General features: G+C 47.2%; 6 protein-coding genes, 9 non-coding genes and 1 pseudogene across 27 annotated transcripts in view; 11 read left to right on the top strand and 5 right to left on the bottom strand.

Moving 5' to 3' along the window:
• Window positions 1-5,891, top strand: part of LOC128568595 (H-2 class I histocompatibility antigen, Q10 alpha chain-like) — an 11,860-nt gene extending 5,969 nt beyond the window's left edge. Inside the window, exons 4-10 of the mRNA XM_053566234.1 lie at window positions 722-979; window positions 1,691-1,966; window positions 3,662-3,937; window positions 4,049-4,153; window positions 4,470-4,502; window positions 4,791-4,870; window positions 5,134-5,891. Of these exons, the coding sequence (XP_053422209.1) occupies window positions 722-979; window positions 1,691-1,966; window positions 3,662-3,937; window positions 4,049-4,153; window positions 4,470-4,502; window positions 4,791-4,870 (1,028 nt within the window). The 3' untranslated portion in view covers window positions 5,134-5,891. The remainder of the gene's footprint in view (window positions 1-721; window positions 980-1,690; window positions 1,967-3,661; window positions 3,938-4,048; window positions 4,154-4,469; window positions 4,503-4,790; window positions 4,871-5,133) is intronic.
• A 652-nt stretch (window positions 5,892-6,543) lies between these two features.
• Window positions 6,544-14,212, top strand: TRIM52 (tripartite motif containing 52). The gene is given in 6 exon segments (XM_053566688.1): window positions 6,544-8,660; window positions 10,679-10,888; window positions 11,755-12,446; window positions 12,449-12,514; window positions 12,517-12,815; window positions 12,817-14,212. Coding segments are annotated over 4 exon segments (897 nt in total). The 5' UTR covers window positions 6,544-8,660; window positions 10,679-10,888; window positions 11,755-12,232; the 3' UTR covers window positions 13,135-14,212.
• A 24,377-nt stretch (window positions 14,213-38,589) lies between these two features.
• Window positions 38,590-43,846, top strand: RACK1 (receptor for activated C kinase 1). The gene is made up of 8 exons (XM_053566680.1): window positions 38,590-39,008; window positions 39,953-40,124; window positions 40,538-40,685; window positions 40,886-40,981; window positions 41,835-41,945; window positions 42,434-42,574; window positions 43,052-43,162; window positions 43,745-43,846. Exons 1-8 carry the CDS (start codon window positions 38,900-38,902, stop codon window positions 43,808-43,810), a joined length of 954 nt encoding a protein of 317 aa, XP_053422655.1. The 5' UTR covers window positions 38,590-38,899; the 3' UTR covers window positions 43,811-43,846.
• LOC128569412 (small nucleolar RNA SNORD95) lies at window positions 39,255-39,322 on the top strand. The gene has a single exon (XR_008375364.1). It is a non-coding gene; the product is annotated as a small nucleolar RNA SNORD95 (small nucleolar RNA).
• LOC128569400 (small nucleolar RNA SNORD96 family) lies at window positions 40,298-40,376 on the top strand. The gene has a single exon (XR_008375355.1). It is a non-coding gene; the product is annotated as a small nucleolar RNA SNORD96 family (small nucleolar RNA).
• A 1,602-nt stretch (window positions 43,847-45,448) lies between the features above and the next one.
• TRIM41 (tripartite motif containing 41) lies at window positions 45,449-58,917 on the bottom strand. 6 transcript variants are annotated; one of them, XM_053566679.1, is made up of 8 exons: window positions 57,294-58,915; window positions 51,176-51,271; window positions 48,383-48,613; window positions 47,869-47,891; window positions 47,542-47,669; window positions 46,925-47,106; window positions 46,281-46,342; window positions 45,449-45,889 (listed from the first exon to the last, which is right to left on the bottom strand). In XM_053566679.1, the coding sequence occupies exons 1-8, from the start codon at window positions 58,098-58,100 to the stop codon at window positions 45,874-45,876; spliced, it is 1,545 nt and encodes a 514-aa protein (XP_053422654.1). In that variant the 5' UTR covers window positions 58,101-58,915; the 3' UTR covers window positions 45,449-45,873. The 6 variants fall into 6 exon arrangements, 4 of the variants coding, with proteins under 4 accessions (XP_053422654.1, XP_053422652.1, XP_053422653.1 ...); XM_053566677.1 differs by having other exon boundaries at window positions 45,449-46,342; window positions 57,294-58,917; XM_053566678.1 differs by having other exon boundaries at window positions 45,449-46,342; window positions 46,931-47,106; window positions 57,294-58,916.
• Window positions 58,918-61,238: 2,321 nt separating this feature from the next.
• On the top strand, window positions 61,239-61,311 carry TRNAV-CAC (transfer RNA valine (anticodon CAC)). The gene has a single exon. It is a non-coding gene; the product is annotated as a tRNA-Val (tRNA).
• Window positions 61,312-61,684: 373 nt separating this feature from the next.
• Window positions 61,685-61,757, top strand: TRNAK-CUU (transfer RNA lysine (anticodon CUU)). The gene has a single exon. It is a non-coding gene; the product is annotated as a tRNA-Lys (tRNA).
• Window positions 61,758-71,114: 9,357 nt separating this feature from the next.
• Window positions 71,115-71,187, bottom strand: TRNAK-CUU (transfer RNA lysine (anticodon CUU)). The gene has a single exon. It is a non-coding gene; the product is annotated as a tRNA-Lys (tRNA).
• A 456-nt stretch (window positions 71,188-71,643) lies between these two features.
• TRNAA-UGC (transfer RNA alanine (anticodon UGC)) lies at window positions 71,644-71,715 on the bottom strand. The gene has a single exon. It is a non-coding gene; the product is annotated as a tRNA-Ala (tRNA).
• A 756-nt stretch (window positions 71,716-72,471) lies between these two features.
• On the top strand, window positions 72,472-82,838 carry TRIM7 (tripartite motif containing 7). Of its 7 annotated transcripts, none has more exons than XM_053566671.1 (7): window positions 72,472-74,255; window positions 75,113-75,208; window positions 76,933-77,160; window positions 77,839-77,861; window positions 78,064-78,179; window positions 78,560-78,595; window positions 80,710-82,838. In XM_053566671.1, the coding sequence occupies exons 1-7, from the start codon at window positions 73,737-73,739 to the stop codon at window positions 81,219-81,221; spliced, it is 1,530 nt and encodes a 509-aa protein (XP_053422646.1). In that variant the 5' UTR covers window positions 72,472-73,736; the 3' UTR covers window positions 81,222-82,838. The 7 variants fall into 7 exon arrangements, with proteins under 7 accessions (XP_053422646.1, XP_053422644.1, XP_053422645.1 ...); XM_053566669.1 differs by having other exon boundaries at window positions 75,113-75,217; window positions 76,930-77,160; XM_053566670.1 differs by having other exon boundaries at window positions 72,473-74,255; window positions 76,930-77,160; window positions 80,710-82,837.
• A 2,275-nt stretch (window positions 82,839-85,113) lies between these two features.
• TRNAT-UGU (transfer RNA threonine (anticodon UGU)) lies at window positions 85,114-85,186 on the top strand. The gene has a single exon. It is a non-coding gene; the product is annotated as a tRNA-Thr (tRNA).
• A 1,755-nt stretch (window positions 85,187-86,941) lies between these two features.
• Window positions 86,942-90,304, bottom strand: LOC128568594 (polyadenylate-binding protein-interacting protein 1-like; annotated as a pseudogene). Its single transcript, XR_008375180.1, has 2 exons — window positions 90,134-90,304; window positions 86,942-88,312 (listed from the first exon to the last, which is right to left on the bottom strand). The product of XR_008375180.1 is annotated as a polyadenylate-binding protein-interacting protein 1-like (transcript).
• Window positions 90,305-90,795: 491 nt separating this feature from the next.
• On the top strand, window positions 90,796-90,867 carry TRNAP-UGG (transfer RNA proline (anticodon UGG)). The gene has a single exon. It is a non-coding gene; the product is annotated as a tRNA-Pro (tRNA).
• A 319-nt stretch (window positions 90,868-91,186) lies between these two features.
• On the top strand, window positions 91,187-91,259 carry TRNAV-AAC (transfer RNA valine (anticodon AAC)). The gene has a single exon. It is a non-coding gene; the product is annotated as a tRNA-Val (tRNA).
• A 40,360-nt stretch (window positions 91,260-131,619) lies between these two features.
• On the bottom strand, window positions 131,620-132,620 carry LOC128568593 (olfactory receptor 2V2-like). Its single transcript, XM_053566233.1, has 2 exons — window positions 132,247-132,620; window positions 131,620-132,025 (listed from the first exon to the last, which is right to left on the bottom strand). Exons 1-2 carry the CDS (start codon window positions 132,618-132,620, stop codon window positions 131,620-131,622), a joined length of 780 nt encoding a protein of 259 aa, XP_053422208.1.
• Between the last annotated feature and the right edge of the window lie 7,286 nt (window positions 132,621-139,906).

Below are 139,906 nucleotides of genomic sequence, written 5' to 3'. Positions count from 1 at the left end.
GCGAGGAGGTCCTGAGAGCTAGGCTGAGGAACTTTCTAGAAGTGAAGTCCGAGCTCCCATGTGCATGATCTTTGGCCTGAATGTTTGACTAATTGTTTGATTAAACTATTTAATTATGATAAAGTATATATAACATAAAATTTACCACTGTAACCATTTTGTGGTGTGTATTTCAGCGGCACTAAGTGATCCACATTGCTGTATAGCCATCACCTCTATCCACCTCCAGAACTTTTTTTTTTTTTTTTTTTTTAGAGACAGAGTTTCACTTTATCACCGTTGGTGGAGTGCTATGGCATCACAGCTCACAGCAACCTCCAACTCCTGGGTTTAGGAGATTCTCTTGCCTCAGCCTCCCAAGCAGCTGGGACTACAGGCGCCCGCCACAACGCCCGGCTATTTTTTTGTTGCAATTTGGCCGGGGCTGGGTTTGAACCCACCACCCTCGGTATATGGGGCCGGCACCCTACTCACTGAGCCACAGGCGCCGCCCACCTCCAGAACTTTTTCATCTTCCCAAACTGAAGCTCCCTTCACATTAACTCCCCACTCCCTCCCCCCTCCCTTGTCCTTTTTCTTTAACTGAAATTCCTAGTTCTTGACCTTGAGGACAGTAGATGCTCAGTGGGTAGGCTCCCACCCCAGCTGACCCAGTCACACAGGGCTCTTCCTGTGCAGGCCCTACCAGGCCTGTCTTGTGAGACCCTGTCTGTCTCCGCAGGAACCCACACTCTCCACTACCACTACCTGGCCCTGTCAGAGCCAGGCCCCGGCCTCCCACGGTTTCTGGCTGTGGGCTATGTGGATGACCAGCCCTTCATCCGGTATGACAGTAGCACTGGCAGGGCCAAGCCTCAGGCCCCATGGATGACACCAAAGGATGCCCAGTATTGGGAGACGGAGACCCTGAAGCAGAGGACCTGGGAGAAGGTGCAGCAGGTGGAAGTGTGGAGCCTGATGGACCATCATAACCAGAGCGGTACGTGGGCGGCTCTCAGGTCTCCACCCTCCTCATACCCTGCCGGACCCTCCAGGCCACTGTGCCTGTCTGCCAGGGTCGCAGCTGCTCTGCCCAGCCTGGCACAGGTGTGGGGCACGCTTTAGGTGCACAGTCTCACCCAGGCCTTCTGACACGGTCAAGTGGGGGTTGACGGGGCCTTCAAAAATGATCGTAGCTCCCTTGGTCAACCAAGGGCCAGTATGACAAATATCTGTGGGAGCCCGTGATGCCTCCTCGTTGGCCCCCCAGGGAGCCGGTATCAGTGAGAGAAAGGGGGTGCTTCTTCTTCCTCTGCTTCCTCAGCCCAGCAGCCTGAGAGCCTGTGCTGACATTACTGGCAGCAAAGTGCGGGGCACAGAGGTCTGGGGAGGAACGCATAGGACGGCTGGAGGGGCAGGGCCGGAGGGCAGCATGGCCAGGCTCAGCAGCCTCCGCATTCTCACATTGCTGGAGTCAGAGCATGTTAGGCTCACCACCGAGGGCATCTTTCACCCATAAACAACTGACATTTGTCCTTCTTAGTGGCATATAAAATAACAGCGTGTCTCATAATCAGGAACTCAGGTGCCCTCTGAGCATGCAGAGAACCTGGCAAATCTCTCAGCCTGGCTGCTCATGAGAATTACCTGGGGAGCATTTGGAGGCTGTGGGTGGTGGGCCCGCCGCTGACTGCCCCACCTGCCTGTGCAGGTGCACACAGTGCCCAGCGCATGTTTGGCTGCAAGATCCATGAGGACGGCAGTTCCTCCAGTTTCTGGCAGTTTGGCTTTGATGGCCAGGACCACCTGTCGCTGGACCTGGAGACACTGAGTTGGGTGTCGGCCGAGCCGATGGCCGTGTGGACGAAGCACTGGTGGGAGATGGAGCGCTGCTATGCGGAATATGACAAGGCTTACCTGGAGGGACCCTGCCTCACCTCCCTGCGCCGGTACCTGGAGCTGGGAGGCCAGAGCCTCACCCGCAGAGGTAAGGCCCAACCTGCCACGACATGCCCACTCCCAGAGCCATCCCTGCGGACATGAGCTGCCCACCCAAAAGATGCCAGTTAGATTAGCACCACTGTGCTTCCTCTAGAGCTGGACGGAGGTCTGGACCTTAGGGTGTGCTCCAGGGCAGGTGGACAAGGAGTCTCCCTGCCCCACTGTGTGCTCTTGAGTAAAGACCCTGCAGGCTCTGGGTCTCATTTTCTTCATCTGCAGAGCAAATGGGTCAAACTGGGTGGCTCAGGAAGTCCCTTTGGGGTATAATCCCCTACAGATCTGATTCTTGGGAAACAGACCCCAAGATGATAACATTCCCTACCAGGCCAGGCCCCCCAGAGCTCAAGGCTTTGGGGAAGCTGAAGCCTCTTAGCCCCTCCCCCTGTGTACCCCTGGTTCTAAACATGCCCTCCGGACTCCAGGTGTACCCTACACTTCTCCAGACCCCAAACAGCAGGGCTGGAAACATGGAGGCAGCTCAGGTCTAAGGCACAATGCTGTGGTGTCGCTAGGGAAGACAGGTGCTTAGGGGTGCTGAGTGTAGAGACCTGGCTGGCTCTGTTGTCAGGGAGGCTGCAGGGTGGGAGGTGGGGTGTGTTAATGGGCTGAGCTGTGGGAAAGACATTCCTTGCAGGGAGGACAGGACAAACAGTAGCAGGAGGAAGAACTGTGATTGTACACGGAGAAGTCTGGCCTCATTCCAGGGAGGCACAGCTGGAGAAAAAGGCCTGGCATGTGTGAGGAGCCAGCCTGACCCCAGGGCCCAGGAGATGAGGGCTGGGTGTGTGTGTGTGCGTGTCGGGCCTGTGGCCTGCATCTCCCCACCAGCCTGACCCCAGGGCCCAGGAGACAACGGCTGGGGGTGTGTCTGTGCGTGTCGGGCCTGTGGCCTGCATCTCCCCGGAGGCTACCTCAGGCCTCACCTGGGTGTAGTGGTTCAGAGTGCAGGCACTGGATCCGGGAGCACCAGATCCAGATGACAGCTGCAGGACTTGTTTGCTGTGTGACCTTAGGCAAGTTTCTTGCTCTCTCTGTGCCTCAGTTCCCTCATCAGTGTAACTTCCTAAAGGAACATATAGGTGTGTTACATAAGGGAGTGTTGAACTCTCAGCACCGGGAGTCGTTCTGTACCCTTCACCTGGGTGACCTCATTGAATTCTCAGCCGTGCCAGGAACATTTGGTCTCCATTAAGCTTTGAGAGACAGAGTAGTTGTGGGGCCTCTACAGGTCACACAGCTGCAAAGGGGTCAAGTTTGGCTTCACACTCAGCCTGCCTGACTTCAGCCCCTAGGTGAGGAAAGTCTCGTCCTTCTCGCCTTTGACAAGCACTTACTAGGCACCTACTGTGTGCAGGAGGTCACAGGAGAGACGTGTAGTCTCTGGGAAAACTCTAGGCTCTTTGGGGAGAAGGGTGTGGATGTATGCATATAGGACTCAACAGCCCCGCCCTGGGCCCTCCTCAGAGGCTGGGGTGGGAGGTCACACCCCGTGGGAGTTCTTAGGAAAATGCCCCTTTGGGAGAGTTGGTGATGGATCCTCTGTGCCTCTGACATCTGTGTTTCTCCTAGAGAACCCCATTCCCGTCCCTTCCCTGTTTTCCACCCCTGGAAGATGCTGGAGGGCACAGCGTGGGGACAGGGGACCGGCAGAGCAGCTGTCTTCCCTCTGCCTCTCTCGCAGATCCTCCCTCGGTGCATGTGACAAGGAGCACAGCTGGGGATGGAGAAGTCGTTCTGAGATGCTGGGCCGTAGGCTTCTATCCACCGGACATCTCGTTAAGCTGGTGGCTGGGGGGGGAGGAGCTGACCCTAGAAACTGAGCATGTGGAGACGCGCCCCAGTGGGGACGGCACCTACCAGACATGGGTAGCCGTGTGGGTGCCCGCCGGGGAGGAGGCCCAGTACACCTGCCACATCCAGCACCCCAGCCTCAACCACACGCTCACTGTGGCCTGGGGTGAGGAGCTGGGCTAGCGAGGAGGGGCAGGAAGGGAGTGGGGTGGTCCCTGGGCACCCAGAGGCAGCTCCATGGTCTGGGGGGATGTCTCCTTTTCTCTGCCTTCTTTAGAATGGCCGTCTTATGGCAAATTCATTCCCCTGGTCATCTTCGCAGTCCTGGCCACTGTCGTGCTGGCAGCTATGGCTATGATCTTGACCAAGAAGTGCCTTCAAGGTAGGTGGGGAAGAAATGAAGAAGTGGGGCCCTCCTGGAACTCCAGCCCTGTGAAGAAGAATGCTCTGTCCCCATCCCACAGTCAGAGTTCCCCGCTGCTGGGGAATCAGCTACTGCTGAGGCCCTGGCCCTGGTCCCCCTGTGGAAAGCCCTCCACCCTGGTAGCCCACCCCACAGTCAGGGGACTTTCAGTCCTGCCTTGGAAAGGGCCCAGAAGGCGAGCAGGGAGGGAATGTGGGAATGCAGAGCCCCCTCGCTTCCTTTCTTCCACCTCTGCCCACCACCCACTTAGTCTCTTGTGTTCTTTCTCCCACAGCCAGGAACAAGATGTCTTATGAGCAAGCCTCAGGTAACTGTGGGATGGGCAAGTTGAGGAAAGGAAGTCCTGGGTGCCAAGCACAGCTGAGATGCCATAGCACCGAAGACAGGGGTGGGTGGGTGTGGACAGGCACTTTTCCAGGCTCCAGTCCTGGCTGACCACAACACCAGCCCCCTCTTGCTGTCCTGGACCATCCCTAGCCGGGGCCAGTAAACCCTGGATGTGGGGTGGAGGTGGAGGGTACACTGTGGGGAGCTATGACCCTGTGTTTGGGGGAGGTGGGCCCTGGGGTGTCACTGCCCTTTTTCCTCCCTGCAGGTGGAGAGGAGCCCCACAGAGTCCAGAGCCCAGTGAGCAAGGGCTGCTCAGTCTTTCTGTTTACCAAAGTTCAACATTAGGTAACCTAGGGGCCTTTGGGGATGTGTGTGGGGGACCCCCAAGGCCATGCTGGTTGGCTGACAGGTGTTACCTGACCAGGAGTGCCCACCCTGTTTGTGTTGCTGAGATGGCTTTGCCATCTTCCTGAAATCCTCCTGAAGATCTAATCGCTCCCGACTTGGGGGTGGGAGGAGGGCAGTAATAATAATCCTCAGACTTGTATCACACCTGACAGTTTACAGAATGATATATGAAAAGTGTGTGTCTCACTTGAACCTCACAGGTGCCTTAGGAGTTTGGTCACGCTCTTCTCTTTCCCACTTCCCCGCATGGAGACTGAGTCAAGGAAGAACCAGAACAAGATCAAGAAGGAGCTGTGCACGTGAGGGGCAGCACCTGCCTGGCCTGCCAGCTTGGAGAACACCGCAGCTACCCAGACTTTTTGTCAGTGTGGTCCCATCTCATGAGGAACATAGGGTGGGGTGTGTGTTCTCATCTGCGGAAGCAGCTCAGGGAAGCATGTAGAACAATCTTACACATCCTCCTTCCTCCCCTTTTGAGTGTTTTGGATTTTTACAATGAACACATGTCACTTTTGCAGTAAGGGAAAGACCTCTTTTTGCTGTGCCCTGTGGAAATGCTTCTTAAGTGTGTGACCCGTGGAAGGCCCAGCCTTACCTCCCTGCATTTTCATCGGAGCAGAAGGCCCATATCTCCTTTGTGAATAAGAATCTCATAAGATCACATGTCTTTGTTTATTCAATGAACCATTACCTTCTCAAGCTACCTGGTATGCAGGGGGTTGGGACTCCCAGTTGAGGACAGGGTCCCCTGCAAATGAACCCCATCTTCATGGGGTTGTTGGATTTTGGTGGATGATGGACTTGAAGCCAGGCCATCTGCATCCCCTCCGACCCTACATGTTCCTCAGCAGACCCAAACCAGGTTGGATGTTTTGCAGCCCCAGGAGGCCTCAGCCCAAGGATGTGAAAGACTTTTGAGTCCAGAATAAAATTTCAGCCTGTGCTCAGGGTCTCAGCAGTGAGCTGGTAACTGCCTGGCTTTACTGAAGAATGTGTCTTTAAGTGTCCCTCTGTCTCAAGGACACTATCGTGTATGTTTTGCTGACCATGCACCAAACAGGGTTTTAAGCCCTTTTCGTGCATTAGGCCAAAAAGCACACCTGTTCAGAAGGATTAATAATCTTGGGCTACAGTGAGGAAACTGAGGCCTAGAGAGCTCAAGTCACTGGCCCAGGGCCCCATAGCCATTCCTGGCAGAGCCAGGACCCTAGGCCAGTCAAGCTTCCGGGGATCCATGTAGAATGACCGTCCATGTCCTCCTTCCTATCCTTTTGGGTGCTTTGAATTTTTACAATGAGCACATGTCACTTGTGCATCTCTGCACCAAAAGCCTCGATGACAACCCTGCCATTCTGCAAATGGCAGTAAGGACAGGTCTGCAGTCCCTTACCTGCAATTCTGAAATCTTGAAATCCAAAAACCTTCAAAGTTAGGAGTTTTTCCTGAGTTTGGCCTCAAAATCTGCTCAGAAGTAAGGTTGTTCATACTCAGTAGTTACTCCCTGTATGGTGTGCCTTTTTGCAATTTCCACAGAAATATTGATATATTTGATTACATCCCTTTAGGCCCCTTTGGGAGTGTGATATAACATCAAAAATCCACACCTGAAAAAAAAAAAAAAACAAACAAAAAAAATCCACACCTGAGTGGCACCCATATAGCTCAGTGGGTAGGGCACCGGTCACATACACTGAGGCTCGTGGGTTCGAACCCGGCTGGGCCAGCTAAAACAACAATGACAACTGCAACAAAAAGGTAGCCAGGCATTGTGGCAGGCACCTGTAATCCCAGCTACTTGGGAGGCTGGGGCAAAAGAATTGCTTAAGCCCAAGAGTTTGAGTTTGCTGTGAGCTGTAATGTCATGGCACCTTACCCAGGGTGACAGCTTCAGATTGTCTCAAAAAAAAAAAAAAAAAATCACAATTTGGTGTCTTTCTACAGTCCAAAGAATTCTAAATTCTGAACCACATCTGACCCCAAGGGTTTCAAGCAAGGGTAATCGGACCTGCATCAACAAGGTTTTGTAGTAATAAACATGCCTTCTTTTCGCTGGTAAAAGCACAATTGTCTGGTGCACAGTGAGACTGAGGTCGAACGTGAGGAAGCCCTGCCTAGTGGGAGGCTTAAGTGCCTGGGTGGACCCTAGGGGTTCCCTCCTCCCTAGATGCCTCTTTCCTGGGGTGACTAGCTGAGGAGCTGTTGAGGGAGAATCAGGTTGGAGGAGGCTTCTGGCCAGCCAGTCTGACTTCACACTGGGATAACTGCATCACCTTTCTGTGCTCCTCCCTCAGGATTTATGGCTTCTCTGTGGCCCCCTGAGACCTGCAGCTGACGCCTGCACTGGGTCCTTCCTGGGTAGGCACAGGCCTTGACCGAACTCTTGCATGGCTTTTGCAGGACAGGGGTTTATGGAAGTTCAGGGAGCCTTGGAGGTGCCGTGTTCCCTGGAGACTGGCTTCTGTGGGTCACAGCTCTGGACAGAACAGGCTGAAGGATCCTGTGCAATTCTGCACTTGTCTGTGTCTAGGCCCCTGAATACGCCTGGGGCATTGGGACTGTAGGACCAACTCACTGGGTGAAGAAAAGAGATGAAGAGGCAGTGGCTGGTGGGATCGAACTGTAGCTCCTGCAGACACCAGTAAGAGCTATAATGGGACAGAAACTTGTCTTTTTCTCCTTTTAAGTCAGTGGAGAAGCCCACAAACCAAAGTGAGTCACAGAGTGGATACATCACTGCAGGCTCCTGCCACTCCAAGGGTAGGGTCACTTCTCTTTTCTGAGTGGCTTCACTGGCTGCTTGGTCTAGAAACTGCCTGAGGGCATTTCCTGTCCCAGATGCCTCTCAGCAAAGCCCTGCTTCTGACCCTCACTGCCCTTTCCTGTAGCTTTTCCTACCCTGGGAGGTCATTGCAGGCCCCTCAGCCTTTACATGGGAGCTCTACTCACTGAGCTACGGGCACCAAGCCTGTTATCCTTTGTCTTATACGGCCTTATACTTGTTAATGATTTCGTATCTTTTTGATACAATATGTAATTCCAAAAGGGACAGGGTATGACTGTGTCTGACCTCCCTTCTCCTCATGGCTGGCAGCTCAGTTTTAAGTGTTTATTTGGGGGGGGACCCTTGGACATGAGGGCGTCCATTCAGTTGGCTAGGGGGCTTAAGATTTTATCTTACTTAATTATCAGAGAAATGCAAATCAAAACCACCCTAAGATATCACCTAACCCCATTGAGAAGGGCCCACATCACAAAGTCTCAAAGCTGCAGATGCTGGTGTGGATGTGGAGAGAAGGGAACACTTTTACACTGCTGATGGGACTGCAAACTAATATAACCTTTTTGGAAGGAAGTATGGAGAATCCTCAAAGAACTCAATCTAGACCTTCCACTTAATCCTGCAGTCCCATTACTGGGCATCTACCCAGAAGAAAAAAAATCCTTTTACCATAGGGACACTTTCACTGGACTGTTTATTACAGCTCAATTTGCAATTGCCAAACTGTGGAAACAACCTAAATGCCCACCAACCCAGGAATGGATTAACAAGCTGTGGTATATATATACCATGGAATACTATTCAGCCACTAAAAATGATGTTGATTTTACATCTTTTCTATTCACCTGGATGGAGTTGAAACACATTCTTCTTAGTAAAGCATCACAAGAATGGAGAAGCCAAGAATCCAGTGTACTCAATTTTGATGTGAGGACAATTGATGACCTAGTACATGGTGGGGGATAGGGAAATGGAGGAGTGGAGAGAAAAAAGGAGGGAGAGGGAGGGGGAGTCATGGTGTATGACACACCTCTTGGAGGCAGGACACAGTTATAAGAGGGACTTTACCTAACAAATGGAATCAGTGTAACCTGGTTCTCTGTACCCTCAATGAATCCCCAACAATTAAAAAAACAAAAACAAAAACAAACACACACAATTATAAGAGAGAGTTTACCTAACAAATGGAATCAGTGTAACCTGGTTCTCTGTACCCTCAATGAATCCCCAATAATTAAAAAAAAAAAACCCAAGGGGCGGCACCTGTGGCTCAGTCGGTGGGGCGCCGGCCCCATATACCGAGGGTGGCGGGTTCAAACTTGGCCCCGGCCGAACTGCAACAAAAAAATAGCCGGGCGTTGTGGTGGGCGCCTGTAGTCCCAGCTACTTGGGAGGCTGAGGCAAGAGAATCGCTTAAGCCCAGGAGTTGGAGGTTGCTGTGAGCTGTGTGAGGCCACGGCACTCTACCGAGGGCCATAAAGTGAGACTGTCTCTACAAAAAACAAAACAAACAAAAAAAAAACCCCAAAACCAACCAAACAAAAAGATACTCCAAGGCTTTAGGCAAAACTTCATTTCTTTAACCAATTGCAAATCAAAGAATCCTTAAACACCTATAACCTGTAATCCCCTGCTTTGAAATATCCTGCCTTTTGGGGCCACACCAATGTGTGCCTTCCAACTATTGCTTTATGACATTACATACAATTCCTGCCTCCCCGAAATGCATAAAACCAAACAATAACCACTTGCAGTTTGAGAGCATTTGCTCAAGGCCTCTTGGATATGTCTATCTGGACCAAAGTCACACATATTCTGTACAGAATAAACCTCTTTAAATTATCTTTACAGTTTGGGTTCTTTTCTGTTGGCAATTGTCATTTTGAAGGTAGGAAGACTCAGCACAGAGATGTTAAGAAACTAATTCAAGGTCATACAAAAGAATAAGTGACAAAGTTAGGATCCAACACAGACTGGCTCTCATCTCAGAACTGTGTCTTTCAGGAGGTCACATCTGGGCAGAGAGCTGAAATTACATCCAAGTGAAGCAGTGAGAGAAGTGCCTTTTAGGTAGAGAACATGCCCAAAGACAGAAGCAACAGCCTGGTCTGAGTGTGTGCAAACTACAGAGGGCGGTGACCAGAATGGACGCCACGAGTGACAAAAGTGAGGCTAAAGAAAGACTAGGGACGAGGTCCTGGATGGTGGTCATGGGGTGAGCAGCTCTGATCACCCTGCAGAAACTTGCCATTCACATTGGAAGACTGAGACAAGCCAACGGCTCCAGCTCAGGGCCTTCAGCATCTGCCACAGGTCCGAGCTGAGGCCAGAGTCTCCCCAGACAGCCCCCAGCCAAAGACTAAGCAAGATGGTCATTCTGAGGTTTGGCTATTTCTGACCAACAGAGGGGCATTCCTGGCTCCAGAATTCTGCACTGGGTTGGCTGAGACAAACTTGTATCATGGCTTGAAGCCCTTTAACCACCTCCTCAAAAAAAAAAAAAAAAAAAACCTCTCAAATTCCTAACTCCATCTTAGCCTTTATTCTTACAGAACTTAGCTGACAGAGATACCGATGTCTGTCACAAGGAGACTATAGACATATGATTTTCTTTTCTTTTCTTTTTTTTTTTTTTGAGACAGAGTCTCACTTTGTTGCCCTTGGTAGAGTGCCATGTTGTCACAGCTCACAGCTCACACCAACCTCAAAATCTTAGGCTTAAGTGATTCTTTTGCCTCAGTCTCCCAGGTAGCTGGGACTACGGACACGTGCCACAACACCTGGCTATTTTGTGTTGTAGTTGTTTTAGCAGGCCTGGGCTGGGTTCCAACCCAGTGTATGTGGCGGGTGCCCTAACCACTAAGCTATGGGTGCAGTGCCAAGACCTATGATTTTCAAATGTTTCTAAAACTTTGAATCTTTTTGGTCAACAAAATCTAACAGAGAGGCCTATTTGTACAATGCAGATGAAGATATGACTGTTCTGACTGAAGTCGAGTGGAAGAACTAGAATTCAACTCTCTATGACAACCTTTGCCAACAGACTCCAGGGTTCTTCTAGGCAAATCCAAGAAATGGAGAGACCACCAAAGGAATTTTGTTAAATGCTATGAAGGCGTCAGACTTTCATTTCAGGTATCAGCGCTGCCAGGTGCAGGATGGACTGAAATGAGAGGGTGAGGAAACACTTTTTTCCTTTTCTCAAGTCTGAAGTTGATGGGGTCAAATCCAGAATGGCAGGAGTAGAGTGTGGACTGAGAAGCAGCAGAATCCCCAAGGCAGAAGGATCTATCCCTTGAGTCCAGAAGTACCAGTCTAGCTTAGGAGAGACCATAACAAGATCCTGGTCCTTACACATAGAGAGACGAAAGAAGGGTGGAAGGAAGGTTAGGTGAGTAGGGCATGGGTCATGGATGCAGAAGTAGGTGTCGGGAGTGCTGAATTTGAGGTGTCTGAGGGGGTCTCAGGACAGCAGAGATGAACAAAGAAGTTACCGTTGCTAGAGTGGTCAGGGTCGAGAGGGTGAAGCTCTGCAGGTGGCAAGAAAAGGGGTGAGTTGGTTTAAGGAGGTGTTGGAAGCACCTAAGTCCCCACGCGAAATCCTTCCACAACACCAGCACTCTGCGCTGCCGCGAGCTCCGCCTGCCGCACCGTAGGCCCCGCCCCCTGCCTACAGGCCACGCCCCCGGGCCGGCCGCAGCGAGCCGGGCACTCCTCAGTCGACCCTGCGGCTAGACAGACCCCAAGTGAGCAAGGGCGTCGGCTCTGGGCTGCCGCGCTCACAGCTCTTTGCGTCGGCTTTCGGGAACCATCTCTGCTGAGAGGCCGTGCCCCTCCGCGTCTCGCTGGCGAGACAGCGGTTAAGCGTTCACAAGCTTAAGTTGTCTCTTCGCCTCCCCCTCTGCGACTAGTCGGTCTTTCTTTCTTTTTTTTTTTTTTTTTATTGTTGGGGATTCATTGAGGGTACAATAAGCCAGGTTACACTGATTTCAATTGTTAGGTAAAGTCCCTCTTGCAATCGACTATTCGGTCTTTCTATCAGGTGCGATTGGACCGGCGGCCGGGACTCCCAGCTGACCCTTCTCCTGGGGACACCATAGAGAGGTGGTCCTCCGACGGCCTACCCCATCCCACGAGAGGGGGACAGAGCGCCTACGTCACTCTCGGTCGTCTCCTGCCGGGAGACGAGCGGCATTCTCTCAGGGGAACACTACCGTCTGGGGCAAGCCCTGAGGGTAGCGAGAAGCCGGACTGGGTCGGGACCTGCTTGCTGAACCTCGACGGGAACTAGCGCCGTAGCCTAGTTCTGTCCCTACAGACCTCAGAAGACAGCTGTGAGACTGGATCTGGGGCGATGGCGTCCAGAGAGAGGGGATGAAGGCTTCTTTGCGGGCCTGAGGAGGAAGCGCAAGGTCATGGACAGCCTTAGGTCACCAGCGTAGTTTGGAGGCAAGCCTGCAGGCGATTCCCGTTTCTCAGCTTTGAGCTGACGGATCTACGCAGCCCAGCAGCACGTTAAGATGGCTGTGCCACTATGCATGCAGACACTTCAGGAGGAAGCGGTGTGCGCCATCTACCTGGATTACTTCAAGGATCCGGTGTCCATCGCCTGCGGGCACATCTTCTGCCGAGGGTGTGTGACTCAACTGTGGGGTAAGGAAAATGAGGAAGACTTGGACGAAGACGATGAATGGGAGGAGGATGGATGGGACAGTTCCATTCGAGAGATATTGTATGGGGGAATGCCGACGAGGAGCTGTTCCAGGATCCAGAGGATGATGAACTCTGGGTTGGTGACAGCGGTGTAATTGGAACAATGTGGATTATGTGTGGGACCAGGAAGAAGAGGACGAGGAAGATCGGGACTATTACCTAGGAGGCTTGAGACTTGACCTGAGAACTGATGTCTACCCAGAAGATGAGGAATTGGAAGCTTACAATGAGGAAGAGGATGAAGAGGGGTACCCTGACATCCACTCACCCCCTCCAGGGCAGTTCATTTGCCCCCAGTGCCGAAAGAGCTTTACATGACGCAGCGTTTGTCCCAACCTGCAGCTGACCAACGTGGTCCAGATAATTTGCCAGATGTGCCCCACTCCTTATGAGGGGTGGAGGGAAGACTGACCAGGGCATCTGTCCAAAACACCAGGAAGCCCTGAAACTCTTTTGCGAGGTGGACAAAGACGCCATCTGTGTGGTGTGCCGAGAATCCAGGAGCCATAAACAGCACAGCACGGGTCCTTTGGAGGAAGTGGTGCAGGAATACAAGGTGAGAGGAATAAGGAAGAAATACGGGAGATGGGCGGCGCCTGTGGCTCAAAGGAGTAGGGCACTGGCCCCATATGCTGGAGGTGGCAGGTTCAAAGCCAGCCCTGGCCAAAAAAAAAAAAGAAAGAAAGAAAAAGAAATATGGGAGAGTTGAAGGAAGTGGAGGGGTAACAAGGAATCTCTTTCCCACCCTCTCAGGTACTTGCTAGTTGAACTTTATTTGCAGGGGGAGAGAGGTGAAGAGAGGGAGGGCAGATTGACTTCCTCAGGAGAAGCGGAGCAGACCTATGACAGTTACTGGAAGCAGACCATTATTAATATTGTCAATCTACCGAAGTACAAGAGGGATAGATACTTAATTTCCCTCTAATGTGAGTCTTGAGTTGGCCAAATCTGTGGGACGATTACAGATGAGAATGGAAAGCCACACTACTTGTAGATAATAGATGTCTGGAAATCTCAGAGCATAAGCAGTATCAAACAGATGACTGGTATTGGTAGACAGAATGCCAGGTATGAATTCTGGACTAATAGTAGCAAGGGGCCATGCCCTGCCTCTCTCTCCAAATCTGAGGTTGCTTTCCCACCTTCAGTAGGGTCCATTTTCCCTCTAGGGAAATGCAGAGGATAAATACTTTTGATGAGACAGACTGAATCGCAGTCCTGATCACTTTCCTTTCCTGATATTTTACCACAGTAGAAGGGATGAAAGATTTAGATCAGATGACTTGAATCTGTCACTTACTGTCTAATTTGGGACCTCTTTGTGTTATGCCCAGGAGTTCCCCAGAGACCACGCAGACAGACAAGCTGAATTTGCAAGGGAGTCTCTTTATTCAAGAGCCAGCTGGCGACTGCCTCAGTGTCCCAACAAGGGGTTTCAGAGAGCAGCCCCGAGTACTTAAGGGGTCAGGTTTTTAAGGCTTTGTCTGCATCCTGGTTGGCATGCAGGCAGTTCTGGTGCATCCGGGTACGGTAGCATTGTACAGAAGCAGAATTTTGCGGTTAGCCATACATTTTTGTTTTAATATTTCCCCCTATACATCTTAATTTCTTTTTTTTAAGGCAAACTTTTATTTTTTTATTCTTTCTTTCTTTCTTTTTTGTTGCAGTTTTTGGCTGGGGCTGAGTTTGAACCCGCCACCTCCTGTATATGGGGCCAGCACCCTACTCCTTTGAGCCACAGGCACCGCCCCTATACATCTTAATTTCAGTACTTTCCCCTCCTGGTATTGTTTTTTTTTTTTTTTTTGTAGAGACCGAGTCTCACTGTACCGCCCTCGGGTAGAGTGCCATGGCGTCACACGGCTCACAGCAACCTCTAACTCCTGGGCTTACTAGATTCTCTTGCCTCAGCCTCCCGAGCAGCTGGGACTACAGAAGCCCGCCACAACGCCCAGCTATTTTTTTTTTTGTTGTTGCAGTTTGGCCGGGGCTGGGTTTGAACCCGCCACCCTCAGCATATGGGGCCAGCGCCCTACTCACTGAGCCACAGGCGCCGCCCCCCTCCTGGTATTGTTTAAAGGTCAGTCCAGGTACAGTTGGTACCTCCTGGTCCGTTTCCCAGGGAGTTAGCCAAGCAAGAAATTGGGAGTGAACTGGAAGCAAGAAATCAATTAGTACTTTCCCATCTATCTTGGGAGTGAACTAGACTTATTTCATTTTTTTTTTTTTTGAAAGCTTTCAGTCTGGAAATTTGCCAGGAGTTACCTGGTATTTTTCCATTGTAGCCTAGGCCTGATACCTTTCTGCCTTATCCTAGGCCCACTAGGCCTAACATTTGAACTTCACTTTTCCCCTAGGATTGTTAGGATTAGAAGAGATCATGTATGTTAATGATCATATTGTATTTTATAAACTATAAAGTACTAAATAGATGTTTGTCTTTTTATTTGGCTTCTAATTTGTTTTCTCTTCTTTGAGTGCTTATATGGTTAATGCCTTGTTTTCTAAATATGAGAATCTAGTCATATTCTCATGAGTACAGTCTTCCTTACCAAAAGTCTTGGTGGATTTGATCCTCTAACAGTGCCCAAGGAAGGACAGGTTGTCTTCAGGCCCATAAAAGTCTTAACTCAGATATTCAATAGCAGCTGCTCACATCTTAGTGGTGCTTTAGAGTTTATAAAATGCATTTTGTCATGTTCTCCTATAGCAGTGATTTTCCAACTGTTGTTTTTGGTCATGCCAGCATTACTTTGAAATGAAATAAGAAAAAAATATCAGAGGCTTGGCACCTGTAGCTCAGCGGCTAGGACACTAGCCACATACACTGTAGCTGGTGGGTTAGAATCCAGCCCAGGCCTGCCAAACAACAATGACAATGACAACTAAAAAATAAAAAAAAATAGGCCCTGTGGCAGACACCTGTAGTTCTTGCTACTTGGGAGGCTGAGGCAAGAGAATCGCTTGAGCCCAAGAGTCTGATGTTGCTGTGAGCTGTGATGCCACAGCGCTCTACCAAGGGTGACAAAGTGAGACTCTGTCTCTACAAAAAAAAAAAAAAAAAGGGAAGAAAAATATCAGAGCAAACGGAGCACAGATATATTGTTTTTTTATTTGTTCGTTTGTTTGTTTGTTTTGCAGTTTCTGGCCAGGGCTGGGTTTGAACCCGCCACCTCTGGCATATGGGGATGGCACCCTACTCCATTGAGCCACAGGCACCACCCAGAAATATTGTTTTATGAAAAAAATTTTTTTTTGTTTTTATGAAACTTTAAAGTTATATATATACTGAAACTGAGGAAATTTCCATTCCTCTGCTATAATTTTCTGGAAAGCATTCTGAAACTGAAATTTTAAGTGAAAGCCAATTTAGAGAGAAAAGAGATGGTCTCTTCAACTGAGGAGGCCAGATAACATTCATTTGAAACCCAAGAAGTGACTTATAAAGCAATGTATAAACAAACAGCAAAACCAAGTCAAATTGGAATAACTCCTTTCTGAAATATAAAAATATAAAATATACATTTACTTTCGAACCCCCCACCCCATAATCTGGATGGATTTGGATATATTTACTTTCTTTCTTTCTTTTTTTGAGACAGAGCCTCAAGCTGTCACCCTGGGTAGAGTGCTGCGGCATCACAGCTCACAGCAACCTCCAACTCCTGGGCTTAAGTGATTCTCTTGCCTCAGCCTCCCAAATAGCCCCCGCCACAACACCCGGCTATTTTTTGGTTGCAGTTGTCATTGTTGTTTGGCAGGCCTGGGCTGGATTCGAACCCGTCAGTTCTGGTGTATGTGGCTGGCACCTTAGCCACTTGAGCTACAGGCGTCGAGCCACCCTTTTTTTTTGAGACAGAGTTTCACTATGTCACCCTCTGTAGAGTGCTGTGGCGTCACAGCTTACAGCATCCTCAAACTCTTAGGCTTAAGTGATTCTCTTGCCTCAGCCTCCCAAATAGCTGGGACTACAGGCGACTACAAATACGCCTGGCTATTTGTTGTTGTTGTTGCAGTTGTTTAGTTGGCCTGGGCCGGGTTTGAACCAGCCACCCTTGGTGTATGTGGCTGGCGCACAACCACTGTGCTACAGGTGCTGAGCCTGGATACATTTACTTTCAAACTTATACCAGAACTTAGGTAATGGTGTTGCCAAATATGGAAATTATATTAAAGAGGTAAAAAATTGTCTTTTATGTAACTTATGTGTAAGCTTAATAGTAATGACATATTCTCTTATTCTTTTTTTTTTTTTTTTTTTTTTTGGTTGCAGCCGTCATTGTTGTTTGGCGGGCCTGGGCTAGATTCGAACCTTCCAGCTCAGGTGTATGTGGCTGGCGCCTTAGCCGCTTGAGCCACAGGCACCGAGCCCCATATTCTCTTATTCTTTATGCAGTTCCATAGTTTGCTACTTTCCTCCATTGGCAAGCATGCACATTATAGTAAAGCTCATAATTCTTAACATTACAAGGAACTATTTTTATATAATGACATATTTAGTATCTTTTTAGTATATATTATTCATCACATGGTTCTGGCTTCAGTGAATTCTCTCTTGCTAACTACGAACTCAGAACACTTTTTAAAAAAATCTATCGTGGAGATAATCAAGCTTTTTAATTCTAAGAGCATTGAGTGGGGAGGTTATATATAACCAACAAACTTAAGGAATAAGGCAGTGATTTTCAAGGAAAGGAGAGAAGGCCTTCTTTCCCCTTCCTCCAACAAATTATATCAGTATTACCGGGTGGGGAGAATTATAGTTTATGAAACATTTAGTCTTATAATATTGAAAAGAAAAAAATACTTAACTTTTCATAAAATAGAAAATAAAGTTGGAAAGAACTCCTTGACTGGTGGGAATACAAAGAAGATAGAAGAGGAAAGCACTGAGAGAGAGCAAGACCTATAATCTATGAGGTGTATGAAAGGTTTGACAAGTTGGGTAGCCACGGGAGATGTTCACTGTGGATATGGTTCCATTTACAATTATTTCCATCACATGTCCAGGACAATTATATTGTTGTAAGGTCAGTGTTATTTTAAAATTTAATTTTGTATAAGAAGAGGCTTTTTAGTCCTGAAAAACTTATTTACATCTTCCATTTTGTCCATCCCATGAGTTAAGAGTTCATCTTGACTCTGCAAGCTAGAATCAGAGGATTATGAAAATGAGATCATTTAGATTTAACAGAGAGCACCATTAAATGGTGTCAGGTTTTAGGCTGCAGACGGGTGTATAAAAAGAAAACGGAGAAAGATTTCATTGATAAAAATGAAAAAATTTCAGGGTGGGGCCTGTGGCTCAGTGAGTAGGGCACTGGCCCCAAATACCAAGGGTGATGGGTTCAAACCAGGCCATGGCCAAACTGCAACAAAAAAATAGCCAGGCGTTGTGGCAGGCGCCTGTGGTCCCAGCTACCTGGGAGGCTGAGGTAAGAGAATCGCCTAAGCCAAGAGCTGGAGGTTGGTGTGAGCTGTGACGAGACGGCACTCTACGAGGGTGACAAAGTGAGACTCTGTCTTAAAAACAAAAAAAGAAGAAAGAAAAAATTTCATTTAAAAAAATGTGCTCAGGCATAACTAGATGCCTGGATTGCCCTGTCACTCAACTGCTGCCGGTAAAATTATTCATCACTCTGCAATAGAGACCAAATGTTGCCATCATCAGTACTCCTTGTTTTTCTTCTTTGAGTAGCTAAAAGTGGCAGCCACAAGCTTTTTGAGGCTTTAATCATATTCACATTATGATGCGGAAGATAGGATCTTCAGTTGTGTTATCTGAAAGTGTTAAGCAGTAACACTATGCCAAACACCATTAAATTCATGCTATTAAAAACAGTGGAGTGTTCTGCAAAGCATAATTCTCTGCAGTTTTAAGAATGGACAGTATTGGCACCTGACCTGGCAGGTTCGAATCTAGCCCAGGCCACCAAACAACAAGGATGGCTGCAACCAAAAAAAGCCGGGTGTTGCGGCAAGCGCCTGTGGTCCCAGCTACTTGGGAGGTGGACGCAGGAGAATAGCTTGAGCCCAGGAGTTGGAGGTTGCTGTGAGCTGTGATGCTATAGCACTCTACCCTGGGTGACAGCTTGAGGCTCTGTCTCAAAAAAAAAAAAAAAAAAAAGAATGCACAGTATTGGGATATTAACAGGAATCTTCAAAGGCTATGAAAACTTTATATTAAGTACCCCTTTTAATTGCAAAGGAGAAAAAAATGGAGAAATTTGCGAAACCTTACATTCCAAGTACTCATAAATTTGAGAGGAAATTATGGAATTCCAAAATCTCTTCATCCACTTCTGCAGTCTTAACTCTGAATGAATGACTGAGTATATCAAACTTTAGGTTTTTAAAAAGTCCACTCACCCTTCATTGCTACTAGTAGAACTGAATCTACTGATGAAGAAAACTGTACTTTATGTTCAAAAGAAGGCTTTCAAAACTGGATGTGCTCTTTTCATAAGCCTCGCACTTAAACACTAAAGACAGTATTTTTGAAGTTGTATCAAATGAACTGTGCTACAGCAATTCCATATTTTAGATCAGCAGTTCTCAACCTGTAGGTCGTGATCCACAGGAACTGTATTAAAGGGCCGCGTCCAGTGTTTTGGCAAGAAACTTACGAAAATTTGCTTTCCAAATGTTCTGCAACCGTCACTATCAAGCATCAACTTCCATCAATTCCCCATTATCTACTAGAAATCTTCAGCCTTGTCAGCACAGACCATTAAAAGAAACAGTACATTCCACCCTAGTTTGTCTTGCTTTTTGAAGATCTGAATACCATTCAGTGTTTCCTATTATATACTAAAAGTTTCTTGATTATCAAACAGAACTGTATTCGGTTGAATTTATGGGCAGAACAACCCCAGTGTTGGAACAATAAAAAAGAATCTATACTTGGGTGGTGCCTGTGGCTCAAAGGAGTGAAGCGCTGGCCCCATATACTGGAGGTGGCCAGTTCAAACCCAGCCCTGGCCAAAAACTGCAAAAAAAATAAAAAATTAAAAAAGAAAAAAAAAAGAATCTATACTTGAAAGTTTTAATTTTTTTGATATTTTAAGCAGAGTTTAAAATAGAAGCTTAAAATACAGTGACCCTGAAATGTCAAGGGGCACATACCAACATCACTGCTCATTATGAAATACTTTACATCTTGCCAAAAATTTAACCATAAAAATACAGCATGTGTATATATGAGCAAACCCATGCTAAAAATGTCTAATGTTCTTGGCCAATATTTTGAGGACCAGATTCACCAATGTTATTTTAATGAAAAAAGTGAAATCTTCAGAATTACTTCAGACGATATGTTCCTGACCTGGTTCTTAAAACCCACCTATGGTAGCTTTGGGGAGGAATGTGTTTCCTTCATGCCAATGTTCTAGTCCTTACTAGAAGAGCTTTAAAAAGGAGTTTGTGAAACTCAAAGTCTGATTGTTTTGACTAGAAACTTCCAAATAAATACTCTAGAGACACAGATGTAAAGATCTGAAGGCTTTATTCCATTTTCTCCTTACATCATAAAAAGCTTTTTCTCTTTTGGGGTATTTCTAGCTATGGGGAGAAAACAGTGGAAGAGGAACGAGTGTTACTGAAAGCAGCTTGTGTTTTGTGGCATCTTCTACATCACCCAGGAAAGAAGAGTTCATGTTTAGCAGTGACATGGTTATCACATCATCTGAATAAATTTTTTTCTTCTAAAATTACCATTGCTTTAATTTTAGTCATGATGCTTAATTTTGAAATTTAAAATAGTGAAGGCCAGGCAAGATGACTTATACCTGTAATCCTAGCACTATGGAAGGCCAACGCATGTGGATCCCTTGAGCTCTGGAGTTCAAGACTAGCCTAAGCAAGAGCAAGACCCCATCTCTAAAAATAGCCAGGTGTTGTGGCTGGCACTTGTAGTCCCAACTACTTGGGAGGCTGAGGCAAGAGGTTCATTTGAGCCCAAGAGTTTGAGGTTGCTATAAACTATGATGACACAGCACTCTAGAAAGGGTGTCAAAGTGAGACTGTCTCAAAAAAATAATAAAATAACAGTGAAGGAGAGAAAATGTGAAAGATTTAGGCATATGAAAAGTAGGGGTGTGGGTTATAAAAATTTTGAGATCCCAGTTACTTGGGAGGCTGAGGCAAGAGAATCGCTTAAGCCCAAGAGTTTGAGGTTGCTTTGAGCTGTGACACCATGGCACTCTACCGAGGGCGACATAATGAGACTGTCTCAAAAAAAAAAAGTTTAGAAAAACTGGTATATCCATATACATCATATGGTCATCTGTTTACTGAATGTCTTCCCTACCAGGTTCAGCTGTTGACTGCTACATCACAAGTCAGACTGTTTAAACTTGTTCCTCTACTCCTGTACCTCATCTTTACACAGATTTATTACACATCTGAAATCCTCAACTGCAATTGCACTATGACCTTACCTCTTAGTTGTCTAGTATACTTAAACACACTTCAATTGTACCTGCTTTTCAGCTTTAGGAAGCCTACTCTTCCACTGACTCCATATTTTTCCTTCCCAATTTATCAGATCCTTGCTAGCTCTCTCCTACTGAGCCTGGACCCCACAACTAGTCTTGGTGGGAAGACCTGGACCAGGATTTCTGGACCAGGATTTCTCAACCTCAGAACTGCTGATTTTTTTTTTTTTTTTTTTTTAGACAGCGTCAAGCTGTGGCCCTGGGTAGAGTGCCGTAGCATCACAGCTCACAGCAACCTCCAACTCCTGCACTCAAGCGATTCTCCTGCCTCAGCCTCCCAAGTAGCTGGGACTACAGGCGCCTTGGTGGGCCGGGCTGGATTCAAACCCACCAGCTCAGGTGTATGTGGCTGGTGCCTTAGCTGCTTGAGCCACAGGCGCCGAGCCAGAACTGCTGATATTTTGAGTGCTATAATTCTTTACCATGGGAACTGTCCTATGCATTAAAGGACTGGACTCTAGACACAAGTAGCACCTGTCCACCACTTGAGACAATCACAGACGTCTGTATTCCCAAATGTTCCATGAGGGGACATTGAAAAATCATCCCCAGTTGTATCCCTGATCTCAACTCAGGGAAAGTGGTCATATCCTCATCACCAGCCTCACTGAGGCCCTCTAGCGAGTTCTTACACTCTTTTCTCCCCACAGTCTCAATGAGGCTGGTAATATACACATGATACTTTTCCTGAGTGTTCCGAAAGTGTTCAGAGGAAGAAAAGGCCTGCCGAGCTGGAACCTCTAATGGTAGCCTGAGCATGGGATAGTGGATATGACACTCACTTCTCCCAACTCTTGAGATCAACAAAGCTTTTTTAAACATCAGAGCTATTTATGTCACTTCTATTTGGGAGAACAAAGACCATGACAAAGCATTATACAAAATCAAGATCTAGAAATGAATAATAAAAGACAATCACTTGAGCTACTCCTCAGTTTCAGTGGGGCCATAGGGAAGTTGTGTTTTGTTTTGTATTGTACAGAATATATAAGACCACTCCAGGGGTGGCCCTAGACTGATACATACATCATCAACCCCTAAAGAACTTTCTTAGAAGCTAAGGTTCCTGCCATTGACCATCAACCCTTGGCCTTTACGCTGTGCCTCCTAAAACCCCTATAGGACTTACAGATTCTATGCTCCTTCCTACTCCAAAGCTCTAACCCCCTCTGGAAGTTCTCCTGCAACAGTGAAGTTAATATAGATATTTATTGGCTGGTAACATGGGGTTACAAGAAGGAAAGACAGGGAAACTAGCCTTCTGTGTCAAATCTAATAGAACTTTGGGCAAAAACGCAAGTGTTTTGTGTCTGTGCTGTCTGATACAGTAGGTACCATGAGCCACATATGGCTATTGAGCTATTGAAATGTGGTTAATACAACCCAGGAACTGAGTTTTTAGTTGTTTTTAATTAATTTTAAGCAGCTATATCAAACCATATTGAAAAGTACAATTCTGTGTAAGGAAGGAATTCTGGTTTTTCTTAGGAATAGTACGTCAAATGGAACATAAAAGCAGAGAAACACAATTTTTCTAGTCAGGAAAGGTAGACTGGAAGTTGATATTTTTAGTAATAAAAGGAGATAATATTTTATTTTTAAAATCCAACCAAAACAGGGTGGCGCCTGTGGCTCAAGGAGTAGGGCGCCGGTCCCATATGCCGGAGGTGGCGGATTCAAACCCAGCCCTGGCCAAAAAATAAAAAAAAAAAATAAAAATAAAATCCAACCAAAACAGTCTTGAGTCAGCTATCACTTCTGATCCATGTGTGTCACCTGTGGGAGATGTGACAAGGGAAAACTAGTTTAAAATAAAAAATCAACTGTATTACCTCCTCCCATCAAAAAAGAGCTGGGGGGCGGCACCTGTGGCTCAGTGAGTAGGGCGCCGGCCCCATATGCTGAGGGTGGCGGGTTCAAACCCAGCCCCGGCCAAACTGCAACAAAAAAATAGCCGGGCGTTGTGGCGAGCGCCTGTAGTCCCAGCTGCTCAGGAGGCTGAGGCAGGAGAATCGCGTAAGCCCAAGAGTTAGAGGTTGCTGTGAGCTGTGTGACGCCACAGCACTCTACCAGAGGGCGGTACAGTGAGACTCTGTCTCTACAAAAAAAAAAAAAAAAAAAAGAGCTGGGGCTGGAGCCTCCAAATAGGAGGGATATAAATATAAAATAAGGTTTTACTTGGTACCTGTTTGAAAATGAGATGTGGGGCAAAAACCTAGTCTTAAAGCAGGTAAGAAGTTTCTTTTCTCCTTTCACAGCAGATCCTGATAAAGGGTGGTGAGATCTGGGAATCAGAAGGAAAAGCAGTTTGTGCTGGCAGAGTTAATGTGATAAGAGGATCTAGGAGTAACAGGACTAAAGAGGAAGTCATGCCTGCTGTGAGAGGAGAAACTGGTGATACATTTAATTAGTGTCAGCCCACAAGCCAGAGAGGGGTGGTATGAGAATCCTGGCTATGGGGAAATGAGCTCACCTCTGCTTGTGTGAAGTGTCAGAACATCAGTCAAGGCTCCTGTTACCAGGAGAACTGCAAAGAAGGAAGGAAATGGCATTCTCTGAGTTATTACTTGCTACTCTACCTCCCCACAAAGAAGGGGGAAAATGGATACCTCAGGGATTTGAATTAGAAATAGCCTGTGATCCTAGCACTCTGGGAGGCTGGGGCAGGAGGATCCCTTGAGCTCAGGAGTTCAGGAACAGCCTGAGCAAGAGGGAGAGCCTGTCTCTACTACACATAGATTAGGCTTTCTTCCTTTATGTTAATAGACTGGAATTCAAACTTTGAGACCTTGGTTGAAAATTCCAGCTGGCAGCAAGCAGGGCCCCACAAAGACAAAAGGGGATCCAGGTGGCCTGGAAGGGGATCCTTGGAGTTCATATCCCCTTTTTCTCTGCTATTTCCTAGGCATGTAGATTCCGCCTTCCCGTGGCTGCAAAGGATAAGATTGCTCACAGGCCCTGGCTATTTAAACAATGTGAATAGGGAGGACTGCTCCTCTCTACCCCTCATATTCTCCCTCAGCTAGCCAGCCTGAAGGTTCTGTTCTTGGATATTCTCCCACCCTAGTTCATATGAAATTCTCTCCCCTAAAAGAAAGCTGAGAAAGTAAACTGAGTCATCTTTTGTTTCTACCACCTAATGCTTTAAATCCTTTAACAAGAAGGCTTGCCTTCTCCCGGTATTTGTTACAGCCCTGCCTGGACCATCTCCATTTCCAAGGCCTCTGACTTTGCACACCTGCCAAAGCACCCAGGTCCATGCCACAGTCCATCTCCCAAGGAAAACACCATAGAATGCCTCAGGATCTGCTTTCTGCAGTAGCTGTTAGACCTCAGATTTCTGCATAAGATGGACACTGAATCTTTATCAGGAGATAGACATTAAAAAATATATATGTGATCCCTTTGTAAGATCTGTTGTAGAAATCAATTTAATACCACAGTGCCACAGCCCACCTTCTACCACGAGGAGTGGAACAACACCTATAATTGTACTCCCATGTTTCCCTGTCTCCAGCCTTTTTGTGCTTAATTCTTGAAGCAGTGGGTGTGGAGAAAAAACAAAGGAATCTGAAACTGGTTCAAACTCGGAGCAAGCTCTGTGCTTAATTCTGGAGACCTCAAACATTAAGTAGCTTTTACAGAGCTCTGTTCTAGACACTGGAGGAAGAGATGTTCACCCCTTTAATAATAAGGCCTTTAGTAAGCACTAAGTCCCTCCCTCCCTGGGGGCCTTTTAGTAGGCTTCTTGCAGCTCTCCTAGAGACCATCCTGTCCACAGCCTCAGCCTTTCTCACCTTTTGCCTTCATCACTTCAGTAGCTCCTTAAGGCTACTTGTTTCCAGTTTCACTTCTCCAACCTAGCCCTCCCCACAACACCTGTGTTTAAGGCCAGGCACGGTGGCTCCTGCCTGTAATCCTAGCACTCTGGGAGGCAGACGCTAGTGGATTGACTGAGTTCGTGAGTTCGAGACCAGCCTGAGCCACAGCAAGACCTTGTCTCAAAAACTAGCTGGGCGTCATGGCCGGTGCCTGTACCACCAGCTACTTAGGAGGCTAAGGCAAGCGAATTGCTTAAGTCCAAGAGTTTCAGGTTGCTGTGAGCTGTGATGCCATGGCATTCTACCAAGGGCAACAAGGCAAGACTCTATCTCAAAAAAAAAAAAAAAATATATATATATATATATATATAGTAAATAAAAACTTGTGGTTAAAAAAAAAAGTCTAGGCAGGAGAGCCACGAGATCTGGATCCTAAGCCTAAGGACAAAATCCAGATTCCTTAGTAGCAAATGCCTTCCAGATCAGGGCTCCCTCTTCCTATGGGGTTTCCCTTTCTCCAACCATCCCTCTCAAGGTCGTCATCTCTTAACCTCTGCACCTTTGCTGATTCCTCTGCCTAGAAAGCCTTCCCTTTAACCACATGCCCTTTACTATTCTACCTGTGAGGCTGGCCACCAAAACTACCATCTTCCACAGGCCAGACATTCTACTGGGTGCTGAGTGTACAGGACTGATCAAAAACAGACTAGTCCTTGTGCTCAGAGCGGACAGCCCTCAGTAAGGGCTTTCCACATTTGCTCAATGTTTTTCCACATTGAGCAAAAACAGGTCCACTCTACAACCATCTATGACACCATGAAACAAAGCAGTGAGTCCTAGACCTGAGGGTCAGAGAGCCTTCCCTGAGGAACGGAAGCAATCTAGGCTGAGATTCTATGGAAGCTTAGATGTAACTAAAGGAGCAAGAAGTAGAGGCTAGGGTGGCCTTCCACACAGAACGATGTGTGTTGTGTGGGACAGAACTGATAATCTGGAGGACGGGTAAGTGCGACTGTAGTCATAAACAAAAGGCCTGCCAGAGCCAGTCACACGGATTCTGCTCATTATGTTAAAGGCGCGGCAGGAAAGCCACCTGCCAGAGCTTTAGATGGCAGGCAGCACAGCCCTTACTTTGTATTCAAGTGACAACCTGCGCCCCCATCCTTATCTGGCCATGGTCCCGGAGAGAAGGCCGTGGATCTCTGGCAGGGAAGCCTGCGGGGCTCTTTCCAACTGTAACTCATTCCAGAAAAGAAATGGTGAGACCCACTTTCTTAGAAAAGCCTCTTCAGTTTCTCTTTGGGATCCTTACCTTATGTAGAAGTAGTGCCATCTGTAGGACACAGATGTGGGAGAAAAGGGGCCAGGTGATGAGACCCCCACTGAACTTCAGCCAGGAAGCGTCCTGCCAACAGGGGCCTCAGAGCCTCGGAGTCCAAAAAGCAGGGAGGGGTCTGCGCCCGGGAGCCTCCTTCCTCGGTCCAGGAGTGTCTTTCACCTGCCATTGTGGCCTGCCGGCTTTCCCTCGGGGCGGGGGTGGAGGACGTGGGCGAAAAACAGACGGGAAAGCCCTACCCTGCAGGGTCTGGTCGTCGGCAAAGTCCCACCTGTATTCCATTTCCTTTTCCTCGGGCTGGCCTGGCCATGGAGGTGCAGATGGGCTCCAGGACAAAACCTCAATCCCCTACAGCCTGACAGGAGGGCCGCCAGATTCTGATTCTTCAGAATCTAAGGGTCAGGCACCGGGAGAGTCCGGCCGGAGCTCGCGGCGCTTTCCCGGTCTTGGTCTCGCAAGGCGGGGCGGGGCGGGTGGGGGCAGAGAGGGGAGGGGCGGGGCGGGGCGGGTGGGGGGAGGGAGGGAGGGGCGGGGCGGGTGGGGGGAGGGAGGGGCGGGGCGGGGCGGTGCGGGGAGGGAGGGAGGGGCGGTGCGGGGAGGGAGGGAGGGGCGGGGCGGGGAGGGGCGCCAGCGCCCGGCCGGGGACCTTTGGCTTCCGGAAAGGGCACGGAGGTGCCGGGAGCCAAAACACTTCACAAAAATGCCTCTTACTAGCTTGCTTGATTTGCCGTTTAAGGAACAAACTATTCTCAGGAATTCAACCGTAACAGCAACTGTACTTTCCGCTTACTAACTCCAACACCCACCCCCCCTTAGGGACTTTCGGTTAGTAGTTTTCCAGAAACTAGCCCTCCCCCTGCCCTGCTACAAACAGCCCTTAGTTACTTCCTCCTTTGTGTGCTTATAAGTCCAGCTGAAAAATAAACTCCACTGAGCTTGATCAGACTCTTGACTTGCTCTCATTCTTTCGTGTCTCTTGTCCCCTCATTCGACTGACCCCCTTTGTTCCCCAGGTCCCCACTGGATTCCCCGGGGGCGGGGCAATTGGAGCACAATGTGGGGCGAGGGCACGGGGGTCTCATCCAACGTTGCTGCCAGTAAGGGTACCCCTATCATTGGATTGCCGCCCAAAGGTTGTGAGTGAAAATCCTCACTGTGATCCCCGCGCCACAAGAAGGACGTGAGTGAAGATCCACACCGTGATCGCTGCAGAACTGCCCACCTGCGAGTCTGATCCCTCAAGGTAAGAGAAAGCAAGCATCCCTCAAGACATGAGGAACTCGGGTAAAGAAAAAGGATCTCTATAAATTCTTTGTTTTTATTGGTAATATCTGTCCTTGGTTCCCCCAAGAAGGCACTATTGATGTCCTGAGATGGACTAGAGTCGGTGACTGCCTAAAAGATTATTATAGAACATTCGGCCCTGAAAAAATCCCCGTTCAGGCATTCTTCTACTGGAATTTGATCTATGATATTTTAAAAACTTACAACCAATGGCCTGATATCCAAGAGGTTGTTAAAGAAGGAGAAAAGGCACTTAAGGAACACTCCAGACCACCCTCAGCCTGCCCTTCTGTTTCTGTTCCTATGCCTGAGCCTGACACTCCCCCCGATCCTGAGCCTTCCAAACCTCCTGTTAATTCCCTATACCCCTCCCTCGAGGAGCCCCCTCCCGACTCCCTCTTCCCCAAAGAAACGACCACCCGGGAAGAGGAGGCCACTAAGTACCACAATTCTGACAGGCCTCCCTTCCCCTCCGTCCCAAATCATCCCCCTCCCTATGCTTCTGCCCCTCCATTTTGTGCTCCGATCCTAGGCATAGACACTCCAATTGAAAATGTTAAACGCAAACTATGCCAAGAGGTTTCCTTCCTTAAAGACTTACTCCAAACAAGGAAGGAACATTTAAAACTCATTCAAGAGTTACGTGCTTTAGAATTAGAACTAAAAAACCCCCACCCTCTCACCCCTACGTTCCATAAACATAGCTCAAAAGAAAAACCTTTAAAGGTGCTGTATGCCTTTCCTGTAACTAAGATAAAAAGGGAACCCCCCTCCGAATCAGGACCAAAATCTCCCTCCGACGAGGACGATCACCCCTCAACAGATGACGCCTCAGATAATGACCACGAGGCCTCCAACTCAGATGCTGAGAAAACAGAAACTGTTGATCAGCAGTATCATCACTTAAATTTCAAGCATGTTAAAGAATTAAAAACTGCTGTGTCCCTCTATGGCCCCACAGCCCCTTTCACTATATCTATAGTTGAATCTCTGAGCGAGCGGTGGCTCACCCCAAATGACTGGTTCTTTATAACCCGGGACACCCTGCCTGTTGGCGACTATGTCCTCTGGAGAACCGAATATGCTGATAACTGCAAAGAAATAGCAGCCCGTAATCTTGAAAACAAAACTTCCAAGAAATGGACTAGGGATAAACTCATGGGACGTAGTCCCTATGATACTAACATTATACAAGCTAAATTTTCCCCCGGCCTCCTGGCCCAAATACAGAACGCTGCCCTCAAAGCATGGAGAAAGCTCCCTCCCAAGGGATCGGCAACTACCTCCTTGGCTAACATTCAACAGGGCCCTGACGAGCCTTATAGTAATTTCATCAGCCGCCTTACCGATGCAGCTGAGAGGCTCGTCGGCCAACATGAAAATGAAAGCGAGTTCATCAAGCATCTCGCATTTGAAAATGCAAACCCTGCATGTCAAGCCACCATACGGCCTCACCGCAGCGGCAAAACCATTTCTGATTATATTAAACTTTGTGCAGGTATCAGCACCGCTCACTCCATGGGACTCGCTATTGGGGCCGCCCTTAAAGAGTTCACTTGGGGAGACAACCCAAAAACTTGTTTTAATTGTAAGCAACCAGGACACTTTTCTAGAGACTGCACAGCCCCTAAGGCCGAACGACCCATACCCCCCTCCCTTTGTCCACGATGCAAGCGAGGCAAACACTGGACATCCAAATGCCATTCGAAAATAGACACCCAGGGCAATCAATCCCTTACCTCAGAAGCAGGGAAACTTCTTATGGGGCCAGCCCCTGGCCCCCAAATGGGAACAAACCCCTGGAGCTATCAGGTTTGTCCCCCAAAACCCGCCCCCTCAAGTCCAAGCCTCCTCTCCCTCTCCTGAGCAACTGCCGGCAGTGCAGGACTGGACCTCTATTCCTCCACCAGCTCAATACTAACACCTGAAATGGGCAACCAAATCCTCCCTACTGGGATTTACGGCCCCTTGCCCCCCAACACGTTTGGACTTCTTCTTGGCCGTGCCAGTACAACCCTGCAAGGCCTTAATATTCCCCCCGGCATCATTGATAACGATTACACCGGAGAAATTAAAATACTTGCTTCCACCTCCCTTGGCCCTATAACCATTCACCCCAGCCAAAGAATAGCTCAGCTAATACTACTTCCCCTCTTACCCTCCAACCACCCTTATTCTATAAAAACCCGGGGTACTCATAACCTTGGCTCCTCTGATGCCTATTGGGTCAGACAAATCACACAAGAAAAACCCCTTCTTAAGTTACAGTTAAACAGCAAAAATTTTGAAGGATTACTTGACACTGGGGCAGATGCCACAGTAATCGCCAGTAAATACTGGCCCCCTTCCTGGCCCCTCACTACTTCCCTAACCCATCTCCAAGGTATCGGCCAAACCTCCAACCCCCAACAGAGTGCTGAAATCCTCAAATGGACAGACGAGGAAGGCAACACTGGTACTGTCTGACCTTATGTTGTGCCTGGCCTCTCAGTCAATCTCTGGGGCAGAGACATCCTTGCCCAACTAAGACTAATTATGTGCAGTCTGAACAAAACCATCACCCACCAAATGTTCAAACAAGGGTTTGGCGCGGGTCAGGGATTAGGGAAATATTCCCAAGGAATAAAAGAGCCCATTCAAGTAACCACAAATCTTAACCGTGCTGGACTAGGCATAGAAAATTTATCCTAACGGCTATTGACCTTCCTGTACCCCACGCTGATAAAATTACTTGGAAATCCAATGAACCGGTGTGGGTCAATCAATGGCCGTTAACTACAGAAAAATTAACTGCAGCAGCAACGTTAGTACAGGAACAGTTTGCTGCCGGCCATATTGAACCTACTACTTCCCCTTGGAATACCCCTATTTTTGTCGTAAAAAAGAAATCCGGCAAATGGAGACTACTGCAAGATTTAAGAGAAATAAAAAAACAATGCTTTCCATGGAGGCTTTACAACCAGGATTGCCTACTCCCGTGGCTATCCCCGCTGGATTTTATAAGATTATAATTGACCTCAAAGATTGCTTCTTTACCATTCCCTTACATCCCAAAGACAAAGCACGTTTTGCATTTAGCTTACCAGTAACTAATTTCAAAGGACCCATGCCTCGCTTCCATTGGTAAGTTCTACCTCAAGGCATGGCCAATAGCCCAACACTGTGCCAAAAGTTTATAGCCCAAATTATTGACCCTTTTCGAACATTATGGCCTGCTATCTATATAATTCATTACATGGATGACATCCTTTTAGCAGGAGCAGATGCTTCCCAAGTACTCCTATGTAGTCAACAACTCTCACAGAAATTAATAGACCGAGGCCTCCAAATTGCCCCAGATAAAATTCAATTAAAAGACCCCTATTTTTATTTAAGATTTGAACTCCACCATCAGAAAATCACCACACAAAAACTCCAATTAAAAACCAGCCATTTAAGGGCGGCGCCTGTGGCTCAGTGAGTAGGGCGCCGGCCCCATATGCCGAGGGTGGCGATTCGGACCCAGCCCTGGCCAAACTGCAACAGAAAAATAGCCGGGTGTTGTGGCGGGCACCTGTAGTCCCAGCTGCTCGGGAGGCTGAGGCAAGAGAATCGCTTAAGCCCAAGAGTTAGAGGTTGCTGTGAGCCGTGTGATGCCACGGCACTCTACCCGAGGGCGGTACCGTGAGACTCTGTCTCTAAAAACAAAAACAAACAAAAAAAAACCCCAGCCATTTAAAAACCTTAAATGATTTTCAAAAACTTTTAGGCGATATTAATTGGATTAGACCCTATCTCAAACTTACCACCAGAGACCTCAAGCCCCTCTTCGACATCCTTGAAGGTGATCCTAACCCCTCCTCCCCCTGCTCCTTAACCCCTGCAGCGATAACGGCCCTAAAAACTGTCGAGGTGGCCATCTAGAACCAAGGGGTCACTTTTATCTCTTATGACAAACCCTTCTCATTTATTATCTGTGCCACACCTCATACCCCTACTGGAGTATTTTGGCAACATGGTCCTCTCTTATGGACCCACCTTCCTGCTTCCCCTTCCAAGATTCTCGTCCCTTATGCTACCTTAGTTGCCAGCCTTGTCCGTTTAGGATGCGAACAAAGTCATCAGTTTTCGGCAAGGATCCTGACAGGTTAATATTACCCTATACAAAAGACCAGCTAACCTGGCTCTTACAAACCACAGATGAGTGGCCAATTACCTGTTTATCTTTTTCCGGTACGATTGACAATCATTACCCTGCCGACAAATTACTCCAATTCAGCAAAATTCACCCTTTCATTTTTCCAAAAATAACTTCCCCTCAACCACTTTCTGAGGCATGCCTCGTATTTACCGACTGCTCCTCTAACGGTCTTGCTGCTAACACCATAGACGGACAAACCACCACTATCCAGTCTCCTGTTAAATCAGCACAACTTGTAGAACTTTATGCAGTGATTCAAGTCTTCTTAACCTTAATTAATCATCCTTTTAATCTATATACTGATAGCGCTTACATTGCTCATTCGGTTCCTCTCCTTGAGACAATTCCCTATATTAAACCCTCCACCAACGCTACCCCCCTTTTTATCCACCTCCAAAAGTTAATCAACTCCAGAAATTACCCCTTTTATCTTGAACACCTTCGCGCCCATTCTGATCTGCCCGGTCCCCTCGCCACAGGAAACGCTTGTGCTGATGCGGCCACATGCCTCACCTTCCCTATTTCTGTAGACCCTATTGCAGAAGCCCAGCAATGCCATGCCCTACATCATTTAAACGCCCAAACCCTACGGCTAGCCTTTAAAATTACTCGGGAACAAGCACGACATATCGTTAAACAATGCCCAGCCTGTGTCACCCTACTGCCCTCCCCTCATATAGGTATTAATCCCAGAGGTCTAATTCCTAATGATATATGGCAAATGGATATTACACACATCCCTGAATTTGGCAATCTCAAATACTTGCATGTAACTATAGACACCTTCAGTGGATTTATATTTGCTACCCTCCATACTGGAGAAGCCTCCAAAAACGTTATCGCCCATGTCCTTAATTGTCTCTCAGTCATGGGCAAACCTAAAATCATCAAAACTAACAACGGCCCCGATACACCAGAAAAAACTTGCAGGAGTTTTGCCACCAAATGCAGATTAATCATATTACTGGCATACCTTATAACCCTCAGGGACAGGGCATCATTGAACGTGCTCATCAAACCCTTAAAAATACCTTCCACAAGGGAGATAGGGAGGGAAGGTAGGACGGAAGGAAAGAGAAGAGGAAATTTTGAAAACACCTGTCCAAATAAAGCACAGTTTGAAAATGTTTTTTGTCTTAGAGGGACTTTACCTAACAAATGCAATCAGCGTAACCTGGCTTATTGTACCCTCAATGAATCTCCAACAATAAAGTAAAAAAAAAAAAAAACCTTCCACAAATTAAAAAAGGGGGAATTATACCCCACAAAAGGATCCCCAAGAAACATTCTTCATCATGCCCTATTTGTCCTTAATTTTTTTAAATATGGATGCCCAGGGCAAGTCTGCCGCTGACCGCCTTTGGCACCCAAAAACAAATAACAATTATGCCACAAAGATCCACTATGGAAAGATCCACTCACCTCAAAATGGAACGGCCCAGACCCAGTTCTTATCTGGGGCCGAGGATCTGTATGCCTATTTGATACCAAAGAAAATGCGGCCAGATGGCTGCCTGAAAGATTAGTAAAACAAATTGATAACAAGTCTAAAATCCAGGGGGAAGAACCTCCCTGAGATTATCCTTCTCCTTTCCCTTCCAGAACCACGAATTTCCATCCATGATGCTGCCTTATCTCCTGATCTTCTGCCTCCCAACACTGGGCTAACCTGTTCCAGCAGTCACCAAACCCTTCACTTGGCACTTCTATTTAACCGAAAACTCGACTGATGAAAAAGGCTTCGGCCACCTCCTAGCCACTGCCGACTGCCTGCCTTCTGGATGCAGTTCTACCATTTTTCTTAATTTTACTGACTTTAGAATCCAAGCATGGCATTCCCGCCCACATCTATGTTTTTTGTATGATCAAACTGATCGTAATTGTAAAGATTACTGGTACATGCAAAATGTAGGCTGTCCCTATTACTACTGCAATATTCACCCAACCTGATTCAAGTTATTCCCTTAGTTCACTTCCTTACAATAGCCCCCATAAACCTTTTTACTTCCAAGACCACTACACCTTTATCATTCAAGATCCATGGGACAATAGATGGACATCCCCTGTCAAAGGCGCCATGTACCCTACCTCATACAGCTCCTGGCCTTCCAGCAAGCTGTTCATATGGTGCTCCCTCGTACAAATCCAAACCACCCTTCATACTCATATTCAAAACCAGGAAAACGCCTTGCTTAGACAACTTGCACCCCCTTCCCCAAATAACCCCTTTTCCTGACTTACTCTCCTCTGCGAGGGTCTTCTCATTGCCAATATGAGCGGACTAGGGAACCTCACCTCTTGCTTCCTCTGCGCCAGTCTCGGCCGCCCACCCCTTACTGCCGTCCCTTTGCCATTTCCCCCGAACACTACTGCTTCAGAAGAAACATCCTTTAAACCCCTACTTAATATTTCTCTGTTTTTAAACCCCCAGGAAAACTCTTTCATCTTTTGTTATTCCAACGCTTTTACTAAACTCTGCACCACTTCTCCACCTACCCGGAACATCACCGCCCCCCCTGGCTCCTTCATTTGGTGCAACGGCACGCTCTCCAAAAATCTTACCCTCCCACTTCCACCAACAGCTTCGTGCCTCCCAGTGACTCTTATCCCTCAACTAAACATCCGTACACCTACTGAATTTATATTCCCCCTAGACAAAAAATTAACTCTCGTGTTTCTTCCAGAAACAAACGTGCTGTTTTCCTTCCCCTAGTTGCGGGTATCTCTCTTGCAACATCTACCGTATCTGCAGGACTTGCAGGAGGGGCCCTTGGACACTCCTACATCACTGCTGCCAAGTTAACAGAACAATTCCAACTAGCAGTCGAGGCCTCCGCAGAATCCCTCACCTCCCTACAAAGACAAATAACCTCCCTCGCCCAAGTAACCCTACAAAATAGACGGGCCTTAGACCTCCTCACTGGGCCTTAGACCTCCTCACCGCCAAAAAAGTAGGAACATGTCTATTTCTACAAGAAGAATGTTGTTACTTTGTTAATGAATCAGGCATAGTAAAAACACAGATTAACAAACTTCATAAGCTTAGCTTAGATTTACAAAAACAAAAATTTTCTTCTGAGGCAAACGAGTGGTGGAAATCCTCCATGTACTCCTTACTCATGCCCCTTGCAGGTCCCCTTATTAGCTTGCTATTGATAGTCACCCTTGGACCCATTATTCTTAACAAAATCATGAATTTTATCAAATCACAGATTGACTCCCTGGCATCAAAACCCATTCAAGTCCATTATCATAGACTCAATCTTGCAGACCAGGGTCTCGCCGAACCTAATAACGAAGATATTCCTCCGGGAACCGCGTAAGCACTCAGAACCGCATAAGCACTCAGAGCTATGCACGTTGACTCACCAACATATGTGAGTACAACCTGGGTACCTTTTTACGGGGTGCAATAAAGACACTGCAGAGGGAAGGCATAAACAGCCTCTCTGAGTCCCTTGGAAGCAAACCTGATTTGCATAGAGGTTAGCATCGTAAAAATTTCTCCTCTCCTCCCGAAAAGATGCTCAAACTTATCATGCAGTCATTATGCCCGCGGGAGGAATCAGGTCAATACTTCCCCCCAAAAGGTTAATCCCCTCTCCTCGATGCCGACAACTGACAGACCCCAACAAATTTAAAAACTAAAAGGGAGGAGATGCCGGGAGCCAAAACACCTCACAAAAATGCCCCTTGCTAGCTTGCTTGATTTTACGAGCAAACTATTCTCAGGAATTCAACCATAACAACAACGGTACTTTTGGCTTGCATAACTCCTCAGAAATGCAGCCCCCGCCTTAGGGACCTTCTCCTAGTAATTTTCCAGAAATTAGCCCCCTCCCCGCCCTGCTAGGAACAGCCCTTAGTTACTTCCTTGTTTGAATGCTTATAAATCCAGCTGAAAAATAAACTCGTCGGAGCTTGATCAGACTCTTGACTTGCTCTCATTCTTTCATGTCTCTTGTCCCCTCATTCGACTGACCCCCTTTGTTCCCCAGGTCCCCACTGGATTCCCCGTGGGCCAGGGCACCTCTGCTGCAGAAAGGGCCCGTCCGTGATGGTGTGGGAGGGAGCTGCAAGTGGGCTTGCCCTAACCCTGGGCTCCCAGCCCTAGCTCGGAGATGCTGATTTCCCTGGTCTCCCCCGGCAACGTTCAAGGGACAGATAGCTGAACGAGGGTTCCTTGAAAGGGGAAAATATAACTGGGTGACTGAGTGCTCATGTCTGCAGGGGTGGAGGAACTGCGTGCTCTTTAACAGAGACTGGAAATCCTCAGCGCCTCTCGGCCGCCAGCCAGGGGAGCCCTCGGATACCTCCTCTCACTCCACACCTAGAGGCAAGTGGAGTTTGTGCCGAGCCACCCAGCTAGGCGCCGGCCTGACCCGAGACGGGGTGGGTGGAAGCAGGGGTCTTCCATGATCACCAGAGAAACAAAATAGTAGTACTTGGGTCGAGATAGAGTTCTTTTTTGGATAACAGAAAAAGATAATCAGTTGGGTGTGGTAAGGAGGAGGCGAGGTGCAAGCCTGGATGCTAGGAGGTCCTACGAAGCACAGTGAGCCTGTGGGGAAAAGCAGGGAGTTGCGCTGTGTCTCGAGAGAGAGCCTAGCCTTGCCCCGCAGGTTTGCCTGACTTCTGCCTTTCTGCCGGCAAGATCCTTCTCCAAGCCTTCAAGGCGGTATCAACTGCGGCCACAGCCTATCACACTGCTTGGTCCTTAGCTCCTCCCATGCTCCAGCTCAGGACCTTTGCACCAGCTCTTCCCTCCGACTGAAATTTTCTTCTCCCATACAACTTTGCTCCAACCAGAGCATTAGTCTCCCACGTACCTACAGGTCTGCCTTTCCAATCTTTCCCCAGCCATAGGATGTAAACTGCAAACAAAACAAACCAGAGGCCCCCTCTGCCTTGTTCACCCTTGTATCCCCAAGACCTAAAACAGGGCCTGATATCCAGTATGTGCTAAGTTCCACAGTATTGTGCCAGACGTTGTTCTGAGCACTTTACACATTTACTCCTTTACTTTCCACACCACCATGTGATGTAAGAATAATTATTTCCAATCTCATTTTACAAATGAGAAACATGTGAACTAAAATAAAATCTTAAGGCTCTGCCCCCAGCGGTCTGGCCAAGGGGATCCCCCAAATGTGAGTTGCTAGTCATGAGAAAGGAGATCAGACATGCCTCATCATATTTCCCTCCCTTCTAAGAGATGTTCTCTGTGCTGTGCAAAGACCTACGTCCAGATCTTTATATACATAACAAACCACTTACGTGTGGGCATGAGGCCAGGCGTAAGACCAGTAGTGTGTCTCTGATTAACAGACCTTAGCTTAACTCAAGCATTCCTTTTTGCTGACTCCTGGTCCTTTCAGCCAAAGGTCAACTTAAGATTCTTTAAACCCACAGGTTCTTCTATAACCTGTAACCTCCCCCACTCCTTGCATTTGAGATGTCCCACCTTTTGGAGCCAAACCAATGTATGTCTTCTATGTATTAATTTTTGATGTTACCTATAATTCCTGCCTCCCTGAAATGTATAAAATCAAACTGTAACCACACCACAGAGAGTCTACTTGCTCAAGGCTTCTTGGGCATGGTTCCAGGTCATGATTCTAAAATTTGGCTCAGGATAAACCTCTTTAAATTATTTTACAGTATGGCTTCTTGTCCATTGACATGCTACAAACAGAAAAGTAAATACTTAACGCATAATGTTCCCTTTATTTTGCATAGATGTTAGCAGCTGCTATCAACCTGATTTTTGTGCCTCCCTTAAAAACTATTTGAGCTAGGGCAGGCGCTGTGGCTCAGGCCTGTAATCCCAGCATTTGGGAGGCCCAGGCAGCTGGATTGCCTGAGCTCACAGGTTCTAGACCAGCCTGAGCCAGAGCGGGACCTCATCTCTAATAATAGCCTGGCCCTGTGGCAGGCGCCTGTAGTTCCAGCTCCTTGGGAGGCTGAGGCAAGAGAATCGCTTCAGCCCAGGAGTTTGGGGTTGCTGTGAGCTATGACACCATGGCACTCTACCAAGGGGAGACAAAGTGAGACCCTGTCTCAAAAAACAAATAAAATACAAAGACTATATGAGCACAAGTGCTGACATATTGTCTCTTACAGTGAGGGATATGTGAGAACTGTTGGTATTACTTATTTACTGGCTATATGGTTGAGTGGAAAAATTGCAGCCTGCCAGGTTCTACCTCTTTTCCCTGTCTTGGGATACCTCCTTCGGGCACGTCTGGACCCCGGACTGGGAGTAGGCAGGCCTGGAGGAGGCTTTCCACTGAAGTCCCAAGAAGTCAGAGCCTGAAGTTGCCCCCTCTCCGGTCCTTTTCGTTTCTGCGCGAGCTCACTGCGCTCTGACTTAGGCGAGCAAGTGGCCGTCTAGCAACACACAAGCCGACTTTTAGTCTATACAGGGTAACTCTCTTCTGCCTAAGTCCCGCCTGGACTCAGTCCTTCTTGATTTGTAGTATCTCAGAACATGCGGGAACCTGCGGGAAGAGCCCTCTGAACATGCGCACAGTTTTGAAGTTTATTTTTCAAAAAGGTAATGCCATATTTTAAAAATTGCTCATCCTGGGGCGGCGCCTGTGGCTCAGTCGGTAAAGGCGCTGGCCCCATATACCAAGGGTGGCGGGTTCAAACCCGGCCCCAGCTGAACTGCAACCAAAAAATAGCCGGGCGTTGTGGCGGGCGCCTGTAGTCCCAGCTACTCGGGAGGCTGAGGCAAGAGAATCGCTTAAGCCCAGGAGTTGGAGGTTGCTGTGAGCTGTGTGATGCCACGGCACTCTACCGAGGGCTATAAAGTGAGACTCTGTCTCTACAAAAAAAAAAAAAAAATTGCTCATCCTTAATGGCAGTAGTAAAATAAATATAAAGCTCCCTCTGCGTTGCCCACCCCAGGCACCAAGCGGAAAAGGCAGGGCTCGCACCCCGCTACATAGGGGCGGGGGAAGCCGTTAGGCGATCTTTCCGAGAAAGTACGCTTCACCTCCTTCGCTCCCACATCACGCTCTAAATCTTCGTCTGAAGAGGCTTTGTAAACACTCGAACGCACTCGTTTCAGAACGTATTTGTACAGTGCTACCAAATTATGTTGCGTGGCGAAGGGACCACGACGCCACGCAATTTCACCTGGCCCTTTGCACTGTAGGGGGCCGCCATCTTGAGCAGAAATGTATCGTGGGAATCGCCATTTTACTTGGGCGGGCGGGTATTTCCGGTTCCGGCGGGGGATTGCTCTTTCTTTTTCTTCGTAGGCCCGCGGCTGAAGTGGTCGTGGTGCTTGTCTCTTTCAGCTATCTGGTGCCATCCTCGTCGCTGCGGCGACACTCGCACCCGCCGTCACCATGACTGAGCAGATGACCCTTCGTGGTACCCTCAAGGGCCACAATGGGTGGGTAACCCAGATCGCTACTACCCCGCAGTTCCCCGACATGATACTGTCCGCCTCTCGAGGTACGGGCTAGCGTGCGGGACAGATTTGGGAGGGGAGGGTTACGCGTGTGTCTCGCGGCTAGGACCGGAACGCGCGAGTTGGCGAACCTGGCAGACTCCTCAGTCTGGGCGAGCCACACTGCAGATGAGGACACTGAGCCATAAATTAACTTGTAGCTTCTGGGAGGATTAGAGAAGTGGGGGCTTTTTTATTTCTTGGCTGTCGCTCGGCAGATGTGACTGTGTGCAGGGACCTGTGGGCCTGGCGGAGCGGTGATGACCCCAACATGCCATCTGAGTGCCCATGCTGAAATCCAGAGGCTGTTTCTGAGCTGCCGCCCGGTTCTCAGCTTGGTGGGATGTGGGTGGACTTCATGGGGCCTCCGGACTCCCCTTCCTGCCTGCCCTTCCGACCCTCGGTGCTCTCATTCCCCGTACCTGACTGCGTCCGGAGGTTTGCTTCCACACTGTTGAAAATTGTCCGACACTGGGATCAGTGTCTGGCTCTTACTCAGAAAACTGGAGTGTGGCATGTTTCAGTGAAAGTATCCAGTCCTGTAGTGCATGAAGTGACTTTTCTAGCACTAATGACTCCGTTTATGTCACCCCTCAGAAGTAGTCACAGGAGGCCCTCAGATTGCTGTGTTTCTGCCCCTCCTTAGAGAAGACAAGATAGTTGAATTAGTCTGAGTCTTAGGAAGGAGTATCTATGATCTCTGGTGCCTGAGTTAAATTCTCAGGGTGTGGTTTCACTCTACTTACGATTTTATTCTGGATAGTGAGTCCTCAGTCCTTGCCTAATAACTGCTCTTGTAGCCTCCTATTCTGGCTCTCTTAGGGGTCCTTAATTTGTTGTCTTCGTTGACCCATTCACTATGATCTTGACATCTTCACTAACCTGGTAGGTTAGTGGATGGACTACAGGGTTCCTCATTTGTTTTTCTTTTGGTTTTACCTGTACTTAGATAAGACCATCATCATGTGGAAGCTGACCAGAGATGAGACCAATTATGGTATCCCGCAGCGTGCTCTCCGGGGCCACTCCCACTTTGTTAGTGATGTGGTCATCTCCTCAGATGGCCAGTTTGCACTCTCAGGCTCCTGGGATGGAACCCTGCGCCTTTGGGACCTCACAACGCAAGTAGCTGCTCATTTGTTCTGGGGACTTGGGAGAAACCTGGGCAGAAAGGAGGCTGATGGGGTACCCAGGGGAAATGAGGTCTGTCCCAGACTGAACATTTTTGCCAGATGCAGCAGTTTGAATGTTTTGAGAGTTCAGTTCTGATGGGCAATTGGCAGGTGGAATAGAGGGTCCTGGTGATGACAGATGACATTGTCAGCCAACCCCCATGTGGGAGTGAGGACATGTCCTGCAATTCTGAAGGGATTCTCTGGCATATATCTACCTAACCAAGGGCTTGCTGTGATCAGAGTCACTTCCCCGGGTCTTGTGAGTGATCAGTGTGACTGGGACAAGGTCAGGAAAATGATCTTATGAGAAAGCGTGTTTGCGAAGTTTGTCTGGAGAATGACCAGGTCCTTCCTCTCAGGGGCACCACCACAAGACGATTTGTAGGCCATACAAAGGACGTGCTGAGTGTGGCCTTCTCCTCTGACAACCGGCAGATTGTCTCTGGATCCCGAGATAAAACCATCAAGTTGTGGAACACTTTGGGTGTGTGCAAATACACGGTGCAGGTAAAGTGAAGGCATGGGCAGAGGGCATGTATTAACGTTCTCTCCCACCTTCCTCCTTAATCTTTGCCTTACACGGAGATTTTAAGTCTGTCAGGATATTAAAGAGATCTGTTGACATCAGAGGGCTCTCATGGGGGGCTGGGTTGTCTAGAGTTTCATTGGGCAGGACTGTTTTCCCTTACTTCCTTTCCATCCTCCAGGATGAGAGCCACTCAGAGTGGGTGTCTTGTGTCCGCTTCTCACCCAACAGCAGCAACCCTATCATCGTCTCTTGTGGCTGGGACAAGCTGGTTAAGGTGAGCTTTGAGCCAGGGCATGGGGCCTTTACCAGCCAGAATGTGCTCCTGTGGGCTTCAATTTGGAAGGCTTTGTAGATATCCTCAGTTCGACTTAAATTCCTCTTCTGTGTCTTAAGTAACTAAAGTTCTCATAAGCACCACACGGCTTTTGGTACCTATCTTAATCTCAGTTGTCCTTAAGTAAGTGGTCAAGGCAAATTTTTTTTTTTTTTTTGGCCAGGGCTGGGTTTGAACCCGCCACCTCCAGCATATGGGACCGGTGCCCTACTCCTTGAGCCACAGGCGCCGCCCCAAGGCAAATTCTTTTTTGTGTGTGTGTGTTTTTTTTTTTTTTGGCCGGGGCTGGGTTTGAACCCGCCACCTCCGGCATATGGGACCGGCGCCCTACTCCTTGAGCCACAGGCGCCGCCCCAAGGCAAATTCTTTAATCTTTTTTTAAGTTACCTATGGGATGATAAGGGTATTCAATCCAGGAATACTTTTTTTTTTTTGTAGAGACAGAGTTTCACTTTATTGCCCTCGGTAGAGTGCCGTGGCCTCACACAGCTCACAGCAACCTCTAACTCCTGGGCTTAGGCGATTCTCCTGCCTCAGCCTCCCGAGTAGCTGGGACTACAGGCGCCCGCCACAACCCCCGGCTATTTTTTTTGTTGCAGTTTGGCCGGGGCTGGGTTTGAACCCGCCACCCTCAGTATATGGGGCTGGCGCCCTACTCACTGAGCCACAGGCGCCGCCCCCAGGAATACTTTTTAAACAAGGTTCTGCACTCTTTTTGTTGGGCCCAAACCCTCCTGGATCTGCCTGATCCAGAACTAGGCTTCTCACCTGTCAGCCCTGCCCATCCATATAGGTGTGGAATCTGGCTAATTGCAAGCTGAAGACCAATCACATTGGCCACACCGGCTATCTGAACACGGTGACTGTTTCGCCAGATGGGTCCCTCTGTGCTTCTGGAGGCAAGGTATTTTGGAACCAGAAGTCTTCCTACTTAATAGGGTGTGGTATCATGGGACGAAGACTTGTCTTTAGATGACATAAGAAAAAAGACAGATGAATTGAAGAATTAGTTGGGTTGGTGTAGGAGGATAATGAGATAGCAATCCAAGAATAGGTTCCTGATCATCGGTTTCTGGAAATGACATAAAGTCATACTGTTTAAAAGAAAAAGACTGTTTTCTCTACAGTTGGGTTTCTTAGAGTAATTGACAGCCTCCCAGAGTGTTAGGATTGTAGGCCATGAGCCACCTAGTTACTGTGCTGGCTCTTGTAGGATTGGTAAGGTGTCCTGCATTAAAGAAAAGGCATACAGAAATAAATATTGGTCCTAGGATCATTAGCCTTTCAAGAAGCTCAGGGTACGAAGAATGGATTCTGACAAGAATTTTGAGATGGGTACGATTGACATCTGGAAGAGGTTGCTGCCCTGACTCACCCTAACTGTCTGTCTAGGATGGCCAGGCCATGCTCTGGGACCTCAATGAAGGCAAGCACCTTTATACGCTAGATGGTGGGGACATCATCAATGCCCTGTGCTTCAGCCCCAACCGCTACTGGCTGTGTGCTGCCACGGGCCCCAGCATCAAGATTTGGGTGAGTGTGGGCTGTGGTTCTGACTGAGTTCCTGGTATACAAGATGAGTGTTGGCAGTGTTGTGGTGACCGGAGGCCGTCTTGACTCCCAGCTAGGAGCCATGCTTCCTGATTAAGTGGCTAACCTTCAGCCTGTCGGATTGGAAATTTGGGGTGGTGGATGTCCATGTATAGTAGCTTACTTAGCCTCAGTTTAATTGGCATTTTGATGTAGATAATCCTTTGTTGTTGAGTGCTGTCCTGTGCCTTTCAGGGTGTTCATCATCTCTAGCATGTGCCTTCTAGATGCCAGTAACAAACCATTCTTTCCTTCCTAGCATTGGCAACTAAAAATGCCTTATAGGCCTAGCCACCTTTCCCCTGTCGGCAAAGTCATCCTCTTAAGACTCTTGAGTTATAGAAGGGTTTCAGAGAGAGAACCTCTCTCTTCAGAGAGAAGTGTGGTTAAAAGTGTTTTTCCAAATTGCACTCTTCCCAGGACTTAGAGGGCAAGATCATTGTAGATGAGCTGAAGCAAGAAGTAATCAGTACCAGCAGCAAGGCAGAGCCACCTCAGTGCACTTCTCTGGCATGGTCTGCTGATGGTCAGGTCAGTGATCTGCTCCCTCAAGACTCCAACTTCTGTCCCTCTTTTTGTCTTTGGTTTTTGTTTTGAGATTGGGGGGGGGGTCTTTCTCTGTTGCCAAAGCCTGGAGTTCAGTGATCTGATACTGTAAACACCAACTCCTTGGGCTCGAGATCCTCCCACTTCAGCCTCCTAAGTACGTGGGGCTAAAGGTACCATGTTCCCCAGCTAGCCTCCCTCTTTTTCAACTGTTAGTGTGCCAGGCACAAGAGCAATATATTTGATACAGCCAGGTTGTAGTACAACCTAGTTAGCCATGCCAGTGTGTTTCTACCCGAGAGAGAAGGTTGTGATGTAGAGGGCAGGGGTTACCACCCTTCAGTTTTATACCTTGATTCATTTGACCAGTTTTTAAACGTCAGGATTCTCAACTCTGGCTGTTTCTTCTAGGAATACATAATCGCCACCTACAGCCTGGTAGTTAGAATTGTGGGCTTCTTCAAAAGAAGTCAAAAGAGAAATGGGAGGGGGAAAAAAGACCTTTACTGATACTAGTGGAACTGCAGAATGCATGGCTGACCTATTACTGTCTTTTCTGTCCTGTAGACTCTGTTTGCTGGCTACACGGACAACCTGGTGCGAGTGTGGCAGGTGACCATTGGTACTCGCTAGAAATTAATTACGGCACAAATAAACTGGTTTGTCTGCCTTCTGGAAAATGTTTTTTTCTCCAATAAAGAGGCTCCATCCTATCTACATTGCTTACAGGTTAAGAAGTCTAACATTGAGGCACTGGCAGCCTGGAGATTGGGGGATGAAACTTGGGGACAAAGTAAACAGGACCTTAGTTTGTAGGGCAAAGCCTGTGGTTCAAAAGGAGTGGGGTGCCAGCCCCATATGCCGGAGGTGGTGGGTTCAAACCCAGCCCCTGTCAAAAAAAAAAAAACTGCAAAATTGTCAGTTTGTGTGTCCATTTTCTTAGGGTTGGGGTTCATCAGATGTGATGTTTATGGGAGGTCAGTTTCCCAAACTTGCACTGTCCTACATTCCAATACAATCAGCTTACCTGAACCCCAGGGAAACTTCCTGAATGAAAGGGACTGATTAGGGTGGCCCCTGTGGCTCATTGAGTAGGGTGCTGGCACCATATACCAAGGGTGGTGGGCTCAAACCCCCCCCCCCCCAGCCCTGGCCAAACTGCAACAAAAAAATAGCCAGGCATTGTGGTGGGCACCTGTAGTCCCAGCTACTTGGTAGGCTGAGGTAGGAGACTCACCTAAGCCCAAGAACTGGAGGTTGCTGTGAGCTGTGATGCCACAGCACTCTACTGAGGGTGACAAAGTCAGACTGTCCCTTACAAAAAAAAAAAAGGGACTGATTATTTCAAAGTGGTTGCAATGGGTGTAGGAACAGTAGGCTCCTCAAAATGTCCTGTAATTTCTTGGGGCTTAGATAAAAATGGTTTTGGCACAGTAACTGAGATAACGCCAGAAAGGCTATGTTAACCACTGTGATAAAAATGTGTCAAATGGTTTATGAAGCGAGTGTATGATGCCCCATGATCATATCAATGTATACAGTTATGATTTAATAAAAAAAAAAATGGAGTTAATGTGGGATGTTTGAGGGGTAGGTTTTAATCTTTAAGGCAAGCAAAGTCTTGAAAAAGGTGCTTAATCAAAACTTTTTCAGTCCATTCATAATTTAAAGATTAAAAGTTCTGAATGGTCTGGGAGTATTCATAATCAAAACTGGCCCTACCAAACTGTCAGCCTTCATCTTTTACTCAAAAAAGGATGAATGCCTTAAGGTGAGAAATGGGCTGTAAACGACTGCCACTGTACTTTCAGATTTCAGCCAGACGTGAGTGGAACAACCCTAACACTTGGTTGACAGGCACAGTATTTGATCTACTGTAGTGGGTTAAGTCGGTTATGTCCCTCCTTTCCAGGTCTCTCCACTCAGTTGTCTGCAGGCCTTTGGCCTGTTTCAGCAGATGCCACCTATGTCCTAACAAAGATGTTCCAAGGACTTGCCTGGCCTTATGAGTTAGGGGTATGGAGATTCTTGGGGGAGCTTCAGATGGCAAAATCAAGAGAATGCTGAATGGTCCAGGAAAGAAACTAGGTGTAAGGTATTCAAATGGAGAGAGGGGGTAGATAATTTACAATCCTTGTTGATAATACCCGATGAAATGAGACTAACTAGTTCTCTGTTCCATGCTTCTCACTGGAGGGACAGGCTTGCTCTGGGAACGTTTAAATTGAGTACAGCTTGTTCCTGCTCATCTAGAGGAACGGACTCAACAAAAGAAGCAAATAAACATTTTATTCCACAACACAACCCACCTTCCCTTTTCCCCAAGAACATGAGTTTACCTCAGCCATCAAAGCAGAGGACAAAAGCTGACAAGTGACAAGGCAAGGGATTATTAGAAAAATAGATTATGCCCAAGCTCTCCTGGGGACCCAAACCCCTGTCCCCAGGCTCCCCTTCAGGGCTTGCCAAATGGAACTAAAGGCATGGGGAGGGGCTGGAAACAGAAAAGCCAACTCCATTTGAACAAAAGGGGGGAAAGGAGCCTGGCAGTTCAAACACCTGGAGAGGGGTAAGGTGGAAAGAGCTTTGCTCCTAGGTTAAGTGCTGGCAAAGGGAAGGGGGAGAAAATAATTTATTGGGTGATGTAATGGTATGTAGTTTCGATCATGGCGACCATTCCAGATCTCTCACTGAAGCTAAATTCTGGCCGGTCTATGGAGGTAGAAATTGGGGATGGAAGGAAAAGTTTAGAATCCTTCCTTCCCCAGGAGAGTAGACTTTTTTTTTTTTATTATTATTACCCAGCTCTACCCTTTGGCCCAGCCTGCCTCCCCAAAACAGCTTCCAAATCCCTTAGCTAAAATTTGTATCAGAAAATGGAATTTGAACAAGGATGTTGTTGAGTCTTGGCCAAACCCTCCAGCCCTAGAATTGACATCAAGGTTGAAGAGTAGGGGTGGGGAAAAGTAAGTTAGGGAATGAATTACTATCTCCCCTTATCCCTTCCTCAGACCCCAGGGCAGGGCAGGGCTGGGCTGGGCTGGGCAAGGCAAACGGAGGGAAGGCCAGGCAGTTGTTCTCGTTATCAGGGACCCATGCAGACCTGTTGGACAGACAGGAGGTGAGAGAAGGCCGAGCTGGAGGCCAGGAGGGTTCTTTAGGCTCCTAGAGGGAGAAGCAGGGGCCTGGGGTCAAGGGGGAGCGGGAAGCATAGCAGTAACAAACAGTGGGAGGAGCCTTGGGGCCCCCAAACTTAAATGGGCCACCTTCCACCACCACCCGTCCCCCTAGTGCTGACCAGAGGGGCCCCCACGGGTGGCAGGCTGATCAAGGGCAGAGCTTGATTCGGGTACCCTTAGACAGCACCCGAAAGAAGGGGAAGACACGCTCGCCCAGGAAGGCAGCTGAGAAGGTGTGCACATGGGCTAGAGTCTCTGCATTGTAGAAGCCCAGGCGCCCAGCCTCATAGTCCAGGTACACGCCAAAGCGCCGAGGTTTCTCACTAGGGCTCAGCACTGTCTGCTCCGTTGAGCTCTGTGCCTGGTAGCGTTTGCCGTTGGTGCCCACACACCACACTTCCCGCTGGAGCAGGGGCTGCTGGGGCAGGTGGAGCCGGCGGCGGCGATGGTGATGACGTGAGGAGCTGGCATCACCGCTGCCCACAGAGGACCCCCCAGAGCCCACCTTTTCCTTATGATGGGTTGATTCACGGGCAGCGCCCACCGCCCAGCCCCGCCGCCCGCCCACCTCTACCTCCCAGTAGTGCCGGCCAGAGCGGAAGCCCTGGGCCCCCAGTACGCAGCAGTCAGCCGAGAAACGCTTGGGATGGTCAGCAACCTCTTGCCGCCGCTCTGCCAGGCGGACCCCCCGGCGGTCAGGAGACAGCATCAGGGCCGGGTGAGCCGTGTCCGGGTCCAACGTCAGGTCCACTTGGGAGGAGGGAAGGAGAAATATGCCCAGACTGGAACAACTGTTCCCCATCAGCAGCCAACTCCACAGGTTGGGCCTTGCCTGCTGTCCGTCCCGCCTGCCCCTATCCAGCTCCCATTGGCTCCTCAAACCACCTATGGCCCCAGGTTCCTATGGTCTTTACCTCTCTCTTTACTATTGCTCCCAGGACACCTGGCAGGTCTACCCACTGGCTCTGGCTCTTCTTGCCACCCCCCACCCCCACCCCCGCGCCCCCCACCAAACCTACCCGAGCTAGGACCAACTACCCTTGGCTAGAAACTTCAGATTAGCCCACCTGTATCCTGCTCCATCTTGGTTCCCCACACCTCCCCCAGGGCCCAGCTTCCCTCAGGACCCAATCTCAGGTGTATGAAGGGAAAGGCAAAGGAAGGTCGTACAGGTGACCTCCCTACCTCTCGCAGCCTGACAGAACATCCGGCTCATTTTCCTCACGATGGCATCTGTTAGGAAGTCATGGCTATGGGGTTGGCACGGGTCAGGGGACCAGACCTCTGGGGGCTGCCGCTGTACCTCTTCACACCTGGAGGAAGGGGATGGGGCAGGGGGTGGGACCATGATATTCCCAAAGAAAAGAGCAGAAGCTGGGGGAAGGAGAGGAGGGTCCAGGAGGCAGAAACTCAGGTCCTGGGAAAGGAAGGAGAGGAGAGGGATACCCAAGAGAGGCAGGGACGGGCAACCAGATGCCACTGGGTCACAAAGGGTAAAGAGTGGGAACACACCTATTGAAAGTCTCCTTGATGTCCTGGGAATAACAGAAACAAAAAGAGGGAGAGGGAGAAAGAGACAAAGAAAGTGTCAGCTGCACAGAGACAGCTCCTTTCCCCCAGTCTCCAGCCAGAGAAAGGACTGAACTTGAACAGAAGGGAGAAGCAGCACCCTCAAGGCCCTCAAAAAACACGTATCCTTCTCAAGCACCCTTTGCCTCATCACACCTAACTCATATCACCTGCTGTAAGCCCCAAATAAAATTTTCAGAGTATGACTTCTCAACCCTCATTCACCCTACAACTCTACTTTCTTGCCTTTCACACACTACATGGACATTAACTCTGTCTCCAGCCTCAAAAAATGTTTTTGGTTTTCAGATTACACTATTGTGGGTTTCTCCCAGTGAGAAAACAAGCAGCTCTGGACAGGTGTCTAGTAAGCACTGCCTGACAGAGCCACATAGGATGCTAGGGGAGATGGGGGTGGTGGGGAACAGGGAGGGGGAAGGGGGAGAACACTGCTCACCTGGAGCAGCCGCAGGCCCCCCTGCTGGCTCCGCTCCTGGGCCTCTGCCAGCAGGCGGCTCAGCTGGGCAGCCTGCTCTGCAAGGCGGCTGGCCGCCGCACCTGCACGCCCCAGCTGGACTTCGTGCATTTCTCGGAGGCGCCGTTCCAACCCTGCCTGTTCTTCGGCCAGAAACCGTGTCAGACGCCCAAACTCTGAAGCCACAGCTGCCAGCTCTGATTTCATCTGGCTCTGGAATGATGCAAAGAGGATGATGGATACCACCTCAACACACAGGAAGATAAACTTCTATCTGCTTTGTACCTGCTGCTTCTCAATCCAAGGAAAGGAACCTTGCATTCCCCAAGTCCAACAAAGACCCAGGAGTGGGAAGAAGCCCCATCTCCTTTCCCACCTCCTGGCCTTACCAAGCACCACCTCTACAATGGTCCCAAATTCACAAACCTTTGTCTGGAAGACTTCTCTCCATCTGGCCTACCTACTTTTTTTTGAGACAGAGCCTCAAGCTGTCGCCCTGGGTAGAGTGCTGTGGTATCACAGATCACAGCAACCTCCCACTCCAGGGCTCAAGCAATTCTCTTGCCTCAGCCTCCCAAGTAGCTGGGACTACAGGTGCCTGCCACAATGCCCGGCTATTTTTTGGTTGCAGCCATTATTGTTTGGCGGGCTCAGGCTGGATTCAAACCTGCCAGCTCAGGTGTTTTTTTTTTTTGTTTGTTTGTTTTTAAGAGACAGAGTTTCACTTTGTTGCTCTCCATATAGGGCTGTAGTGTCACAGCTCACAGCAACCTCTAGCTCTTGGGCTTGGGCGATTCTCTTGCCTCACCCTCCCAAGTAGCTGTGACTACAGGTGCTCGCACAACGCTCGGCTATTGTTTGTTGTAGTTTGGCTGGACCCAGCTTGAACCTGCTACCCTCAATATATGGGGCTGGCACCCTACTCACTGACCCACAGGCGCAACCCTCGCCTACCTACTTTGACTCACCCTTTAGGTCTAAGCTTAAATATTCCTAGAGGAACCTTCCCTCCCCACTACAGATCTAAGTCAGGACCATCTCCATAAACACCATTATGAAGATAATCTCTTCATGGCACACAAAATACTGGAACGCTGTGTTTACACTGGAGTATCTTTTAACATTCTTCCCAGCTACAGCATAAGCTCCCGCTGGCAGGGACTGGGAATGTCTTTGTTTGTCATAGTGTCCTTGGATTCTGCCATAGCACCACTAGAGTAGGTACTGGTAAGAATTCTGGAAATGGGCTTGGTGCCCGTAGCACAGTGGTTAGGGTGCTGGCCACATGCACTGGGGCTGGTGGGTTCCAACCCAGCCAACGCCTGCTAAACAACAATGACAACTACTACAACAAAAAAATAGCCGGGCATTATGGCAGGCACCTGTAGTCCCAGCTACTGGGGAGGCTGAGACAAGAGAATCATTTGAGCCCAAGAGTTTGAGGTTGCTGTGAGCTGTGATGCCATAGCACTCTATTGAGGGCGACACGGGTAAGACTGTCAAAAAATAGAAGAATTTTTGAAATGAAATGAATATGTGATTCAGGAATTAAAACATGAAGTTAGGGTCCTGATTATATCTCTAGTTACAGTGACCTCTGGTAAGTCATCCAAACCCTCTACAGAGGGATCAGCAAACTTTTTCTGTAAAGTTCCAGATGGTGAATATTTTATGCTTTGTGGGCCAAGAGGTAAAATCAAGGGTATACAGGTACTTACTATCCTATAACAGAAAACACTTCTGTCCAATCCCACCCCATTTGCCTGGTCTGGGCCATCATGGGTGGTATTCATACTTCTTACTACCAGCTGCAGACATTCTCTGGACAGAAAGTAACAAACAGGCCAGAGTGGTTTGGTGGTCCTGGCTAGCTGGGGTGAGGGAAACAGACACAAGTTTCACTCTTTGCCCCAGTGACACTCAGATGCTGGTACATTTTTTTTTCTGTACCCCAAAGAGTCCAAAAGCATCAACTAGGTCAGCTAGTCAGAAGCAGGATGATCCCCCCACTCCCAGGCTCAAATTCCACCACTGAGTTCCTGGCAGTTAATAAAACAGTCTTTAACGTGTAGGTCATGATGAGCATAAGCCTTGGGAAGGGGCAAAGCCCAGCCAATGGTCAGGGAGGCAGGTGCCAGAAGGGAAGAGGGACAGAAGAGGATGTGCTAGTTTGGTCTCTGAAACTCATGGCGCCAGCCCATTCCAGCAGGTGCAGGGCATTGAAGAAAATGTCTAAAAAGACTCCTTGGGAATAGCTGAGCAATAATGAAAAGAAGGGCTGAGAAACACCAGACTAGGATAGGAAGTCGCTGCAATGCTAACATTCACTAATTCCTCCCTCCTACCAAAGACCCTTGGGCTTGTCCTTGGTCAGAGCAAGAGGTCCCACAACAACACTCCTCTCCTTCTCAGGCTGTTCTGCCACCGCCAGCATCTGTTCTGAGACTCAGGGGCTTCTCCGATGGTTGCTATGGGGAATCTGCCTTGCCTTCTTCAGGCTCTGGGTTGAGATATTCAGGTAGAAAGCCTTGCCCTGCAGACTTGGGCCAACACCTGACCCCCCAGTCTAGGCCTCAGTTTGCACTTCATTTTGGAACCTAGGAACCAACATGCCTCCTGACCCTCAAGGCCCTCCTTTCCACAGGGCCTGGAGATTTCTACCCAACTCGAAGGTGTGGGTCCTCTTCAGGGTACCTAGTCACCACTTGTGAGAATGGGCAGCCCTACCTTCCTTCCCTGACCACAGCATCAGTCAGCCCAGGAATACTTGCCTACCTTCAGCTCTGTCACCCTCCTCTCCTCCTTGGCCTTCATCTTCTGCACAGCCTCCAGGTGCTTCCTCAGAGGCTCCACGTGGCCCTGTAGTTTGGCCTGAGGGAATGGGAAATGGAAAGTTAGAGGCTGGGGGCTGAGAGAGGCAACAGCTCCTTCAGAGCCCACCTCTCTAATCCTCCCTATAGCGGGTTGGGGCTCAAAGCCTGACACCCCCACCACTGGTATCAAATGATCATCATACTCCCTCTTCCCCTTACTTCTCCCAGCAGATGGCAAGTGCCTCCAATCCTCCCTGTATTGATATGAAGCCCTGTGGTAGTCTCTGAAGGTGGGATCCTTAAGACTAGAGAGCCCCACACTCAAAGTTGGGGTGGACATGACTTGAGCCTTCACCACAATGAGTCTTTCCATACCAGTGTCCATTGGTCCCTGCCCCCTCATAAGCAATCTTCCCCATGATTTTCATCTCTAAATTTTTTTTTCTGATGATTTTTTGCTTGTGCTAAAAATCCTTCTTCCTGACCCCCCAAAGGCCTCCCTCTCCTCAGGACTCACAGAAACTGACTACCCCTCTCAAACAGATCTTTGCTGTCTCCTCTTGAGGGGATCTAGTCACCACTTGTGAGATGGACAGCTTTACCTTCCTTGCCTGATGACAGGGCCAATCAGTGGTCCTGACCACTTCCAAAATATCAACCCTCCATTTCTGGCCTTATCTCCTGAACCCACAACTTCCACACAGACCCTTAGGTCTAGCCACATAAAACTATTTGCTGTTTCCTCAGTACAATCCCATGCTGTTCCCTCTGCCTCGGACTGGGCTTCTCCGCTTGGTCCAAAGTACTCTTCTCCTAAAGCCCAGCTCCCTGACCACGGCTCTGACCCTACCCACCCCCCAACTTCCTCTGTGATCCCAAGGAATATCAAATAAAATGTATACACTACCCTCATACCAATAATTGATAAGTGTGCCTCCCCCAGGACACTGTGGAGTTCCTGCCCCCACTTATTTTAATTTCTATATTTCTCTCTGTCCATCTGCTTTCTCTTCCATGGTGTTATTTGCTAAAGGAACACAAAAACAAAAACCCTCTCAGAATTCCTAAGGTTATAACTTTCATAGCCAACAGCATGTGAGCTCAGTGTTCCAACAATGTTTACCAAAATCTTTTCCTTTAAAGGACTGTTAGAGACCAGAATAGGTGAAATAAGCCCTACTGACTTGCTCTTTCCCTTTTTATGTCTTACACTGGCCTTTCTCCCTCCTTTGCCTTGAGGAATACAGGAGAGAAGAGTTCAAGCCTGGACCCAGTGAGGTGACCCAAGGCAGGCCATGCTTCCAGTTTCCTCAGCTTAGAGTGAGATCAGCATCTATCCCACAGACAACATACTTAGTGCCTTGGCTTGCCTGTAGCAAAAGATCAGTACATGTTATCCAGTGTTTAATCTAGGCTTTAAGCTGCCAGTGACATCCTGATAATAACCCTTGCCCTAAAGAGGTTACTGACCCAGGGTAGAAAAGACAGTTGTTGCACAGGTAAGTGCAACAGAAAAAAATTACAGTCAATCCAGAATGTGAAAATAGCATATATTGCACAAAATGTACCCACTTTTTTTTTTTGTAAGAGACAGAGTCTTTCTTTATCACCTTCCGTAGAGTGCCATGGCATCATAGCTCACAGCAACCTCCAACTCATTCCTGGGCGTAGGTGATTCTCTTGCCTCGGCCTCCCGAGTAGCTGGGACTATAGGCGCCCACCACTACGCCCGGCTATTTTTTTGTTGCAGTTTGGCTGGGGCCAGGTTCAAGCCCGCCACCCTCGGTATATGGGGCTGGCGCCACTAAGCCACAGGCATCACCCACAAAATGTAACCTTTTGATAATACTATTTTTCTATTTTTTTTTTTTTTTTGTAGAGACAGAGTTTCACTTTATGGCCCTCGGTAGAGTGCCATGGCATCACACAGCTCACAGCAACCTCCAACTCCTGGGCCTAAGCGATTCTCTTGCCTCAGCCTCCCGAGTAGCTGGGATTACAGGTGCCCACCACAACACCTGGCTGTTTTTTTTGTTGCAGTTCGGCCGGGGCCGGGTTTGAACCCGCCACCCTCAGTATATGGGGCCGGCGCCTTACCGACTGAGCCACAGGTGCCACCCATACTTTCTATTTTTCTATAGTCAATTTCTACTCCATTAATTCAGAATCTATGCTTAAATTTGTCATTTAATATTTTTCCTAAATTGTTGACAAAAAATTCATTAGCAAAAATACAAATACAGTAATATTTAATAAAAAAATTGTGTATAAAGAAATATTTCTACAAAACAATACTGTGTATCAACCCAGTGCTGATTAGTGTATGTATGAATCCAAAAAGAATAAAACAGGCCAGATGTGGTGGCTCACACCTGTAATCCTAGCACAGCTGGAGGATCCCTTGAGCTTGAGAGTTTGAGATAGCCTGAGAAAAAGGGAGACCCTGTAATTCACCTCTAAAAAACAACAAAAAAAGAATTAGCCAGGCTTTGTGGTGGGCACCTGTAATCCCAACTACTCATGAGGCTTAGGCAGAAGACTGCTTGAATCATGAGTCTGAAGTTGTGAGCTAGGCCTGGACAAGAGTAAGACTCTGTCTCCAAAACAAAACAAAACAAACGGCGGCACCTGTGGCTCAGTGAGCAGCGCGCCGGCCCCATATGCCGAGGGTGGCGGGTTCAAACCCAGCCCCGGCCAAACTGCAACAACAAAAAAAAATAGCCCGGTGTTGTGGCGGGTGCCTGTAGTCCCAGCTACTCGGGAGGCTGAGGCAGGAGAATCACCTAAGCCCAGGAGTTGGAGGTTGCTGTGAGCTGTGTGATGCCACGGCACTCTACCGAGGGCAATAAAGTGAAACTCTGTCTCTACAAACAAAACAAAACAAACAAACAAAGAACTATATATATATATAGTTGAGACCAGCCCGATCAAGAGTGAGACCCCATCTTTACTAAAAATAGAAACATTAGGCTTGGTGCCTGTAGCTCAAGTGGCTAGGGAACCAGCCACATATACCAGAACTGTGGGGTTGGAATCCAGCCAGGCCTGCCAAACAGCAATGATAACTACAACCAAAAAATAGCCAGGCATTGTGGCAGGCACCTATAGTCCCAGCTAGAGGCAAGAGAATCGCTTAAGCCCAAGAGTTTGAGGTTGCTGTGAGCTGTGATGGCAGAGGACTCTACTCAGGGCGACAGCTTGAGAGTCTGTCTAACAAAAAAGAAAGAAAGAAAGAAAAATTAGCTGGGTGTTGTGGTGGATGCCTGTAGTCCCAACCACTCGATAGGCTGAGGCAGAAGGCTCACTTAAGACCACAAGTTTGAGGTTGCTGTGAGTTATGCTATAGCACTCTACCAAGGGCGTCAAAGTGTGACTCTTTAAAAAAAAAGCCTAAGGCCAGGTGTGGTGGCTCATGCCTGTAATCCTAGCACTGTGGGAGGCTGAGATGAATATATTGCCTGAACTCACAGGTTCAAGACCACCCTGAGCTAGAGCAAGACCTCATCTCTATAAATAGCTGGGCATTGCGGCAGGCACCTGTAGTCCCAACTGTTCTGGAGGGTGAGGCTAGAGAATAGCTTGAGTCCAAGAGTTTGAGGTTGCTGTAAGCAATAACACTCTACTGAGGGCAACAAAAGTGAGACTCTTGTCTCAAAAAAAAAAAAAAAAAAAAATAGCCTAAAAGTCACTCGATTTACTTCTATATAATAAAGCTTACATTTTACATGTGCTGATCAGTTAATGTCAAAATTAAATATGTGTATCTGGCCTCACAAATTGCAGAGCCCAGTAATTAAGAAAAGGGATTAAGAGTTCTTTTAATTCCTCACCCACTTCAGAACCTAAATATTACAAGATCACCAGCCAGCATTCAACAGATTTGTCTAATCCAAATTAAAATCCAGTTAAAAGAACTTTCAACAAGTCTGGTGAGGGGTAGGTGTCAAGGTAAACAGTGGAATGCCCATGGGCAGTCCAGCCCAAGTTCCAGTTAACAAAGTAAACGCACATGATGTGATAGTTATGGTAATTTGGAACCAAGGGGATATAAAAGGGGAAGCAAAAAACGGAGCTCATAACTTTCACTAAAAATGTGGGCCTAGACTGGGAGAGATACTCACGCTTATAATCCTAGCCCTCTGGGAGGCCAATGTGGGTGGATCCCTTGAGGTCAGGAGTTTGAGACCAGCCTGAGCAAGAGTGAGACCCTGTTGTCTACTAAAAATAGAAAAAGTAGCTGGGTATTGTAGCGGGTGCCTGTAGTCCCAGCTACTTGGGAAGCTGAGGCAGAAGAATGGCTTGAGCCCAGGAATTTGAGGTTGCTGTGAGCAATGACACCATGACACTCTACCTAGGGCAACAGAGACTCTCTCTAAAAAAAAAAAATAATAATAAAAAAGAAAAAAGCGGGCCTAACAGGCAGGCAATGTTACCAATGCAGTGATTCCCAGGCTAGACTGGGCTTTCTAAAGCTATACTCACCCCTGCTGATTCACAAACTCTAGTGGTAGAACCCACTGTACTTTCGAAAATCTTCCCTAGTAATTCTGACAATCAGCCAGGTTTAACAATCATTGTATGTAAGGAATAGTTACTTGTGGTGAGGTGACGCAGGTTTGTCTTAGCTGTGTCAGAACTGAGAAGCCACACATTACTCTAAAATTGGAGTACTCAGCTTGGCGCCCATAGCTCAGTGGTTACAGCTCTGGCCACATACATGCGGACTGCTAAACAAGGACAACTACAACAACAATAACAGAAATAGCCGGGGCATTGTGGTGGGCACCTGTAAACCCAGCTACTTGGGAGGCTGAGGCAAATGAATCGCTTAAGCACAAGAGTTTGAGGTTGCTGTGAATTTGACACCGCGGCACTCTACTGAGGGTGACATAATGAAACTCTGTCTCAAATAAATAAATAAAATAAAGTAAAATTGGCATAATGAGGATAATACCTAAATGAAATTACTGTAGGAATCAGGAGTGCAAACAGACAAAAAAAACAAAACAGCTCTGTGCAGCTCTCCTCCTCCTGGGCCTGTTACTTTAAACCCATCCAGGCCTTCACTAAGTAGTGCCATCTGTATGTGTGCTGGCTGTCTCCTAGACAGATAACCTTTATAATATATTCAAAGACAATCACAAGTAGGAGGCAAGACATTAGCCAAACCAGAATCGACTCCAAGAAAAAAGGTTGCAAGTCAGAAAAGTCAAACCACTACATCCAAATGGTGCTGATGTTGTTACTGTACACCAGGGAGAGGGACGGTAATAATAATCATCACTTACTAACGATGTATGGCCACAAATACAGTACTTAAAACCTCTGTTTCCCAGTCCGTAAAATGGAAAGTATGAACTCAAAGGGTCGCTCTGAGTTGTAATGACATAGTCTGTTAAAAGTGCCTACACAAAATGTCCAGTAATTATTAACTACCAATCCTGGAAAAATTCAAGTTCAAAGACATAACCAAGATTTGACAGTAAGTGCAGAGCCAGGTCTTCTGACTCAAAAGCCCCTTTACTGGTCAGTACAGCAGACAAATGAAGATCAACAACAAAAGTCCTTGAGTGGCGAACCAAGCCATATGATGGAGTGGGTGGGAAATTTAGTGGGAGGCAAGCAAAGGGCCTTTGGGTCTCACACTAGTACTCACTCATTTCTATGCTATTGCTTCAGAGCCCTTCCTGTTCTCTGAGGGCCCCAGTTCTATCTCTACATGTCTCAGTCAAACATACTTAAGACTCACCTAGGAGAAAATGAGACTGAGGGTAAAGCTCTAGGGACCTGTCACTTGCACTCTAACACTTTGGGGACAGTGGAAGTGTGAAACGGCAGTAGCTTGCTCCAGGGAAGATGAAACCCAGCGATATGGCATCACTGGCTTTGAGCTATTTGCTTTGAGGAAGCCACCTTTTCCTGATGTTCTTCTATGTCTGCATTCTAACCCACCTTGACGCCAGTTAAGTGCTTAAATAAGAAGAATCAGCTCACTAGTATAGGAGGTTCTTTGGGGGACCCCCCGGCTCCTTACTTTCTGTCCACCCCTACTAAACTCCCATCTTCTTGACTTCTCTCACCTTGTACTCCTGCACCACTTCCTCCAAAGGCACCACGCTGTGCTGTTTGTGGCTCCTGGATTCTCGGCACACCACACAGATGGCCTCTTCGTCCACCTCACAGAAGAGTTTCAGGGCTTCTTGGTGTTTGGGACAGATGCCCTGCTCGTTCACACGGCTCCCGCGACCAGGGGTCGGGTGCATCTGTCGAATCACCTGGACCATGTTGGCCAGCTGCAAGTTGGGGCGGAAGCTCCGCCGAGGAAAGCTCTTTCGGCACTGGGGGCAGGTGAAGCACCTTCGAGGGGCTGGAGGAGGAGGCAGTGGGGTGACGGGGTCTAGCTCCTCTTCCTCGTCCTCCTCCAGCACTTCTTCCTCGTCCTCCTCATCCTCTCCCCCGAGATCCTCCTCCATGTCCTCAAAGTAGTAGTCCAGGTCTTCTTCCTCGTCCTCCTCCTCCCACACGTAGTCCATGTTGTCCCAATTGGACCCGCCCATGCCACTGGTCCAGAAAACACCCTCCTCTTCCTCTTCGACCTCCTCCTCCATGTCGCCCTCGTAGTCTTCATCTCGCATAGGGGTGTCCCACCCCCCGCCGGCTCCCACCGCCTCCACTTCCTCTTCTTCGCCGTCCTCCTCCTCCTCCCGGTCTAACTCTTCCCTGTCCTCTTCATCCTCCCCGCCCCACAACTGGGTTACACACACTCGGCAGAAGTTGTGCCCACAGCCGATGGATACGGGGTCGGTGAAGTAATCGAGGCAGATGGCGCACACCGCCTCCTCCTGAAGGGTCTGCACAGGGTTGGGTGTCATGGCAACGGCAGCCATCTTAGTGTCCAGTCAGCCAGTGTAGATGTGCGGTGGGGGGGTGGGGGCGGGGGTCTTCCCTCTCAGACGCCCTGGCGACCCGGCCCCACCCCCAGCCCTGGCTTTCCACGCCTCGCCTCAAGCGCGGCCAGAGAACGTCCTTCCGACAACCCTCCCTTCCACACAAGAGTTCCCTACTCCCAAACGACAACCGTGTCTCTGCGAGGGGAGGGGACAGAGCTAAGCGCCACCGCCAAGCCCCTCAGGCGGCCCTGAGTGCAAATCTGCCCCAACGCTCCCTTGGCCTCCTCATAAACCCCCGCCCCACCTCACTTCCTGGCCCCGCCCCTGGCTTCCGGCCTCGCTCCCAACACTTCCGGCGTCTCCAAGCTTGCGAGTTCCCTTTGCGCTCGTGCTACGCCCCCTTCTTTCCCGCCGGGCCCCAGGGCGACAGGAAACCGAGAGGAGACGCTCTAGCCGGCACTCGGGACCAGAGCGGAAAGCTAGGACGGTGGAGGCTCAAGTCTCTGTGATGCACGGCCGCGGGGAATGCAGACACCACAGAAGGATCGCCCAAACCCCATCCCCCACCACTTGGGACAAACTTCGGAGAGGTGTGGGAACGCTTGGCGGCCGTCTGCTTTTGGCGCTATGACCGCGTCGGCCCGGTGCCATCCTACCGATCAGACACGAACGACTGCAGCAAGGACTCCCCACAGCTGGCGCCGGAAGCGGAGGGGAGGGCCTCGGAGAACACTGTGAAGTTCTTCCTGCCCTTCTTAGCGGCAGACTTCGTTGTTGAGGACCCTTGAGTCCCTCTGAGTGTGTTAGAGGCGGGGCCGGGGACTTCCCAACCTCCCCCAATTGTAGTTGGCATTTCCACACCTAGTTTAGAAACTCAATCGATTACTGCCAGGTCGTTTGGATGAACTTTTCCAACTACCCATCAGTAAAGGAATAGTGACGAGTCGTTATATTTACATTCACACAGTAAAACGCTTTAGCTCTGCAAAGGGACTCTTCAAGATGCATTATCAAGTAAAAAAAAAAAAAAAGAAAAAAAAGCAAGGTGCTGAAAAGTGATGTAAAGTATACCTCAACTGTGAAAAAAAAGAGGGAGGAGGGCGGCGCCAGGCCCGTTTGCCGGAGGTGGAGGGTTCAAACCCAGCCCCAGTCAAAAACTGCAAAAAAAAAAAGGCCGGTTGCGGTGGCTCACGCCTGTCATCCCAGCACTGTGGGAGGCTGAGGAGAGAGGATTGCTTGAGCTCAGGAGTTCGAGGCTTGTCTGAGCGAGAGTGAGACGCCCGACTCATGGAAAAAAAAATGGAAAAACCCAGCCGGGCGCCGCGGCGAGCGCCTGTAATCCCAGCGGCTTCGGAGTTTGAGGCAGCAGGATGCCCACAGCCCGAGTCTGAGGTTGCATTGAGCTACAATGCCATTGCCCTCTGCTCAGGGCATAGGGTAGAACTCTGTCTCGACAAAAAAAAAAAAAAAAAAAAAAAAAAAGGCGGCGCCTGTGGCTCAGTGGATAGGGTGCCGGCCCCATATACCGAAGGGAGCGGGTTTAAACCCGGCCCCAGCCGAACTGCAACAACAAAAAAAATAATAGCCGGAGGTTGTGACGGTCGGCTGTAGTCCCAGCTGTTCGGGAGGCTGAGGCAAGAGAATCGCTTAAGCCCAGGAGTTAGAGGTTGCTGTGAGCAATGTGACGCCCCGGCACTTTACCAAGGACGGTAAAGTGAGACTGTCTCTACAAAAAAAAAAAGAGGGAGGACGTTACAACTGTTTGATATGTCTATAGTCCTGTGTTTACTCACATAAGGATAATAGTTCTCACCTTAGAGTGTTTGAATTTGTAAAAATTAAAGTTAATGAGCTAGCCGTGTAGCTCACGCCTTCAATCCCAAGCACTCTAGGAGGCCTTGGTGGGAGGATCCCTTGAGCTCAGGAGTTTGAGACCAGCCTGAGCAAAACAGGAAAATTAACCGGCCTTGATAGTGAGCACCTGTGAGCATCTGTAGTCCCAGCTACTTCGGAGACTGAGCAAGAAAATCGCTTAAGCCCAAGAGCTTAAGGTTGCTGTGAGCTGTGACGCAACAGCACTCTACCGAGGGCGACAAAGTGAGACTCTGTCTTAAACAAACAAACAAAAAGGTTAATGTCACATAAACCGATTAGAACGTTGTCTAGCACGTAGAGCCATAGAGGGGTTAGCTACCCTTTATTATCATCATCGTCTGTGGAAGAATACTTGCAGCCGAGTGTTTTGGGTAACGCTGCGACTTGGGGATAGCAAAGACACTTTTTCGTATATGTCGTTCACTAGCCTTTGAATTTGGAACCTAGCCAATGTATATCTAAAAACAAGAAAGAAGGCTTGGCTCCCGTAGCTCACTGGCTAGAGCGCTGGCCACTTATACCGAGGCTGGCGGGTTGGAACCCAGGCCGGACCTGCTAAAGAACAAGGGCAACTACAAAAAATAATAATAATAATAAAAGGAAAGAAAAGAAAGAAAAATAGCCGGTGTTGTGGCGGGCGCCTGTAGTCCCAGCTCCTTGGGAGGCTGAGGCAAGAGAATCGTTGGGCCCAAGAGGTTGAAGTTGCTGTGAGCTGTGATGCTACAGCACTCTAGGGAGGGCGACATAGTGAGACTCTATGTCAGAAAAGAAAGAAAGAAAGAAAGCTTCTTTCTGAGCTGTGCACCACTCATGCTTTGTAGTTGAGATGCCTAGAGGTTTGACCCAATGGAATGCCATCTTAAAAGCAGAGGCTCCAATTGGGTTAAATTGTAGGACCACGATTCTTGCACAGAATCACCAGTGAGTGCCGGGAACTCCTTGATGCCGGGCGGGAGATGTAGAATTTACTCCCACTCCACGCGCTTCCCGCCTCATGGTTTGAAAACGCCAGGTGGACGCGGGCTTCCCTAGCTTCTGAGGACGTCCTATGAAACACGACAAAACCAAACCCTTGTGGCTGAACTATACCAGGCCATGCTAGAGACTGCGGACTCTGCCTTGGGGAAGTCGGGCCACAGAACCTAGACACAGTTCACCCGGCCGCCGCACTGGTCCGCTGTCTCGCCAGAACTCTGGCCTCACATCATACCCAGTTTTGCGTAGCTTCAAAATGATGCCAGTGAAAGTGTTCCTTCGGTGGTTTCCGTAGTGTAGTGGTTATCACATTCGCCTCACACGCGAAAGGTCCCCGGTTCGAGACCGGGCGGAAACAAATTTTTGATTCAGGGAACTCTTTACCCGCTCCCTGCCGGAGAACTGCGTTCCATGTCACACGAAGGGCAAGACATCGTCTGTTCCAGAGAGAGCGGCGCTGAAATAGACCCCCGCTCACTGGGGAGGCCCTTCGTGAAACCCTGAAATGTTAAGTTCAGGTCTCATGCCCTACCTAACTCTTGCACTTCCCCTCGGAAGCCCGTGCGGCTACTTCTGTCCTGTCCAGGGCTGGCGGATTTTGGACTCTCGGCTCTAGCGCATAGCACAGAGCAGGTCCTCAGTGGGCTCACCGCATAGAGAGTGTGTGGCACCACTGCAGCTGAACCTTGGTTGGTCTCTTGAGACATAACAAAGAGATTCTGTCGTCAGGTGCCCGGCTAGCTCAGTCGGTAGAGCATGAGATTCTTAATCTCAGGGTCGTGGGTTCGAGCCCCACGTTGGGCGGAAGTTGTTTTGGAACTTATCAGGCACTTTAGTTACAAAAACAATATAGACCTAACCCTGGTGGGTGCTGAATCGTGGGCGACCCTGGGTGGCCTCTTGTAGGTGGGCGGAAGACCCGCCCCTGGGGTGCCTACACAGTCCTTATAGCCCTTTGCTGACTCTCGGATAATGGATGAGAGGTACAGGAGGACAGAATTTCTGGAATGGATTGCAACAACGACAGCCATGGCCTTTGCTCAAGTTCAGCACATGTTTAGGCACCTTCTGTTTACCAGATGACCTACCTGGGTGTTGGGGTCGACCTACTTAGCTGCCCTGGAGTCAGTTTACTGAAGCTAGGGTGAGACCCTAAGACCACTCCCATAGAGATGGGACCTGGGGAGACCAATAAATTCGCTCTGATTTACATTTTAGAGGGATTCCTTCAGGAATGTTGGAAGCAGGGAGTCTGAGGGGACATTACACTGTGTCAGGGAGAGGGGCTGGAGCTTTGGGTGGATTCATAACCAAGATCAGAGGCTGAGGATGGAGGAGGGGCAGGGTAAGAAAACAAAAGTAGAGAGAAGCCTTGAATAGCCTGGGCCAGAGATGCTGAGACATCTAAAAGGGCACGCCCAACACACAGGTGGACCTGAAGTTCACTGCTGGAGCCCAAGGTGCAGAACTAAAATGCCAGTTCATGCAACGAGCCCAATGGGACCTCTGGGGACACAGAGCCTCGGGTAGATCGAGAAGGAGGCAGTGTAGGAAGAGAACTTGCAGCAAAGCCCACCAAGACCTAGGGAATTGTGATGTGCAAGAGAGAGGAAGAGATCAGCAGAGTCAAATTCAGCACACGGTCCAGTAATAGAAGGCAGTAAAACCTCCTTGGCTTGGGCCACATGATGACTTTAACCAGAGAACCAGACTCAAACAAGACAAGCTCCAGCCCTGAGCCCTGATGGTAGACAGGGGTTCTGGGTCACAGGCACAGCTAATACCTCAGCACCACTCAGCCTTCCTTCTGGCTCCCAAGGTATTAGGAAATCAGCGTTGGCGACAGGAAAACATTCAGCAGTATTAATTAATCCATGCTACTCTTATATTTGCATATACATGTGTAGGTATGCAGATCTACATAGTATAGCACACTTTAAACCTCGTCCAACTCTGTACATACATTTGAGTGACGAATTTTATTTTTATAAAAATACTTCAAAAGATTTCATTACAAGTTTAATAAAAGTTTCAGGTTTATTTAAAAAACTGGCTTAAACTTTGATATTCATTAATTTCTATTTTTCACTTTTAAAATAATTTTGCATAATAGCAATACACAATTATTTCTAAAAGCATATATAAAATGATTTCATTGTTTGATTTTTACATTTACTTTAACTTACGTTTTGATAAACATATTCAAATCTCCTATAATTTGGTGAATGTTGCATTTTTTTAAATTTTCTCTGCCCATGGAGCACAAATTATGTGAAAACTGAAACCCTCTGGCTGTCTTTCCTGGAAGAGAGGAACCAATGAGGAGGCAAAATCCAGTCTTAAGCCTTTGAAGCCACATTTACCTCTTTTGGGGCTCACTACTTTTATTCTGTCTTCACTCGTTCTTTTCATTTTAATTGCTAGACGGATCTGATTTCACTACTTGCTGAGATCACTCTCTGTGGTTTGACAAACCTGGTTACCAGGGCACCAGAAGACTAATGTTAGGGGAAGAATGATTCCAAGGGTCGCTGGCTTGTGAGGGGACCAGCAATGGGATTCCGACTACTGGATGGAAGTGACATCTTACAAAATTTATGCAAAGATGCCAGCTGTGGGTTTTTGTAGTGTGGCAGTTGTCACATTCACCTAACACTGGAAAAGTCGTCCCTTGTTCGAAACTGGGCAGAAACGTTCTCATACCCCTTTTACAACCAAGGGAGTTTCTTCTGACCTGAATATACTTTTACTTTAGTCATTTGCCATTGAATGTATGTGGATATATTTAATTACATTCATATATGTTTGATTATTGTTATCCATGCTCCTGTCTTTTCCAATCCATTACCAATGCTCTTTCTCTTCAACCTGTATATTCCAGGTCTGGGCCTGTAGGTGCGAAGAAGATGGTCTTATGTCATTAGGAAATGCCTTCACAGAACTCCGAGTCCTGGCGGGTCACTTATAGCCAGCGGCACAAGAATGCCACACAACGGCAAATGAAATATTACAAAGTGCCAGCAAGAATGGGTTGGGAAAGGACTTATGGTGGGAGTACAGGCAGAGGAAAAGTGTTCCTAGGAAGGACAATCACTGGTGATGATATCCTGGGTGTGGATGTGGGTGTGGTTGTCTATGTGACTGGCCCTGTGTTGCCCACAGAGGGAGCTAGTATTATTGTTCCCAGTTTACATACCAGACCATCAAGGCACAAACACGTCTCATAAGATGATGAAACATGGGCAGGCGGAGCTAAAGAACCAGGACCCAGGGATAAGTTCAAGTGAAGCACAGGCGAGAAAGCAGCGTTTGCGCGGGCTGCCGAGTGCAGGAGCTGGGATGGATGGCAGGGAGTCTTGCGACTTCCAAGGACAGCCCGTTGGGTGGAACTCTCGGGCCCCCCCACGATCGCTGATGCGCTACACCGCGGACTCCGCGAGAGCGGATCGGTTTCTCTCCCAGCCCGGCACCCCCTACCTGTCTTCAGGGGGTGCCCGCCCCGGCCCGGCTCCCCGCGCGTCCTGCACTGCCCACTCGCATGTGTCCTGCAGCCCGCCCACCGCCCGCAGAGGCGAGGAGGGAAGCGGAAAGCGGGATCTGTCAGCCTCCCTCTTCCCGCATCCTGGCCTGGGTCCAGAGGAACGTCGGTGTTGGGAAGCCAGCGGCAGTGGTGGCACCGTCCTTATACCGAGCTCTCTTAGCTGGGACACGTCGAGAGACACCCTTGTCCGCGTGGCCTCAGGCAGCGCAGCCTGTTTTCACGCCTGGAAATGAGTTCCAACTTCCACAGGCCAGACGGGCAGATGCAACACATGTGACCAGCGCCTTCCTTCCCTGCACTTCTGCCCGACTTGAAAGTGGAATAAATAAAACACCAAAGTGGTAAATCAAATTATCTTTAAAATTTCCACAAAGTCTAACTAAAGATAGGGCAGTGGTAGCCAAACTTGTTAGGCACTTCATTAGCATAACTTGCACACGCACAAATACCAACGTCGTGCCTCCTCCCCCTCCCTCCCCTCCCCTCCCCTTCTCCCTTCCTCCCTCCTTTCATCCTTACTTCCTTCTTTCTTTCTTTCTTTTCCTTTTTCTTTCATTTTTTTTGAGACAGAGTCTCACTCCGTGCCCTGGGTAGAGTGCTCTGACATCATAACTCACAGCAACCTCAAACTCTTGGGCTCAAGCGATCCTTTTGTCTCAACCTCCTGAGTGGCTGGGATTACAGGTGCCCACCATGACGCCTGCTAATCTTTCTATTTTTAGTAGAGAAAGGGTCTTGCTCTTGCTCAGTCTGGTCTCGGAACTCCTGAGCTCAAGCAATCCAAGCGCCTCGGCCTCCCAAAGTGCTAGGATTACAGGCGAGAGCCACTGCGCCGCGGGTGACCACAGCGCCTGCCTGTGGCCGTTTCTTAATCGCTGCTTTTCTGTAACAGTAGTATACCGTCGCGAAATTCGCAGATCAGCACGTCTGAGAACTAGCATGGAATTTAGAGACCTGGAAGGGCAAAAAGAGAAAGATTCTGGACCCCACCTAGGAGAACTCTCTTAGAGTTCCTCTACTAACCAACTTCTTCCTGTTTTCCCCTCTCACTCTATATTGATGGATTTGAGGTGGATCCCTGCAGGCCTCTCCCACTTCTATCCCAGGCTCTGGACTGGCAGAGTGTCTTCAGTGCCCCCTTCAAGCTGACCTCCCTCGCGTCCCGGGACTCTGGATCCCAGGCTCTGGACTGGCAGAGTGTCTTCAGCGTCCCCTTCAAGCTGACCTGCCTTGCGTCCCGGGACTCTGGGAAGCCAGGACCATCGCTCAGTGAGAGGATTTTGGTTTGTGCCTTAGCTAACATAAATCAGTTCCCACCAGTCTTCCTGTGGAAAGAATTCCAAGGCAAACAATTCCAAGCCACACAATCGACACCAATAAACTATCTGTGCTAGGTAACAGGATGTACCAGAAGCAGTCTCTTTATAGTCATGTTTCTTTGGGGTTACACTTAGTGCTAACTTGTCATTATGGCTTTAGAGCTTTTCTGGACTCATCTTGATTCAGTTAACTCTAGTGCAACACTATTATTATTCCCTTTTCATGCTTAAATCATAGCTGTTTTTCAGTGGAAACCTCTTTATACTGGCTTTTTGTCGTTTTGGCATCACTCTGAGAATTTGAAAGCAGCCTTGTTTTCTGGCAGCAGCCAGGCTTAGGGCCCATCTGTAATTTTCTCTGCCCCACCTAGCAGGGGAATCTTCAGGGAACTCAAGTTTTTTCAGTGAAGAGTGAAAGAAAAGAGTTCACTCTGGGTTCCAGGATAATGCATGAAGCTGAGAATCCTGGCTCCCCCATTTGCCAGTACCCCAGAGAAATAGTTTAAGGAATGTGAGTTCACACTGATGGTTCTATTTAATTACATCTTTCCTAGATCATTACAAGTTTGTTTGATTTTTTTTTCTTTTCTCCCAGATAAACCCAGACATCATTTCTTTTCTTTCTTTCTTTTTTTTTTTTTTCCGAGACAGAGTCTTCCTATGTCACCCACGGTAGAGTGCTGTGTTGTCACAGCTCACAGCAACCTCCAACTCTTGGGCTTAAGCAGTTCTCTTGCCTCACCCTCCTAAGTAGCTGGGACTACAGGTGCCTGCCACAACACCTGGCTATTTTTTGTTGTAGTTGTCATTGTTTAGCTGGCCTGAGTGGGGTTCGAACCCACCAGCCATAACCACGGTGCTACGGGTGCAAGCCAGACATCATTTCTCTATAAAATTATCTGCCTAGATTTTTAACCTTTCACTCAAAAGCAATCATATTCTCTTTTGCTTTCTTTTTAAAGCTTTTTATTAGAAAACTTAAAGTAGAGAGAATGCTATAGCAAAACCCCAAGTATGCATCACCCAGCTTCCACACCTCTCCCTCTCCCTCCATCCCTGTGTCATCCACTCCCACTCATTCTTTGTTTTACAATCCTTATGGATCTTGTGGGCTAGTCTCCTGTAGTCACATCACTGACTGTGTCCTTTCATTCTGTTTTTTTTTTTTTTTTTTTTTCTGTTACTCTGGAGCCCTTTGAGACTTAGGGAATAATCCTAATGAATACAAATCTTGTGAATTGAGCCCTTACTATGGATTAGGCACTGTCCTAGGTGCTGGGCAGGCATCGATTCCTTGCATATTTGCATCATACTTGTAGTCTGCCTCTATAAAAATGAAACTTAATTTATTCATTAATTTACAGTGCAGTGAAATAGACAGACTTGCTCCCTGCCCTCCTGGAGTTCACTTTCTGGGGCAATTTATATAACAAGTGAGTAAGCAGATAACTGAAATCATCTTGGAAAGAGATAAGGACTGAGAGAAAATTAAGGAGGGTGATTTGATAGAGTGGCAGGCATTGGAAAGAGGGGCCAAGACCTTCCAGAGATCTTGAGAAGAAGCCTTTGGGAGAGAGAGCAGTAGCTTACAAGTCCCTGGAGAAGGCGAGCTTGATGTATTCAAGACCATCTGAAAAAGGCAGGTAAGGAGGTTATACCTCCTCAAATACGTATCTATGATCCTATCCACATCATTTGCAGTTTTGGTTTTGCAAATGGAATGAAAAACGAGTGAAGGACATCATATCCACAGTCTTAGGGGGATTCCCAGGCTAACAAGGCACACGGCAGTATGTCTTCAGGGCAGAGTTGGTAAATAAAGACAGATAAAGAACTTAGCTTTATTTTAAAAGTGATATGGGTTAGCCATGAAAGCAGGGACCTGTAACAGTAAACAACTTTCCATTTCCATCTGTGTGACTTAATTGCTCAGCGCTTCCATCTCCTTGTCTACTAAATGAGGGTTCCATAATATAAAGTTTGTAATTATAATTTAAAATGTCTAAGAGAATATCAACAGCTTAGATGTTCAGAATTAATCCATTTGATAGCCTTAATTCGTGAAGAAACCAGTGAAAGAGATTTTTTTCAAAAATTGCTAACTTTGGCTTGGCACCTGTGGCTCGAGTGGCTAAGGCACCAGCCACATACAGCTGAGCTGGTGGGTTTGAATCCAGCCCATGCCCTTCGAAGAACAATGATACCTGCAAGCAAAAAATAGCCTGGCGTTGTGTCCAGCACCTGTAGTCCTAGCTACTTGGGAGGCAGAGGCAGGAGACTGGCTTAAGCCTAGGAGTTGGAGGTTGCTGTGAGTGGTGATACCACAGCACTCTACCCAGGGTGACAGCTTGAGGCTCTGTTTCAAAAAAAAAAAAGTTGCTAGCTTTATAGAAAACAATAATATTTATAAATTGAATTTTAAAACTTTAGAAAAACTAGGCTTTAACATTTTTACATCTCTATTGACTATTAATCACAAAGTAAATATATATTCTTTTCTATATTCAAATGCCTCCCCTACTCATCCCTAGCTATTAAATATCTCAAATGACAGTGATAAGCTGGGAGAGTTTCCCAAAATATCCAGTGATTCCTAGTCCAGTTGGTCCTGACATAGAGTAGAAAAGGAGGTCATTCTGGGTCAGCCTTTTGGCCACTCTTCCTCTTGCAGGCGGTCCTCCAGAATTATGGTGCTCTGGTTGACATTTCAGTTTCCTCCTTGCCCCAAATTTGCATTCCCTAGCATACCAACATGCAACTGAGACATGCCTTTTTTGCTTTTTTAAATCTGGGGAACTGGTACTCTTATACCAATGTAATATGATATAAACAGAAATGAAATAATGAAGTATTTGATGACATTGAACCATCTTTCCTGATGGCACACAGACCCTGGGAGAATGACTTGCTCAAGTTTAGTAAAGAGAAACCAGTGACACTGTAGAATTTTTAGACTAGCTAGATAATAGTCACAAATAAGTAAAACTAGGAGATAACTTGTGTTTTAAATTTTATTTTTTTAATTTTTTATTTATTTGAGACAGACCCTCACTCCATCACCCCAGGCTAGAGTGCCCTGGCATCAGACTAGCTCACAGCAACCTCAAACTCCTGGCTTAAGCAATCGGCCTACCTTAGCATCCCAAGTAGCTGGGACTACAGGTGCCAGCCACAACCCCTGCCTAATTTTTCTTTTTTTTTTTTTTTTGTAGAGACAGAGTTCCACTTCATGGCCCCCGGTAGAGTGCCGTGGCCTCACACAGCTCACAGCAACCTCCAACTCCTGGGCCCAAGCGATTCTCTTGCCTCAGCCTCCCGAGTAGCTGGGACTGCAGGCGCCCGCCACAACGCCCAGCTATTTTTTTGGTTGCAGTTCGGCCGGGGCCGGGTTTGAACCCGCCACCCTCAGTATATGGGGCCGGCGCCTTACCGACTGAGCCACAGGCGCCGCCCTAATTTTTCTATTTTTAATAGAGATCAGGAGCCTCGCTCTTGCTCAGCCTGGTCTAAAGTCCTGAGCTGAAGCAGTCCACACACCTTGGCTTCCCAGAGTGCTGGGATTACAGGTATGGGCCACAGAGCCTGGTATGTAATCATTCTTGTAGACCTACTTTACAAAACACATCTGTAATCTAATAATATATTCCCCATATGATACCAAGACCAAATAAAAAATCATATACAAATTTGATTCCTTATGTCTAGTTGAATTCTTCCTGTCCCAGGAAGAATATTTGCGGAGTAAGAAATAAACTGAGCAGGCCTTTTCAATGATGCCCTGGCTTTGCAAGTGAAGAGAATATGACAGCCTCCACAAAAACAGGCCTGAAAAGAGAAAAAACTATGTTGTAATATAGAATAGGATTACAAACCATAACTGAAATGGACACTCCTTCTCCTTGCCAGGTGGTACCTTGTAAGCCCTCAAGTGGGTATTATCCTGTAGGACAGGCAGTGACATTGATTATGATAACAAAAGATTGGAAACAATATAAATGCTCATTAGTAAGTATCTTTTAAATAAACTATAAGTCATCTACAGCAGAATATTGAGCAGCTGCAAAAAAAGATCGAGGATATTTTCTATATCTTGAAGTGGAACAATATTCAAAAGATAATTTAGTCATAATTACCTTTTTGTGTAAAATACTGGAAAATAAACCATACTTGCATCAAAATCTGTGAAAGAATATGCATGCAGATACAAAAATTATTACCTAAGGAGGGAGTTTAATGATTTTCCCTGAATATCTTATTACCATGCTATTTTTTTTAGCCATATAGTATAACCTATTCAAAAAATGTTTTAAAAGTCTTGTTTTGTGGTGCAGAGTTTGTGGAAAATAGTATGGCCATTCCTCAAAACCTTAAACATAGAAATACCATATGACTCAGCAATTTCACTTGTAGATGTGTACACAAAAGAAGTGAAAAGCAGAACTCAGAACTCAAACAAATATTTGTATATCCACATTTATAGTGCAAAAGCCAAAAGATAGATGGTAGGCAAACGTCCAGCAGCAGATGAATAGATAAAGAAAATGTGGGTACAATGGTATATTAATCAGCTTTAAGAAGTAAGAAATTCTAACACGCTGTGATACAGATGAGCCTTGCAGATGTTATGCTAAGTGAAATAAGACAGTCAAAAAGAATAGATACTGGGCTGGGTGCGGTGGCTCACGCCTGTAATCCTAGCACTTGGGAGGCCAAGGTGTGTGAACTGCCTGAGCTCACGGGTTGGACCAACCTGAGCCAGAGCCAGACACCACCTTCCTCCCCTCTCTAAAAATAGCCTGGCCTTGTGGCGGGCACTTGTAGTCTCAGCTACCTGGGAGAATGAGACAAGAGAATCGCTTGAGACCAAGAGTTTGAGGTTGCTGTGAGCTGTGACGCCACGAGGGTGATCAAGTGAGACTCTGTCTCAAACAAAACAAAACAAAATATTGTGTGAGCGCTTGCCGGAAGATGGGGAAAGGAGAAATGGGAAATTAGTGCTTAATGGGAGTTTCAGTTGGGTAAAGAAGAAAAAGGTCTGAATATAGTTGGCGGTGATGGTTGCAAAAGCAACGTGAATGCATTTAATGCCACAGAACTGAACACAAGAAATGGTTAAAATAGTAAATTTTATCATATATACTTAACCACAAGGAAAAACTCATCTTGTTACCAAAGGACAGATTAGATGAAGAATAAGTGCCTATCCACAAAGGGCCGAAATAAGAATTGCACATACAAAGTTGCCCCAACGGAATATGTTTTTCTAAGAAGAGGCGGATTTGGGAGCAAAACGACATGTTACGCCCAACGTGGGGCTCGAACCCACGACCCTGAGATTAAGAGTCTCATGCTCTACCGACTGAGCTAGCCGGGCGCTCGAGGAACTCGGGCGATTTACATTTTCTTCAAGATTAACTACTGCTGCTTTCAGTTTCACCACTGGAGCTGGATTAACTTGCACTGTGACAGAAATAAGGAAAGTGCCTTGACACCCAGGATATTCAAGCTGGACTACCCATGCCCGACCGTCCCTCCCACTTACGTCATTTTCTGCATTTGTTCTACCCTCTCAGCAGAGACCAGGCCTTTCCCATTGCTATGAACTGCACGGCTCTAAGGAAAAACGGCGGCATCCTGACGGCGTTAGATCACTCCCCTTGTGGATTTTTACTCAGAAGGGAAAGATAAGGGATAGGGTTCCGAGATCGGAGGTCTCTGCAGCGGAACTTTTCCAACCTCCACAGACACCACCGGTTGTCCCTAGCGGTCTGCAAAGAAGTTGTATTTCGAAATTTAAGAGAAAACAAAAGGAAAAGGTGCAAAACGCTGGTGGAGATGCCGGGGATCGAACCCGGGGCCTCATACATGCAAAGCATGCGCTCTACCACTGAGCTACATCCCCGCTTGTCGCATGCTTTCTTCTGTCGCTCCCTCAGTAGTCGGTGGCGAAGGGCGCCGAGAGCCGATGATGTGTGTCCGGCACCGAGGTCAAGAGCTGCAAACCCGCTGCTTGGCTACACTGCAGGCTGCTCCATTGTGCCCCGCTGACTCCACACAGCGGACCTTGACCACCAGGTGCACGAGGGAGCTCTGAGCCCGGATAAACACCTGGAAGCAGCGGTGGAAAAAGACCAGCGAATCATGAGGTGCAACGCCCCAAATGAGCATTGACCTGAAAAAGGGAAGTAGAAGGAAGACCGTGTACAGTGCGCTACGTTTCCTTTTCAAAAAGAGAGACTGAGGTAGTAAATTATAGCATCTTTGAATACAATAATCAACAATTGTAAGTTGATTGCTTGGGATGGAGAAAGAACTGAACATAGGCTATGGGCCAAGTTTTACTACGAACTGCTCAGCTTACAGATTTTTAACCGCATTTAAATCTGTTCAATGCAAGACAAGTTTTCTGAGCTCGCCAAGAATTGCTCTAGATTCTGAAGATTCAGCCACGAAAAAACCTAACACAGTTCACCCCTTCTGAGAGCGCAGAGAGAACAGCAAAATGGGAGGAAGCGAGTCTGGTTAACTAGCGATTTTAAACAGTGTAAGTGGTCCGAGCAGGTTCACTGACAAGGTGACATTTGAAACAAGAGATGAAGGGGGCAGGATATGAACTGTGCAAGTCTGGGAGAAAAGAGGGCAAAGGCCATGAGATGGGTTCTTGGTTACCTCATGCAGGAGCAGCTAGATGACTGTGTGGCTAGAATGGAGTCAACTCCCAGAGAGCAGAAGACAGGGAGGCTTGGGTGCAGGAGATGGTGACAACGAATGGCTAGGGCTTTCGGGGTAGTTCAAAAGCTTCCACTCTGAGAGAAATGGTAGCCGCTGGACAACGTGGAGCGGAGTAGGAGTGTGCTGGGGAGTCATTAGCAAGGGTCTTTCGAGCCAAGAAAGCAGAAGTGATTACAAGGGCGTGAGTGACAGAGGCCCATGGAGTGGAGGGAGAGGAGGAGGAAAACACAGGAGGCCATCCTGGTGGGAGAGAAGTCAGGGGAACACTGTGTCCGGGAAGACTGAGAAAGGACGTCTGGAGGGCGGGCGCGGAGAGGTCTTGGTCTTTGGGATAGAATCGCAGAGGTCACTGGTGACATTGACAAGAGCAGTTTCTGAGGAGAGTGGGTGAAAGCCTGAGCCTAGTGGCTTCTCTGGGGAATGAGGAGAGAGGTGGAAGCGGTCACTGGCAGTTCTGGAATGGGGCTGCGACAGCGAGCTGAGCAAAGAGAGACCGTCCAGTTATTCCGGGGTTGTAGGGGGTGGGAAATGATACTGAGTAGGGTGAGAAAATTGTAAACGTATTATATGTTCCAACATTACATAAAGAGTAAAGGGGGCGGACAGTTGCGGGGAAGGTAGTTACAAAGTGGATATAAGGCCAAGCTTGGAAGTGGGGAAACAGGGTTAGATTCCAGATCTAAATTTAGATCAGTACAGGGCCTGGATGAACCTGCACTGCGGGAACCTGACACCGTGGCCGGTTCACCGGGCAGTTGCCTGGTGCTGCTGGGTTGGCCTCGGTCGGTAACTGGGGTTGGCGCCCAACTCGATCGGCGAGCCCACCTGTTGCGGTCCGTTTCCCGTGGCTGACCGGGTCAAGCTAGGGCGGCCTAGAGGGGCTGAAGGGCCCCGGGGGCCAACAAGCGGGAGGCCTCTGGCTAAGGTGTCCACTGGGGGAGCCCACATCGGAGGTGCAGGGCGCTGTCTTGCTCTTGAATCGCCCTGTGTCACCAGGCCAGGCATCAACCAGCACCCTCCCCACCGGTCCGGGCACGCCCTCAGCCCACGCCTGGACCTGCCTGGTGTCCGCCCCGCCCTTCTCCCAATGGGCTCTCCGAAGCCAGCCCGGGTGTCCGTGCTCGGAGCCGCTCACTGTCAAGTTCATCGGCCGCCCGGAAGCCTCCCGGCCTTCGTGCTCGGAGGGCCTGCATGGCGGCGGTGGGACCGCGGACCGGCCCGGGTGCCGGGGCCGAGGCGCTGGCGCTGGCGGCAGAGCTGCAGGGCGAGGCGACGTGCTCCATCTGCTTAGAGCTCTTCCGTGAGCCGGTGTCCGTCGAGTGCGGCCACAGCTTCTGCCGCGCCTGCATCGCGCGCTGCTGGGAGCGTCCAGGGCCCGGGGCCGCCGCGGCGGCCCGCGGACAGCCCTGCCCACTGCCCTGCCCACAGTGCCGGGAACCCGCGCGCCCCAGTCAGCTGCGGCCCAACCGGCAGCTGGCGGCGGTGGCCACGCTGCTGCGGCGCTTCAGCCTGCCCGCGGGCGTCCGGGGAGAGCTCGGGTGCCCGGAGGCCGCGGCCCGCTCCGCGCCCGCCCGGTGCGCGCAGCACCGCGAACCGCTCAAGCTCTACTGCCAGGATGACGGGCGCGCCATTTGCGTGGTGTGCGACCGCGCCCGCGAGCACCGTGCGCACGCAGTGCTGCCCCTGGACGAGGCCGTGCAGGAGGCCAAGGTGAGCGGAGGTCCCAGCCCTGCTGGTCCCCCAGGTCTCCACCCTGGCCCAGCCCTCCCGCGCACGCGGCGCAGGTGACAGCTGAGCCTCCGCGTCCTTTCTACTCCAGGCTGCCCAGCCCTGGATCCGGGCCTGAGCGCCGCTTTCCCTCTGTTAGCCCTCCCAATGCCCGCCACTGTGTTTGGTTCTCGGCTGGTTACTGGGCCTCCTAAACGACGCCTCCACGAACTTAGCGATTTTCTTCCTGTCTGTCCCTGGCTTCTAGCCTGGTCTGCATTATTGCAACTCTTAGGTCGCAGGAACACCCACTCATGGGCTGAGATCCCTCTTATCTCTTTGCTTGGGGTGTGGCTCTGCTCAAAGTCTACCTCGAGGGAACCAATGTGAAGACCTCGCCAAGAGGTCGGGGGCGAGGGGTGCCTGAGTTAAGCGGAGCGTCCATAGCCTTCTGTGCTGTGCCAAGGCTGCCAATTCTGGGCGCCTCCCCCTGGCCGTTTCCTTGCTGGAGACTTACGAGGTGAGCAAGTCCCGAGGCTTTCTACATTGCTCCAACCCTCCCACCTAGAGGCATTCTGATCACGGGAAGGAGAGCTGAGGAGAGGACAAGGCGGGTTGGGCTGCTGAGAGGCTTGTGGTACCATCTGGGGTGTGCAGCAGATACCCTGGGGAAGCACGTCCCTGGGTTCTTGGGAGTCACCCTGCAGTTGCTCTCCACTCCTGCGTGTGGCCTGCATGCACTGTATCCAACCCAATCCGCAGAGATGCCTTCTACCCAGCCTCCTCCTTCATGAGTAGGCAAGGCATGTGTGGGGGTTTCCAGAATTCTCTCCCCACTGTACTTCCCTTCTCACTGGCAGGAACTCCTGGAGTCCAGGCTCAGGATTTTGAAGAAGGAACTGGAGGACTACGAGGCGTTCCGGTCCACGGAAGAGAAGGAGAGCAAGGAGCTGCTGGTGAGCCAGGCACCCCTCAGGTGGGCCCCCTGGGAGGCAGCAGAGGCCCCCCCCCCCCCACCACCAGGGCTCTGTGTTTCGAGTTGAAGTGTGCCTTGTGGAACAGCAGGATGTATTTTAGGAAGATAAAAGGGTGCATATTATGTAGGTGACCATATAATTTATTGTAGAAACCAGAGCTTTTGAGAGTGAAAGGGAGTGTTAATTATTATAGAACAGCTGGCTTAGGCTGGAACTGATCCCAGAAAATCAGGACTTACAGTCACTCTAATATTACATAACACACTGTTTATGGCCTGTGGAAACATCTTGTAACTGAGCACATTAATATTTCTGTAGAGAAACACATAAGTATTCATATCAAGTGGAACTTAAATACAATAAAAAGCATCATGTTCAAGGCATACCTTGTCACCAAAAGAAAAAAGTGAAAACATTTCTATTTTCAGGGTTTTTGACTTTGAAATTGAGGCTAAGGGAGAAGGGGCTCAAGGGGTATTAGAACTGTTTCTGGTTCTGGCAGAGGGCAGGAGGTTTAGAGACCAGAGTTTACAGCAGCCCCGGCTGTAGCATCCCAGGCTGCCAGCACTGTTCCCCTCTCCCAGTGGTGATGACATTTTGACCTCCTCAGGATGGAATAGGAAAGTGAAATGGTTAAGGTAGGCAAATGGTGCACTTCTGACCACACATTCATTACAAACAAACAACAGAGGTATAGTACAACTGTTGCCACGTGATAAAAAAAAGGAGAATGAATATCCTAAGGGCAATTCTCTTACCCCAGGAGGTAGTTTTGGTTGTCAACACTGTAATGGGAGTGCTAGTGGCCTTTAATGGTAGAGGACAGAGGTGCTGCACTAAGTGCAGCTGAGTCATAGCTCACAGCAACTTCAAACTCTTGGGCTCAAGCAAACATTTTTAGTAGAGACTTGGTCTCACTCTTGCTCTGGCTGGTTTCGAAATCCTATGCTCAAGTGATCTGCCCACCTTGGCCTCCCAAGTGTTGTAGCGAGCACCTGTTGTCCCAGCTACTTGGGAGGCTGAGGCAAGAGAATTGCTTGAGCCCAAGAGTTTGAGGTTGCCGTGAGCTGTGACACTACAGCACTCTACCAAGGACAACAAAGTGAGACTCTGTCTAAATAATAATGATGATGTAGGTGTGGCTAGGTGGCTTACACCTATAATTCCAGCACTTTGGAAGGCTCCAGCAGGGATTGCTTAAGGCCAGGAGTTCAAAACCAGCATGGGCAACATAGCAAGACCTCACCCTCATCTCTACAAAAAATAAGCTAGGCATGGAGGTAGGTGCCTATAGTCCTAGCTACTCAAGAGGCTGAGGCAGGACAATCACATGAAGTCAGGAGTTTGAGGGAAAAAACAACCTCAGTTTACTCCTTAAAATGGCCTCATTAATTTATTCTCAGTTTTCAAGAGAGGACACTGTAGCCCCTGTAAATTCTAAGAGTTTGAAGTTGCCCTAGTTTAGGTGGTAGAGCCCAGGTCCAAAGAGATGTGGGGTCACATCCATTGCAGAGCAGAGAACAGCATGCGTTGAGGCCTACATGGAGCTGGGGTGTTGGAATTACAGCCTGTGCACAGGCAGGTTGCTGGGTATACCCAGGAGTCCCAAGTGGTGAGGGAGCGGAGCCCTGCCCTGTGGAACGACTCAGAGGTGCCTGTTCAAGTCCCTTGCCTCTCTAATGTCTCCTCCTCTGGGACAGAAGCAGATGGCCACAGAGCAGGAGAAAGTGGGGGCGGAGTTCCAGGCACTGCGGGCCTTCCTGGTGGAGCAGGAGGGCCGGCTCCTGGGCCGCCTGGAGGAGTTGTCCCGGGAAGTGACACAGAAGCAGAATGAGAACCTGGTCCAGCTGGGGGGTGAGATCGCTCAGCTCTCCAAGCTCTGCAGCCAGATCCAGGAGACAACCCAAAAGCCTGACCTCGACTTCCTCCAGGTGCGTCTGAGTCTGGCTCCACCTGGGGTTGGGTCATTCACCCTGAGGCATCAGGATCCAGATGGAGGGTTTAGTAAAATCACAAGATCTGGAATTAGATGGTCGCAAAGGGAGGAGCCCTGATTCTCCTGGGGTCGGAAGTCTGGAGGAATGTGAAAAAACCTTGACTGTGAACCACCGTTGTGTAGATTACATCACATTCCAGATATGAATGCTCCAGACACAAGTCAGAAAACAATACCTTTTCTACATGTGACATACTTTAATGTTTTCTATTCTATTCTTTTCTATATCATTTAACAAACAGTCACAATCCACTTAAACGTCACAAACCACAAATGGGTCAAGAATAATCATTTAAAAGACACTGGTCTGAGAGACCAGTCAGTGCCCAAGGGCTGTGACTTGTCTGAGGAATGGTTCCAGTGATGATTCTGTAACAAATAAAGCATTTGCAGAGCCGTGGTAAGGGGTCCCTCACGTGGGTGAGACACTCTGCAGCCAGACACTGCTGCTGGCCCCTGCTAGAAGCTGCTGGCCCCAGAGCCAGCGCTATGGGTGAAGCCTGGCACACCTGCTTATTGTTTATTCTCTTACAGGCAAGGTTAGGGTTCTTTCCTCAAAGGTGAATGGAAGTTACCTGATGCTGATTTGGTTTTCTTCCATCTTTTCTTTCAGGAATTCAAAAGCTCACTCAATAGGTGAGTGAACCTCACAGTTTCTGGCTCTCTCTTCATTCCCCACCTGACTTTTCAGCTTCTAATCCTCCCTCCCCCTTCTGTGAGTGAGGGGGGACCTTCTGTGGCAAATGTCCTCCTGCCTGGCCACAGCTTTTCCCACATGAGGTCCCTTTTCTACCTCTTTCTATATCACTATCCTAACTGTCGGAGTCCTGTCCTGCAGGTGCAGCAATGTGCCTGCTCCCAAGCCAACCACAGTCTCTTCTGAGATGAAGAGTAAAGTCTGGAATGTTTCCCTTAAGACTTTTGTCTTAAAAGGGCTGTTGAAGAAGTTCAAAGGTAGGGACCTAGGCTCTGAGCTGGGCCATGCAGTGTGGGTGGCAGTGGTCAGATTCTGGTCCCCAAGGGTCCCCAGAAGCTGTGTGAGACAAGAGGAAAGATCTGAGTGTGCTAAGCCCAGTCTGGGTTGGGGAGAAGTTGGTGGCAAATCTACTCAGTCCCCCATGGCATGCAGCTTCCCTCTGGGTGAGACTGGGCAGAGGAGTATTGGGGATAGAAAGAGGGCTGAAGTGGGGACCTCAGTTCAGGGACATCACCCCAGGGCCTCTGGAGTATCTGGGAGTGAGTGAGATCACTGGGTTATAGGTGTTGGAAGGGCTGGTGTCCTTGCTGGACAATCTAGGTCTCGTTCACACACACCCTGTCTTGTTTCTTCTCAGAGGATCTTCAGGGAGAGCTGGAAAAAGAAGAGAAAGGTAGGGACGGTGGTTGTAACAGTGAGTATTGAGCATTTGGCCTTGCAAGGAACCCACTCCCTGCCAGTGGCCATCTCAGGGTTTTATACACTGTTAGTTCCTTCTGTCCACCCATTTTGGCAACCCTGCCAGTCTGCCCCCCTGGACTGGGCAGCTCTGACTCCCTGCGGTGGCCCATAAACTACAGGTCAGTCAGTAGTAAGAGTGCCTTGCACCTCGGGATACTCGGATTGGGGAAAGCTTGTCAGTCACCTGGATGAACCTCTTCCCTGTCCTATTACAGGACAGATGGAGGCCTCTCCTGTGGCTGTGGGCTATATGCACGAGACCAAGGAAGCAAGGGGGTGGGGGCTAAAGACAGGAAAGAAGATGTTTCTGACCCCTGCAGACCTCTGGATGGTGTGGCTCCAATACCAAAGGGAGTGGAAGAGAGGGTTCAGGAGCAAAAGGCAAAATTCCTGATGCCAAAGACTAAGCCAAATCAGAGGTTACCCAGGTAGCATCTAAAACAACTGAGTGAGACCATGCCCCTTGTCTGCTCAGAGTCCTGTGGTGGCCCTTCTCATTCAATAAAGGCCAGAGTCCTCACAGTGGCCTTCAAGGCCCCTAGGGATATGGCCTCACTGCACACTACCCCCCACCCCGGGCCCACTCCATGCAGCTGTATGCTCTCCTTGCTGCTCCAAGAATATACCAAGCACACACTCACCTCAGGGCCTTTGCACTGCACTGGCTGCCCCTGGGCCTGAAACATGCTCCCCCTGAGAGCTGACAGCCCTATGGCTGGCCTCCTCACCTTGTATATCTTTGCTCAAGTGCTCCTTTTCAGTAAGGGCCCTCCTTGGCCACTCTAGAAATTACAGCCTGCTCTTCTGGCCCCTTTTACTGCCTCTCTCCCATGCTAGAAGGAAGCTACAAGCAGGCAGGGTACTTCTCTGTCTTGTCCTGTGTTTTATTCTATGGGGCTCCACAACAGTGCCTGGGACACAGTGGCACTCACAATAGTCCACATATTTAAATTTTTTATTACTAGGATTTTCAAATTTACTCAATAATATCCAGAAGATGGCTCAGCGCCAGTAGCTCAGTGGTTAGGACCCCAGCCACATGCGCCAAGGCTGGCGGGTTTGAGCCTGGCCTGGCCTGGGTCTGCTAAACAACAACAACAACAACAACAACAACAAAAAATAACTGCGCATTGTGATGGATGCCTGTAGTTTCAGCTACTCTGGAGGCTAAGGCAAAAGAATCACTTAAGCCCAAGAGTTTGGGGTTGCTGTGAGCTGTGATTACACAGCAGTGTACTGAGGGTGACACAGTAAGAAGATTACAATGAATGTTTTGTGCTCATCATAGCTTTAGCAATGACCAATATGTGGCCAATATTTTTCACACATGTGGCTACCCACTTCTTCCTGCTGAGTCGTTTTAAAACAAATCATAGATAACGTATCTTTTCCATTAATATCTTGTTCTGTTATCTCTAAAGAGATAGACATTTTAAAAATGTAATCACGCTGGGAGCGGTGGCTCGCGCCTATCATCTTAGCACTCTAGGAGGCTGAGGCAGATGAATTGCTTGAGCTCATGAGTTTGAGACCAGCCTGAGCAAAAAGTGAGACCTCCCCCATCTCTAGTAAAAATGGGAAAACTGAGGCAAGAGGATCGCTTGAGCCTGAGTTTGAGGTTGCTGTGAGCTATGATGCCATGGCATTCTACCCAGGATGAGAGCTTGAGACTCTGTCTCAAAAAAAAAAAAAAAAAAGTAATCACAAAGATATCATCACACCTAGAAAATTAATGATTTTTTTCAATATTTAGCATTTGAATTTCCTCAATTGTTTATTCAATTGGATCTGTTGACCTGTTTGAATTGGGATCCAAATCAGACTCCCACATTGCATTTATTAGATTTCAGTTAAGCGCCTGTTGAGTAAAAAAAAAAAGTATCTGGGAGGCAGAGTGTGGATGGATTGTGCATTGCACAGAATGTGGGAGGGATTCTAGAAGGAAGGGGAGGATGTTTGCCATGCAGGGAGAGGCTGTGGCCCTCCGAGGAGGGGCTGTGCCAGGGCTCTGCATGGGAACACATGTCCCTCTGTCTCTGCCTGCAGTGGAGCTCACCTTGGACCCAGACACGGCCAACCCACGCCTCATCCTTTCTCTGGATCTTAAAAGTGTACGCCTCGGCCCAAGGGCCCAGGACCTGCCCAGTCACCCGCGCCGCTTTGATACCAACACCCGAGTCTTGGCATCCTGTGGATTCTCCTCAGGCCGGCACCACTGGGAGGTGGAAGTGGGCTCCAAGGATGGCTGGGCCTTTGGTGTGGCCCGTGAGAGTGTGCGCCGCAAGGGCCTCACGCCCTTCACACCTGAGGAGGGTGTCTGGGCACTGCAGCTCAATGGTGGCCAGTACTGGGCTGTGACCAGTCCTGAGCGAACACCCCTCAGCTGTGGACACCTGTCACGTGTGCGGGTGGCCCTGGACTTGGAGGTGGGAGCTGTGTCCTTCTATGCCGTGGAGGACATGCGCCACCTCTATACCTTCCGTGTCAACTTCCAGGAGCGCGTGTTCCCACTTTTCTCTGTCTGTTCCACTGGCACCTACTTGAGAATCTGGCCTTGAGGGGCACTATGTAGAAAGAGCCTCCTCTCCTGTCTGCCTGGGAAGATATGGGTGGCTCTGGAAAGGCCACCTGGTTCAACTTGTGTCTACCTTCCACTCTCCTACCCTAGACTGTCCAAGAGTGGTTGCTACAGACACAACCCCAGAGGCACAAGACTGAATAACTGTGGCTAACAGAGCAGGGGAAAGAAGGCCTTGGATTGTTAGGGCCTGTCCTGTCTCTGTGGACAGCATATGGATTTGGCCAGAGCCCTGAGGAAGTAGAAGTGGCTGAGGACAGGACCCCAGCTCTTGACAGAGAAGCTTCTTATCAGAGAACCTGACTACCCTGACTCAGGAGGTCTCTGGTTCAATGGAGCAATGAATGAAACTGGTCCTGTGCTGGCCTCAGTTGCAAGGGGGCAGGTTTGGGCCTGGCCAGCCAGGCTCAGTGTCGCTTCTTTGCCTTCTTAATAGCTGCCAGCTCTACCTTATGAGGTCATGGGACCGCTGGATCCAGCTGACCTGATAGAGTTGTCTATCAGGGAGGAGCACCATGCTCCTAGCTGGGCCAGAACTGGGAGGAGTTCTTCTGCCCATATGAGAGGGAGAAGCCCAGGACAGCAGCACAGAGGCCTCACCAGTCCCCAGTATCCCATAGCCTATGGACACAGAATGCTGTGTGCACCCTGACCCCAGCGAAACATGTTCTCACAGATATTTAGCCCCCCTTTCCCAGTGCCAAAGTACAGCTTCCCTTAAGATTAAAGGGAACTTTGAAACAAAAGTTGGTATTTATAATCTTACAGATGCAACCAGCACCAGCAAAGAAATGCATAGAGCACACACACACTCCTGACAGGCCCCCTCTGAAACCCGCCAAATGTACGCCAATAGGGAGCATCCTGGTGCCAAGGCTGGCTCAGCCCGTGTCCTGGAGGGTGGCTGCCTCCTCACCCCTGGGCTAATTGTTCCCCAGCTTCTGCATAGCTGAGCTTCCGGAAGGGTGGCGGTGGGCTGTTCCCTGCCCAGTGCTCCCTGAGAAGGGGATGGGGCAATGGAAGTAAACACTGTGAGATTTTCTTGGTTCATTCTTGACTCCTGGCACTGAGTACCAGGAACACAAGCATGAGCAAGGTTCTCACCAGAGTGAGCAAGCACAGTGTTTATGTGTGGGAGGATCATGTGTGCGTGTGTGTGTGTGTGTGTGTATGTGTAGCTCAGATTTCTCAGGGTGAGTGAGGTATGGGGCAGAAAGGGGTGGGTATTTTTTGAACATGTGTGTTAGGTTTAAGTATTGCAAACAGACCTAGGTCAGTTTGGTCATACCCTATTATTGATTTGCAGCCATTTGCATAGTTGTTAGTTATCAACCATGCCATATTTAGGTGAGGGCCACAGTTTTACTTCTCCACAACCTGCCTACCAGGCTAGATGAATACCATCTCAGACGTAATTTTGTCATGTAGGTCCCTGAATGCATATGTTGGCATGCAGGGACCATGACAGTTGAATAGTCCTATCTGCAGTATCATGGAACATCCCTGAGATGCTTCAAACTCACTGTCTTTTTTTTTTTTTTTTGTGGTTTTTGGCTGGGGCTAGGTTTGTACCTGCCACCTCTGGCATATGGGACCGGCGCTCTACTCCTTGAGCCACAGGCGCCGCCCTTTTTTTTCTTTTTTGAGACAGAGTCTCGCTTTGTCGCCTCCAGCAGAATGCTGTGGCATCATAGCTCACAGCTCATAGCTCAGACTCTTGGGCTCAAGCAATTATCTTGCTTCAGCCTCCTGAGTAGCTTGCCACAGCACCTTAGACTGGTCTCAAACTTGTGAGCTCAGGTGATCCACCTGCCTTGGTTTCCCAGAGTGGTGGGATTACAGGCGTTAGCTACCATGCCCAGACTTCAAACTCACATTGCATAGAATCCTCTCTAAGGTTAGGCACTACACTATGCCAAAAGCAGATCCAGGCCAGGTGTAGTTGCTCACACCTCTAATCCCAGCACTCTGGGAGGCTGAGGCAGGTTTCAGGAGTTCAAGACCAGTCAGAGCAAGAGCAGACTAGTCTCTACTAAAAATAGAAAACTAGCTGGATATTGTTTGTGGGTGCCTGTAGTCCCAGCAACTCTGCAGGATGAGGCAAGAGGATCATTTGAGTCCAAGAGTTTGAGGTTGCTGTGAGCTATGATATCATGACACTCCATCCAGGGCTATGGAGTGAGACTCTGTCTCAACAAACAAAACAAAACAAACCAACCAACTAAACAAAGGCAGATCCAGGTGACATAGCACCAGTTAAGCATAACCCTGTGTCTTGCAGGCTGGGGATAGGACCATTAAAGTGTCCAGGCTATCCACAGCATGAGTCCTGTGTCCTGCTCATACATGAAAAGTAGCTTTGAAATGTTGTAGCCAATCCATGTATTTGAATTCCACTGATTTCTACAAGGAAAACCCATTTCTAAAATTCATTCACTGATTAAATTGCCTAATGTTATCATCAAGCCCAAATGTTACCTGGCTTGTATGGCTTTTTGACTGAGTATCACAATTCCCTTTGTACTATACAACATTTGTGCTGAATATTGCAACATACATTACAGGTCTCAGAAGGTGGGCCGTCTGGTAGAGGGCCAGCCCTGGGGACTGTAAGGGTGGTTGAATGTATATTTTCAGTTTTTGCTTTTCTAAATGTAATTGTGTGTCCAACAGAGAATGTGCATTTACAGAATATATACAATGTGGATATAAATAGATATAGATATATCTGAAGGGAGGGAATAACAATTATTATAACAATTGCATATGGAGGGGAAGAGATGGTCTTGGTCATAAGGGCAGTGCAGTGACTTGGAGGTCACAATGGTGGTGTAAGAGTGTGTGCGTGTACACTTTCCTCTCCCATCCTTTGGACATCATAAACTCTCTGAGATCACTGGGTCTGTGAGAACAATGACTAGCCTGCTTTGATCCTTTTTTACCTCACCCACGAGTCCCAGAGCCCTGTGAGGTGCAGAGCCATAAAATCCAGGCCCCTGCCATCAGACCTTCACTGGGCCCCTCAGCATCAAGACTAGAGGGCTGCTAGGGGCCTGCCTCTGGCCTGGCCACCCAATGACCTATGTCACCTCACCTTGCAGGGATCAAAGCCAGGCTGGGCCATCAGGCCAATGTCCACCACTTTGCCAGGCTAGGGCTCCTGTCCCCTGGGCCCTCTTCCTCTTTCCCTGTCCTCCACCGTACAGGCTTTTCATTGTTCCTGACAGACCTTCTCCAGTCCAGGCAAGCTCTAAGAGCTGTCTTTCCCTAATTCGTCCAAAGGCTAGGCAGGGGTTACAGCCTTACCGGGAAGCTAGATCCTGGCTGAGTTACCTCCTCTGTGTCTCTCAGGTACCCGCCGCCCTAGGCTTCCGCCCTTGACCCAGTTTTTCTTAAAAGTCCAGCACCTCCAAACATCTCGACCTTCTGTGTTCTCCCCCTACCTCTCTATGCCCCACTGCTCCCTCACCACCCTGTCCATCCCAGACCTGGATTCCTCGCAGGACAGGCCCCTCGACACTCCTCCCATACCCCTTTCTATAGCTCTGACCTCTGGGCCCCCTTCCCACCGCCAGTGCCCCCAGGCCAGGCCGGTACCCTTCGTACAGCTCCACCCACCGGAGGCCCCGCCGCTCCCGGACTGTCTCTGCCGGCTTGCGCATCCGGCGCCGGGCTTGTCCCCGCAGGGCTCTCCCAGAGTTCGCCGCCAGAGTTTCGTACACCTGTACACCCGCGCATGGGCCGGCGGCAGCGGCTAGGCAGAGAAACATTGCTCCCTCCTCTTTTCCGTTCATCTACTTGAAGAGGCGATCTGCGGCTGCGCGGCACTCAGCGGCGTCAACTGCTCGTGCGCAGAAACCTTTTTCGCAGTTGGCTCCATAGCTCAGGGGTTAGAGCACTGGTCTTGTAAACCAGGGGTCGCGAGTTCAAATCTCGCTGGGGCCTGCTTGCACCTTTTTCCCACCTTCAAATCTTTTAACCCCTTCTTGGAAGTTGGAAAACCTTACAATGTGCTGGCCAAGTTGAATTTCCGCCTCACTGGGAGGCTAGACCCTGGCTGAGTTACCTGCGGTGCCGTCGGTTCCTTCCTTGTCCTCGCAGCGGCCTTTCCTTTGTATCCCAGCTCCTCCGGCCCTGCGCGCGGTCTGCCTGCACTCCCGGGGTGTTCAGGGCCGAGCTGTACATTCCTCTCTTGTCCCGCTGGGGCCCTGCACACCCTGGTTTCTCGCTTTTCCCCTCTTTCTGGGATGCAGACTATAGCACCTCGCCCTTCCCCACCCCGTGTTTCCCTCCGCCCACGCCGCTCTGCTCGCGGGCGTTTAGCGTCCTCGGTCCCCAGGTCCCTACCAACCCAGCGATCCAAGCATTTGTTTGTTTCTCTTCTCTGTGGAATTATACAGGAGAAAAAAAAAAGTATACACATTTTAATAAAGGAGAAAAACTGTATTAAATTTGTAATACTCAAGTCACAAAGGATGCTCGACTTGACTTGTACTATTACACTTTTAATACAGTTTTTTTCCTTAAAATGTGCACACATTGTTTTGGGCACCCTCTGTATATAGAAAAGTACAGACTTCCACATTCTTAACTGTGGAAGTTCAGGCCTATAGGCTGTAACTGTGACATTTGCTTTTAGTCTTTTTAAAGATGTTAGTATCTTTTAAAACAAAATCAGACCACTAATGCATGCTGACTTTTGGCTTTGATTTATGCTGTTAACCGGCGTGAAGCGTAGAAAATGAGCCTAAGTCCTCGGTGACCAGTCCGCGCTGCCCAGTAGGCAGATAAAGGCAGGTCCGCTGGACTCTCGGGACACCCTCCCGTCGCCGCGGCCTTCGCTGCACCGAGCTCCCCAGAGGGCCTTGGTGGAGGCAGAGGCGACGCCAGGCGCTGCCACACACCAGGGGACCTCAGGAGCCCTCTTTCCGGCTGAAGGGGACCTCGGACAGCCCTGAGCAAGTAGCCGCCTCTCGTGGGCCTGGGCTGACTACAGGCTCCAGGGTAGTTCAGGGTTCGAAGCCAGAATCCCCATTGACCAGGGAAGAGAAAATCGCTTTGGGGCACCTGGGCAGAGGCAGCAGGAGCAGTGAATGGAATGAGTAGGGGGCGTCCAGGACGGAGCGGATGTCTGTGGCCCAAGCCAGGAGCTATACGCTTCTATTCTCATCCATGCCCACTCTCGTCCCCAAAGATAATGGGCTAGGAGGGCACTTGAGGGCACTTGCACGTCCGGTTTCACGGACTCGTTCCCTCTGCCGCCCTGGGAAATATCCCCTTACTCCCCCTTAGAAGTCGGATAGCCGGGGCCAGGGAGAAATACTCTGCGAGTTAAATATAGCCGTCCTCCCAACTAAAACCGTGGATTCTCGGTGTGCGTGTGTGGGGAGGAGTCGGCAGTTGTTTCCTAACAATACTTGTATAAACTGGTGAATGACTCAGGCTTTGCACTCTGGAGAAGTCAGGGGTTAGACACTAGAGACCTACCCAAGAAAGCGTGCCCCAGTACGCTCACAGGTCACCCGGCCGAATTGGGCTGGGTGTGGGTGAGGGGCCCTGTCCAACTGGTTTTGGAGGTGTGGGTGAGAGGCTTGAAGGGAGGGAGAGTTATGTAGGCTGGATGCACACTGAGTGAGTCAGTGGGGTGTGTGGGGACAAGAGTTACTTTTTTATGATATTTATTTATTTATTTATTTATTTTTATAGGGAATAAAGTTTATTTTGGCAGATAGTGTTAAACAAAATTAAAGTTGCATACATTAGTCACATAACTCAACATCCTTAATTTGGTGTAAGTGTAACACATTTTCTTGCTTTCCTGTGTTCCACTCAATCACCACACCTAAACTGCTTTATAAAACTGATAGGCTGAAATTTAACTTTATTGTTTTCGCTTACGCTCTGATTCCAAACAAAACTTTTCATAAGCTTCTTCTATCTCTGAGTCCCTTTCATCATCAATATCATCCAAGTATGGATCACCAGCCCCGGATAAATCTGTTCCATTTTCTTCATAATCTGGAAAAAAGTGCTCTCTTTCAAGTAACTCTTGATATTTCTCTTGGTAATCTGGATCAGCTGCAGTATAAGGAACACCATCAGAGGTATAAAATGTTGGTTCATTCATAAAGTAGTTAGGATCATTTTCAAGTGTTGCTTCTCTGCACGTTGAAGTTACATGAACTCTACCCCAATTACTAGACTGCAGTTCTACAAGCTTCAGGAGCATCTGTTTTACATCTCTGCTGCAGTTTGCATCTAGGACATTTTCGATTCTCTGAATAATTGCCTCCATGTCAGTCTTTCCTTTTTCCTTCCATGCATCTTCCCAAACTGACCCTGTCAACTTCAGTAATTTTACTGCACAAATTAAGTTGTCATCCATAGGATTAGAAAAGAGAGCATTCAGCAATTCTCAGAGACCAAACTGAAGAATATCTGCTCTTGTAACCTGTCCGTTTGTTCCCTTGATCTCCAGGTTAAGGTAAAGTTCTCCCAGAAAGAGTCCAAATGCATGAAATCATTTTCGAGTAGCTTCATCCCCTTTTGCAGCTTGATCTTTAACTTCGTATTCAGTCCAACATCTTTGAAGTAGTAATTGGTGGAAGTTGCCACTCTGTGGGCAAATTGTCAGATGATGGGACAGGTAATTACCCAGGCGAACTCCCATATAAGAGAAATTTGGGATAGATGTAGCCTGTTGATAGAAGAGTTCCACCAGTTCTTGCAAAGCATCCTCTGTTGTAACCCAACTATTTAGGGTCTCTGCAAACTGTTCAATTTCAGTTTCAAAACTGCCAGGCTGCTCTGTAAGGTGATTCAAAAAATCCTGAACATGTTCTGATAGAGTGGGATAATCCTCACAAACATACTCATAGGATTTTGTATAATTCGAAGAATAACTTGATGGGTAAAATTCAGGGGCATTCACAGACAGTTTAGACATTAATACAGGAGCTACATTTAGTCCTGGGGTTTAGTCATTGCTGACTCTGAGTTCTGCTGTGGGATATTATCCTGTGAACTAAGTGGAGCTCTCAGGAGCCTTGTTTGCTCCCAAGCGAGCCTGACCTACTTGATGGTTTTCTGAAGAGAAGTGTCTTTTTATGATTTTTAGATGTTTATAATGATATCCATAATAAATAAAAACTGGAAATCCAGGTGTTCATTTGCAGAAGAATAAAGTAGGTACATTAAAACAATTTAAAATGTTCAGCAATAAAAACGACAAATTTCTCATATGTGTAACAACATGTAAAACATCTTAAAAAAAATACTCAGGCCAGGAGCGGTGGCTCAGGACTGTAATCCCAGCACTCTGGAGGCCGAGACAGGAGGATCCCTTGAGCTCAGGGGTTGAGACTAAGCCTGAGCAAGAGTGATTACCTCCCCCCAACCCCGTCTTTACTAAAAATTGAAAAAATTAGCCAGGTGTGGTGGCGCCTGTAGGCCCAACTACTCGGGAAGCTGAGGCAGGAGGATCACTTGGTCACAGTTTGAGGTTGCAAGAAGCTATGATGACTCCACTGCGATCTAACCTGGGTGACAGAGTGAGACCTGTCTCAAGAAAGAAAAAAACAAAAACAAAAAAATACATATGTTTGAACATTTATAGATGTTTCTCAAAGTCCATTAGCAAGAGCAGATTGAGATGCATCAGAAGCTCAGCCACCAGAAGTAGTGAGTGGATGGTTGGCTTGTTTGATCCACAGGGCTGATAAAGGTGTGCTTGTGGGAAGCCTGGAAAAGCCACAGATGTATTAGGCTGGATATGTAAAATGCTAATTTTCTGTAGCTAGTAATCTGATTAAAGAAATAAATGATAAAAGAAAACCAGCAGTCCGTAGTACTTGCTGCAAATCCTCTCAGAAAGGAGGTGGTGGCAAGACAGGTTTTGCAGCCGGACTGTTTGGGTCTAGCCTTGGTGTTGTGTAAGTGGTATTTATTTATTTATTTATGAGACACAGTCTCACTCCATGCCCTGGATGTTATAACTCACAATAACCTCAAGTGATCCTACTACTTCTGCCCGGGAACTGGCTGGGACTATAGGATCTCACCACCATGCCCGCTAGTTTTTCTATTTTTAGTAGAGACGGGGGTGGGGTGGGGGGTGTCTCACTCTGGCTCAGGCTGGTCTAGAACCCCTGAGCTCAAGCGATCCTTCCACTTGGGCCTCCCAGAGTGCTGGGATTGTAGGTGTGAGTCACCGAGCCCGGCCCGTAACTTTATTTTAAATGTTAATCCGCCTAAGTAACTCGAGTCCAGCACGGCTATGTGAGGCATTACTCTCTATGTAGGAACACTTGTTTATGCACTGTAAATGTCGCCTTTCTTCTTAAAGCCGGACTCGATGTTGCTGAAAACCTCACAGACTGTGATGCCTGTAGCCCACTACACGTGCCTTCCAGAGCACTTAAACTTTTCCTCAAGATACAGGCACAAGTCCCGGGGTTGGGAGGTTGCGCTATCTGTCTGGCAGCAGCCCAAGTTCGCGCTTCTTGGTAAGACTCTCTAAACAAATCACTCATTACCTTTTTCACCAAACTGCTACTTAAGTAATAAAATCACCCTTTATTGACAAAATAGATTTGTCTGCCTCCTTTGCTTTCTCGGCTCCTTAGGTATTTGCCGATCCAGAAGTTTACCGCGGAATGACCCAAAGACCAAGGTCGCAACTCAGCAGGCCCCACTTGGGAAAGGCAGAGAGGAGGAGTAGCTGGAGCTTTGTCTTCTCCCAAGCTCTTTTATAACAATGCAGGGAATTTTTCTGCTGGTGACACAAAAATAAACCTATGGCCCAGCTTTCAGTGGACTATTTTGAATTTTACAGCAGGGAATCCTAATTATTGTTTTTCACTGCTAAATAACACAGTGTAGTTAAAGCTCCACGGGCAGGAAAGGTCCCCGGTTCGAGAGCAGGTCCCAAGGCGAGGGAGGAGGGAAGCGCCGGCGCGCCCGGGCCTGGGTTTCTCGTGCAGGGGGCGTCTCTGGGCTGGGGCAGCGAGCCCGGTGCGCACCGAAGTCACCCTCGAGAGGGTAGCGTTCCCGATCACTGGTCATCTTGTGCCTTACACTTCCCTACATTTTCTGAACGTTTTGCAAGTGAGTATGTATTCCTTTTTATATTTAAACAAAAAAACAGTAAAGCGCCTCGGCCCCCTGGTTTCTTTCACTTTGCTTCTCGCAGCTCACGACCCAGCTGGTCAGCCGTCTCCTCCTGGTTGGCCAGCCATTGCGCCCCGCCCCTGGGTTCCTAGTCTGCGCCTTACTTGGGCTCCCTTGGGAGGGGGCGCCCAGCCCTCAGGACCGGAGGATAGTCCTGCTTGCTTCTCCAGTGGCCCTGGCGGGGAGGAGCTCTTGAGAACTCCCGGGGATCTCCGAGGGACGAGGGATGTAGAGTATTTACACTTCACGGAGGTTCCAGGGGCTGAGCTATAATGGAGGACGCAAATATGAATGGAGATGCCTTGAGCCTATAAAATCAATGCTTTGGGTGATGAAATCCTCATACAATAGGATCATGAATTGATCCTAAGACGAACTTTCCAGCTGGCTCGTTGGTCTAGGGGTATGATTCTCGCTTTGGGTGCGAGAGGTCCCGGGTTCAAATCCCGGACGAGCCCATGTTTTCGCTGTTTTTTATGTCCACTTAAATTTGTTACGTTGTTGGTTTTGATTCTACCCTGTGTTGTGGGTGGGGCGGGAAACATCACCGAGATTTATGAGAGTCCTGGGTTTCGGGAAGAAGCGCAGACAAGAAAACGAATGAGCCAGCCCAGAACTGAGGGTTGTGGGCGAGAGATTGGGCACAGAGCTGCACGTGGGTGTCTCCTCTAGTGTAGATTATGGGATTTTCACTTACAGTTAAAACTGCATATCCAACAGGCGTTCGGAATTCCTCAGCAGCAGTCAATAGTATTACAGCGAAAGCAACTTTACCAGGTTTCCGTAGTGTAGTGGTTATCACATTCGCCTAACACGCGAAAGGTCCCCGGTTCGAAACCGGGCGGAAACAGTTTTTCTTTTTTTCTCCCTTTAAGTGTTTTAATTTTTTTTTTTTTTTGTAGAGACAGAGTCTCACTTCATGGTCCTTGGTAGAGTGCCGTGGTCTCACACAGCTCACAGCAACCTCCAACTCCTGGGCTTAAGCGATTCTGTTGCCTCAGCCTAGTGTTTTAATTTTTACCTTTTTTTTTCACTAGAAGAGATAAAATGATGCTTTTCGCTTAACACTTAACTTGTTAACACACAGTACTGGGAACTCATCTTGAACATCCCACTAGTATCTCCACCTGGTTACGGAGGTTCTCAAAGAGTTACCCATCCCCAGCTTTACCCTGGGCACCGACCCAACACAAACACAATCCCTCGATTTCAAAGGGAATCCCAGACCCGCAGGACAGCAGGGATGTAGGCTAACTCCTCCCCATGGGACATAAAAAGCTAGAAACCACACTAGACTGGCAGAGGTGGGATTCGAACTCACTCCCCTAAAAGGCCAGTGCCTTAAAGCAGCACCTCAGACCGCTGAACTACACGACCCCACTGGAAGTGTGTCTTTATGCGTCTTACTTCAGTAAAGACAGCGTGCCCGGGATCCTTGAGAATTATGAGTGTGCAAATTTGGTTCCTTCCACCAGCCCTCTGACAATGGGGAATTGGCTAAGCGCAGAACGCAAGTTCTGATTTGGGGAGGTCACTTAAGTCATCCCCAGCGTCCCCCTTTGGAGACTGGAGTAAGCCTTCCAGACTTCTGGACTCTTTCCTTACAGAAAAACAAAAAAAGTGTGAACGTGTGTTGTTTTTATAAATTAAAAAGGAGGGGGGAGGCCTGAATATCCATTCTCATTTTTTTCTTTTTAATCCACATGTTGGAGGTGGCACGGATATGTTCCAGTGCATCTTACTGCCCACGCTGGCCACAGTTACTACCGCCGCCTCCGCGAGGCTCGGCTGCCAGGAGATTTCCTCCCTTTCAGCAAGATTGCACCTGAAAGTATCCGGTGTTGAAAGAACCCTTGTCAAAATACGCTCGCTTGCACATTGTAAGGGGGATTTTTTTTTCCTGATTAGAAAAATCTATTTGTAAAAAATAGCAAAATCCAGGAAACCCTATAGAACCAAGAAACACCCCAAACCCCACAACTTTAAGATAAACATCAATATTTGGTGAACAAATACCCAGTTTGTTTTCCTGTTGATTTTTCCCTATACCAACATGTCCACATCCTTAGCTGTGATTTTGCTGTAGATTAACATTTAAATCAGGCTTTTTAAACTTAGATTCTGTGTCATGAAATCTCAACCTCATTTAAAAGTCTGGCTCAAATTCCAGAAGATGAAAGCAACCTGATTTCTATAACTGTGGTCCTAACTTTGGGAGATAGGAAGAAGGAAACGTAAAATAAACTGGAATTATTTTGGCATCTCAGCACAGATGCTTCGTTTCTTAATGTACAGATTGTGGCTCAAATGATTCTCTTGCCTCCCCTTCCCGAGTGGCTGGGACAAGAGGCACCTGCCACAATGCCCAGCCGGAGATGGGTCTCGCTTTTGCTCAGGTTGGTCTTGAACTCCTGATCTCAAGCAATCTACCTGCCTTGGCCTCCCAGAGTGATAGGATTACAGGCGTGAGCCACAGAGCCTGTTCCAAAATTTTACTTCTATTTTTTTAAATTTATTTTTATTGTTAAATCATAGCTGTGTACATTAGTGCAATCAAGGGGTACAATGTGCGGGTTTCATATACAATCTGAAATATATTCTCATCAAACTGTTCAACGTAGCCTTCATGGCAAAATTTTACTTCTTATATACACAAAGCTCTTTTTCCAATGTGGCATTCGTTCTTAATTTGCATAGTTCAAAGCAGAAATCACATTAACCTTTTAGTGTAACTCAGTGACTATTACAACATCCCACTTCAAAAGTTAATCTCCTAAACTAAATCAATCCACCTAAACTACTCAAGATAGATGTTGTTAAGGTGGGAGCTAAATTTACAAAACAGTAAGAATGGGAGATAGTGAAGGTCAGGCATGAGCTTCCAGTGGTTCTCAACCTGTGGGTGGTGACACCTTTGGGGGTGGAACACCCTTTCACAGGGGTTGCCTAAGACCATCCTGCACATCAGATATTTACATTACGATTCATAACAATAGCAAAATTACAGGTATGAAGTAGCAACGAAAATAATGAGTCACTTGGGCAGTGCCTGTGGCTCAGCCGGTGGGGCGCCGGCCCCATATGCCGAGGGTGGCAGGTTCAAACCCAGCCCCGGCCAAACTGCAACAACAACAAAAAAATAATGAGTCACCACAACATGAGGAACTGTATTAAAGGATTCCTTTAGGAAAGTTGAGAACCACTGAGCTAGACCAACAGACCAGCTATGTCAAATGGGAGCTAGGGGCTCAAGGTCAGGCAGGACCTACACCAACCAGATCAGCTGTGTCACGTCTGCCTTAGCCTGCCTGATTCCATCTTATTCTCACTACATCTGCTTTCACAGGCACCCCTCTCCCCTGTTGTTGCCTCTGCCTTTGAATAATTTCATTCCTAGATTAATATTCTCTGGCCCTATGCTTTGTTTTGTCATTTTAAACTACTTCCCTCAGGGTTGCTCTCTGCTTTACAGAATTTCCTCTGAATAACAGGCAGAGGCTGTTTTTTGTTTTTCAGAGACCCCTTCACTACTATGGCACTCTACCCAGGGCGATAGAATGAGACTCTTGTCTCCAAATCAATCAATCAATCAACTAATTAATAGATAGGCTGGGCACCGTGGCTCATGCCTGTTATCCTAGCATACTAGAAGGCTGAGGCAGGTGGATTGCTTGAGCTCATGAGTTTGAGACCAGCCTGAGCAAAAGCGAGACCACCTCCCATCCTGTCTCTACTAAAAATAGAAAATCTGAGGCAAGAGGATCACTTGCACCCAACCGTTTTGAGGTTGCTGTGAGCTATGACACCATCTCAGTCAACCCAGGGTGAGATTCTGTCTCAAATAAATAAATCAAATAAAGTATATATTTCAGTGGTATTAAATATATTCACATTATTATGTAACTGTTGGGTTTCAGGCAGCTGCCTGTGTCCTAAAATGTTGGGGTTTCAGGCAACCCTGAGTCCTGGGTTCTTGGAGTGCTCTTGCTTGAAAAATGATCCGGCGCTCCAAAGTAAGACAAGTGTGAAAGTTCATTAAAGAAGAGAAAGATAGGTTTAGAGAGCACAAAACTTTACAGTGAACAAGCTTTCAATGCCAGGGCAAGCAGGCAAAGAAACGAAGAGGCCTTGAACATAGCCCAGGGTCAGGCCTCCCTCGTGATTCAGAGGTCATCTTGGAACCAGAGTCACATGGGGGAGTGTGGGCCACATAATTACTCTTCAGGCTGTTGTGGGTCACCTACAGGACTCTATTATACCTGTTGTTTGGGTGGAAAGTCCTCTACATGCTTTTGCAGTTGGTATGCTACATTCTGATTGGTAGTGAGGTGGGATAGGAAACCCTCTGAAACCCCTTACCTTGAAAGAAGGAACTAAAGTAGCTAAAATAAAAATTAAGGAACAAGAGTAGCTGCCAGTGGGGCACTGCAATTATTGCCTGACCCATTGTTCAGAGTAAAGTTGTTTTCTTACCCAGACTTGTGATCTGTGACTGCTGATCTGTGACTGCTGTTAACTGTAAGTGCTATAATGTTTTTTTGCTTCTGTAACAAACCAATGACAAAAGTTGGTTGTTTGCTTGCTGGCTGGACTGCACACAGCCTCCTGAGAGTATAGATAATTTACCCTATATAAACCCTTCCCTTCTCATGGCCTGGGCTGTTCCCTCTGTATCCATGTAGGAGTACAGTCGGTTGGCCAACCTAATAAAGACTCCTAAAATTGGTTTTAATTAATCGATGTCTCTGGTGGTCCTTTAAAATCTCGCACTCTGTAACATAGATTGGTAGGTTCCCTTCTCCCCACGTGTGAGCAATCACTTGGGTCAAAATTAAGTGGGTAGCACCAAGATGGCAGCCTGGGGGCTCCACCCTTGCGCTCCTTCCCCAGGAGAGCTGTTCCTGTCTAACCACCTAACATGACTATGGCTACTATCCTAATGTTTTCCTCATTCCATACTGTTTCCTCTCTCCCCCTAGGCCCAGGTAACCCGTAACCACTGTTCTACTTTCTGATACTACAGGTCCTTTTTTTGTGTAGAGACAGAGTTTCACTTTATTGCCCTTGGTAGAGTGCCCTGGTGTCACACAGCTCACAGCAACCTCTAACTCCTGGGCTTAGGTGATTTTCTTGCCTCAGCCTCCCAAGTAGTTGGGACTACAGTGCCCACCAAAATGCCTGGCTATATTTCTGTTGCAGTTGTCATTGTTGTTTTAGCTGGCCAGGGCTGGATTTGAACCCGCTGGCCTTGGTGTATGTGGCTGGTGCCCTACCCACTAAGATACAGCCGGCCAATTTTTTTTATTTTTAGTAGAGATGGGTCTCACTCTTGCTCGGACTAGTCTCAAGAAATCCTGAGCTCCAGAGATCCTGCTGCCTTGGCTTCTCACAGTGCTAGGATTACAGTGCTTGGTCAAAAAAACATTTTTTTTTTGAGATAGAGTCTCACTTTGTCACCCTCGGTAGAGTGCTGTGGCATCACAGCTCATTCCAACCTCCAGCTCTTGGGCTTACTCTTGCCTCAGCCTCCCGAGTAGCTGGGACTACAGGCGCCCGCCATAATGCCGGGCTATTTTTGTTGTTGTTGCAGTTTGCCCTGGGCAGGGTTTGAACCCACTACCCTTGGTATATGGGGCCAGGGCCCTTACTCACTGAGCCACAGGTGCCGCCCACTTGGTCAAAATTTAAAAAAATTTTTTTCCACGATGGTGGGCAAAAATATCACCATGGTGTTTTCCACAGTGGCTGTACTATTTTATGTTCTTATCAGCAATTTATACCAGTAGCACTTTGTCCACCTTCTTACTAACATGTGGTCATTTTTCTGCTTTCCTCTATTTATCACTGTTTGTACATCTTCTTTGAAAAAATGTTCCAGTCCTTTACTCATTCTTTAATTGGATGGTTTGTTTTTGTTAAGTTGTAGTTCTTTACATATTCTAAATATGTAATTCTAAACATATTATTCTGTTATCGGACAGGTGATTTGCAAATATCTTCTCTCTTTTTACTCTGCTGATATTGCCCTTTATGTCCAAGTTTGTTGAATTTTTTTTCTTTTGAACAGAGTCTCACTGTGTCACCCTTGGTAGAGTGCAGTGGCATCACAGCTCACAGCAACCTCCAGCTCTTGGACTTAAGGGATTCTGTTGCCTCAGCCTCCCAAGTAGCTGGGACGACAGGCACCCACCACAACACCCAGCTATTTTTTTTTTTGGGTTGCAGTTGTCATTGTCAGGCCCAGCTGGATTCCAACCCGCCAGCTTGGGTGTATGTGGCTGGCGTCCTAGTTGCTGAGCTATAGGCGCCGAGCCATGTTGAAATGTTTTTATCATGAGAGGGTGTTGAACTTTGTCAAATGCTTTCTCTGGATCAATTGAGATGATCACATTGTTCTTCCTCCCTTCATCCTGTTAATGTGGAGGATTCTTTTCTTAGTGTTATGATAATTCTTTTCCTTTTTTCAGGTCCAAGTTCTTTGTCAAATATATCATTTGCAAATATTTTCTCCTCAACTAGTTTTTGACAAAGGTGCAAAGCAATCCAATAGAGAAACGATAGCCTTTTTACCAACTGGTGCTGGAGCACCCATAGGCAAAAGAATGTATGGCCCTAGTAAAGTAAATCTCAGCCAAAACTTTATAGCTTGTACAAGAATGAACTCAAAAGAGATCACAGACTTAAATGTAAAATTTAAAACTATGAAATTTTTAGAAAAAAACAGAAAATATTGGCCAGGTGCAGTGGCTCATGCTTATAATCCTAGCACTGCGGGAGGCCGAGGTGGGAAGATCGCTTTAGCTCAGGAGTTTGAGACCAGCCTGAGCAAGAGTGAGATCCTGTTTCTACTAAAAGAGAAAAAATTAGCTGGGCATTGTGGTGTGCCTCCAAGTCCCAGCTACATTGGAAGCTGAGGCAAGAGGATCTTTGAGCCCTGGAATTTGAGCTGTGAGCTATGATGATTCAGGGTGATGGAGTGAACCTCTGTCTCAAAACAAAAACAAAAACCAAAACAAACAAAAAATGTATCTATGTTCAGGACTTAACCATCTATGGGGAAAAAAATATGATAAATTGGATCTCACCACAATCTAAAACTTTTCCTCTGTGAAAGACACTGTTAAGAGAATTAAAAGATGTTTTAAAAGTAAAAACAAAATACCTAATCATAGGCAGCTTTGCACAATTGAGGATCTTCAGCCTGTCATTCCAGGTATCTGAAGATCTTTGTGTCAGAGCTTAAACCTACCAAAGAATTCATCTCACACTGCGTCCTGGGTCCCCCGCTCCACACTCAGGTTTATGTACACAGGCAAGATGGATGTTAGGAGTGCCAAGTCCAAGGCTGACTGAGGGAATGCCCTGCCTGTTGTAAACGGCTCCGTGAACAAACACAAAAGGATCCCCCACCCAATATTTGATTTTCCTATAGCTTTCTTATGCTTTAGATTCTCAGGTCTTTAGGAGCCAATAACCAGAACATTACAATCTTTCTGTTTAACTAACCCTGCTAACCTTTTGAGTTGTCTCCCAGAAACAGCAGATTCTTCCCAGGACAACAATACTAAGACTCACCATCCATCACCGACCTGAACTAAACCCCCAGCACATGCTTTCAACACAACTTGTCCCAATACATATATAGCCACATCTTTCTAAGGCCCCCCACCCCCTTTCTGAGACAGAATCTCACTGATTCTGGAGTCATCATAGCTCACAGCAACCTCAAGCTCCTGGGCTTCTCCTGCTTTAGCTTCCAGAGTAGCTGGGACTACGGGTGCCTGCCCCAATGCCCAGCTGTTACAGGATGAAGAGGTTGGCCAACTGTCACTGTCGGCAGAGACAGGGATTAGGTTCAACAAGCTTTATTATTAGAAGCCCAGCAATTCTGTAAAACAGTGAGAGTAGCCTCTCTGAGACTGTTCTGCCCTTCCATTTCCAAAACGACAGTTTAGTACATAAAATTTCAAAACAAAAACCATGTTAGCCCTTATCTTTTTTTTTTTTTTTTTTGGAGACAGAGTCTCATTATGTTGCCCTTGGTAGAGTGCCATGGTGTCATAGCTCATAGGGACCTCCAACTCCTGGGCTTGAGCGATTTTCTTGCCTCAGCCTGCCAAGCAGCTGTGAGCCCACCACAACACCTGGCAATTTTTTGTTGTTGCAGATGTCATTTTTAGCTAGCTCAGCCAGGTTCAAACCCACCAGCCTTGGTGTATGTGGCTGGTGCTGTAACCACTATGCTATGCCATCGAGCCATTAGCCTTTATCTTAAACAACACTAATTAACCCTATCTTAACCAACAATAATCAGCATAACCTGATAATAGATTAAACCCCGCCCAACTAGGGTGGACCTACCTGAAAGAATCAACCCCCTACCCTCTCCCACCAGATGTCCTATTTAAGAAAGGTGAATCTGTCAACCTCCTACCTTACCCCATTGGATGTCCCACCTGGGAAAGGTGAATGGGCCAACCCCCACCCTTACAACAGATGTCCAACCCAGGAAAGGGAATGTCTGGACCCCCACCTTCCTGACCTTTAAAACCCCTGTTCGCCATTACCCAAGTGTGGATTTCTTCCAGGTCCGGTTGGAAATCTTACCCCACCTGCACCCAGATGGAATAAAGCCATTTATTTATTTATTTATTTTGAGACAGTCTCACTATGTCACCTTCGGTAGAGTGTTGTGATGCCACAGCTCACAGCAACCTCAAACTCTTGGGCTCAAGTGATCTGACTGCCTCAGCCTCCCCAAGTAGCTGGGACTACAGGAGCCCACCACAACGAATAGCTATTTTTTTGGTGCAGTTTTTGGTGCAGTTGTCATTGTTGTTGTTGAAACCAGGCTGGGTTCGAACCTGCCAGCCTTGGTATATGTGGCTGGCGCTATAACCACTGTGTATGGGCACTGAGCCAATAAAGCCATTTTAATTGCACAAACCAGGCCTCCATTTTCCTTTCATCGAGTGCCTCAGAAGAATCTTTCATCTTTGGCTCCGTAACCTTTCACCCATGACTCATAATAAACAATAATTAACAAAACCAATGACCCCAAACCCCAAACAACATTTCTAATTCAAAAGTTTTTTTGCTTTTTTTGAGACAGAGTTTCACCCTGTCGCCCTTGGTAGAGTGCCGTGGTGTCAAAGCTCACAGCAAACTCAAACTCTTGGGCTCAAGTGATACAATTGCCTCAGTCTCCCAAGTAGCTGGGACTACGGATGACCTCCACTAATTTTCCCAGCTAACATTCTACTTTTTTTTTTTGTAGAGACAGAGTCTCACTGTACCGCCCTCATGGTAGAGTGCCGTGGCGTCACACGGCTCACAGCAACCTCTAACTCTTGGGCTTACGCGATTCTCTTGCCTCAGCCTCCCGAGCAGCTGGGACTACAGGCGCCCGCCACAACGCCCGGCTATTTTTTTGTTGCAGTTTGGCCGGGGCTGGGTTTGAACCCGCCACCCTTGGCATATGTGGCCGGCGCCCTACTCACTGAGCCACAGGCGCCGCCCAACATTCTACTTTTAATAGAAACAAGTTTTCACTCTTGCTCAGGCTGGTCTCAAACTCCTGAGCTGAAGCGATTCTCCCACCTTGGCTTCCCAGAGTGCTAGGATATTACAGGTGGGAGCCACTGCAACTGGCCTTATGATCTCTATTTTAACATTAATGCAGGTCAGCTGTGTCTACACTCCAAAAGGAAAGAGGTATAAAGAAGCACGTCCAACCCCCACTTTCTGCCATGGCTAGGAACTCAGTTTTAGGGGTTCTACTGGGATTCCTTGGCAAAAAAAGGGTGTGTTCAGTTGGTAGAGGGGCTTAAGATTTTATTTTTAGTTTACAAACATTAGAGGTATCCCTGGGACTGGGATTAATTAGAAGTCAACGTGGTGGATTAGTCTCCAGGTTGGAGGAACTTCATTCTCCACAGTTTCCATCTGTGAGTTATTACAAGTAAAGTTGCAAGAGCATTTCTGCACATAACTCTCCTCATTTCTGCACGTGTTTCTCAGGAATTGCTCCGTCACAGTGCTATCAAACCCACAAGGGGTGTCTGGCCTGGGTCTGGTTGCTCACTACACAGAAAGTCAGTTACTAAGACGATGAGGACTGCCAAGGAAGAGGGGAATTTATTACAGATGATGTCACCTGGAAGATGGGGAAACTGCTTCAACTCCATCTCCTCCACCAACTGAGGGTAGAGGTTTCTAATAAGGCATTCAAATGACTCACCTTGTAATCGCAACACTCCGGGAGGCTGAGGCGGGAGGATGGCTTTGAGCTCAACAGTTCACGTTCAGCCACCTGCTAAGTGCTAGGCCTGGGGCTCCATGTCATCATTCCGACACAAGCTGTGTGGCCTTAGGAGAGCTCCTCAAGCTCTCTGCCGGCCTGCAAAGTGGGGATAACGTTTTATAAATCTCCATAAGCTTGTTTTTTTGAGACAGTCTCACTGTGTTGCTCTCTGTAGAGTGCGGTTACATCATAGCTCACAGCAACCCCCAACTCTTGGATTCTCTTGCCTCAGCCTCTCAAGTAGCTGGGACTACAGGCGTCTGCCACAACGCCCGGCTATTTTTTTGCAGTCGTTTAGCTGGCCCGGGCTGGGTTCGAACCGCCAGCCTCAGTGCATGTGGCTAGTGCCCTAACCACTGTGCCACGGACGCCGAGCCTCCATGAGCTTGTTGAGGGTTGAATGAATTATTCAACACCCTCTCCCCCCCCCCCCCCAAAAAAAGGCAATCACTTAGACTAAAGCATTCTAAGTTGTCCTAACACAGTCAAGTCTGGCTCCCAGAAACTGCAGTTTCCTGGCGGCGGGCTCTGCCTAATCCCGCGCTTCTGCCTAAAGCCAAGAGCCGCAGTCAGACGGAGTAGCTTGCTGTTGGCGCCCTCTACTGTCCATAGGTGGAAGTGAAGGACTAACCCAGAACGAAGGCAGGAAACGAGGTCTGTGAACCTGCATGAGAAAAGATAACAGAATTCCTGTTTTTCCTAGTCACTAACGGAAACAGAGTCTGCTTTCCACTATGAATAGAGGCTACAAACCACAGCAGGATTAACGAAACCTTCATTGTGATAGAAACTACAGATGCAGCCCGGCGCGGTGGCTCACGCCTGTAATCTTAGCACTCCGGGAGGCCAAGGCCTGTGGATTTCTTGAGCTCTGGACTTGGAGACCAGCCTGAGCAAGAGCGTCTCTACTAAAAATAGAAAACCTAGTGGGGCGTGGTGGTGGGTGCCTGGAAGTACCAGCTACTGGGGAGGCTGAGGCAGGAGGATCACTTGAGCGCAGGAGTTTGAGGTTGCTGTGAGCTATGACACTAGGGCATTCTACTCAGGGAGTCTTATGAGACTCCGTCTCAAAAAACAAAAAAACAAACGAACAAAAAATAAATTACAGATGCTTTCCCAGCACGTCACAGCTGTTATAGATATTTTGAAATATCATTTGTGCTCCTTAGCACTGAAACAATTATGAAGATTATTATACATGCTGCTTTTTTTCTTTCTTTCTTTCCCTCCCTCCCTCTCTTTTTCTTTCTTTCTTTCTTTTCTTCACTCTGTCACCCTGGGTGGAATAGTATGGCATCATACCTCACAGCAACTTCAAACTTCCTGGCTCAAGCGATGCTCTTGCCTCAGCCTCCAGAGTAGCTGAGACTACAGGTACAGACTACAGGTACAGCCAGGTAAAATGCCTGGCTATTTTTAGAGATGGTATCTTACTCTTTCTCAGGCTGGTCTAGAACTCCTGAGCTCAACCAATCTGTCTGTCTCAGCCTAGCAGAGTGCTAGGATTACAGGTGTGAGCCATTGCACATAGCCATAGGGCTTGCTATTAAGTGAGTTAATAAAGCAGAATACTTATTGCTACACTGCAAATTTATTTTTAAGAAGTCATTTTGTGCCTGATGTGGTGGCTCACACCTGTAAATCCCTACCCTTGGGAGGCGGAGGTGCATGGATTGTTTGAGATCAGGAGTTTAAGACCAGCCTAAGTAAAATGGCTAGACGCTGCCTTTACAAAAAATAAATTAGTTGAGTGCAGAGGCCTGGACCTGTGGTCCCAGTTACTTGGGAGGCTGAGGCAGGAGAATCTCTGGAGCCCAGGAGTTTGAGGTTGCTGTGAGCTATGATCCAGCCCCTCCACTCTAGCATGGTGATAGACCAAGACTCTGTCTCAGGAAAAAAAGGGAAAGAAAGGAGAGGAGACGAGAGGAGGGGAGATGAAAGGAAAGGAAATATTTTTGGTAACTATTTAAATAGAATTGTGTTTACTTTCTGTATTTTGTACCTATAAAAACATTATTAGATGGGCAATGCCTGTGGCTCAGTCGGTAAGGCGCTGGCCCCATATACGGAGGGTGGCGGGTTCAAACCCGGCCCCAGCCGAACTGCAACCAAACAATAGCCGGGCGTTGTGGCGGGCGCCTGTAGTCCCAGCTACTTGGGAGGCTGAGGCAAGAGGATCGCTTAAGCCCCAGGAGTTGGAGGTTGCTGTGAGCTGTGTGAGGCCACGGCACTCTCCCGAGGGCCATAAAGTGAGACTCTGTCTCTACAAAAAACAAACAAACAAAAAACATTATTAGAGAAGGGATTCATAACTTTCACCAGACTGGTGTTACATGGCCTCAAAAGGCTTCGGACTTTTTTTTTTTTGACCAGGGCTGGGTTTGAACCCATCACCTCTGGCATATGGGGCCAGCGCCCTACTTCTTTGAGCTACAGGCACCTCCCAAGGCTTCAGAGTTTTGCAAATAGTGCAAAAGAGGTATAGAACCTTTAAAGGTACAACCATGGGAGCCCCTTGGATAAAGAAGCAAGAAACTTTTGGAGAAGGAGGAGTGCCCCAGATCCAACAGCAGCAGGAAGGGATGGGTGAGAAGAGCCTCATACCTGTGAAATAGAAGGGAGTGCTGGGGCCTCAGCCGGGGCACTGCCTCTGGAGAGGTTGTGGAAATTGAGATGTCATCTGGGTCTAGCCAGGGACAGAGTTGATTTTACTTTTGCAAGTGATGTCTCCAGCTATGAGTGAAGACTGGTCGGGTTTGATTGTTGAATAAATGGAGGATTATCACCTTTACTTTTCTTTTACTACTTTTACTTTTCTTTCATTCATTTATTCAACAAACACTTATGTGTCCAACTCCTGTCCCAGGCCCTGCTCTAGATCCTAAGGGGACAGACTCTTGGGGAAGACAAATGTATCTTTAAAGAAGGGGATAGGCAGGAAGCTGTAAGGAAGAGAGAGAAGGTCCCAGGCACCTGGTGAAAGGCAGCGAGGCAGCTGGGTAGCCCGTGGCTCCACTCCCTTAGGCCTGCAGCCCTGCAGCCCAAGTCCCTTGTGGCAGCAGGAGGGGTCTGCTGGGGTTGGGAGCCCTGAGAAGGATGAGAAGAGAAGTTCACACAGTCAAACACAGAGCTGGCTACATAGTTTTCAGGGATATGAGCAAAATGAAAACATGGGACCCCTTGTTCAAAAAAGCAGGGAAAAGCTGGGCATGGTGGCTCAATGCCTGCAATCTCCTCACTCTGGGAGGCTGTGCTGGTGGATTTCTTGAGCTCAGGCATTCCAGACCCAGTCTGAACAAGAGTGAGACCCCTGTCTCTATTAAAAATAGAAGAAGTTAGCCAGTCCTGGAGTGCCTGTAGTCCCAGCTACTCAGGAAGAAGAGGCAAGAGGATTGCTTGCGCCCAAGAGCCTGAGGTTGCTGTGAGCTGTGAAGACGCTGTGATACCCTACTCAGGGCAACAGAGTGAGATTTTGTCTCAAAGAAACAAAAAGCAAATAAACAAAAAATGCAGAAAAGTTAAAGGTTCTAAAATACAAAGCTCTTTTCTCCTTTCTGTGGTCTTTTTCATCACTTATCATGGCTTTTTAAAATTTTATTGATTGATTGATTGATGGAATTTTGCTCTGTCACCCTGGATAGAGTGCTGTGGCATTGTTGTAGCTCTCAGTAAACTCAAACATCTGGGTTCAAGTGATCCTCATTGACTTACCTTCCTGAGTAGCTGGGGCTATAGGGGCCTGCTACAATGACTGGCTAATTTTTCTATTTTTAGTAGAGATGGGCCCTCAGTCTTGCTCAGGCTGGTCTTGAACCCCTGAGCTCAAGCAATCCATCTACTTTAGTCTCCCAGAGTGCTAGGATTATATGTGTGAGCCACTGTGCCTGGCTTGCATGGTGTTTTAAAATTTACTATTAAAACATTTACTATAAAAACATTTTACTTAGCCTGAATCCACCATTCATGTTTATATTGTTCAATGCCAGTTTAAATGCAAATATAAATTGTAGGCAGAGTCACCCAGATCACACAGTTCTCATCATGTAGCTCACATGTGTATGCGCGCAGTTTTTTTTTTTGTCCAGGGCCTGGGTTTGAACCCACCACTTCTGGCATATGGGGCCGGCGCCCTACTCCTTGAGCCACAGGTGCCGCCCCTCATGCAGTTTTTAATTCTGACTACAACAGGGGAGATGCTATATAAAACTAACACAACTGATTTTGGCTTATTAAAACAGGGTCTCACTCTGTCACCTGGGTTAGAGTGTGGTGGCACAATCATAGCCCAGGGTTCAAGGGACCTGCCTTGGCCTCTGAGTAACTGGGACTACGGCCAGATATGGTAATTTTCTGGATATGAAAATTAGGAACCTTATTCCCAAAGAGGGATTTAATTTGGAGCTGGGGCCAAAATGTCACACCTAGCATCATTGTCCATAAAAGCAGGGAAGGAGGGCGGGGCCTGTTGCTCAAAGGAGTAGGGCGCTGGCCCCATATGCTGGAGGTGGTGGGTTCAAACCCAGCCCTGACCAAAAACTTCAACAAACAAACAAACAAAAAACCCAAAATGCAGGGAAGGAACAGCTCTGCTCATGTGAGGTTGCTGTCCATTTCCGGGTGAAGCAGTTCAGACAGAAGTTTAATAGCAGTTCAGATCCTGGAGATGAAAGAGCCCAGAAGGGCCACATCAGCTCCCCACACAGCCCTGACTGACTGGGAGCGGGTAGGTATGGTGGGGGATGGGGCAGACTACGTGGAGAGTTAGAGGCAAAGCAGACTTGGAAACTGCAGGAGCTGCTATTGACATTTATAGAACGTTCTATTTAATCATAAGGAAGACACTTTTGTTTTAAGGACAGGTGGAGCATTCTCCAGGATAGACCATAGGTGAGGGCGTAAAGTAAGTCTCTATAAAGTCCAAAGTGTTGAGATCATTAAAGATGTGACCTCTGACTATAATAGAATTATATTCGAAAACCAACTAGAAGAAGAAATGTGGGATATTCTCATATAACTGAAAAATTTAAAACACACTTCTAAACAACCCACAGGTGTAAAAGATTGATGATACAAGTGGACTCTGGCCAGACCAGTACCATACAATGGAACTCTGACCCACAACCTTCTGGAAAGCCAAACTACAACCTCTTCAGCAATCAGCTCCAACCCATTAGAGCTTGGTCAATGACGGCCAGCTTCCGTATTTTTTTACCGCTGCTTCCAACTCACCAGAGAAAGCCACCAAATAGATCTGAAAAAGCCAAATATGCTCCTGAAGCTGATCACTTAAAACCTCTTGCCTAGTTTTCCTTCTTTAGCTACCCCAGGTCAGCAATCTTAAGTCAAGGTACACCTGAAGTCTTCCCCCATTTTTTTTTTTTTTTTTTTTTGCAGTTTTTGGCTGGGGTTGGGTTTGAACCTGCCACCTCCAGCATGTGGGGCCAGTGCCCTATTCCTTTGAGCCACAGGTGCCACCCAAGTCTTCCCTTTTTCTCACTGCAGAACCTTCCTACTGCTCTGCGAGCATTTGGGTCTCTGCCAAATGCAAGTGACTGGGTGGCTTCCTTGTCACAGCAAGCCCGGAATGAGGAGCTTCTGTTTGTGTTCATTCAGATGGTTTTTGTTTATTTCTACAGGCCAAAAATGAAATAAAAAAGGAGATCAGAAAATGTATTGAAATGAATGAAAATAGCAAAATTAATGAGATGCAGCTAGAATTGAAGTAAATTTGTAGCTTTAAATGTCTGTGTTAAAAAAGAAGAAGGAAGGTTTCAAATCAAACCAATAGTCTAAACTTCTACCTTAAGAAAGCAAGAACACCCAAACCAAAATAAAACAAATCAAGCTCAATCCAAACAGAAGAGGAAGGAAATAAAAACATCAGAGCAGAAATCAGCGACATAGAAAACAAAAACAATCAGAGGAAGTCAATAATACCAAAGTTGATTCTTTGAGAGGATCAACAAAAATTGATAAGACTTGAGCTAGACTGATGAAAAAGAGAGAAAGCACAAATGACCAAAGTCTAGAATGAAAGAGGGGACATTATTGACCCCCCCAAAACAATGAAAATAATTAGAAGAAGCATAATGAAAAACTTTGTGCACACAAATGAGACAACTTAGATAAAATGGAAAAACACTAAAATACACATGTTATGAAAACTAACTCAAGATACAGTAGAAAATCTGAATAGACCTACGGCAGATAAAGACATTGCATAAGTAATTAAAAATCTCACAAAGAAAAGCCCAGGTTCAGATTGTTTCAGTGGTGTCGCCCTGGGTAGAGTGCCATGGTGATATCATAGCTCACAGCAACCTCCAACTCTTGGGCACCGGTGATCTTCTTGCCTCAGTTTTTTTTTTTTGTATTTTTAGTTGAGACAGGAGTCTCACTCTGGCTCAGGCTGGTCTTGAACCTGTAAGCTCAAGCAATCCACCTGCCTCAGCCCTCCAGAGTGCTAGGATTACAGGCGTGAGCCACCACACCCAGCCTCTATCAAATATATATATATATATATATATATATATATATATATATATATATCTTTTTTTTAATCTTTTTGAGACAGAGTCTCACTATGTCGCCCTCGGTAGAATGCTATGGTGTCACAGCTCACAGCAACCTCAAACTTCTGGGCTTACGTGATTCTCTTGCCTCAGCCTCCCACGTAGCTGGGACTACAGGCACCCACCACAACCCCCGGCTATTTTTTGGTTGCAGTTGTCAATGTTGTTTAGTTGGCCCAGGCCAGGCTTGCACCCCCCAAACCGCCGTGTGTGTGGCTGGCTCTGTAACCACTGCGCTATGAACATCAAGCCTATTAAATATTTTATTTTATTTATTTATTTATTTCTTGAGACAGAGTCTCACTATGTTGCCCTAGGTAGATTGGCCATGGCATCACAGCTCACAGCAACCTCCAACTCCTGGGCTTAAGCAATTCTCCTATCTCAGCCTCCCAAGTAGCTGGGACTACAGGTGCCTGCCACAATGCCCGGCTACTTTTTGATTGTAGTTGTCATTATTATTTGGCTTGCCCAGGCTGGATTTGAACCCACCAGTTCTGTTGTATGTGGCCAGTGAGCTACAGGCCTCAAGCCTTATTAAATATTTTAAAAAGAAATAATAGGGTGGTAACTGTGGCTCAGTGGGTAGGGTGCTGGCCCCATATACTGAGGGTGGCTGGTTCAAACCTGGCCCTGGCCAAACTGCACAACAAAATAGCCAGGTGTTGTGGCAGGCACCTGTAGTCCCAGCTACTTGGGAGGCTGAGACAGGAGAATTGCCTAAGCCCAGGAGTTGGAGGTTGCTATGAGCAGTGTGGCGCCACAGCACTCTACCCAGGGTGATAAAATGAGACTCTGTCTCTACAAAAAACAAAACAACAAAAAAAATAGAAATAATAACAGCTTGGTGCCTGTTGCCCGGTGGTTAGCGTGCCGGCTACATGCACCTGGGCTGGTGGGTTCGAACTTGGCCCAGACCTGCTAAACAACAATGACAATAACAACAACAACGAAATAGCTGGGCATTTTAGCGGGTGCCTGTAGTCCTAGCTACTTGGGAGGCCAATGCAAGAAATTCACTTAAGCCCAAGAGTTTGAGGTTGCTGTGATCTATGACGCTACAGCACTCTGCTGAGGGAGACATAGTGAGATTCTGTCTCAGAAAAACAAAAAAAAGAAAAGAAAAAGAAAATATCAATGATATGCAAATTCTTCAAAAGATTAGAAAAGGAGGAAATCCTTCTAAATTTATTTCATGACACCAAACAAGTCAAAGACATCACAAAAAGGGGCTCAGTGCCCATAGGTCAGTGAGTAGGGTGCCAGCCACACGCACCAGAGCTGGTGAGTTTGAGCCCGGCCCAGGCGTGCTGAACAATGACAACTGTAACCAAAAAAATGACTGGGTGTTGTGGTGGGCACCTGTAGTCCTAGCTACTTGGGAGGCTGAGGCAGAAGAATAGGTTGAGCCCAGGAGTTTGAGGTTGCTGTGAGCTGTGACGCTACAGCCCTCTACAGAGGGTACCATAGTCAGACTTTGTCTCAAAACAAAACAAAAAAAAGAAAAGACATCACAAAAAGGGAAATCTGGCCACTGTAGCGGCTCACGCCTGAAATCATAGCATTCAGGGAGGCCGAGGCATATGGATTGCTCAAGCTCAGGAGTTTGAGATCAGCCTGAGCCTGAGACCATTTCTACTAAAAATAGAAAAATTAGCCCGGTGTTATGGTGAGGGCCTATACTCCCAGCTACTTGGAGGCTGAGGCAGGAGGATCACTTGAGCTTAGGATTTTGAGGTTACTGTGAGCTATGATGTCATAGCACTCTACCCATAGCAGAGAGTGAGATTCTGTCTCAAAAAAAAGCAAAAGCAAAACAAAACAAAAACAAAAAGGGAAATCTATAAACCAATACATTTTATTAATATACATATAGGCAAAAATTCTAAAGAAAATATTAGAAATATATAAATGAAATATTAGCATTATATCAAAAGATTATATGCCATTACCAAATGGAATGTATGAGGGAATGCAACCTTGTTTTAGCTTCTGAAAGTCAAATTAATTAATGTACTTTGTACCTTAGTCACAGAATAAATGACAAAATCCACACAATCATCTTTTAAAAATTATTAAATGTTGCCGCACTTTATTACATTATAATTGACAAATAAAATTGTATATACTTGTGATTATACAGTATAATGTTTTGATATGTTTATATTGTGATAATTAAATCAAAATAATGAATGTATCTAACACTTCAGATACCACTCTTTTTTGTGGTGAGAACATTTAAGATCCTACTCTCAGAAATTCTAAGCATACGACACATTTTTTTTTTTTTTTTGAGACAGAGTCTCAAGCTGTTGCCCTGGGTAGAGTGCCATGGCGATATCATAGCTCGCAGCAACCTCCAACTCTTGGGCTCAAGTGATCTTCTTGCCTCATTTTTTTTTTGTATTTTTAGTAGAGATGGCGGTTTCACTGTGGCTCAGGCTGGTCTTGAACCCGTGAGCTCAAGCAATCCACCCGCCTCAGCCCCCCAGAGTTCTAGGATTACAAGTGTGAGCCACTGCACTCAGCCTCTATCAATGTGTGTGTGTGTATGTATATATATATGTGTGTATATATATATACATACATCTATATACATATATAGATTTTCTTTTTTTCTTTTTGAGACAGAGTCTCACTATGTCGCCCTCGGTAGAGTGCCATGGTGTCACAGCTCACAGCAACCTCAAACTCTTGGGCTCAAGCAATTCTCTTACCTTAGCCTCCCAAGTAGCTGGGACTACAGGTGCCTGCCACGACACCCGGCTATTTTTGTTATTGTTGTTGTTGTTGCAGTTATCATTGTTGTTTTAGCTGGTCCAGGCTGGGTTCGAACCCAGTGTATGTGGCTGGAGCCCTACCCACTGAGCTACAGGGGCTGCCCTGGATACATTATTATTTAATTAGAGTCACCATGCTGTACAAGAGATATGAAGAGTTCATTCATGCAGGACTAGCTGAAACTTTGTACTCTTTGACCAGCGCCTTCCTATTTCTCCATGGCCTCTCATCCCAGACCAGAGGATTATCTTAATGGACACAGAAAAGCCTTTGGCAAAGTCATGTTTTCCCTGGTGAAAACGGGGAATTCCTCAGTCTGAGAAAGTGCATCTACAGAGGACTGATAGCAAACACCATACTCATGGTGAAAGACTGAATGTTTCCCTCCCAGGTCTGGAATAAGACAAGAGTATCTACTTCTGCCACTTCTATTCAGCCAAAATGTGGGCGTGAGAAGAAGAGGTTAAAGGCTTCAGACTGGAAAGGAAGAAGTAAAACAGTTTTTATTAGTAGTAAATCCTAAGCAATCTTAAAACACAAATGAAACAAAACCTTATTAGGAATAATAAATGAATCTAGAGAGGTTGCAGGATATGAGACCAACATATACAAGTTAATTGTATTTGTTTATACTGGCAATAAAAAATTGAAGAATGAAAACTAGGAAACAATTCTAATCATAATAGCGTGAAAAAGAAAATAATTCTATTCATGATAGCGTGAAAAATAAAAACACTTTAAAATGCTTAGAAATAAATATTAAAAAAGAAGTGTGAGCCTTGTACTCTGAAAACCATAAAACATTCTTTAAATAAATTAAAGAAGATCTAAATGGAGAGATAATTTATGTTCATAGATTTGGAGAGTCAATATACTTATGTGTGGTAATAGTAATCCTCAAAATGATCTAGAGATTAATCACAAGCCCTATTAAAATCCCAGTAGGCTTTTTTTCATAGAAATTGAATCCAGATTAGCCAAAACAATTTTGAAAAGAACAAAGTTTAAGGATTATTCAATTTCAACATTTTGGGGGGCCAAAGTTACAGTAAATAAGATGAGTTGTATTGGCATAAAGATAGGTATATAGATTAGTGGAACAGAATAGAGAGCTCATAAACAGACTCTACATTTATAGTCAGTTGATTGTCCTTTCTCTTTTTCTTTCTCCTTTCCTTTCCTTGCCTTTCTTTCTTGTAGAGACAGAGTTTCACTTTATGGCCCTCAGTAGAGTGCTGTGGCATCACACAGCTCACAGCAACCTCCAACTCCTGGGCTTACGCGATTCTCCTGCCTCAGCCTCCCAAGTAGCTGGGACTACAGGCGCCCGCCACAACGCCCGGCTATTTTTTTGTTGCAGTTTGGCCGGGTCTGGGTTTGAACCCGCCACCCTCGGCATATGGGGCCGGCGCCCTACTCACTGAGCCACAGGTGCCACCCTCTTTCTTTTCTTTCTTTCCTTCTTTCTTTTGACAATGTCTCACTCTGTCTCCAAGCTGGAATGCAGTGGCCTGATCATAACTCACTGTAACCTCAAACTCCTGGGCTCCAGGGATTCAACCTGCCAAGCAGCCACAGCCATAGGCATGAGCTTTCATGCCTCACCAATTTTTCTTGACATTTTAACATATCTTTATGGAAGCATTGAAATCACATGAACAAACCTTTGTAAGCACCACCCAGATCAGCAGAAGCCATGTTACCAGTACCCCAGACATCCCCAGTGTTTCCTCCCAGGCCATATCCTTTTCCACTCCAAGGTTATCAAAGTTCTAACTTCTAACACCTAGATTTATTTTTTAGCTTTTCATAAATAGAATCATCTAATATGTATTCTTTGGTGTCTGGATTCTTTCCTTCATAGTATATTTTTGAGATTTATTCATGTAGTAGTATGGGGTTTTTAGCTGCATATTATTTTTAAAATTGAGATTTAATTTATATATCATAAAAATCACCTTTATTTTTATTTTTATTTTTATTTTTTGAGACAGAGTCTCACTGTGTTGCCCTTGGTAGAGTGCTGTGGTGTCACAGCTTACAGCAACCTCAAACTCTTGGGGTTAGGTAATTCTCTTGCCTCAGCCTCCCAAGTAACTAGAACTACAGGCACCCACCACAATGCCTGACTTTTTTTTTTTCAGTTGTCATTTTTTTTTTATTTTTTTTTTGCAGTTGTCATTGTTGTTTAGGTGGCTCAGGCTGGGTTTGAACCTGCCTGCCTCAGTGCATGTGGCTGGCTCTGTAACCACTGGGCTACGGGCGCTGAGCCTCATAAAAATCACCTTTAAAAATGTATAATTTTGCTGGGTGCAGTAGCTCATGCCTTCCCAGAATGCTGGAAGGCCGATGTAGGAGGATCCCTTGTGCTCAGGAATTCAAGACCAGCCTGGGCAAGAATGAGACCCAGTCTCTACTAAAAGTAGAAAAATTAGCTGAGTGTGGTGATGGCCACCTGTTGTCCCAGCTACTCAGGTGGCTGAGGCAGAAGGATCCTTTGAGCCTAGGAATTTGAGGTTGCTGCGAATTAGGCTGACACCACAGCACTCTAACCTGGGCAACAGAATGAGACTGTTTAAAAAAAAAAAGAAAAAAAAGTGTGGCTCGGCACCTGTAGCTCAGCGGCTAGGGCACTGGCCACATACACCAGGGCTGGCAGGTTTGAACCCAGCCCAGGGCCTGCCAAACAACAATGACAACTATAGCAAAAAAAAAAAAAACTAGCCGGGCATTGTGGTGGGAGCTACTGATGTGCCTTTACTGGAAATTGTATATAAATAAATAATATGAGATTGTAAATTTATAGTCACAGCTATAGTCCCAGCTACTTGAGAGGCTGAGGCAAGAGAATCACTTAAGCCCAAGAGTTGGAGGTTGCTGTGAGCTCTGATGCCACGGCACTCTTCCAAGGGTGACATAGTGAGACTCTGTCTCACAAAAGAAAGCGTACAATTCAGTAGGCTTTAATACATTCATAATGTGCAACCATCAGCATTAGCTGATTTCAGACCATTTTCATCACTCCAGAAAAGACACCCTGAGTCCACGGGCAGTCATTTTACCTTTCCCCTTTTCCCCAGTCCCTATAATTCCAAATCTACTTTCTTCTCTGTGGATTTGCCTGCTCTGGACATTTCATATAGGTACAAACACACACGATATGTGTGCTTTTGATTCTGGCTTCTTACACTTAGCGTGATTTTCTTGAGGTTGTGTGTCAGTACCTCATTCTTTGTGATAGCTGAATAATGCTGCATGGTGTGAATATACTGTATTTTTGTTTATCCATTCATCAGCTGACAGACATTTAGGTTGTCTCCACTTTTTGGCTATTGTGATTAATGCTACAGAATGTGTATTTGGTGCACAATTTTTTTTTTTTACATGAACATATGTTTTCAATTTTCTTGTGTATATTCCTAGGAGCAGAATTGAGGGGTTGTATGGCAATGCTGTATTTAACTTTTTAAGTTAAATTTACAATCTCATATTATTTATTTATATACAATTTCCAGTAAAGGCACATCAGTAGAAACAGAAAAGCAGATTGCTGGTTGTTTAGGCTGGAGTGAGAAAGGGAGGGTTGGCTACAAAAAAAAAAAAAAGAGACAGAGTCTCACTTTATCTCTCTTGGTAGAGTCTCATGGCATCACAGCTCACAGCAACCTCCAACTCCTGGGCTTAGGGAATTCTCTTGCCTCAGCCTCCCGAGTAGCTGGGACTACAGGTGCCCGCCACAACGCCTGGCTATGTTTTTTTTTTTGTTGTTGTTGTTGTTGCAGTTTGCCTGGGGTAGGGTTTGAACCCGCCACCCTTGGTATATGGGGCTGGCGCTCCACCCACTGAGCCACAGGCAGCTGCCTGGCACACAAGACTTTTTTTTATGGTAATGGTTCTGTTCTAATTGTGGATTGTGGTGATGGTTGCAGAACTCTGCTCTGTAAGAAAAAGTCATTGAGCTGTAAACTTACAATGAATGGATTTTACTGTATGTAAATTACACCTCCGTAAAGCTGCTAAAGTTATAAAATGCTACAATAAACCCTAAACACAAGGAGGCAGTGTTGACCAGGGACCAGCACAGTGACACTTGCAGCATGTGGAATGATTCCAGTGACCCAGAATCACACTTAAGGTATACCTAATGCTTTCCGTAGTGTTAGGAGTAGGTAACTTGCACCTTGAAACCTGAATTTATTGACAGTATTGCTTGTAATGAAGCTAAAGTAGTTATATAAATAATAACAATGTTAGTAAATTTAAGGAAAGGCCAAGTAAAGGAAGGAGTTGAGCAGCTACTGGGAGATGGGGGCAGCTGGAAGGTGAGAAACATTGTCTCCAATCCAGAACTGACAGCGTGGAGCCCTTGCCAAGAGGTGCGCTTCGCGCTTCAAAAAATGAAAAGTGGCCTGGCAGGGTGGCTCATATCTGTAATCCTAGCACTCTGGGAGGCTGAGGCCTGTGGATTGCTTGAGCTCAGGAGTTTGAGAGCAGCCTGAGCGAGATCCTTTCTCTACTAAAAAATAGAAAAACTTGGCAGGATGGTGGCAGCAGCTGTAGTCCCAGCTACCTGGGAGGGTGAGGCAAGAGGATGGCTTGATCCCAGGAGTTTGAGGTTGCTGTGAGCTACCATAATGCCAGGGCACTCTATCCAGGGTGACAGAGTGACCTGAAGATAAGTACATGTCATAGATATTAAATGACAATCCCATTCACTCAAAAGTGTATGTCTACATGAGGCACCAAAGTGAACTGGTGAGTTTGTGTGTGTTGGCACTGGAAGAGGTGGGGGCTGTCACTTTTTGTTTTTTTTTCCTGTATCTGTCTTTTAAAATTTAAGGAGAGGCAGGGCATGCGGCTCACGCTTGTAATCCTAGTACTCTGGGAGGCTGAGGCAGGTGGATTGCTTGAGCTCAGGATCGGCCTGAGGAAAAGAGAGACCCCGTCTCTACTAAAAATAGAAAAACTGAGGCAAGGGATTACTTGAGTCCAACAGTTGGAGGTTGCCGTGAGCTATGACGCCAACGAACTCTAACAAGGATGACAGCTTGAGACTCTGTCTCAACAACAACAACAAAAATCTAAGGAGAAAAAAGCTACTGTGTATGAGCACTACAGTTTGCAGAGTTTTGGTGTTAAGAGTGTGTGTGGGGGGATGCACCTTTGGCTCACTGAGTGGGGCCCCGCCAACACTGCAACAACAACAACAACAACAAAGAGTGTGCGTGGCCCTCTGGAAGGGGCACCTGGGCTGTCCGTGCACTGACAGGTCACAGGTCACACCACAATCTGGAGGTCTTTCTCTTCTGTAGAATGGGATGACTGATAAGTCCAGGTCGATGATGAGGCTTTAACGAATTAATACGTGCGAGCGCAAAGGCAGGCCCGCAGAAGGCTCAGCGAATCCGCAGGTGCGCGCGTACAGGCAGGAATAAAACAAGACAGAAGGACCCTGTTTTCCAGAGGGGGCGAGGAGCCCCGCCGGCAGCGCACAGATCAGCCCAGAGTGGAGGGTCGCGGGGGGTCCACCAGAGGGCGCCCTGGAGCGTGAGAACCACGCAGGGGCTGGGGCATGCAAAGGACTTCCGTATCCACGATGACATCATGCTAAGGAAAGCCAGGAGTGCTTTTCTATTAAGGAAGAAACCCACGTAAATCCCAGGCTCCCCAGGTGGAGCGCAGGACCCAGGGGTTCGGTCCCCCGCCCCTTTCCCCGGGAACCTCTGCTGTCCTCAGGCGCCCCTGCTCGGGGAGCTGCAGCCCTTGCGCGCCTCCCTGCAGGGCTCGTTAACTGGAAAGTTTCTAACAAGCGTTTTATAAGCTGCCTAACGGGTCCCTGGTCGCACCGAGGGACTTCTGAGCCTGAAAGTCCGCTTGGGTGAGTCCCTCCCCAGCCCATGGGCGCTCGGCCCGAAGCCAGGGGTTCCTTGCATCTCCCAGGAGCAGCTCCCAGGAGCCCCACGAGGCGCCCCCTGGCTCAGGGCAGCGCCGCTGTCCTCAGCGCTGAAGCAGGAGCTGCCTTTTCTGCTGAGCCTTCCCTCTGGCCTCCTTCCGCCCCACTTGGTTCTCAATCCCGCCTCCCTCCCGCCCTTCTCCCCACGGTGGCCTGTTTAATGGGTCAAACCCTCCCAGGGGTGGTCTGAGGATGGGGAAGGCGTGGCATGTTCCTTGGTTTCCCAAAATTTAATTGAATGGAAATACTGTGTCCTGGATAGAGGCAGAGAAGGTGCTACAGGAGTTGGGGTGGTGGCATCGTCCATCTGGGGCTCAGGCAGGCTTTCTGGAGAAGGGGGCTCCCTCTGCAAGCTGCTCCCAGACCTATCTCATCTGTGCCCTGGAGGCCTCCTGTGCTTGGGTGCCCTTGAAGTTTCACCCTGGAAACTGCCAAGGCCTCCCATGAAAACTGGGGGCTTAAACAGTTTCTCACAGTTTGGAGGCTTGAAGGCTAAATTCAAGGTGCCCTTAGGGTTGGTTTCTTCTGAGGCTGCTCCTCAGCTTGCAGGCCACTCTCTCTGTGGTGTCTCTCTGTGTTCAAATTTCCACTTTTGTTAATCTAAAGACACAATCAGGTTGGATTAGGGCTCATCCTGATTGCCTCACTTTAAACAAATCACCTTTTTATTTATATTTACTTATTTATTTTTGAGACAGAGTCTCAGTTTGTCGCCCCTGGTTGAGTGCTGTGGCCTCACAACTCCAGCAACCTCAGACTTTAGGGCTCAAGCGATTCTCCTGCCTCAGCCTCCCAAGTAGCTGGGACTACAGTGCCTGCCACAACCCCCAGCTGCTTTTTTAGAGGTGGGGGTCTCGCTCTAGCTCAGGCTGGTCTCCGACTGGTGGGCTCAGGCGATCCACCTGCCTCAGCCTCCCAGAGTGCTGGGATTACAGGCAAATCATCTTTTTAAAGGTGATTAGATTAAATGCCTTGTCCCCAAGTACCATCACATTCTGAAGTACTGCGGGTTGAGACTTTAACAGTTTTGTGGGGATACAATTCAGACGGTAACAATGTCTTTCAGTCCTCAGGTCTCCACTTTAGCAAAGGGCAAAGTCCAATCTCCAAAGGGAGATTCTGGAGGTTTTCACTGGTAGAACCATCCCATGTCACTTCATGCAAGAAATGATCTTCCTATGCATCCAGGAGAAGAATCTTTGCCAGTCTTTGCCAGTTTGGAAACCCATTTGAAGGTAGTATCAGCACTGCACAGGCCTGGGGTACCACGGGGACTTGGGCCCTGAGCATGGAGTTTGGGGACTGGATTTGTGTTCAACCACTCCCGTCTCTGAGCCCATTTTCACATCCACAAGATGAGAGAGTGAATGAGATGATCTCAAAGGTCCCTACTGGCTCTAAACTCTCTGGTTTCCTGGCACTGACATTTGTCCTATTTCTAACATCTGTGGTGAATATCTTGCTCCTCATCGGAAGGTGTTAAGGTGAAGATAAAGAGCTCATTTGCTGGGCTTCCCTGTAGCATAGATGGAGAAGGTGGTATGTGACATGTGGCAAGTACCCACTCCTGGCACTGACACCCAGAGCCCCGGGCCTGAGCTATGTCAGGAGTTCACAACTGTCTGGCATTAGTCAAACTCACCTGCTCTGGGGTGGGGCAGACCTGGTCATGGTCTCGGAACTGCATGGTATCCTAGAAGACAGGGTCTGGGCTACTGGGCTCAGCTCATTCCTGTTAGGACAGAGACTGGGCAAGTTTCAAGAAAGGTCTATCTTGGCTCGGTGCCCATAGCATAGTTGTTATGGCGCTGGCCACATACATTGAGGCTGGCGGGTTTGAATCCAGCCCGGACCAGTTAACAACAATGACAACTGCAACAAAAAATAGCACTGTGGTGGGTACCTGTAGTCCCAGCTACTTGGGAGGTTGAGGCAAGAGAATCACTTAAGCCCAAGAGTTGGAGCTTGCTGTGAGCTGTGACATCACAGCACTCTACAGAGGGTGACATAGTGTGACTCTGTCTCAGAAAAAAAAAGAAAAGTCTGTCTCATTATTTGAGTCAGCCTTTAAAGACAATAACCAAGGCAAAGACCAAAAGTGCAGGTGGTGTAAATTGTCATTGTGTCCTGGAAGGGGCCTCAGTGGTTGCTTTGTCAAATGCCCACAGCATCCCCCATCTCTGATTTTCCCAAGTAGAGAAGGAAGGAGAGGACCTCCCGCTGCTCCAGTCTCAGGAAGGCAAGTGCGGGGCGGGGGACGTGGGGGGGGGGCGGCTTCCTTACCGGGTTTTATCTAAAACCTCTTTCCTGATCACCAGACTCCAGGCCCTGATGTAAAAAACATTGGTATGGGCTTCAGGCATAATAGGGCTAATCAGGTGGCTCAGTTTATTTCTGCTCAGGAATGGCCTGCCATGGCCCTTTTCTTATCTTTAAATGTATTCATTTCATTAAATTTGTTTATTTATTCTGTTATGTGCACAGATCACGTGTTTCCCTTCCCCCAGCATTTCTGGGAGCAAATGTGGCTGGCCTCAAGCCTCCATCTCACTCATTTCTCCCTCTTCCTTTGTCTTGTGCCTTTCAGCTCATCCACCTTGCTGCCCACCACCGGGAACACTAATGTCCTGGTCCCCTCGCCACTCTTGGGGGGAGATTCTTGGGGCTGTGTGCCCAGGTGAGAGCTTGCTGGGTCTGGGCTATCTTCCCCTCACTGCCTGCTATGAAGCCCCAATTTCTCAATCCCCATAGGATTACACCTGCGATGCATCTTACAAGGGTATATGTGAAACTTAGTAAATGTGGAATGTAAATGTCTTAGCAAAATAACTAAGAAAATGCCAGGAAGGCTATGTTAACTAGTGTGATGAAAATGTGTCAAACGGTCTATGAACCAAGTGTATGGTGCCCCATGATCATATTATTGTATACAGCTATGATTTAAAAAAAAAAAAAAAAAAAAAAAGAAGCGCCAACTTACACTCATTTTTCCAAACTCGGCTTTCCTTCCTTCCTATCTGACTGTTGGGGCTTTGCCCACTGCCCACACGCTCCAAACCTCGGCTGCCTGGCCACTCTCCCCTCCCCCACCTTTTCCTTCTGGAATGGTCTCCCCAGCCCTGCACCTGATGTGGTTTTAGGCAAAGCCTCTGAACCCTTCGGAACTCGGGGATAGCCACCTCCCACAGACACCTGTTCCCAGCACGTTCTGCCTCTGTGGTTGGGAATGTGAGCTGTCAATGGCAAGGGGGCTGCTCATTTTATTTCATTTTTTAATATGTGGGGTTGTGTGCAGCCCTTAGGGGCTTGCTCAGGACCACACACAGAGCTAAATAAATGGGACTTTTCTGAATGGCCCCAGAGGCAGAAGCTGCTGGGGACAAATTTGCCTGCTCGGAGAGAGGCCCTGATTTGTGCTGCCGGGGTCACCTGGGTAGGTCCCCAGCCTGGGCCAGCTGAGAGCTGCCACAGTTGGTCTTCAGGAGCCAGGTGGTCACAGCAGTACCCCAGCAGACTTGGGGCTGGCGATGTTGTTGGGTAGAGAGGGAAAGCCTCGGACCTTCAGGACAGCCTGTTTCTTTGGGGTTGGGGGGAGGGGGAGTTTCTGTCAGTGTCCCCCGTGCGGCCCATCCAGGCTCCCTCATCTGGCTTTCAAGCTCCTCACAATCGTGGTCCATCCTGCCTGCCTACCTGTGTTTGCCACAGAGCCCATTCCACACAAGTCCCACTATGCCACCCCACCTGGTGCCTTTGCTGGCCACTCATGCGGTCCTGCGCGGACTCTGCTCAGGTTCTGGCGCATCAGCCTTCTGAAGCAGGCACTGTCATCGTCCCATTTACTCAGGAGGGCGCGGGGCACAGAGAAGGCAAAACACCTGCCAAGGGCAGCAGACAGAAAGGGGGGAATGTGGACGCGCCCTGCTCTCCTCCCACCTAACTGTTCTCCAAGGCCCTGGTTACCGCTCCCTGAAAACGTCCCTGGCTATTTCAGACCCACGTGATGACAAAGGTTTCCTTTTGCTAATAACAGCTAAAATAAAACCAAACCCTTATTTCTTTCGTCTACTCTTTCCAATTAAAAGTAGAAAAACCAGGCCTGGATGCTCTCTGGTTCTCTGCCGCCCCTGTGGCCATCTGTCTCCCTGGCGGGGCAGGGTGGTTACAGCTGTTCCCTGAGCTGGTTCCTGGCAGCTGATGTTCCTCCTGGGACTTTGGAGGGTCAGATTATGGGACACAATGTGACTGTGACAGATACGATTCCTGCTCTTAGGGAGCTGTAAGCTTAGTTTCAACAAATAGCATAAACACACACATGGTCATTGCCTCTGCAGGTATAATGACACTTTTCACATCTATAAAAAATTGAGGCTGGGACCAGAGGTGTCACATCTGTAATCCCAGCACTTTGGGAGGCTGAGGTGGGAGGATTGCTTGGGTATAGAAGTTGGAGGCTGGCTCGGCAGTCATAGCTCAGTGTTTAGGGCGCTGACATAAACATACAGTGGGGCTGACAGGTTCGAAACTAGCCTGAGCCTGCTAAACAACAACTACAACAAAAAATAGCTGGCCCTTGTTGCAGGCACCTGTAGTCCCAGCTACTTGGGAGGCTGAGGCAAGAGAATTGCTTAAGCCCAAGAGTTGGAGGTTGCTGTGAGCTGTGACACCACAGTATTCTACCTCTACATAGTGAGACTCTGTCTCAAAAACCAACCAACCAAACAAAACAAAACAAAAAAAAAACCCAGCAGAAGTTAGAGGCTGCAGTGAGCTATGACAGGGCTACTGTATCCTATCCTGAGTGACAGAGCAAGACCCCATCTGTTAAAAAAAAAAAAAAGACCTACCTGATTAGGATGGAGATTCACCACATAAATGCATTGAAATCCTCAGTAAGATGAACTGGCAACTTAAGGGGTCAGAGTATACTAAGTAGTTGGCAAAGGCCAGTGCCTGTGATCATTTTAAACTGTTTACTATAAAAAATTTCAAGCATACATAAAAGTGAAGCACGTATCTTGAACTCCCAGACCCTTGACCAGATTCTTTATTCTTTCCCCCTACGTTCTGACACACATACATATTCGATCATTATATTCTTTTTTTTTGGGTCTCAATGGACCTGTGTGTTTTCTTTTTCTTTCTTTCTTTTTTTTTTTTGTAGAGACAGAGTCTCACTGTACCGCCCTCGGGTAGAGTGCCGTGGTGTCACACAGCTCACAGCAACCTCTAACTCTTGGGTTTACACGATTCTCTTGCCTCAGCCTCCCGAGCAGCTGGGACTACAGGCACCCGCCACAACGCCCGGCTATTTTTTTGTTGTAGTTTGGCCGGGGCTGGGCTTGAACCCACCACCCTCGGCATACGGGGCTGGCGCCCTACTCACTGAGCCACAGGCACCACGATTATATTCTTTTAGTAAATTTTAAGTTTGGAGTTGCACACATTGGGACTAATTCTGAGATTATTTCAACTCTGCTTTCATAAGGAGTTATCATTTAATTAATGGGATTGTGTGCCTGGATGTGAGAAGACCTCTATTTTGATCCAGAATTTACCACATTTCTGAGGGCTACAGGGTGTACAGTAGACATTTGTCAGTTGAATACTTAGCCCTAGTCCAGAGAACAGATTAAAAACATAAAGTCTATGCCAAAAGATGAAAATAAAATGATATAGAAATGTCCCATCAGTGAGCCGGTTAAGGCAAAGGTTGGTGAAACTTGTTTGGGTGATTGTAGTGCAAATTCCTGCCTTCCTGGAAGGGGGTTGGATTAACTCCCCCCTGAATTTGCTTCCAGTCTAAGGGTTCAGTGGTTATTAATAAATAGTTCTGGTTGAAACACTCAGGATAATTATGGGTTGCAGGATAAAAAGTCCTAGAGAAAGCTGCATGGGCCTGGGTTGAATGAGGGATGCTTCCTGGAAGAGGAAACTTTGGGGAAAATTGTATTTGGACAAGGGAAAAAGATAGGATAAAAACAAGGGGGACAACCAGAAAGATATTGAATATCATAGAGCTTAAAATTAATTTGGTAGGTTGGGCACTACCTGAGAGGTATTGGCAAGGAATCACAATGTAATATTATGGTATACTGGCTGGATGTGGTGGCTCACACCGTAATCCCTGCATTTTGGGAGGTTCAGGTGAGAGGACTGCTTGAGGTCAGAAGTTCTAGTCCAACCTGGGCAACACAGTGAGACTCTGACTCTACAAAAAATGAAAAACATTAGCCAGGTGTGGTGGTGGGCACCTGTAGTCCCAGCCATCAGGAGGCTGAGACAGGAGAATCTCTTGAGCCCAGGCATTGGAGGCTGCAGTGAGCTATGATCATACTATTGGGCTCCAGCCTGGGCAACAGAGTGAAATACTGTCTAAAAAGAATTAAAAAAATTATGATACAGGTACACAATGGAAAATGTTGTAGTCCTTTGACTAGGGAAAGTTGTTTCCATTTTTACAAAACCTCAGAGACCCCTCCTCTGGTAATTAAACCTCCAAGGGAAGGGATCTTCCTGCAAAGCTCTTGGTTCATCTCAGCTGCTCCTATAAACAGACTCTCCTGGGCGAAGGTAGGGAGGAAAACTGGGGAGTGAGGGCAAGGGACTGGCTAGCTGAATCCCCATTTCCTCATCTGTAGGGTGATATTTACCACAGAATGTCTTTTGTGAGAATTAAGCTGGGTGGACAAGCAATCTAAATCACCTTCCAGGGTTGGTTCTAAGAGGATATTAGTGTGACCATCCTCTGTCCTTTCTAAAGCTGAAAACTGAACAGACACCTCCCTGGGGTTTCATCCCATATCCAGTTCTGGTCTCTGTTCTCTCTGCCTTCAACAAAGATGATTTTTTTTTTAAAAAATATTTATTTATTTATTTATTTATTTTTTGAGACAGAGCCTCAAGCTGTCACCCTGGGTAGAGTGCTGTGGCATCACAGCTCACGGCAACCTCCAACTCCTGGGCTCAAGCGATTCTCCTATCTCTGCCTCCCAAGTAGCTGGGACTACAGGCGCCAGCCACAATGCCGGGCTAGTTTTTGGTTGCAGCCATCGTTGTTTGGCGGGCCTGGGCTGGATTCAAACTCGCTAGCTCAGGTGTATGTGGCTGGCGCCTTAGCCACTTGAGCCACAGGCACTGAGCCTTTTTTTTTTTTTTTTTTTGCAGTTTCTGGCCAAGGCTGCGTTTGAACCCACCACCTCCAGAATATGGGGCTGGCTCACTGCTCCTTTGAGCCACAGGCGCTGCCCCGAAAATGTTTTTTTTTTTTCCCCCAGAAAAGATAGCTTTATTCTAAATATGTACAAAAGACTGGTATGGAGTTTGGAAAGATGAACACAAATCATATAAATAGCTCAACTTGAAATATTGAAAATAAATTTTCAAATAACACCAAATTCTATCATTGCGTTATAATCTTCCCTGAAAAGGGAAATGGTTTAGTCAATTTTCTGGTTGCAGAAACTGAAGTGATACAGAGTGGCAAATATTGCTAGATGGTACGTATACATCACTCTCGTGTGTGTATTTGCAAGACACCAAATACACAAATAAGCAATTCTCTATGTTGTTCCTATGAATTTCAACCACACGGCATTTTTATTCCTTGAAGAATTCTTTATAAAGTTTTCAGTTACACAGTATGAAGGGTGGGTATTCTTCAAAGAGAATTATATAGGCATATAGGCTTATATTCTTGTATCTTTTCTTTCTTTCTTTCTTTTTTTTTTTTTCCAAGAGAAAGAGTCTTGCTCTGTTGTCCAGGCTTGAGTGCAATCATTGCTCACTGCAACCTCAAACTCTTGGGTTCAAGTGATCTTCCTGTTTCTGCCCCCCAAGTAGCTGGGACTATAGGCACACAACACCATGCTTGACTAATTTTTTTAAAAGTTCATATAATGGATCAGCGCCCGTAGCTCAGTGAGTAGGGTTCTGGCCACATATACTGAGGCCGGCGGGTTTGATCCTGGCCCAGGCCTGCTAAACAACAATGACAACTGCAACCAAAAAATAGCTGGGCGCAGTGGCAGGTGCCTGTAGTCCCAGCTACTTGGGAGGCTGAGGCAAGAGAGTTATCTAAGCCCAAGAATTGGAGGTTGCTGTGAGCTGTGATGCCACAGTACTCTACTGAGAGTGACATAGTGAGACTCTCTCAAAAAAAAATTTTTGTATAATGTTAGAGTCTCATTATGTTGCTCAGGTTGTCTCAATCTCCTGGCTTTAAGCAAACCTCCCACCTCATGGCTGGGGGCCCAGTAGTGCCTAGACCTCAGCCTCCCAAAGTGCTGGTATTATAGTCATGAGCCACAATGCTCAGCCCATAGGCTTATATTCTATGTTCTGAAAGCTTTTCATCTAAGACTCTAGTGTGAGGCTATAACTGGTGTGAGATGTTATATAAACAAGAGACATTTACATATACACATATAGCATACAGCCTGATGCTTGGCATATAATAAGCTCGAATAAATAGGATTAACAAGAAGAGTTAGAAGATTTAGCTCAGGGAGTCCTCTGCTAATAAAATTCCATTTTGGGCTGGGTGCAGTGGCTTATGCCTGTAATCTCAGCACTCTGGGAGGCCAAGATGGGTGGATTGCTTGAGTTCTGGAGTTTGAGTCCAGCCTGAGCAAAAGTGAGACCCCCATCTCTAAAAATATCTGGGCATTGTGGTGGGCACCTGTAGTCCCAGCTACCCAGGAGGCTGAGGCAAGAGGATGCAAAGAGTTTGAACTTGCTTTGAGCTATGATGCCAGAGGACTCTGCCAAGGGTGACTGAGTGAGACTGTGTCTCAAAAAAAAAAAAAAATTCCATTTTTAAATAGAAAGTGACAACAATCCCAATGCCTTATTTCTACACAGTGCTTGAGTTTACAAAGTCCTACCTTCATTCTTAATGTATTTTACAAAATAATCAATGTAAAAAGGTTGGGGGGAAATTTAGGTTATCACTAAAAATTGAGTGCACAGATTTAGAGTTTAAAAAGTTCTGGCTTGGAGCTGCACGGGGACCCGCGATCGGCACCCTCCTGGACCCCGGTAAGACTTGCGCAGGGACCTGCTACCCTGCCCGCCGGACCTCCCCCGCCCTGACCAGGAACTCCTGGAGCCGGACAACCCTGTGTCCTCCCTCCTGTACCCTCCTTTCCTCCACACTGCCTGCTCATCTGGCCAGGGTCTCTGGTAGCTGCGTATACTCCAGAGCCCTCCCTGCCTCTGTGCAGAGCCCTTCTCCTGGCCAGAGACTGCTGGAGCCTTGGGTCTTCTGTGCCAAAGTCACTGGGTGCCAGGCATTCCCAGAACCGTGTGCACCACCCCCTGACCTGTTGCTGGATCCAGGGGTGTCATACTCTGGAGCTGCTCCCGGAACCAGAATTCCCTGGCTGGGGCAGCCCCAGAAGAGCTACACAGGGTCACTCCCTACAAAAATCCAGCAACAATAGAGTGATCCCCCTGGGTCTAATCTCAGAGAGACACCACCCCAACTCTGAGGATGGCCAGAGGCAAAGGTGAAAAACAAGCATGAGACAAAATCAAAGGAAATACTCTGGCAATATGAATAATCAGAATAGATCAACTCCCCCAAGGATCAATGGGGCAGACACAGCACAAGATCCCATGCTGTGGGATAGCTGAGATGTCAGAAATCGAATTCAGAATCTGGATAGCAAATAAGATCGAATTAGAATTCCAAGCAGTAACCCAAAAGATGTCTCAAGAATTCAACGAATTCAAAGACCAAATGACCAAAGATTTTGACATATTGAGACAAGAAGTTGCAGCCCTCAAAGATCTGAGAAACACAGTAGAATCCCTCAGTAATAGAATGGAGCAAGCAGAAGAAAGGATTTCTAACATTGAAGACAAAGCTTTTGAACGCTCCCAAACTCTCAGAGAGGAAGAGAAATGGAGGGCAAAAACAGATCACTTTCTCAGAGAGCTCTGGGATAATTTGAAGAAAAATAATATTCGTCTTATAGGGATCCCTGAAAGCGATGAATTGGCTTCTCAAGGCACAGAGTCTCTTCTCCATGAGATTATGAAAGACAACTTTCCAGACATGCCAAGAGATTCTGAAATTCAGATAGCAGACAGTTTCAGAACTCCAGCATGACTCAACTCAAATAAGACATCTCCCAGACACATCATAATCAATTTAACTAAAGTTAATATGAAGGAAAAAATTCTGAAAGCAGCCAGATGAAAGAAAAGCATAACCTACAAGGGGAAGAATATTAGAATAACTGCAGATCTCTCTGCTGAAACCTTTCAAGCTAGAAGAGGATGGTCATCAACTTTTAATCTAAAACAAAATAACTTTCAACTGAGAATCCTGTACCCAGCTAAACTGAGTTTCATTTATGATGGAGAAATTAAATACTTTTTTTTTTTTTCGCAGTTTTTGGCCAGGGCTGGGTTTGAACCTGCCACCTCTGGCATATGGGGCCGGTGCCCTACCCCTTTGAGCCACAGGCGCCACCCAGAAATTAAATACTTTAACGACATTCACATGTTGAAGAAATTTGCCACAACTAAACTAGCTCTCCAGGATATTCTCAGACCTATCCTTTGTAAAGACCAGTGTAATCCTCCACCACAAAAGTAAACCCACCCAGGAAATTTTGATCAAATTCCAACTTCCACAGTTGCAAAAGTATTAAAAATGTCCACCGGACTTTCAAAAGGCTTATCAATATTCTCAATTAATGTGAATGGTTTAAATTGTCCTCTAAAGAGGTACAGGTTGGCTGACTGGATACAAAAACTCAAGCCAGATATCTTCTGCATACAAGAATCTCATCTTACATTAAAAGACAGATATAGACTCAAGGTGAAGGGATGGTCATCTATACTCCAGGCAAATGGAAAGCAGAAAAAAGCAGGCATTGCAATCCTATTCGCAGATGCAATAGGCTTTAAACTAACCGAAATAAGGAAGGATAAGGATGGACACTTCATATCTGTTAAAGGTAATACTCAATATGATGAGATTTCAATTATTAATATTTATGCACCCAACCAGAACACACCTCAATTTATAAGAGAAACTCTAACAGACATGAGCAACTTGATTTCCTCCAGTTCCATAGTAGTTGGAGATTTTAACACCCCTTTAGCAGTGCTGGATAGATCTTCCAAAAAGAAGCTAAGCAAAGAAATCTTAAATTTAAACTTAACCATTCAACATCTGGACTTAATAGATGTTGAATCTACAGAACATTTCATTCCAACAAAACTGAATACACATTCTTCTCATCAGCCCATGGAACATACTCCAAAATCGACCACATCCTGGGCCACAAATCTAACCTCAGCAAATTTAAAAAAATAGAAATTATCCCTTGCATCTTCTCAGACCATCATGGAATCAAAGTTGAACTCAATAACAACAAGAATCTGCATACCCATACAAGAACATGGAAGGTAAATAACCTTATGCTGGAGGTGGCGCCTGTGGCTCAATCGGTAAGGCGCCAGCCCCATATACCGAGGGTGGTGGGTTCAAACCCGGCCCCGGCTGAATTGCAAACAAAAAATAGCCGGGCGTTGTGGTGGGCGCCTGTAGTCCCAGCTACTTGGGAGGCTGAGGCAAGAGAATCGCTTAAGCCCAGGAGTTGGAGGTTGATGTGAGCTGTAATGCCATGGCACTTTACTAAGGGCCATAAAGTAAGACTCTGTCTCTACAAAAAAAAAAAAAAATAACCTTATGCTGAAGGATAGATGGGTTATAGACGAGATTAAGAAGGAAGTCACCAAATTTTTGGAACAAAACAACAATGAAGACATGAATTACCAGAACTTCTGGGATACTGTAAAAGTAGTCCTAAGAGGGAAATTTATAGCACTGCAAGTCTTCCTCAAGAAAATGGAAAGAGAGGAAGTTAATAACTTAATGGGACATCTCAAGCAACTGGAGAAGGAAGAACATTCCAACCCCAAACCCAGGAGAAGAAAAGAAATAACCAAAATCAGAGCAGAATTAAATGAAATTGAAAACAAAAGAATTATACAACAGATCAATAAATCCAAAAGTTGGTTTTTTGAAAAGGTCAATAAAATAGATAAACCTTTGGCCAACCTAACCAGGAAGAAAAGAGTAAAATCTCTAATTTCATCAATCAGAAATGGTAAAGATGAAATAACAACAGACCCCGCAGAAATTCAAAAACTCCTTAACGAATATTACAAGAAACTTTACTCTTAGAAATATGAAAATCTGAAAGAAATTCACCAACACTTGGAAGTATGCCACCTACCAAGACTTAGCCAGAATGAAGTGGAAATGTTGAACAGGCCCATATCAAGTTCTGTAATAGCATCAACTATACAAAATCTCCCTAAAAAGAAAAGCCCAGGACCAGATGGCTTTACGTCAGAATTCTACCAAACCTTTAAAGAAGAACTAGTACCTATATTACTAAACCTTTTCCAAAATATAGAAAAAGGAGGAATACTACCCAACACATTCTATGAAGCAAACATCACCTTGATCCCTAAACCAGGGAAAGATCCAACAAGAAAAGAAAATTATAGACCAATATCACTAATGAATATTGATGCAAAAATACTCAATAAGATCCTAACAGACAGAATCCAACAACACATCCAAAAAATTATACACCATGACCAAGTGGGATTTATCCAGGCTCTCAAGGCTGGTTCAATATACGTAAATCTATAAATGTAATTCAGCACATAAACAAACTAAAAAATAAGGACCATATGATTCTTTCAATTGACGCAAAAAAAGCTTTTGATAATATCCAGCATCCCTTCATGATCAGAACACTTAAGAGAATTGGTATAGAAGGGACATTTCTTAAACTAATAGAGGCCATCTACAGCAAATCCACAGCCAATATCATTTGGAATGGAGTTAAATTGAAATCATTTCCACTTAGATCAGGAACCAGGCAAGGTTGCCCATTGTCTCTATTGCTCTTTAACATTGTAATGGAAGTTTTAGTCATTGTAATTAGGGAAGAAAAGGTGCTCAAGGGTGTCCACATAGGGTCAGAAGAGATCAAACATTCACTGTTCGCAGATGATATGATCGTATATCTGGTAAACACTAGGGATTCTACTACAAAACTTTTAGAAGTGATCAAGGAATACAGCACTGTCTCAGGCTACAAAATCAACACCCATAAATCTGTAGCCTTTATATATACCAACAATAGCCAAGCTGAAAAATCAGTCAAGGACTCTATTCCTTTCACAGTAGTGCCAAAGAAGATGAAATATTTGGTAGTTTATCTAACAAAGGACGTGAAAGATCTCTATAAAGAGAACTATGAAACTTTAAGAAAAGAAATAGCTGAAGATGTTAACAAATGGAAAAAACATACCATGCTCATGGCTGGGAAAAAACATCGTTAAAACGTCTGTACTACCCAAAGCAATATATAATTTTAATGCAATTCCTATAAAATCTCCATTGTCATATTTTACAGATCTTGAAAAAATAATACTTCATTTTATATGGAATCAGAAAAAACCTCGAATAGCCAAAACATTACTCAGAAATAAAAACAAAGCAGGAGGAATCATGCTATCAGACCTGAGACTGTACTATAAATTGATAGTGATCAAAACAGTATGGTACTGGCACAAAAACAGAGAAGTAGATGTCTGGAACAGAATAGAGAACCAAGAGATGAGTCCAGCTACTTACCATTATTTGATCTTTGACAAGCCAATTAAAAACATTCAGTGGGGAAAAGATTCCCTATCTAACAAATGGTGCTGGGTGAACTGGCTGGCAATCTGTAGAAGACTGAAACTGGACCCACACCTTTCACCATTAACTAAGATAGACTCTCACTGGATTAAAGATTTAAACTTAAGACATGAAACTATAAAAATACTTGAAGAAAGTGCAGGGAAAATTCTTGAAGGGATCAGCCTGGGTGAATATTTTATGAGGAGGACTCCCCAGGCAATTAAAGCATTATCAAAAATACATTACTGGGACCTGATCAAACTAAAAAGCTCTGCACAGCCAAGAACACAGTAAGTAAAGCAAACAGCCCTCAGAATGGGAGAAAATATTTGCAGGTTATACCTCCGATAAAGGTTTAATAACAGAATGCACAGAGAACTGAAACATATTAGCAAGAAAAGAACAAGTAATCCCATCTCAGGGTGAGCAAAGGACTTGAAGAGAAACTTCTCTAAAGAAGACAGACCCATGATCTACAGACACATGAAAAAAGCTCATCATCTTTAATCATCAGAGAAATGCAAATCAAAACTACTTTGAGATATCACCTAACCCCAGTAAGAGTAGCCCACATAACAAAATCCCCAAACCAGAGATGTTGGCGTGGATGTGGAGAAAAGGGCACACTTCTACACTGTTGGTGGGAATGCACACTAATACGTTCCTTCTGGAAGGACATTTGGAGAATACTTAGAGACCTAAAAATAGATTTGCCATTTGATCCTATAATTCCTTTACTAGGTATATACCCAGAAGACCAAAAATCACAATATAACAAAGACATCTGTACCAGAATGTTTATTGCAGCCCAATTCATAATTGCTAAGTCATGGAAGAAGCCCAAGTGCCCATCGACCCACGAATGGACTAGCAAATTGTGGTACACGTATACCATGGAATACTATGCAGCCTTAAAGAAAGATGGAGACTTTACCTTCTTCATGCTTATATGGATGGAGCTGGAACATATTCTTCTTAGCAAAGTATCTCAAGAATGGAAGAAAAAGTATCCAATGTACTCAGCCCTACTATGAAGCTAATTTATAGCTTTCATATGAAGGCTATAAACCAACTATAGCACAAGAATATGGGGAAAGGGCCAAGGGAGGGGAAGGGAGTGGGGAAGTCAGGGTGGAGGGAGGGTAATGGGTGGAGCCACACCTACGGTACATCTTAAAATGGGTACAGGTGAAACCTACTAAATGCAGAATACAAATGTCTACATACGATAACTAAGAAAATGCCATGAAGGCTACATTGAACAGTTTGATGAGAATATTTCATATTGTATATGAAACCAGCACATTGTACCCTTTGATTGCACAAATGTACACAGCTATGATTTAACAATAAAAAAATAAATTAAAAAAAAAGTTCTGGCTCAACACCTGTAGTGCAGTGGTTAGGGCACCAGCCACATAACACAGCCCAGGTTCAAACCCTGCCTGGGCCTGTTAAACAACAATGACAACTGCCATAAAAAAATAGTTGGAGGGGTGGCGCCTGTGGCTCAAGGAGTAGGGCGCCGGTCCCATATGCCGGAGGTGGCGGGTTCAAACCCAGCCCCGGCCAAAAACCACAAAAAAAAAAAAAAAATAGTTGGGTGTTGTGGTCAGTGTCTGTAGTCCCAGCTACTTGGGAGGCTGAAGCAAGAGAATTGCTTAAACACAAGAGTTTGAGGTTGCTGTGAACTGTGCCCCCATGGCACTCTACCAAGGGCAATATAGTGAGACTCTGTCTCCAAAAAAAAAGATCAACGAAAGCTCACAGTTATCATGATCCTCGTTATTAATAAGGAAACCCAAACTGAAGTTGACTGAATTATTAACCTGATGTCCCATAGCCAAGAGCTGGCATTGCCAGCCACCCATTCCCTGGAGTTCAGTGCTGGTTGCCAACCCTGCAGCGGTCCAGCCCCTTCCTCAGGGCCCCTACCACATCCCGGTTCCTTAAGTTGTAAATGAGGGAGTTGAGCATAGGCCTAAGGACTGTGTAGAAGACAGAGACCACCTTGTCATGACTGGGGGCCTGGTGGCACCTAGGCCTCAGGTAGATGAACATGGATGCCCCCCAAAAGAGGCAGACAGCTGTCAGGTGGGAGGAACACGTGACCAGAGCCTTTTTACGGGCCTGAGCAGAGTGAATTTGGAGCATCGTCCCCAGAATGCGAGTATAGGAGGCCATGATGATGGAGGAGGGAAGGAGCAGCATGAAGACACAGCAAGCAAAGAGCAGGGTGTCAAAAAGGGATGTGTTGGGCGGCGCCTGTGGCTCAGTGAGTGTGTTGCTGGCTCCATATACCAAGGGTGACAGGTTCAAACTCGGCCCTGGACAAACTGCAACAAAAAAATAGCCGGGCGTTGTGGCAGGCACCTGTAGTCCCAGCTAGTCAGGAGACTGAGGCAAGAGAATTGCCTAAGCCCAAGAGCTGGAGGTTGTTGTGAGCTGTGACACCAGGGCACTCTACCGAGGGTGATAAAGTGAGACTCTGTCTCTAAAAAAAAAAACAGATGTGTCTGGCAGAAGAAGTGGTTCACCTCCCTCAAGCCACAGTAGGGAAAGGTCATTACCACCACCATCTGGATCATGCCATCTATTATACCAAAAGCCCAAGAGCTCCCCGTAATCCAGATCCAGACCCTCTGGTTCGTGAGGATGGGATAGTGAAGTGGGTGGCTAATGGGCACATAGCGACCATAAGCCATGAGTCCCAGGAAGAGTCCCTCAGATCCTGGGAAAGAGACAAAGAGGCCAATCTGTAGGCCACAACCCACAAAGGAGATGGACTTCCTACCAGACAGGAAGTTGGCCACCATCTTTGGCACAATGGTACAGATCAGCATGAGGTCCATGAGGGAGAGCTGACTGAGGAAGAAGTACATGTGTTGGGGTCCCTTCGTGGTTGCCACTTATGGTGCCGGGACTGGCCAGGTCTCCAGTCCTGGCTTATTTAGGTTCCGGACATGGATCTCTAGGCTACCTTGCTCGGAAACGATTGCTTTTAGGTGCCTGAGGGCTATTTGCTTTAGCAGAAAAGAGAGAGAGAAAGACAGTATTTGCGGGAGTAAAGCAGCCTTAGTAAGAAGAATACATCTTAGCAGTCTTTCATAGAGAGAGATGCCATGCAGGTGTTCTGCAGGCAGGAGAAGCGACAGAGTCAGAGAGGGTCCGTGATAGAATGCGCACTCACGACTGCCTTCTCCTGCAGCTTCTTATAGACCAGCGGTTCTCAACCTGTGGGTCACGACCCCTTTGTAACAATGAAAATACATCCTGCATATCAGATATTTACATTACGATTCATAACAGTAGCTAAATTACAGTTATGAAGTGTCAAAGAAAATAATTTTATGATTGGGTGTCACCACAACATGAGGCACTGTATTAAAGGGTCGAGGCATTAGGAAGGTTGAGAACCACTGTTATAGACACACTCCTGTGGCTCTTAACACCACAGGTGTAGAGGCTGCTAATCACTGATGCTCTTGTCTTGTGAGCTCTCATGTTAGGAAAGCCAAATCTCTCCCCATGCCCTTTTTACCAGGATGTTACATTACCGAGCTATACAGGTCTTTCTTTCTTTATTTTTTTCACTTTGTTCCCCTCAGTAGAGTGCTGTGGTGTCACAGCTCACAGCAACCTCCAAGTCTTGGGTTTACGTGGCTCTTTTGCCTCAGCCTCCAAAGTAGCTGGGGCTATAGGCACTTGCCAAACACCTGGCTATTTTTTTTGGTTGCAGTTGTCATTGTTGTTTTAGCTGGCCTGGGCCGGGTTCAAACCCACCAGCCTCAGAGTATGTGGCTGGTGCCCTACCCCCTGAGATATGGCACCACCACAACTTCAAACTCTTGAGCTCAAGAGATCCTCTTGCCTCAGCCTTCCAAGTAACTGGGATTACAGGTGCCTGCCACTATGCCCAGCTATTTTTTTAGAGATGGGGTCTCACTCTTGCTCAGGCTGATCCCAAACTCATGAGCTCAAGAAATCCTCCTGCCTCAGCTTCCCAGAGTGCTAGGATTACAGGCATGAGCCACTGCACCTGGCCTTCTGCTGATGCTTTTTGTTTCTTGTTTTGTTCTTTTTATTGTCCCACTAGAGGTGAGTTTCCTGAGAGTAGGGCTTCCTGTCTCCTTGGTTCTCTGCTCTGCCCCCAGGAGGTCTGACTACAAGATACTGTGTGCACTGACCAGAATGTCACCTGGGGAGGTGAGCAGCAGCTGGGGCTTCCTGGTCAGGACAGCAGAAGGCCTCCTCTTTAACTGCAAGAGACCATGTTCCTGATGGCGCAGTAGGAGATCTCTGTTAGACTTCTTTCCACAAGGGCAGTGAGTGAGAATGAGTATCTTCAGAAACACAGGGACACCTCCACACATACACACACACACAAGCAGCTGTGTGTGGGTCTTCCCTACCTCTGTAAAGACAAAGTGAGGCTGCTCCCCAGGACATGTGGTCTAGGATGGGGCTGTGCAGATCCACAGCCACAGATTGAACTTTGTTCCTGCAGAGGGGAACATGTCCTGCCGTAGAAGACGTGCCCAGGTGTCTTTTACTAGATGTCTCTTACGCAGACATCCAGGTGTGATGTGGAAGGGTTTTCTTGGCCACATGACTTCCTTCCTTCCTTCCTCACCCTCCCTCTCGCCCTCCCTTCCTTCCTCCCTCTATTTCTATGTTTCCACTTTTCTCTGTCTAATCAGAAATGCTTATAGCATAAGTGTACAAATGGCTCTCCTTAGAAAGAACTTTTCTTTGCAGAAACTTCAAGTATGAAGAGAATAACTATGACACACACTAAACCAGAAAGGGCATCTGAAACCCTTGGCCCAAGACCTGGATCTGTCAGTGGCCTGTGTGGGAGGCCCAACACTCTGTGACACTGTGGATGTCTTGTACCCTCTGTGGAAGGCGGGTCCTGGTGGCATGCTCATCATGGGCCTCTGATGAGACATTCTATGTGGAGCTTTCTGGGAAAAATTTTGCAAAGGTAACTTATACCATCCCATGTGGGTCACTTAGGACAGTTGTCTCCCTGCCTTGAACCCAGATTTTTTTATGGTCACTGTGTACTAAGCATCCTTCCTGAAAAGAATTTTTCCAGTGGGTTTGTTCTGCCCATAGTGGCCAAAAAGAGACCTGGTCTCCCTTGAGGAAACACATCCCCATGACCTTCCCAGGTCAGTAATAATGGGTCTGTCCAGTTGCTCACGTGGGCTGTTCCAGAGAGTTCTCCTCCTCCAATACACACACCCTAATATCAGAAACCCTGCTGGCTTTTCTTCCAAAATATATATCTGACCACTCCTCACCTCTGCCAGCTTTCATGCACCCTGGATGGACTGGCCTCCTGAACCCTCTGGCCTCTGACCTCAGTCAACTGGCACCTTGTGCTGGGGTGGACCCATCTCCATAATAATAATGACCAGTGTACTTCAAGAACAAAAGCAGGGGTTGGGCGCCATGGTGCCGTGGCTCATGCCTGTAATCCTAGCACTCTGGGAGGCTGAGGAGTGTGGATTGCCCTCAGCTCACAGGTTTGAGACCAGCCTGAGCAAGAGTGAGACCCCATCTCTAAAAATAGCCAGGCATTGTGGCAGGTGCCTGTAGTCCCAGCTACTCTGGAGGCTGAGACAAGAGAATCGCTTGAGCCCAGGAGTTTGAGGTTGCTGAGCTGTGATGCCATGGCACTCTACCAAGGTGACAAAGTGAGACTCTGTCTCAAAAAAAAAAAAAAAAAAAAAAGAAAAGAAAAGAAAAGAAAGAAAAAAGCAGGACTCTCATCATGGTCCTCTGTCACCACCCAGACCTCCTGCCTTCTGCTCCTCTCACTTTCTGACTCCAGTCTCACTGGCCTCCCTGGGGTTCCTCCCACACAGTCAGCAGACTCCAGCCTCAAGGACCCACCAGTCTTCAGGGTCTCAGCAATCCACTTAGCTCCTCTGAGAAGGCTCTTCCCAGACACACTGTGCCTGATTTCCTCCTGTCTATCCCCTTTCCTTCCAGCAAGGCCTCCCCTCAACTCCATCCCAGGCACTCCCAGCTTAGGACACCAAGCAAGCAAACCCTGCCAGCACACTGAGCTCTAATTGTGGGGATTCCTGTGTTTTCTGCTTTCCCAACTAGACTCTGTTCCGTGATGCTCATGGTCGGATCACTGGCTCCTGCCATAGCGCCTGGCATCTGTGTATTATGCCCTCAGTACATGATTGTTGAATGAATAATAATTGTATCATGAAATACAACCCAAGGGGGAATTCTGGGAAGATGGTAGCAACTGGTAGCAACCCTCGGCAGAAGCTTCTGACCAGAGGGAGAAAAACTGGGTGGAATCGGACTCTATGAAGCCGAAGATGGGGAGCTGAGCTGAGAAAGAAGTTCAGCAAGCTGTAACTCCAAGGAAGAGCATTCAAGAAAACAAATTACAGGTACAAAAGCCTACCGACTAGAGGACGGGAGACCCCCCCCCCCAAGTGGGAGACCCATTGAGGGCTCTCTGTGAGTGAACAGAGAACAAAAGACGAGACAGTGGCTAAACACCAGGTCTTTTTCTCCAGGCAGGTCCCACTTATGAACCTAGACACCACCCCACCAGGCATAAAATTGAACAGATATTTCCCCCCACAAGTACAAGCTAACAGTTCACCCTCCTCTCCCCCCTTGATGGTGGTCTAAAGTTCTGCCCTCTGCAGAGCACAGAGTGTTTGGTATTGTCCTGAGAGATCTGGGAATAGTGTGGACTATAAACCACTAGGACAGAATATGTGACTAACAAGGAAGAAAGAGGGGGTAGGAAGAAAGGGACACTCAGTGGGAGGAGGAGCCGTCTCCTGGTTATGACTATGCTCAGCCAGTAGTGGTGTTGACGCTTGGTTTGGGCTGTGTCTGGTGGGATGGGATGCAGAACCCCCAGCTCTGAAGGCACCCACAGTGGGAGAGTGGTTGCCCCATGTGGACTGAGTTCAGTAGACAGGGCTAGTCCCCAGCTCCTGCTGGGCCTGTGAACAGAGGCTTGCCAGGCATGGACTGAGACCTGAGGATGAGGACATAGTCCCCTGACTTCAACAGAATCCTTGAGCAGAGGCTTGCTGGGTGTGAACAAAGACCTGAGGGCTAGGGAGTGGTCCCCTGTCTCCAGCAGGCCGGTGAGCAGAGGCTTAGGAGGTGAGGACTGAGACCTGTGGGGGGAGGGCACGGTGCTCCAATTCCAACAGAGCCTGCTAACAGAGGCTTGCCAGGCAGTGGACTGAGATTGGCTGGTGGGGACATGATCCCCTGACTTCAACTGGTTTTGTAAGCAGAGGCTAGCTGGGTGTGTACTGAGACCCATGGGTGGGAGGTTGGCCCCTGGCTCCAACTGAGCCTGTGAGCAGAGAAGCAGACAGCAGTGTGGACTGACTCTGGTGGGTGGGGGCATGGATCCCTGGCTCCAATTATGCTGTTGGAAACCCTTGAATCCCTCTCTGTTGAGCAGAGTTTGCACTGCAATCTCTTAAATTGTTTGAGACAATTTAATTGGAACCCATGTCTGGGGTTGTCCACTTGGGGACATTCTGAGGTTGACGTTCAAAGTTCTGTAGTAGAAATGAACTGAAGGGTAGGGGTTGGGTGCCACAGCTGTTTGTATCTCTTCACAGTCGAGATTTAAACCTAATACTTGGCTTCTTACGATAGGGTAGAGGTTGGCTGATATCATAACAGAGGTAGCTTGTGCTATCTCACCAAGTAAGTCCTCAGAGTCTTTAGCTAAAACTCTTAAAGAGGCCTTTGTAAGGTTGTAGGAGATAAGCCACAATTACAAAGCCTAGTGCTTTGATGAGAGGCTATCTCTACTACCTGGGAACCCCAATTCAATCTCACCCTATGAGTTCTGATAACCAAACGATGGAACATAAACTTGGTGCAGATCCAACAGAACAACTCTGGCAACATGAATAACCAGAGTAGATTAACCCCCTCAAGAAATGACAAAGGAGATACAACCGAAGATACCATGCATAGACAAATGGCAGCAATGTCAGAAATCTAATTCAGAATATGGATAGCAAATAAGATAAATAGAATGGAAGAAAAGATAGAAATCGAGTTCCAAAGTGTAGTTCTAAAGTTGTTTTAAGAAATTAATGAATTCCAAGACAAAGTCACCAAAGATACAGACATAATGAAAAAAGAGATAGCAGAGCTCAAGGAAATGAAAAAGTTAGTTGAGGAGCTCTGAAATACAGTAGAATCCCTCAGTAATAGAGCTGACCAGGCTGAAGAAAGGATTTCTGAAACTGAAGACAAAGCTTTTGAATGTTCCCAAACACTCAAAGAGGCAGACAAATGGAGAGCAAAAACTGATCATTCCCTAAGAGAGTGGTAGAATCAGTCCAAAAGATCAAACATTCATCTTATAGGAATTCCCGAAGGAGAAGAGGGTGGTTCCAAAGGTACAGTTGCTCTACTCTAAGAGACTTTGGAGGAGAATTTCCCAAGCATTGCAAGAGATACAGAACTTCAGATAGCAGACAGTTTCAGAATCCCAGCAAGGCTCAATCAAAATAAAGCTTCTCCTAGATGCATTGTGATTAACTGCCAAAGTTAAGATGAAGTAGAAAATTCTGCAAGCAGCCAGACATAAGAAAAGCATCACCTACAAAGGGAGAAGTATCAGAATGATTGCAAATCTCTCAGCTGAAACATTTAAAGCCAGAAGAGGATGATCATGAACCTTTGAGCTCCTAAAACAAAACAACTTCCGGCCCAGGATCCTGTATCCAGCTAAACTGAGATTTGTGATGGAGAAATAAAATACTTTAATGACATAGACATGTTGAAGAAACTTACCATAACTAAACCAGCTCTCCAGGATATTCTCAGACCCATCTTCCACAATGACCAGCACAATGCTCTACCTCCAAAGTAAACTCACCCAGAAATTTTTGAACAAAATTCAACTTCCACAGTGGCGAAAGGATTAAAAATGTGCACCAGACATCCAAAAATCATGACACCCAAAACACAACCAGGCTTATCAATTCTTTCAATTTATGTGAATGGTTTAAATTGTCTTCTAAAGAGGCACAGGATGGATGACTGGATATGTAAACTTAGACCTGATATCTGCTGTATACAAGAATCTTACCTTACTGTATACAAGAATCTTACCTTACCTTGAAGGACACAAATAGACTTAGTGTGAAGGGATGGACTTCTATAATACAGGCAAATGGGAACCAGAAAAAAGCAGTGGTTGCAATTTTAGTTGTAGATATATTGGCTTTAAACCAACAAAGAAAAAAAGATAAGGATGGTCAATACATATTTAAGGAAACACCCAACGTGAAGAGATTTCATTAATTAACATTTATGCACCCTACCAGAAATCTTCTCAATTCATAAAGCAAACCCTAATGGATATGAACAACTTGATATCTTCCTGCACTATAATAGTTGGGGATTTTAACACTCCTTTGACAGTTTCAGATAGATCCTTCAAGAAGAAACTAAACAAAGAAATATTAGACTTAAATCTGACCCTAGAACAAATGGACTTTACAGACATCTACAGAGGTTTTTTTTTTTTTTAATTTGTGTACTTTTTTTTTTTTTTTTTGAGACAGAATCTCACTTTGTGGCCCTCAGTAGAGTGCTGTGGTGTCACATCTCACAGCAACCTCCAACCCCTGGGCTTAGGTGACTCTTTTGCCTTAGCCTCCCAAGTAGCTGGGACTACAGGCACCTGCCACAATGCCCAGCTATTTTTTGTTGCAGTTTGGCTGGGGCCAGGTTTGAACCTGCCACCCTCAGTATATGGGGCCGGTGCCTACCCACTGAGCCACAGGCACCGCATCTACAGAGGTTTCATTATCATCCTAGCAAAACTGAATATACATTCTTTTCATCAGCCCATGGGTCATCCTCCAAAATAGATCATATCCTAGGACACAAGTCTAATCTCAGCAAATTTAAAAGAATAGAAATTATTCCTTGTATCTTCTTGGACCACCATGGAATAAAAGTTGAACTCAACAGCAATAGGAATCTTCATACACAAACAAGTCATAGAAACTAAATAATCTTAGACTGAATGATAGCTGGGTCAAAGATGAGATTAAGAAGGAAATCACCAAATTTTTGGAACAAAATGACAATGAAGACACAAATTATCAAGACCTGTGGGATACTG

Source organism: Nycticebus coucang, chromosome 17, assembly GCF_027406575.1.
Source record: "Nycticebus coucang isolate mNycCou1 chromosome 17, mNycCou1.pri, whole genome shotgun sequence".
Taxonomy (NCBI): Eukaryota; Metazoa; Chordata; class Mammalia; order Primates; family Lorisidae; genus Nycticebus; species Nycticebus coucang.
The sequence above is the reverse complement of the archived record's forward strand: the minus strand, read 5'-3'. Positions and strand labels throughout refer to the sequence as shown.

Bases quoted from the DNA above. Each gene is read 5' to 3' on its own strand.
- RACK1 (XM_053566680.1), top strand. From the start codon at position 38,900: ATGACTGAGCAGATGACCCTTCGTGGTACCCTCAAGGGCCACAATGGG. The intron at 40,686-40,885 runs GTAAAGTGAAGG...TCCATCCTCCAG, and splicing joins TGTGCAAATACACGGTGCAG to GATGAGAGCCACTCAGAGTG. The intron at 42,575-43,051 runs GTGAGTGTGGGC...CACTCTTCCCAG, and splicing joins GCCCCAGCATCAAGATTTGG to GACTTAGAGGGCAAGATCAT.
- LOC128568593 (XM_053566233.1), bottom strand. From the start codon at position 132,620: ATGTACTTCTTCCTCAGTCAGCTCTCCCTCATGGACCTCATGCTGATC. The intron at 132,026-132,246 runs GTTTTTTTTTTT...ATATGGAGCCAG, and splicing joins TTCTTCTGCCAGACACATCT to CAACACACTCACTGAGCCAC.
- TRIM7 (XM_053566669.1), top strand. From the start codon at position 73,737: ATGGCGGCGGTGGGACCGCGGACCGGCCCGGGTGCCGGGGCCGAGGCG. The intron at 77,862-78,063 runs GTGAGTGAACCT...CCTGTCCTGCAG, and splicing joins TTCAAAAGCTCACTCAATAG to GTGCAGCAATGTGCCTGCTC. The intron at 78,596-80,709 runs GTAGGGACGGTG...CTCTGCCTGCAG, and splicing joins GCTGGAAAAAGAAGAGAAAG to TGGAGCTCACCTTGGACCCA.
- TRIM41 (XM_053566676.1), bottom strand. From the start codon at position 58,100: ATGGCTGCCGTTGCCATGACACCCAACCCTGTGCAGACCCTTCAGGAG. The intron at 47,892-48,382 runs GTGAGCAGTGTT...TGTTATTCCCAG, and splicing joins GGGGCCTGCGGCTGCTCCAG to GACATCAAGGAGACTTTCAA. The intron at 47,670-47,868 runs GTGTGTTCCCAC...CCCTTCCTCCAG, and splicing joins ATCAAGGAGACTTTCAATAG to GTGTGAAGAGGTACAGCGGC.